This window comes from Polyodon spathula, chromosome 6 (genome assembly GCF_017654505.1).
Source record: "Polyodon spathula isolate WHYD16114869_AA chromosome 6, ASM1765450v1, whole genome shotgun sequence".
NCBI classification, from domain to species: domain Eukaryota; kingdom Metazoa; phylum Chordata; class Actinopteri; order Acipenseriformes; family Polyodontidae; genus Polyodon; species Polyodon spathula.
The window spans coordinates 71,897,938-72,042,116 of NC_054539.1; the positions used below are offsets into that span (position 1 = coordinate 71,897,938).

General features: G+C 38.0%; 3 protein-coding genes across 4 annotated transcripts; 1 reads left to right on the forward strand and 2 right to left on the reverse strand.

Annotated features, from left to right (window-relative positions):
- Positions 1–432: 432 nt before the first annotated feature.
- LOC121317576 (myristoylated alanine-rich C-kinase substrate-like) lies at positions 433–4,437 on the forward strand. Its single transcript, XM_041253662.1, has 2 exons — positions 433–808; positions 2,429–4,437. The coding sequence occupies exons 1-2, from the start codon at positions 710–712 to the stop codon at positions 3,227–3,229; spliced, it is 900 nt and encodes a 299-aa protein (XP_041109596.1). The 5' UTR covers positions 433–709; the 3' UTR covers positions 3,230–4,437.
- Positions 4,438–12,168: 7,731 nt separating this feature from the next.
- LOC121317577 (histone deacetylase 2) lies at positions 12,169–29,938 on the reverse strand. 2 transcript variants are annotated; one of them, XM_041253663.1, is made up of 14 exons: positions 29,599–29,938; positions 25,946–26,058; positions 25,736–25,853; positions 25,076–25,150; positions 24,830–24,968; positions 24,383–24,524; positions 17,953–18,045; positions 17,745–17,853; positions 16,916–17,056; positions 15,753–15,861; positions 15,506–15,636; positions 15,075–15,230; positions 13,148–13,205; positions 12,169–12,688 (listed from the first exon to the last, which is right to left on the reverse strand). In XM_041253663.1, the coding sequence occupies exons 1-14, from the start codon at positions 29,651–29,653 to the stop codon at positions 12,658–12,660; spliced, it is 1,470 nt and encodes a 489-aa protein (XP_041109597.1). In that variant the 5' UTR covers positions 29,654–29,938; the 3' UTR covers positions 12,169–12,657. The 2 variants fall into 2 exon arrangements, with proteins under 2 accessions (XP_041109597.1, XP_041109598.1); XM_041253664.1 differs by lacking the exon at positions 29,599–29,938 and adding an exon at positions 26,322–26,367.
- Positions 29,939–39,692: 9,754 nt separating this feature from the next.
- Positions 39,693–112,557, reverse strand: LOC121316604 (heparan sulfate glucosamine 3-O-sulfotransferase 5-like). The gene is made up of 3 exons (XM_041251650.1): positions 112,466–112,557; positions 42,065–42,206; positions 39,693–40,671 (listed from the first exon to the last, which is right to left on the reverse strand). Exons 2-3 carry the CDS (start codon positions 42,169–42,171, stop codon positions 39,738–39,740), a joined length of 1,041 nt encoding a protein of 346 aa, XP_041107584.1. The 5' UTR covers positions 42,172–42,206; positions 112,466–112,557; the 3' UTR covers positions 39,693–39,737.
- Positions 112,558–144,179: the final 31,622 nt, after the last annotated feature.

Sequence of the window (144,179 nt, forward strand, 5' to 3'; positions counted from 1 at the left end):
GGGCTGGTCTCAATATACAATTAGTCTATGATTGAATCCAGTCTTATAAACAAAGCATGATTCTAGCTTCAACTAAACCACTCAAATTCAATTTTGCCTTTTGCAGAATAGGTATAGGAATGGGGTTAAAAAAAAACAAAAAAACTTGGGCACACTAATACAAAATAAAAAGCTTTTCTGACATTAATCAATCAATCAGATTAAGATATTTCGTCTATACACATGTCCACTGATTTTTAAAAAAAATTAAATTCGTTAATTCAAGAAAGAACTAGCTGGGGCTGGTTGATGTTTCCAGATTTGTAACAATCTGCAAGCTCCATTGTTCGCTCGCATTTGAAGCCTCGCCCCATTGGTGTGTGTGTGAGTTTCTTGATTGGCTGGAATTAGGTGCGGGTGTCGTCATCGCTCGGAAAGCCCATTCATCTGTGCATTTGGGCGTTGGACTCTGCATCTTATTAGCAACAAGGGAGATTTCTCCATTTTCCACCCTGTCTACAGCAACAAACCTGGGATTTTTATTACTTCTCTCAACTTCGCGGGCGGTTTTTTTGTGAGAAATACCAATTTTGTGCATTTTATCAAGACTGAGATTACTTGCAGAGTAAACTTTTCAAAGAAGATCTTTCTACATTTCTTGTATATAAGTAAGACACCGAAGTCTTTGTTCTCTTTTGGATCGGTTCAGTTTCTTTGTTGGACAGAAAGCATGGGAGCGCAATTCTCCAAGACCGCTGCAAAAGGCGAAACCGCTGCTGAAATACCGGGAGAAGCCGCTGCTGCCTCCCCTTCAAAGACAAACGGACAGGTAAACCACATTTCAATTTTAAACAGGGTGTTTTTAATGCACATTGAAGGAATTTTTGCAACGATGCGCACTGAGCGTTTTTGCTGGGTACCTTATCCAGATCCATTCGGCGCGTCGTGAAAGTGCCACAAAAAAGATAAAACAAAGGTGTTTACCTCTTTGTAAAACGAATAGCAATGTTGGAATTTTATTTTTATATAGGTATTAACATTTGGCAGGGTCTTAACAATGTAGAGGAAAGCCTTAAATAATCTATCCACCCCTGTTTGCAATGTATAGTAATTTTGTGAACCCGCATTTTTAAAAATGTTTTGTATTTGAATGTGTTCTGTGATACACGTGTATTGTGTTCACCATAATGTTGAATATCTGCAGTTAATTCTGTTTTTTCATGATAAACGGTAGAGTTGTGTGTGGCGTGGTCCCTAATGTGAGCGCCTCTCCAAATAGCGCTTTGTCTGAAATGATGCTGGAGCTAACAAAGGCATGATGTAGCTTTGGATGCCAGTCTCAGGATTATCATTGCAAATACGAATCACTATAACAAGTAACAACATAATTGGTCAACCTTGTTAATCACAAACCTGGTCGAAGCTGGTTTCCATCACGGTTTTCACCAACTCATTTTATACTGTTGTGGTAAAATCAGGAGGGTTATTGTAATTGCAGACTTTAAAAAAAAAAAAAAAAAATTGCTGTGGTAAATGTATAGTACTTTTGCAAAAAATCGCTACCATGGTCGTTCAAAGATTAGCGTGTGAAATTTTAAATTGGTAGTTATCACAGTGCGAGTGTCATGTTTAGATACATTTCAAAAGATGTTGACGGGGAGGGGAAAATCGGACTATATAATTGTTGCATTAATTTAGTAAATGCTGAAATTACACGGTTTGCTAGTCTTGCTACCACGCCTTTGTTCTAGATCGGCTACATTTTTACAATGGTGTATTTAGGCATCTTTAGTGACATTTTTTTTTTAAAGGGTTAAAATTTTGAAACACTTCAAAAAGTAGGCTTATGGTGTATAGTGTTAAAATATACTATTTGCACGTTTTTGATGCTGAGCAGCCGATTTGATGTGGCTCTCGTTAGAGCCGTATATACAGCGCTCTCGTTAGAGCCGTATATACAGCGCCGGCTCTCGTTGTATACCATCGCCCCCCAGTGGAGAAATGTAGCTATAGCAGATTTTCGTTTCATGGTTCCCACGAAATCATTTCTGCTGTCTGGAATAGGGAAGGATCTGATTTCCCCATGCCTGTATGTATTTATTGATTACAGATTTCTGTTTCTTGTTGGATAGTGAAACACCCCCACACCTGTTCTAAATTGTGGATGGTTCATTTTATTTTGAGGGATGGAGGGTGAGCTAGCCCCTTGTTCTAGTCTGACACCTTTTTGTGGGAGTTTTTTTTCTTTTTTTGGTCTAGTGAAAATGAAGGCTGTTTAGAGAAACACATGCTTTATTTTGAATAAAGTGGTCTGGTGCTGCCCCCTGTAATTCATAGAGGTTTTACTTTTTTTTTGCAGAACAATGCTGCTTGATCTAAAGGTTACATCCATTAAATGAGATTTGTAGTGGGTGAGGAATTAAATATGTAATGTTTTTCTTTTGTTTAGGAAAATGGCCATGTGAAAGTAAATGGTGACACCTCTGCAGCAGAAGCTGGGAAGGAGGAGGCTCAGGCAAATGGAAGTGCCCCAGCTGAGGACAATCCCAAAGAGGAGGAAGAAAAAACTGAGGCAGCTGCTGCTGCCGACAAGGAAAGCACCGAGGGAGACAAGGAGAATGCAGAGGCAGCCTCTCCCGCTGAAGGAGAGGGTTCTTCCAAGGCAGAGGATGGGGCCACACCCTCGACCAGCAGCGAAACCCCCAAAAAGAAAAAGAAGCGCTTCTCCTTCAAGAAGTCCTTTAAACTCAGCGGCTTCTCCTTCAAGAAGAACAAAAAGGAGACCGGCGAGGGGGCTGAGAATGAAGGGGCAACTGCCTCCACAGAGGAGGCAAAGGACGAGGCAGCTGTGGCACCAGAGGCCACCAGTACAGAGGAAAGCAAGCCTGCCCAGGAGGAGGCTGCACCTGCTGCCCCTTCCACCAGCACAGAGGAGACAAAGGAGGCCAGCTCTACACAAGAGGCCAAATCTGAAGAGACCCCATCAGCAAAGCCTGCTGTGGAGGTGACCCAAGCAGTGACTGCCCCTGCAGCTGAAGAGCCAAAACCAGCAGAGGAGAAGCCAGCACCAGCAGCAGAGGAGAAGCCAGCACCAGCAGCAGAGAAACCAGCAGAGGCAGCTCCTGCCCCTGAAGCAAAGTCCACTGAACAGGGAGCACCAAAAGCAGAAGAGCCCGCCCCCACACCTGCCACACAAGAAGCTCCTTCTGAGTCCAGCTCTGAGGCCCCAGCTGCTGCTGCTGCAGAGTAGAGCTTGAACCCCCACAGAAAAGAGGGGGAAAAAAAGATAATCTGAACTTTTCTTCCCTGCTTGTTTGTTTGGAGTGGTGCCAGGTACTGGTTTTGGAGAACTTGTCTACAACCAGGGATATTTTTAAAGGTGTGTGGTGTTTGTGGTTTTTTTTTTTTTTTTTTGTTTTGTTTTTGTTGTTTTTCCCCACACAAATCCCATGTCATTTCAATATTACCATTCCAACTGGCAGTGAAGTCCACGGCTTAAAAAAAAAAAAAAAATTTGCAACACTTTTTTTGCATCAGTATTAATGTGTTTTGCATATGTTTTGCTTTTTTTTTTCTGAAAATGTAAACTTGTCAATATATGGACATGCCTGTGGTATGAAGGAGATGATTGGTTGTTTATGGGGTATCAAACTTAAAATGAAGTGATGGGGAGCCACAATTAAGTGGCGCTGTGCCTAAATGTGCCACAGATGTTAATTGGTCTTTAAGAAAATGAAGAGTCTGTGTGAGAAGTGTACCATAAGGTTTATAACACTAAGTCATTTTTTACTACAATAAAATCAGTTCCCAGATGAAATAGTTTTAGCAAGTCCTAGGATCTCTTCTCTCCTTTCTTTCTCTCTCTCTCTCTCTCTCCTTTCTCTCATTAGCTGTACCAGTCGGTGATTTAAGTAGAAATACAAGTTGTATAGGCTTTATTGTTTATTGCTGGCTTCATGATCTTTAATAAAGTGTAAGTATGTATTACCAGCAGGGTGTTTTTAACTGTGATTATTGTATAAATGAAATCTTGATATCAAGAAGCACATGAAGTTTGCAGCTCTTTTTCCACCCTGCTTATTTTTGTAAAATAATAAACAAGTCATCCTGGAAGACCTTTTAAAAACCATTTTAAACTCAAAGCTGTGATAAGTGGAATGGTTCCTGTTTATATACTGTGGTATGTTTTTGATTACAGCAGACAATGTTTTTTTTTTTTTTTTTTTTTTGGTCTGATGATTTAAGGGGAAATCTGATGCAATGTTTGTGCAGCATCTTGTCTATCAGTTCTTTTTCTTTGTAAATACTGGAGAAGCTTTGACCAATTTGACTTAGAAATGGAATGTAAGTTTGCTTACAAAAAAAATTGCTATTAAACTCCTCTGCTAAAGGTGTTCTGATTTTCTGTGAGCACATGAAAAGCGAAAAATAAATGTGAATAAAATTTGACAATGACAAGCTTGGCCTCCATTCTTGTTTAATTGAATGCACATAACTTGAGCTAGAACATGACCTAGCTACTAGAAATATTCTCTTCCAGAACTAGTTAAATGTAACAATTACATCAGAACATACAGTAAGGGGAGCGGGTGGGTGGAGGAAAATAAAGGGTTCCGGTCACGTAGGATTACATTCATAGGAAGTTAGCTTTAGTTTAAAACCTTGTCTAATGTATTTAAATGTTATCATACTTCATAACACATATAGCTCAGCAAACATTTGAACAGCTTGAAGTGGTCTGGGCTAAATCCCAGATACCAAACTGAATTCTCTAAAATACATTTTCCGTCTAGCAGCAGAAATGGTTACGAAGGTAGGAATTGATTTTCAAGGACAGAACCCACTTCCCAGGTTGTAAATGTTTCCTTTTAGCCTCGGAGACAAGCATTGTGTCTATTTAATCTATACCCATGCAGCGACCCTTACTGAGTGTCCTGCCATCTGCAACTAAACAAATAAACAAACTTGATCAGTAATGATACTCTGCAATTGACCATATGTAATCCACAAGTAACACCCATTCTGCTTACAATAGTTATATATTTAATTAGTGCCTATAGTAAGTATTCACCCCCCTTGGACATTTTCACAGTTTGTTGTGTTACAACCTGAAATCTTGATGCATTTTAATATTGTGGGTTTTTTTTGATTTACACAGCCTACTTAGCACTTTGAAGAGGCAAGATAATTTTTATTGTGGAACAACAGTAAATGGAAAAAACAAACTGAAATGTCTTGGTTAGATAAGTATTCACCCCCCTGAGTCAATACTTGGTAGAACCACCTTTGGCAGCAATTACAGCTGTGAGTCTTTTGGGGTAAGTCTACCAGATTTACACATCTGGATCGTGCAATATTTGCCCATTCTTGGCAAAACCGTTCAAGCTCTGTCAAGTTGGATGGGGATCATTGGTGGACAGCAATCTTCAAGTCTTGCCATAGATTCTCGGTCAGATTCAAGTCCAGGCTTTGACTGGGCCACTCTAGGACATTCACATTAGTTTTTTTTAAGCCACACCGGTGTCGCTTCGGCTGTGTTCTTGGGATCATTGTTCTGCCTGTTTTTAGTTTCAACCATTTTGCCCTCTACCCTGATAGCTTCCCAGTCCCTGCTGATGAAAGCATCACCATAGCATGATTCTGCCACCACCAAGCTTCACAGTTTCGATGGTGTTATCTGGACGATGTGCTGTGATGGGTTTGCTCCAGACATTGCTTTGCATTTAGGCCAAATAGTTCAATTTTTGTTTCATCGGATCACAGAATCTTTTGCCACATCTTTTCAAATTCCAAGCAGGATTTTACATGGGTTTTTTTCAGAAATGGCTTCCTTCTCATCACTCTTGTCTACAGGCCAGATATGTGGAGTACCTGAGCTATTGTTGACATATGGACAGTTTATCTCAGCCGTGGAACGCTGTAGGTCTTTCAGAGTTGTCATTGGCCTCTTGATGGCTTCTCTGACCAATGCCCTTCTTACCCGGCTGCTCAGTTTGGGAGGACGGCCTGCTCTAAGCAGATTCCGGGTGGTGCCGTATACCTTCCACTTCTTAATGATCGGCTTGACTGTGCTCCAAGGGATATTCAACGCCTTTGAAATCTTTTTATACTGCCCCTCCCTCACACAGACAGGTGTATTTAATCTGAAATCGTGTGAATCACTTTTATTGCACTCAGATGGACCCCATTTTACTTATTCTGTGAATGCTGAAGGTAATTGGTTAAACCAGAGTTTATTTAGGAGTGTCATAGCAAAGGGGGTGAATACTTATGAAGACCTTTCAGGTTTCTGTTTTTAATTGATTTGTTTTTTCACCCCCCCATTTTTTCACACATTGAAAGTGTTGAGTAGATTGTGTAAATCAAAGGGAAAAAAAAACATTTAAATGCATCAAGATTTCAGGTTGTAACACAACAAACTCTGAAAACATCCAAGGGGGGGTGAATACTTCCTATAGGCCCTGTATATATATATATTATATATATATATATATATATATATATATATATATATATATATATATATATATATATTATATGTTAAGAATACATTGAAAATATTTCTACATGAAATTTGTATCATTGAATGAATTACAATAAGTTTCTTTTAATATTTTCATTATGTAGGCTTACACATAATAAACCTGATTCATATCTAGTTGAGGTATTTAAGGGAAATGTATTGAATGTAATTTATTTTATATTGCAATTTTAATGTAATTCAAATAATCCTAAATATAAACAAAACAGTATTCCATAGTAGGGAGTACAATACCCATTCGGAATTATTTGTAAATCATTTAATCAAAAAAACAATATCCTTAAAAGACAGCATGAGTCATTTAAAAAACACTGGATGCTTTTTTACTTAAATGATCCAATTGCTTTATTACATAATTACTTGACTCCTATGTCTCCCTTATCAGAGACTTGTGATCTTATGGCTAATACTTTACCTGGTTCAACATGTGGTAATGTCTTTTAAAACATGACACTGTTCACAATGACTGACAATGTGCAGATACTGGGGGCACTGTTTGATCATATTGAATGTTTTTGTGCTTCTTTTACTGGTCACAAACCATTTAAGCAAAGGTAACAAGAAACCCCAATTGAATCTATAATGTTTTGTAGTGAATTAATTGAAAGGAATATTTCATCTGCATTTGACATGGGTGGGGTGCATCATTTTTCACACATCAGTTAACAGCTGGTTGGACCCCCTCTAGCAGCGATGACATACGCTTCTGATAACCTTGCCCATGTCTTCCTGCAGCAACAAGACCAGCTCTTGGATGTTGCTGAGAGTGTAATGTTGGGCTCACAGGTGTCTACCCAGGGTGTCCCAGATGTGTTCTATAGCATTTAGGTCAGGGGACATCGAAGGCCATGGTAAACAATTGATTTGGTGCTGCTGGAGGAAATTAGTCTGATGAAAGTAATCCTGTAAAGTTCAGGATTACTTTCAAAATCTCCTGCTTGCCTACAAGGCCCTTCATCACACAGGTCCAGAGTATCTGTCCAACCTGCTAACCCTCTATGTTCCTGCATGCAAGCTGAGGTCCTCTGACTCTGGCTTGCTTGTTATACCCAAGCAAAAGTGCACCACACTCAGAAAGCACGCTTTTAGCTTCATGGCCCCAACTCTCTGGAACTATGTCCCAGGCTTAATGCATGTAGCTCCCACAATCACTCACTTCAAATCAACTCTCAAGACCCACTTTCTCTTGCTTTCAATGCTCTTTAAGCCTGGTATCTGTTATTAGCTGCTGTCTAAATTGCTATTTCAGGTTTTTCCCTCCCATCTTATTCGTATGATTTTGTGTGACACACGCATTCACAATGTTTAGAATTCACATCCTAGCCTTTTATTTAATGTATTTGCATTTTTTTTTACTATGCCCTCTGTTTCACTGTGTTTAATGTATTATGCATTTGTTCCTCACTATCTTGTAAAGCGCTTTGTAATGGTAGACCACTATAAAAGGCGCTATATAAAATAATTATTGATTGATTGATGATGAATTGTCATCGGAAGTGGAATGTAGGGGCGTCATGCATAATAATCAAGGCTGTGTAGATGATTTCTGATTGTCTGGGTTGAAATATTGTAGCCAGCATCTTGACCGAGTTCAGTTGCATTTCTAGTGCAATTTCTAAGGGCTAAATTGATTATTCTGCCATTGGTCATTTTTGGCTGCTGACTTCAAGGTCTGTCTGTCTATACTTTGCCCTCAATCTGCTGACCATAGATTGCACAATGCTCAGTGTCTGGGCAACAACAGCTTGCCCAGTGCCCATTTCCAACATGATGACAGTCACGTTCTAACTATACTGATTCACTCAACACAAACTTGCTTACATGTACTACCATTCTTCTACTGCCACGTGTCTCCTTAGATTTCTATATAAGGCAACCCAGCACCCTCTAGGGCATGGGTCTCCAACACTGCTCCTGGAGAGCCCCAATCCAGCAGGTTTTATTGGTGTCTTTACATCATCAATGGCTAAAGATCTGGGACATGCTCACTTTGATTAATTAAGCCAATAATTGGTTCAATTAAGTAACTGAGAGCTCATTGAAATGAAAACCATAAGACCCTGTAGCTGTCCTCTGCTCAGAGGCTCATGCAAAGGGCACGTTAATAGAATTGCAATTCTTTAAATCTCCCCCTTAAAAAAACAATCTGGTTGTTTTAATTAGCCTAACTGTCTCAAGAAGTTGTGTTTTTCTATTATTATTATTATTATTATTATTATTATTATTATTTAATTCAACCTAAATTAAACCTTTTAACCAACTAGTATTAACTACAGTATTTTACTCAACCTATTTCTTTTTGCCAGGTCAAAACAAGGGTAGACTGCCTTGCTTTGTAGAATATTAGACAAGGTGCTATTTTGCCTCATGTGATCTGAACTCTTGAAATCTCACTAGCTTCCTTACAACTCTACCAGACCGAGTTGTCCCATTTCTGGTTTCCTCAGATGCATTCTCCGTTGTTGGAATCTCTTTTGCTTGAGGTTTCTCTTCTTCAATTGGCTGTGTTTTTTCCTCAACAGGAGTTGGTTGCTCTTCTGGAATTTCAGGCTCAGCTTTGATATGTCACCTATTCCTTCTTTATTCTACTTTCTCTGTCTCTACTAGGCAGGATCTTGGTGAAGAATGTTTCTTCTTAACTACAGTGGGGCTTTTCCATCCGTTTTCTCCATCAGGTTTAATGTGCACCAAATCACCTGGTTATAGTTCTGGCAATGGCATGGTTGAATGTCATTTGTTGTAAAAATAAGAATATGTTTAATTTGCCGCCTTGTCTGCTTCAACCACCTTTTTCAGATTTGGGCCTTTTGTGCTGGACTTACACAAGTTGCTTTTATTTGGGTAGCTCTGGAGTGTCAAGAAAGGATATTCCTGTATCAATTTTCTTGGCTGCCTGTACTGCCCTCTTAGTCTTTCCATTTGCTTGGGGAAAATGCAGGCTGGTGGTTATATGTTGGAAGTCAACACATAACCACCAGAATGATTGGAAATCGCTGGCCGTGAACTGTGGCCCATTATCTGTAATTAACTGCTCTGGAATGCCAACTCCTCAACTTTGCTATAACTTATTTGCTGGTTGTGCCTGAAATGTGCATTATTTCTATGAACCTTGAGAAATAGTGCACGATTGCTAAGTAGTGATGTTGTCTGTGATCGAAGAGATCTGCTGCTAGCTTCTGCCATGGTCTATCAGGTAAGGATGTTGTAATTGATGGCTCCTTGTGTTGTGTTGGTCGGTTAATTCTGCAAAGCATGCAAGATATCACCTTATTGTTCATCTCTATTCCTGTAATTGGCTACCACACTGTCTGATAGGATCGCTCCCACCATTTTGTGAGTCCCTGACATCCCTTGTGGATCTTATCCAGTATGTCTTCCCTGAGCCAGCAATTCTCTCCATAAGCCAGCAATCCTTTCAACTTGCTGAGCTTCCCTTGAGCAGCAAGACATTTTTTGTAGTTGCACATCTGCAGTTGTGGCGTCCTGTATTTGCTGAAGCTTTCCACTACTCTTCTATTGAGTCAACAAGAGCCTGTAGCTCATGTTCAAGATCAGGATTTCCATCGCTTCTCACTGGACTCCTAGACAGTGTGTCAGCTATAATGTATTCCACAGTGGGGTCGAACTTCATTAACCTGGCCTTGTGCCATCTTCATCGATTCTCTGTCCTAAGAAATCCAGTTGTCGTTGACGAAACATTTATCTCTGTTAAGTTAAAGACCTGGGGGCATATTACAGAAACATCCTAACTGCCAATCCTATCTTATCTTAGAGACAGGACGTCCCAAGTGTCAGTTTAGGTGAATTTGTTTTACAGAACAAGGATTCCTAACTAATTTTCCTATCTTAAGTTAAAATAAGAAATAATGTATTACAGAATGTTGCTAACTCATTTGTTTCCTAAGTTTTTTTTCCTAACATTTAGGACAAGGTGGCACTTGTCCTACCTTAAATTTGAAAAAGAAAATCCATAGCTTGTAATTGTAATTCTTCATTTATTTTGAGTAAAATGAGACAAAGAATACATGTAACAAGTGTATACTGCAAATTACAGATCTAAGCACTGTAACGGACATATTTATTGGGGTAGCCTAATTAAAAAATATTGCCTGCCAAAACACATGATCAGACATTTTGAAATACAACATGGATTTACAAACACATGCTAACTAGCTTTAGGCTCAGTGCGGTTGTTAATCGAGAAGCAAGCAATATCTGGTTAAAACATATTCATTTATTTTTGTAGCTATGCATTTATTTTATTTTTATTGTACCCAGTAAGCCTACCCTCAGTAAATGGGACAGATGTCACACGTATCCTTCCTTATTTCTCGGCCCGTCAGAAAGGTCTAAGTAGCTACTGTAAGACGAATCTAGTGTGTTTGTGCCTCAGCAGTGTTACCTATTTTTCTATATGATAGTTTATAACTCTTAAGATGTTTATTATTTTGGTGATACTGTGAATCAAGCTTCATCCAGTTTGTTATCTGTACACATGTTCCCATCAGGGAATGCACAGCTAAAACAACGGAATGACAAACTCCCTGGAAATGTACTTTGTGCACCCCCCCCCCCCCTATAGATTGCAGAGTTTGATTCCAGACTATGGCACTGCAAATCATGGCACCACCCCCCACGGGAGTTCCCAGGGGGTGGTGCACAATTGGCCAAACGCTGCCTGGGGAGGGTTTAAGTTGGCTGAGGAATCCTTGGCTCACCTATGATGCCTGTGGCTGGCCAGGCACCTGTGTGCAATTCAGCTTAACGTTTTGTGACCAGTATATGTGCATGTTTACTCTGTACACTCTGGAAGTCATGTGGAACACCAGATGTTGTAAGTAACACAGGACTGACTATTGAGCATATCAAATATGAGAATGACAGATTAATACAATGAACTAAAAAAATGTAGGGGTTTCTGAACAAAAGCTAAAACAATATGGTAGTTGTAAATAACTTTATGTAAATCAGGTTAGCCTTTTCACATAATCTGTTAAGAAAACTTGAAATGCAAAACTTGAAATTCAATGTGAAAATATATCTTGCAATAGACTACACCAAATGTATGTTTTACAGTTATATCTATTTATTGTCATACAGCACCATCTTGTGGGCATTTTACAAATTAAACCAGCATTCTCTTTCTTTGTGCCTTAAGGAGGGAACTTAAAAACAGAAATATAACTCAAAGGCAATGATGCACAGCGAGTTTTAATCAAAGGCTTAACATTTAATATTTTTAAAAGCTTTTTATAAAGGTCTCATGCCCAGAAGGCACCAGGAACTGAAGGCAGATATGCTATTGTACTATACAAGTGTATCAAATTACATAGACTGTAAATAAGCCTCCACATTAAAATATGCTTAATTTTCAGATTCATGTTAAATAATCCTGTCTTCAGAGTAAAGATTGGTGCCTATGAAAAAAAAAATGATATCCACGATGCAAAAATTTTCCATTTTACAACACGCATGTCATACTTCCATTTAGGCTATATTCAACACAGGGCGAGGTTTTTAATATTAATTATTTTCATGATATACCAAAGCATTGAAAAGACTGCTGGTTGAAAACTGTTTCACTGAATGTACTGTTTCTTTTAGTATGGATAAATATTACAGGGAAAAAATGACGAAGGAAAAATGTGTGGCAAAATCGTTACTTTTATTAAATCACGTGCAACCATGCAAAGCTACCCCATTTACTGCGTTACAAAAGCTCTGCACAGCCGATCAATGAATACAAGTGGACTTGTTTACTGTAGGTTTTATTGGAAGGAAAAAAACACTTAAATTTTACAGATTTAGTATGCATACATTATCATCTAAATACAAACAAGTATAAAAAAAGGTAAGAAAAAATGCACACTTGTAAAACACAAGACACTTTCCCTTACAATTGCAGATGTTTACTGTATTAAAGAACTTAATTTAATCCTACAAACCACAATGCAATAGAAAATCTTATCCTGCTTCAAAAGAAAACCCATAGTTTTCTCATCTACTTTCTAAACACACCCTACATCTAAATAAAATAAATACTTAAAGTTGCATTTAAAAAAAAAAATATTCTACTGCAAATAAGTCTTCAGCTCTTCATTATTTCCACAGCTTACTTGCATAAACAGTTTGTGGGTTCAAGGATTACTGGGCTGCTCAGTCTTAATGCTGTTGGCGAACAGAATGAAAATTGGTCACGTAGAGTATATACACCAAACAATCTGAGACCATGAAAAAAGTGCATTTTTTGAAGTCAAAGTCTGCCTCATGCAAGGTTTCAATTATAAGGCAGAGGCCATTTCAAAACATCAAGACTACACTATATATGTGCAACATGGAGTTTCCATTTAGTAAAGATCCTTCCAGTTAATGGGTTTGACCTTTATCTGAGCTTAAAAAAAAAAAATATATATATATTCTATCCATATTTGGTCCAAGATCAAAAGTCTGTATTAAATACAATTAATTACACACACAAAAACCCACCACATGCTCTCTCCTATATAATATTTTAGGATACACCACCACCCTGATTACACAAACATTTCATAGCTGTCATTCAATTACATTCTTTCCGAAACAAAGTACACCTACATTTATACAGAAACAAATGTATGAAACACCTACCTTTTGTCATCAGCCTTTTCTGAGCCGCTATCTTTAGATTTATCTTCCTCTTTCACTTCTGCATTAAAAACAAAAACAGACAGGAGTCAAACTTGTTTTAAGACTCAATTTGCTGACAGTGCTACGGTCAGTAGAAGAAAATAAACACAGTGTCTTGCAAAAGTATTCAGATCCTTCCTATGGTGTCCCATTTTGTGAAATTACAAAATGATGCACACGCATTCTTTTAAACTTAATAGTTTATTCAAAACTTGAATGCTGAAGACTTAAGGGTAGGATAAGTTACAGTAAATGTCAGCAAAAACTAAAGAGAAAAAACAATTATGTTGATTGCATAAGTATTCAGACCCATCATCAACTCTACTTGGTGGAAGCACCTTTGGCAGCAATTAGTCCTTTTTCATAAGTCTCTACCAACTTTGCACACCGGCTTGGTGCAATTTGTGCCCATTCTTGGTGGATTTGCTCAAGTTGCTTTGGCATCGCTTACAGACAGCAGTTTAAGTCTTTCCACAGACTCTCATTATGATTCAAGTCACGAGTTTAACTGTGCAACTCAAGGACATTCACTTTTACTCATAAGCCACTCCAGTGTAGCTTTGGATCTTTGTCCTGCTGAAAGGTGAATTTTCGCCTAGTCTTAGTTTTAAGTCTTTAGCAGACTGAAACAGGTTTTCCTTTAGTATTTGCCTGTACTTTGCTCCATTCATTTTTCCTTCAATCCTAACAAGCTTTCCAGTCCCTATTGAGGAGAAGAATCCCCATAGCATGATGCTGCCACCACGTTTGACTGTAGGGATGGTGTTGACTGGGAGATGTGCTGTGTTGGGTCCGTGTCACACGTAACGCTTGGCATTTAGACCAAAAAGTCCAATCTGGTCTCGTCTCACCACAACACCTTTTGCCACATTTTTGCAGGATCACTCAGGTGCTTTGTTGCCAACTCCATGCGGGCTTTGAGATGGCTTATTTTTAGTAATGGCTTTCTTAAAAAATACAGGCTACTTATCAAGTGTTCTGAATATTGTTGACTGATGATGTTGACATGTTCTCCCATCTCAGCCACTGAACTCTAGCTCTTTCAAAGTTGTTGTTGGCCTCACAGTGGCTTCCCTCACCAGTTTCCTCCTTGCCTGGCTGTTCAGTTTGGAGGGACTGGGTGGTATAATGCACCTTCCACTTCTTGAGTGAGTAGACTGTGCACACAAAGATATTCAGACCATTATTTTTTTGTACCCTTCTCCTTATCTGTGCTATTCAATAACGTTATCCCTGACCAAGGAACCTCAGAGAAGTGTTTTTATTCTGAAATCATGAGAACCACTAATATTGCACACAGACAGAGGCCATTCAACCAATTGTGTGGCTTGTTAAGGTCATTTTGTATACCTGAATCAATTTAGGTTTGCATACTTATGCAATCATGACTGTTCCATTTTTATTTCATATTATCTATTTACTTCATTTTTGCTTTGAATGTGTGGTGTAGGTTGTGTATATAACACAAATTCCTACTTCAAAGTGTCATGACTGCAAGCTTTAAAGCAATAAAATGTAAAAACTGTGAGACGGTCTGAATACTTATGCAAGGCACTGTATATTATATATATTGTACCATGCATGGGGGAAGGCAGCAGCAGGGCTGGTAGGTGACGTAATCACATACAAAGACATAAGCCTGATATACGCTCCTTTCAAAGGAGCTGGCTCTTTTGTACAGCGATATTGACGCTATGTTTCAATAAGAGGGGTCCCAGGTTCTTGCCCGCCCCCCGCCTGTGTGTGGATTGCCTCGCCCTGTGCAATGCGCCTGCCAGCGGGAACTGAGATCGCTACACACACAGTATTCGACTCAATCAAAACTCTTCATTCCACAATCAGAATGCATTTGCTGTGCAATAAATTTAGTCGCAAACTGTATACAAACCGGCTTTCTTGTCTTCTGTTTCCTTCTTGTCTTCATCTACTCGAGCCCTTTTTGCACTTTTCTTGTGATTTGCAACATTTCTCCTTCCACCTTCTCCTTCATCTTCCGAGTCAGAAAACTCTTCATCACAGGCTATCCTTTTATCAGATGCACGGACTAAAAACAGACAAAAGGGTTACAGTAACGTTAACACATTCATCTTTGGTGAACATAAACTGATAGGTGGGATGCAGCGTCAATGGTCAGGAATTTAGTCCCCACATTTAACCAGAGGAAAAATTCACATTGAATTATTGTGCATTGGGTTTCAACATGAATCTAAGAATCTTAAATGTTAAGCCTTTTGAAGTGGGTGTAAAACACTCATGTGAATATTTATGTGGCCTAGCCAAAAAAGATGTGCATTAGAAGAGCTGGATGCTAGAAATTACTTGAAATGCGTTTGTCTGGGTCTTCCTCATCCTCTTCTCCACTGTCATCTGCAATGGCGTCCTCTGGAATAGCCTGCATCTGAACTCCTGGGGCATGGGGCAGCATGCGCAGGTTCTCAAACAAGCGCTGCCTGCAGAGAGGAAAGTACACTTTAAACCATTCAAATATCTTACTGATTTCCCCCTCTAAATTAAACCAGATATCATGTCAAAATGATTAACTAAGGATAAACAAAATAATCCTTACTTGATCTTGTCCAAATACTCTTGGGTGTTCTGGTTTGTCATGTTGGAAGGACTGATGTGCAACTTAAAATCTGGTCCGAAGTATTCAAAATAATCATTGTAGGGAAGTTCTGAAAAGTTGGAAAAGCAATCAGATTTGAATGGTACACCAGCTGAAGTCACGTCACTGTCTTTTCCGATTGGCTGTACATGAACAGGGTTCTCCCCAAGAATTCAGTACAGCTGGGCAGCAGCACACTACAGCCAGGAGCACTTAACTAAAAAAAAAAAAAACCCAAAAACTGCCACACCAACATATAAAGACAAAGAATTATAGTATTAATAATAATAATAAACAATCCATCCTAATTCATACCCAGGCTACACTACTCAATTTACCCTGATCTTTTGCGATCTGTGTGTTTCTGGCAGAGCTTGCACATCATACCACCCAATTCCTTGCTGTAAAAGAAGCAGATTCCATTTTTTTCCCACCCACATATTGTGTTTTTTTTTTTTTTTTTTTTTTTTTTTTTTAGACGCACTGGCCCCTCTTGCAGTTCTTCTAATTCGCTTTTACAAGTTGCTCATCGCTGACTAAGCTGCTATTTTTCATTATCCATTTCAGTTTGGTAATTTCCACATTCATTGTCACTATTTTTGCTTGGAAAATACCCCCCCCCCACACTCATTTCAACGTTTCAGCCCCAAGAAGTGCTTAAAACTGAAAACCCACCCCTTCAACTATGATTGGTTAATGTTATGTCAAGACGGAACACAGCCGCCATGTGGTTCCAAGATTCCCCCCCCCCCCCCCCCCCCATTTAAGTAGTAAATATGACATCACAGAAATGACACAAGCACAAGCTTTCTGCCCTTCTCTCCACCACAGATGAGGTGTGTAAAATAGATAGAATTGGGGATTGGTTAAAAACAGGTTGTGGGATGCAGAGATTGGTTAAAACACAGAGACCGCCCCAGAGAAACAGTATGACGAGGTGGCCCTTAGCGTACAACCTCAATATTGTGACAAAATGGAGTCATACCAGAAAAGTGCAAAGAAATAAAAATAAATAAAAATAAAAACACAGCCTAGGTGAAGAGAAGCACCAACAGATCAGATGAACACGACAGCATGCCCACGGAAAACATACCAAACTCATAATGCTCTCCAAGCCAACATACCGTTAGGAATTTCTGAATCTAGTGCTACAGCGGTCTCATATGTCCAACACCGAGCAACATTTCGAATTGTGTAGCCCCCTCCTCCCAACATCAGCAGAGGCAGGTTGAAAGTCTTCATATACTCGACACATTTAGCATGACCTGGAAATGCATCAAGCAGTAACATCATACACAAATATACAGTGTGTTAGAATTAAAAAAAAAAAAAAAAAAAAAAAAAAAAAAAAAAAAAAAAAGCTTAGATAGTTTGACAGTAAACACTGAACTATTTCATAATAACACAAACTACTAATTGATCTAACCCAGCATTGCTCCAATTCTGCCACCAAGGCGATTATGTGTCCACAGCAGGGCTTGCATTCTGATTTACTACCAGTTCTTAAGGGCTGGTCCTAATGTCTAGTCACCCTGACTTCTGGCCAACTGTCACCTCCTATTGGCCAGGTTTTGCTGTTAAGAGCACAATCTCCTTCTCTTTGACAGGGCACAGAGTGCAGCGGCTGCAGATACTCTTCTGGGAAGGGTACTGACACTACCTTTTTAGTGAATAAAAACCAGCACCGATTTATATCAAGTCCCTGGTGACAAGCAGGGTTATTGTCATGTGTTATGTGAAACTGACTTTGCTATTCCAATCCTTCTATACCCTCAGTCTTTGGTCAGGAAGATTGATATTAAAATGTACTGTGAAATTCTGTAATAAAATGGTCCTATAACTATAACCTTTGGTCCTGTTGGTGTACAATACAAATGTCGTCTGCTGCTTATGTATTTATTTCTTACACCTCTCCTTAGTATTGGAATATGCATGCATGCACACACAACTCACCTTTAATTGTGAGATTGAAGCATCCAAGCCTATCTCCAGATAGCGAATCTGCTCCACACTGCAGCACCACAGCACTGGGCTGGAACATTTCCATAACTTTTGACAATACCTACAGAGAAGGAAACAAACAAAAAAAAACAAACAAAAAGGCTGTAGAAAGAAATATTGCAAAAAGCAAATATAGCTCGGAAATAAAAACGATACTTACAGGTTTGAAAATCAGTTCATAGGATTCGTCATCTATACCATCCCTCAGTGGATAGTTGACAGCATAGTATTTGCCCTTCCCTGCACCAATATCCTGTGAAGTAAACCATGAAAGATTAACCACCCAGCTGACCATTTATTTTGGCAATTTCCATGTTAAAAATGCTCTCCCCCCCCCACCCCCACATTTTTCATTCTTAGCTCTCAAATAAACAATTTGGACAGTTTTCAAAACAATACTATTTTTTTTTTTTTTTTTTTTTTTTTTTAAATACATTATTGTAATTATGATAAACGGAAATGCAGCATTTCAACAGAACTTAACAAAACAACATGTTTACAATTGTAGCATTATAATACAGATCACAACTTATCCCCCCCCACCACCCCAATCACAGCATTATAAGTATAAATAACTTTTTTTTTTTTTTTACAATGGCAGCATTATACTAACATTATTATACTTGTGCAGGCATATCACTTTTTAGAAATTATTTTTTTGTGATAGACTTCAAAGCCGACACACTTCAAACCCTCAGCACTGCCAACGTCTATCTAGCACATAAATCAGAAAACTTCTGTAGCAAATTTTAATTCACGTCATATATAGTATCTTCCCCAGTTTCAGGCACAGGTTAATAAATGAAAAAACACAAGACAGCTAGGCAGAGGTGACTAATGTTTAAAGAAGGTAGATTTAATTGATGACAGGAGATGATAGGTTAGTGGTGCCTAGCTCTGCCCCTTGAACCCCACCTATAGGTTAACATTTCACAGGGCGGAGCTATGGCCCCTGATAGTGTTTGACAGAGTTAGTAAATATACACACATGGAGAGAGGGGTTCCGCCTTTAAGGCCCAACATTTACTTGATCGATAGACACAATAAACAGGATGGGGGCCACCGTCTTTGAGGTGACCCGACATACGAGAGGGGCACCGTCTCTGAGGTTACCCGACATACGAAGAGGCTCACGAACCGGAAAGAAAACATAAAGTTAGTATTTGTTAAAACATATAGTGCATGGTGTTCCGCCTCTACAAATCCCAACATAATAGAAGGGGGGTTCTGTCACTGAGGAGACCCGACAAACACGAGGGATGCCACCGCTTGGGGACCCTCACATAGAGGCATCAGACCTGAAAGGAGAATTCCAAAAGAAACATACATGCAGATGGAAAGGTTTGGCCTGGGGTCCCCTCTGACTCATGGAGAACCCTCCTCTATGAGGTAAATGAAGCAGAGCTTAACAAAGGGTTGGAGAAAGTGGAGTCACTAACCCCCCAAAAGATGGACCCCCGGCTCCCCGCTGACGCAACGTGAAGAAAAAAGAGAGAACCGCCAATGCATAAGAAAGAAGAAAAGAGAAAACATTTAGACGAAAGAACACAAACACTTAACGTGACAAAGGGGTTAGAATATTGTACCCTAATGACTATGTGAAGACCCTCTGCACAGTGGAAAGAAAAAAACCCTTTTTTTAATTTTATTTCTTAGGGGGAAATCTTTGGTGGCTCAGGCAGAAAGGTCATCCCCACTCCAGACATACTAGCAATAGACTGATGTGCGGTGGATATTTCAGATGAAGAACGAATATAAGTTTCGACTACGGATGAAGTCCTGCGCCCCATATTTTTAATTAAATTCTGGTTAATGTTGGCTTTTGCAGCTGAAGTAGCTGCTCTCATTCATTTAGAATAGGGAGTATAGAATTGCGAAGGAAGACCTGCTCTGGACACCACGGTGGAGAGGTTGAAAACCAATGCCTTGACACAATGGACCGGCTTGAATTGATACACAAAGGGTCGGAGGATGAAATGGCCTTGTGTTCTGCAATGTACTTCAACATGGAAGTGAAGGCACACACAGGAGAGTTGATCTTAGAAAGCTGAATACATTGTCCTTGCCGCAGATGATCTGTTTTTGAAATGCATGAAATGAGAATCTGGGATGAGCTTGGGGTCACTGCAGTGGATACCGAGGGTAGGAAAGCCAGCAATAGAAGGTACTGTATATTCAGAACATCTTGAAAACCTGAAAAATGCAGACAGACATGTGACTTCCATAGTTAAATCATCAAATGGAGAAAAACAGCCATGGCGCAGAATGGAAATCAAGTTACTGAGAAAGTCTATAGAAATAGGCAGGCGAGCAGAAGGAGGAGCCGGAGAGCACTTGGAAATTCCTCGTAAAAGGAGACAAACCACTGGAATTGATCATAGAGTTGGGGAATTGATGGACATCAACCAAAATTGATGCTGAATTCCTGACAAATATAGTCTGATTGTAGCTGGTGTCAGATGTAGAGAGTCCTTTGCATGCACTATGAACGCCATGATCCAGTCCTGGTTGAATGGAGTAGGATTAATCCTGCTTTGTAAACAAAAAGTTACATAACATGCCCAACCTGTAGAGTATGAGGATCTGGTAGATGGGGCAAGTGCTGATGCCATGTAATCTTGAGCTGAATTAAGAAGTTTATTAATAGTTGGATTTAGTTGAAAAGCAGCTGATTGAACTGTGGCGTTGCTGCTGGATATTGCAAAGCTGTGGGCAGCAAACTGTGAAATTTGTAAACGAGAAAGAGCATCAGCTGCATTATTAAAAATGCCCGGTAGGTGGCGAGCTTGTATTAGGAAATTATTAGAGACTGAAATCCATACTAGCCGCCGCAGCAATTGCATGATAAGAGGGGAAGAGAAACGTCCTTTATTTATAATATGCACTATAGTTGAATTAACACAACTATAGTAAAATAGTATTGATTTCTTAGACCAGAGATGACCCCACAGCTGGGCAGCTGCTACTATTGGGTATATCTCTAGCAGAGCTGTGGATTTTAGATGAGGAGATATGTTTTCGATTTCCTCAGGCCATGTACTGCAAAAACCACTGATTGTTAAATAGACCTCCGAATCCCAGAGATAAGGCATCAGTAAATAAAGCCATATCGTGTGGAGCTGAAATGAAATCATCATAAAACATAGAGACCGTTCCAGTGCTGAATAAGCGCAAACCACATTTTAATGTCTTTCCTAGCTTCCGAGGAGATATTTATATAGGAGTCCAGCTTTTTTGCTGTTGATGCCGGCGCTAGCAGTCGAGATATAAACATCCTCCCCTGTGGAATGAAACGTACTGCAAAGTTAAAATAACCCAGCAATGAAAGCAGTGCCCGTTTTTTTATTGTTTTACTGATCTGAAAATCCTCAATGAGGAAACGAATATTGTTAAGTTTAGACTGAGGCAGGTCGGCTTCAAACTTTTCTGTATCTAGAATGCTTCCAAGGAATTCCAAAGAATGAAGGGGGTTGATTGATTTCTCTTCTGAAAGCGGAACGCCAACTTCAGAAAATAAGCTTTTAAGCAAACAGGTGACAGAGATGAATGGATTGGCATTACTTAAAATGCGTCCGATATATCTGCTTTTGCTAACCAGGAACCACGACCTGCTAATTCAATTGAATGTATTGCGTCTGCAATAGTAATGTAATGCAGGGAAAATTGATCTTGGGGGATTAAAATCAGTTAATGCTGCTGGTGCTTGACCCCCATGGTGCTGATAAATCAATGACGCTCCCCCCCGACATTTTCCTCGTGGTAATGGCAATAGGATTAATTCTATATAGTGGAAAAAATAGAGCTAAAATGGACCGACTATCAATCCTTTTATAATTTTTTTTGATGAGAGATTGCACCAATTGTGGTTATTGAGTCGCTGAATAAAGATTTTGCTTTTGAACGAGGAAGGAGGAATTTGAGTCAGACCGGTTAAAACTTTTTTTTTTTTTTAATCCGTCAATCAGGTAATTAATTAAATTACTGTCGGGATGATTCTGTAATTTACTTGATAATGCTGGGATGTTTATAGGAGTAAAGACTGTGAGCATCGGGGAAAGTCACTTGCGTTTTAAAGGGCAGATTGTATTAGCGTGAGAGTCTCCGCACTTGCTGCACATGTGGATAAAATTGCATTGCCTATTCAAACAGAAGACAGTATTGGAATTACTGCAGATTTGTCTTCCTCCTGAAAATCTAATGCTGCGCCCGTATTTGTCTTTCCTTGTGGACTGATCGAGGGGAGCTGAAGAATGTATAGGATTAGGTGCTGAAGACCTCTATGAATTAGCGGCGAAACCGGGTGCTTTAGAGGTTGATGCCATTGCAGCTTTAGGGCAGAGGGATGTTGAGTGATCTGTTGAAGCGCAGATCCCACATGCATTAGCTCTTAAACCAACAAGAATTCTGTTAAATAGATCTGGGTCAGGTTGTGCCCAATTGATGATGTAATTATCTGCTGCCAATATCGCGGCTGCTTTTGCAGAGAATGCTTTATGATACTCAAAAAACAGTCCCTCCGTATCTGACAGACAGCTCCACGATGTAGTATTCGTACGAGTCCAATTCAGCTCTGCGGTTAAGATATACTGAGCATAACACATCTCTGAATATGGAGAACGCAAGGACAAATTCCCCTAATGTAAGATTTATAAACCGTCTGGGATCTCTGGATTTTAGAGTTACTGCCAAATCTCCGCAATCCACTACTCTATGGTCCAAGAATTCCGAAGTCGTCATTAATAGTGAAAGAAAATTAATGTCTTTACCTTCGAGAATGTAACGTCCGATTTGTGGAGATATAGTGTGACGTCTAACAATAGTTGGAGAGGAGGATCCGTATGTACAGGCAGTAGCGAGGTTGTATACTGGAGGATCTGCTTCGCTGGCTGAAATTAGGGCTGGACCGGAAGAAGCTGTAGGTGGCGCTGCAGTATTTGATGCTGGAATTAATGACAGCGCTGTAGATTGTTTTCCCTGTTGCATATTAGATACCCTTATCTAGATCCAACAGTTGAGAACTGACCGAAGATAGAGTATCGGCAAAAGGCTGCATAAATGACTTTATCTCATTAAATATTTGCGAATGTTGGATTTCAATGGCTGGCTGCTGGTTAGCGGTGCTAGCTGTAGGGGTGATTTGATCCGGAATAGATAGGCAGGCAACATTTGAACTGGAACCGGGATGAGAGCCTGATCAGATGTAACTGAAATACCAGAAGGGGAGAAAGAACGGAGACTGGATGGACCCTGGACTGAAGCTGGAGGAGAATGATCTGGTAATGGCGGAAAATCCTGGGAATCTTCTGAATCCAATGACAACTGCTGTAAGTACTCCATTATTGAGGTATACGAAAGTTGATGGGTCTTGAAATCGCTTAGGTTTATTCCAAATGAAAAAACACAAGACAGCTAGGTAGAGGTGACTAATGTTTAAATAAGGTAGATTTAATTGATGACAGGAGATGATAGGTTGTTGGTGCCTAGCTCTGCCCCTTGAACCCCACCTATAGGTTAACATTTATGTGAATTCTGTGAAGTGTAGGTACAATAACTAGGTAATTTTGACCAGTACCAAACCTGACAAGGCCACCTTACAATCTGTAACAACAAATAAAGAAATCCCCTTGTTTTCTTCTCTGCAGATACAATTTTTTACTCAGCTGTGTATATATAAATGACCCGGTCTGTCAAGCACATTTCTTAGGGACTGATGCCATCTGCCAGTAAAAAATAAAAGTGCATACACTTACAATAGGTTTTCTTCTTTTTTTAATTGAAGCATGTTAAAGACGTGTTAAACATTGCAGATGCACATACAAGTGCCTGAACGCTATTCTCACTTGGACGCGCTCCACGTGAATCGCGGGATAAGCAGCTGGGAGGTTAAGACATTTTTTAAAGATAAAAGCTGCAACAGGCTAAGAACTTGATGTAAATTAAGGTCGCACTGCATTTACAAGCGTATACTATTTGAGTATTACTGGTTGAAGTTTGTGTGAAAAAGCATGCGATGGAAGTTTGACAGAATAGAATGCAGCTCTGTTCCACCTGTGTAAAAGACAGCACATGGTAAAACTTACTCAAGTATGAAGCCAGTATCTAAAAAGGCACTGGGTCCTCTTTCCGAAACCACGAAGTCAAGGACCACAATATGTCAAGCACACACGTTCACAGGCCAACGTAAAGGGAACAATTCAGTTTTGCCAGAAGAGATTCCATAACAATGAAAACATGAAATCAGCTTCTCAAACGGTGTACAAGATATGAGCAATTGAAATAGAAGTGATGTTGGACAAAACTATCAGCTTCCCGCACAGGAATGCTTACAGTGACTAACTGTCTTCTGAAACAAGTATGCACAACAAAAAATAAACCTCTTTAAGTGGACTAGCCAACATACGAGAAAGTCATTAAATTCTTAAGTCGTGGCTACAGCAAGAAAAAGGACAGGTACATTGGGACACTGGTAATTAGAACACATACACCAATGTATCTCCTACTGATTAAGTGCCAACCTGGGCAGACAAATAGCACAAGTGATTAGTTTGCTTTACTACAACAGCAGAGGAAATTAAATAAATCTCACTTACCCGCAGGTCACCAGTGCCGGGGAAGTATTCGCCATATTTATGGAACGAAACTGTCATAACACGGTCTGTTGTATAGAATGCTTCTTCAACACCATCCCCGTGATGAATGTCAATATCAATGTACAACACTCTCTGATGATATCTGAAAGAACATAAAAAACAGGTTGGTTACATAACACTTAAAGGGACTAGACCAACATCATAAACACACTGGCTTTATTTACAGATGAATTGCACAAAAAAAACAACAAGCATTTATTTATTTTTACAATTGGCCAAAACAATTACAGTAGTTACTTTTTTATACCAGACAAAATACTGATGGGTTAATAAAACAAACAAAATGATTTCTAGATTATTTCTACCCATGATCTGTAATGTACTCCTGTTTTTTGATCCATTCATGTGACTGTCACAACTTCAAGTTGGTCTTTTGAAAGCACTTACTTGAGTAGCTCGAGGATGGCAAGGACAATATCATTCACATAGCAAAAACCTGAAGCCTCAGACTTCTTAGCATGGTGAAGTCCTCCAGCCCAGTTGACGGCAATATCAGTCTGCTGCCTGTTCAATTTCACTGCTCCGGCTTAAGAGTTACAGGATATTATTATTAGTACTATTACACTATACTTTCATGCACTCGCTTGTATCATACAAGAACAAATATAAAAATGCAACTGTTTAGACACTTACCAGCAGAGCCACCAGTGGACAACTGGCAAAACTCAAACAATCCATCGAACACAGGACAGTCTTCACCAACGTTAACTATAAAAGGACACATTATAGAACTGTTTAGGGTACTACAGAAACAGCATCACTTCAATGGACACATTGACAATAATGAAAATGTTCTCAGAGTTATGAAGGTTGATATTTGTGGTGAATTTACAAAAACGTCTTACTAATCAGCATTCTAACTCCAGATGCTGAGTGCCAAGTTACTGGTGGTATCACTTAAAGAATTCCTTTTCTTGAATATGGTTAAACTGGGAAGGTTGTAGTATGTGAAGTGACAGCAAGTAAAAAGTGAAACTGAATTTTAAAAACGCACCGTATTTCTTTATCTGCAACTGAATTCATTCTGTCCAACTTAAGGCTAAATTTACTGTTGTACACCCATAAAATGTGCATTGATCAGTCTCCATCTGTACGGTTCCAATTGGTACTAGCATGTGCAAATCACACACACCAGAGGTCCAACAGTTGAGAGGGTATTGTATCTTACAGAATGGGATATGGTTCTACTGTATAGTGCAGAAACTACCGTAGCCATAAATGCTTGCCTATTGAACAGCATTATGTTTGTTTTATATAAAATCACTAACAAATTATATTTCAATAAATGCTTACATCTTTGCATCTGTTTGCTGTATTCAGACATATTTTCTGATCTTATGGATCGGAGGAATTTTATGTAATCATCACTGTGGTACTTTGTCATTTCTTCTGCTGTAGCTTTGTGTGGTCTCTAGAAAAAACAAATGCAACAAATGTTTAAAATTTTAAACAGTATTCAGTACAGTTCTATTGCATTAATTATATTGCAAGAATAAAACATACGTATATCTCCATTTTTCTGTAAAGGCCATAGTTTAACAGGAGGTTGTGAGTCATGCGTATTCTGTGAGGTTTCATAGGGTGACCCTGTCCATAGTAGTAGTTTCCAATGTCACCTAAAAATAAAGCATTGCAAGTTAATACAGTACAGTAGAAATCTTGTAGACCTATCATCTCACTTCACAAAGAATTTGTCTTTATTCAAAACTCACCCTTTTAAAACAACGCAAAGGCCTCTTAAAGACATATGTGCAGAGACATGGTAGCCCAGCTTTCTGCACCATTAAGCCCCTAGCGTATTAGTAATGGAAAATGCTTTGCTAAAATAAGGATTTATAAAAACTAGACACTGGTGTATGTGAATAGAAACATAGCATACCATGTGACCTACAGAGGTAGTATTTATGCATCAGGAATCCATACAGCACTATCTGAAAAATCAAGTTTAAATGTGATGAGCTAGAAAAGAAACCAATCAAAATACAATCAGGAGGAGGGCTGTCTGTGAATCAAATTGTTGCGCATTTTATGAATTTATGCTACACCAGATACCCCCAGAAAAAAGCTCTACATAAAAGCAAGAAAACATTTAGAATTGCACCCAATATCTCTAGAAAAAATAGTGAGAAGATTTTGTTCCGTACAAGGGTGTATGTTCCTGTGTTTCTAATTGTAAACACACAATTATGCTCGTGAAAAGATCAATATCTTCTGAATGTACTGAGACAATTCATGTAAATTGCACTGAAATCCATACAATACTAAGCACATCATAAGTCATATTACAGTAGATTATTATTTTTTAATTACATAGATTGTGTGCCTAAAAATGTGTATGTAATTAACAGTAACATACAGTGCATCACAAGTGCAACTGTATACAATTGTGAAGCACATTTCTTATGAAAATGTGTTCCTTATAATTGCATATTCTGGTTAAATGCATAAAACTTTGACAAAGGGGTTATGTAGGGCTCCCGATTTTCCATTCCTGGGAATGGCAAATTCCGTTTTTCAAAATTTACCAATTCAGTTTTTTCAGTGTTTACCAATTTCAAGAACTAATGTAAACTGAACAAATTATATTTTTACATAAAAAAATCTATTGATTTTTTTTAAATTTAAGTCCCTGAGATACTGCAGTTTTCAGGAAAAAAATCTGATAAGAGCTGCAGTCGAGTGGCAGTAAGAAAGCCATTGCTAAGATGGCAAAATAAGAAAAAGAGGCTTGCCTGGGCCATGAAGCACCGCCAGTGGACTACTGAAGACTGGAAGAAGGTCTTATGGACCGATGAATCAAAATTTGAAATCTTCGGTTCATCACGCAGAGTTTTTGTACGCCGTCGAGTAGGCGAAAGGATGGTTCCTCGGTGTGTAACACCAACTGTCAAACATGGAGGAGGAAGCGTGATGGTCTGGGGCTCTTTTGCTGGATCCAGAGTCGGCGACTTGCACAGAGTGAGTGGCACCCTGAACCAAAACGGCTACCACAGCATTTTGCAGCGCCATGCAATACCCTCTGGTATATGCCTAGTTGGTCAGGGGTTCATCCTACAGCAAGATAATGACCCAAAACATACCTCCAGGCTATGTCAGAACTACCTTAGAAGAAAAGAACATGACGGTAGGCTTCAAATCATGGAATGACCATCACAGCCTCCAGACTTAAACCCCATTGAGCTGGTTTGGGATGAACTGGACAGAAGGGTGAAAGCAAAGCAACCTACAAGTGCAACACATTTGTGGGCACTTCTGCAACGGTGTTGGTAAGAACTTTCCGAACAATATTTGATTTCCATTGTAGAAAGAATGCCACGAGTGTGTTCGGCTGTTATATCTGCAAAAGGTGGCTACTTTGAGTCAAAAATTTAGATTAAATTTTGATAAACTAAACGATTCCATGATTTCTTTATCTCCAATTGTTTATTTGTTCTATGCTTTAATTTCAGAGTACATTGAGACATTAAACTGTGTAAATTTCAATAAAAACTGGAAAAATTGAGGTGTTCTAAAACTTTTGACCCGTAGTGTATGTATATTATATATTCCCCCAGGTACTTCAGTTTCTACAACTCCAAAATTATTCCACAGAAAAGAACTCACAAAACAGCTAGTTGCTTAGAACAACTCGACTCCACTCACACAGCACACTGGCAATGCCGCAACATAGACAGACGGTCCATCAGAATAACACCAGCAAAACCATATGTTTTCTGGTTATCCAAAGATCCAAATAAGCATGCAAAAACGTTTTATACAAGCGTGGTCCCTGGGCTTCTGGGTAGAACAGTTTTAAAAGCAAAACATTTTTTTTATAGTAGAACAGCAGTAAAAGACTGTTTGCGCGAATTTTAAATTTTTTTTTTTTTTTTTTTTTAAAGGTGCAGTTGTAATCCCACGATCGTGGAAAGTCAGTAGCCCTAGTTATGTAATTTACAGGAACCTACCGCATGCCAATTTTCATAAGAAATGTGCTTAACTTTTTTTGTTTGTTTGTTTTTAAACAGATCTATGCAATTATGAATGCAATTGATTGGAATACACTACTTGTATAATTCTTAAACCTCCAAATGAACCTAATATATTGGCACAGCATAGCTAAACAGAATCATTGGCACAAAACAAGTTAGAAAAATACTGACACCTTGTTACAAATGTTTTTTTTTGTTTTTTTTCCCCCTCTCCGTTTTTCAGAATGTATCGTATATTTACTGACTGCTACAACTGCCATTACAACTAAACGCACTTGCTCCGCAAGTCCTAGGGCCATACCTCAACACCTATGCTTCACATTCTACGTGGGCCTAGGAGGCCTAATAGCTGCTGTACATGAAGTGATAATGTGGCAGTCAAAGCAAATCTGCAGCGGTCTCAGATGCAAACACAGGCATGAGGTCGCCGCGGAGCCGACATCTTAGTAAAATGAAAGACTTGCACAAGAGGGGAAAAACTGATTTCAGACAAACAAAAAAAAAAAAAAAAAAAACAACAACCCCAAAAAATCCTCCAAAATGAAAGACGTCGCTTTAAAATAAAAACTTCTGCACATTTACCCTGAGATTGCCTTGGTCTGGCAACACTGGCGTACCCCCCGGTTGAAAACCCCCGGTCTAAACCAAATGAGTGACTGCACGAAAAGTCTTAAGTGTTTTTTGATGGAGACGAGCATGCGCAGTTAAGAAAATCATAAAATTTGGATTTTCCACTGAAGGCCTTGGCGGCAATGAATGTTTTAAGAACCAGTCCAACTTTTCAAGACGCATTGCAACAACCCTTAAAAAGGAATCGCATATAACAATTACAAATATTTCGGTTTAACAGCCTAGTACGACTCATAAAAATAATAATAAAAAAATCACATTCCAAAAGTTGTAGAGCAAAGGCCATTTGCAGTGTTCTGCAGCAGTACTACGACTACTCAGGCAACTGCACGAGAAATCACCCGTCACAAACCGTATATATTACTACTGTAAAACAAATAACTAACCATCACAATGCAGCTCGTTTTAAAAAAGACAGCGTCCTTCCTCATCCTCATCCTCACAAACATTAGTGCATCAGTAAAACCAAATTAGCAACGTTGTTAACACTCAAAGTGGAAAAACTACTGCTTGTATTATTATTATTATTATTATTATTATTATTATTTTACGTACCATCGTAGTAGTAGCAGACTTTTTTCTTAGTGCCTCCTTGATGCGTGTACGCCATTATTACAGTTTGTGGGTTTTGTGTGTGTTGCCCGATTCAAGGGACACAAACACCAGCTGAACTAGGCAGAGCGAGAACAAGAAAGAAGAAAGCAACTGGGGCGTGGGGCGGTGCAACTGCGACAATAGGGGGATCCAACAGACGATCACAAAACTAAACTATAGTTGTAGAAATATTTATAGATTTTTTATTTTAGTTGTAAGCCATTATTAGACACGCTTTTTTTATGTTGTCTTTAATTAAATAAATTGCGAAGAATTACAAAATGATGTCTGGTCATTCGCTAGTTAAGTGAATGGTAGAGCCGGCTGCCTGGCAGTTGCTTTGGACCGCTACAGAAGACACAAGGTGCGTTCACGGAGATCATTCTGCGCAGATTCTGTGTAGAATCTGACCAGTTTAGCCAATGATCATCTAAGAATGATCTGCGTGAACGCACCCATTGGCTAAATTGGTCAGATTCTGCACAGAATCTGCGCAGAATTATCTCAGTGAACGCACCCATTGCTTAAAAAAGCGACACAGTAGCTGGGCATGGCCGGATGTAATATTGAAAATTGCTACTTTTGAATTACATATAATGAGATTGTTCCTTTATATAAAAACATTCTGTAGAGTGTAACCTTGCTTCTCATTTTCATGATGCTTTAGCCCTTCACAATATTCTCAAAAATTAAATTATGCTTTAATTATTTAATCAGCAAATGCAATGCTTCTTGGATTTCACCTTCTGCAGAGTAAAAGTCCACATCAATAATGTTAATATGCCATATTCCATCCCAAAAGGAGAAGCAGGTTTCCAGACGTGCAACATTAGTGTGACGCACAGATTTGCCAAATAGAAGGGCAGACAAGCACATAGCCCCAGAATCGAATACGTTAAAAATGTATGCTACCATAAACGGTTGGAGAAACTGTTCCCTTTCTATTTGGAATCGACCACCAACCAATACTTTTGGGATATGCCTGCCGTAGGAATGAGCAATTTATGCTAGAGCTGCCGATAGGCCCCTCCGTGGAGTGACGTACTCGGTCCCGCCTGCTGAGGGAATTAGTCGAAAAGTTTGTGGGGAATAATAGCCATTTTCCATACTTTTGAGGCATAAGCAATTAGGAAATAACACTTACTAAAATTCTAACATTGTGTTACACGGTGTAATTGCTTTGTTTAGCTGGTGGTAAATAGAATTGAGAAATGATAGCTTACTGCTTAAAACACAAACCTTTACCACCGGTTATTATTAAAGAGCAGAGATGAGTTGTTTATTTTTTCAACTGGATAAATAAAATATTTATAACCAAAAAAATAGTATTTTAATACTAAAACATGTTTATAGTTACACATCACGACATTGCACAAGTAAGCTTCCAATGATTATTACACGTGTGAAATTTGTAACAAAAAAAAAAAAAAAAAAAATCTTCACTTACCTAGGAAAATGGGAATACTGTTATAACTTGTTTAAACAAAACTACGTTAATAATAAGTAGGCTATCCTGCTGGAGTCGCAGGTCTGCTAAATTTAATTGAGACATTGGTCATGTTCTTATAGCACAGATTTCCGCAGTTCTGCACAGCGCTGCACAGAATCACGGGGGTGCGCTATAGATGTCACTCAACACCCACAGAAATCTGAGCAGATTCTGCATAGCTCAGCTTTGAAATGTTACTGCAGGAGGCTGGCTGCGGCTGTGAACCAAAGGGACAATGAAAAGATCACGAGTGACCTGATAATCGTACAACGAAGACTCCTTCCCCACGGAGATGAAGGAATGGGAGGACCCTATGCTCTCTACTGAGCCCATTTTCGAGCTCCATGTCGGCCCTGATGGGATGCACTGCAAACTTCCTGTTGCACCATGTCGATCCATGTTCAGGACACAGACTGCGGCTCCCCTCCCTCAGCCCTTCTCAGCGTTTTAGGATTTAATGAAGGAGGTACACTCCTCCTGGGATCGTCTTGCCTCAGCGGTGAGTGTGTTGAAGCAAGCGGCCCGCTCGCTTCCTAGGAATGCACGGAGAAGCTGGGCCTGGCGGGCTTTCTCCCAGTGGTCTCTACCGTTGTAGCCTTGGTCAAGGTCTGGGGTTCACCCAAGGGCCCTGCATGCCCGAACCCACAATACAAGATCACGGAAACGCACCTGAAGCGGGCGTATGCAGCACAAGGGTCCTTGAGGTTGTAAGCACACACCACCAACACTAGCTGCAGGTAGCGAGGCGTCCCTCATGCTGTCTGCTCACACTCCCTCGCGACGGCTTTGGCATACTTTTTCCAAAAGTATTGGTTGGTGGTTGTCTTTGAATTGAAAGGGAACGATAGGTTACGGATGTAACCCTGGTTCCCTGAAAGAGAAGACGACCACTAAACCTTGCGAGGTCGCATCAGTCACATTCGTGGGTTTGATGCAAAAGATATATATATATATATATATATATATATATATATATATATATATATATATATATATATATATATATATATATATATCAATACATACGAAAGATTACTTGAGACACTCTGAGATCTATAATGTTACAATTTAAGGGATCGTCCTAAGGTTGCACAACTATTTTATTGTTGGCGAACCAACTTCAGGCACAGCACATTGGTTTGCATCTGCAACTGGATTCATAGATGACATTTAGATACTGCAGAGGTTTCAAAAAAGGGATTGTTTATACCGTCTTCATTTCTGAATGTCTTACCTGTTTAATGTCCTATTATTTGTTCTCTATCATTCCCTAATATTGTTTTTGCTTCGATTATTATTTACCATGTCTGCAATGTCAACAAATATGACCTTCGACCAATTCTAAAATAAGACATTTTGAAGTGAGCTGGTTTTAGAAATGACTCGTGCCCTTCCAGTGTCTGAAGTTTATTGCTGCATTAGCTTTATATACTGTAGTACTGGATCATTTTAAATTATCGTGTGATGGGCATCAATCAATCTGGCACTTGTGGAAACATTTAGCTTAAGGGTGTGTTTTATATGCAGGAAAAGAGATCCATTTACTGCATCCCCTTTTCCCAGTGCCAGGCTGTCCTTGTAGAGTTTAGAATCACTGTGTTTATCAGACTGCTTGCTTTCATACTGCATCGTGGAAACTGTTGGCCTCCATGCGGCATGCTGATGCCATCAGTACTTGTGATCGTGGATGTCTGTGGCATCAGTAGTAATACTGCTGCTAACTGTCAGATGAAACCTTAGATTCATGCATATTTAACACAGCAGTGGGGTGACCAGACGTCCATACACTGAGACTGCACGTCTGTATCCGCTGAATTGGTTGGAAGTGTAAGGCAAAGCTTTGCGAAGTTATACAGAGGTGGACTTCAATTAGAAACAGTCCCAAAACTCTGTTACCCACAGGTATCTGGCATTCTTTATTAAAGTTCATATATGCAGCACATTCGTTGTCATGTTATCTGTATCATCCAGGAATTTATTTTATCAGTACAGTCAAAACAAAGAAAACGTGCCTATTCGGGTCTAAAATTCTAACTGCGTTTAAAAAGTAAACAGCAGGTTGTTTGAACCGAGGTAGCTGTGCTTGATTGTACCTGTAACGCTGATTTAACTTGGGTACACCCAACACAGGAATACTTTTTTGTCTGCGCTGACTTTCCAGTTTGCTTTCTTTCTGAAAGCTGTTTGTTTTACTTTTTGTTCAGCAGCCTCTGTAGTAGCCTTTTTTTAAAATGTGTGATTCTGAAGTTATAGCGATCGATCGTATTTTTTTTTTTAAAGTCCCGTTACAAGATTTGCAATACAATTACCTCATCTGCATGTACAGTTTATTTGGGAAATGTCTTAACACGATCCTCAGCCGAAATATACTTTGCTTATTTTACTTTGTGGCCCATTTTTGGCATTTTACACCAAAAGCTGGAAACTAGATTCTATTTCTACAGAGAAAGATACTTAGTTTGCGTCGCTTGCGTTGTGCAGTAGTTCACAAAGTTTTTTTCCTACTCACACCATCTGGAAGTGTCTTGATTTTCACTCTTGCTATCTAATAACTAATAAGTAAGCAGAAGGATCTAAGTTAATTCACAAGGGCCATGATAGTGGTTGGTTATGCAACTTTTCTGTCCCTTAAAGCAGTGACTGCATTGACCAGTGTATCTATCAAGACTGTCTCCCAAATCACAGAAGCTTTCTACACTGGACAAGAAAAACAACTTGTGTTTCCAAATCAACAATGCACACATTGTGGGCATATAATGGATATTCTTCAATTGTGGAGGCATTATTAACTGTCATTACATCATGCCGTAAGCAGCATAGCCTTAATTGTGGTTAATCAAGTATTTGGATATGCTGTTGGTCCAAGGAGGTTCACTTTGTTATACCTTCTGTATATTTTTAAGGACATTCTAGCCATTTGATTTCCTGGCCAAATTCAGTGTATCTGAATGCTGCTGCTGAAAAGGTCCACCCCACAATGCTGAATGTGTACCCTCACAATCAGGGCACATTTCAAGATGATAATGAATCAGCCATGCACAGGGGTGGTACTGGTGATGACTGGTTTGAGGTGCATGAGGCAGACTTAAATTCCATGACCGGGACACTGTTTTACAGTGGAGGGGTTGTGTTCAAAGGAACATCATGGTTCTTACCAGTGAGTAAGTGCGTTTTGAGCAATCTTTCTATTTTCAAAGGAGAGTAAGTTGTAAGGTTATGTGATGGCTTTCTGTGTAAATATATGTTACATTTATGTGTGTCCTTTTGCTTTTATTAAGGCTTTCAGGTGTTTATGATAATTATTAACCAGTATGTTACATCTTGTTGGTGAAATCTGGGACCTTTCTGTCTTTACATATTGCCTTCAGCTCAGATTGTATACACAGTGCTTGGTTACAGCTTTTCTTCATTGAAGGATTTCCTTTTTTTTTCTCCAAGCATTCTGTGGTCCAGTTTTGGGGAAACATTTTAGTCTAAGATGGTTTGTTTCTTTAACGCTATGACGCTGCTAGAAATCGCTCATATATGAACAATGATGTAATCGTGACCCACCCATTGTAAGCCTTTTTAAACAATAATTGGGTGCTTACCAAATGACTGACATCTCCAAAGTCTCCAACAACCAATCAGTGATGGTTTTATGTACTTTCAAAATGAAAGTAAAGTTAGATAAACAGAAAGCTAGACGAGTGAGGTTTAGTTTTCTGTCGGGAGATTCGGCAAAGCTTACCAGAAATCATACAAGATTATCCAACATGTTTATAAACCCAAAATATAATTACAAAATATTAACTGCAGTGAAATATTCATAGGATAAACTTCAGGGATGACTCTCCAATCAAAATTAATTTCACTAAAGTCTCAAACCAATAGGGATACCTTTTACTATGAGGTGCAGCATTTCAGTATCTTAGGTTTCGGTTTCGATTACCGTATATATCCAATGATTTTAAAGCGCAGCATTACCGGAGAGCATACTCAATTGCTTTACATAACCGAGAATGCCTACCGACTAGAAAATAAAAAAAAAAATTAAATTAGAACATGTTGATGAATTGACAGATCTGTCTGATGTCAAACTTCTAAACATTATGCATCTGTCAAACAATTTGGTGTAAAATCAAAACCAGACATGGTATTTATAAAATTCTTTCAGATCCTAGTTGCTGAGGGTTGTGGCTATCACTTATGGAGACATTTTTGAGTACATTTTAAAACTTATTTTTTACATTCAAACTAGGTAATCGCAGGGTGTATTTTGTCAGAGTGAAAAATATAATTTGTAATCTCTTTGTAATCTCAGCTGTTTAAAAAGGTATAATACGGTATACTTTTGGTGGATATTTGTCCTGATACAAAAGCCGAAAGCAATGTTATGTCAGTCAGACCTCAAACAAGTAGAACGTTCACCAGAGTGGAAAGGTTAAAAGTGGTTTGCAGTGAGGTCTATGTTCATACAACTCTTCTGTGTTCAAGTGCCTTTCTAAATTCTTCCGTGCAATAAAAATCTATTCAACTATTGCCCCAGTTATGCTGCTTATGGTCAGTTTTATTTTTACAAGCCCTCAAAATCATGTTGAGCGTCCTTCCTCTCTACACACAGCAAATCAAAATGGTGGACAACAGAAAATGAATGACAAAATGTCCTGCAAAAACTAAAATCAGTATAAAAACTGTGCTGTCTGTGTTATCGTGACTTCCTATAATTCAAAGAAATTCAACTCAACGATGTAAATAAATAAACATTTATTAAATATCCTTATACCTAAAACTGAGCTAAGAAAAATAGTCCCATATACAGTTAATTTAAAAAAAGTAAAACCAAAAATGAATTAATTTTAAAAAAAGCAACGTGTAGATGTTGAATTTAACAGTGCCATTGAAAGTGCAGGTTTTTTGTATTTGATTCATTATACTTCTTGTAATTCTTGGTTTGTTCGTTACATTTTAAAGAAATAATACTGCTCATTTTCGTCATGACACAGCACAAATGAGTCTGCTTTTAATCCCGCAGACTCTCCTTCACAAGATCTGCTACAGTATCAGGTGATAGTGGTGTTTTTTTTTTTTTTTTAATCATCCTTTGTTATCCAGGGTAGTGACAGGAGGTATCCATACCAGATTAGCGTTATTGCTTCACAGTGGCGAGAAAGACGTTTGCATTATGAATACCCGGTCACTTGTCAAAGTGGTTTATGGCTGGACAACGTGGAGATGTACTGGGTCTGTGTCAAGAAACAATTTAAAACAATGCAGGACACAGCAGAAGAGATGATACCATCGTACCTGGACACACTGATATGGAGAGAAAGGTACGGCAGGAATTATGAAGATTCTTTTTACAAATACTCTGCATCAAAGATCACACAGCTGTGTAGATGATGCAACGACTGAAGGAGGAGTACAGACGGCAACAAAACACCCCTTTAACCACAAGAGGCTCTTTTAAGAGCCACCCAAATCTTTTTTTTTTAAAAAAGCTGAAAGTATAAGATTTTTTTTTAACTCTGCATTTTCACAATGGGACACGGAAGTGCTGTCGTTCCGGGAGAAGGGGCAGAGCAATCCCAGTGTTTTGAATGCTTACTTTTGTGTTTTTTTTTTTTTTTTTTCACCACTTAAATTAGAGTCAATGGTGTCAGATTCAGACTCATTCAAAATCTCTCGTACACTTTGGTTTCCAAAAAGGTCGACATTGACATAAATCTGCTTAGTTAAAATAGCTGCATATTTTTTCAAAATTCTAGGGGCAAATGTACATAGCTACCAATGATTAGCCCATTTTTTTAAAAAAGAATTGCAGACCCATGGTGATATGCTGCAATAGCAACACCTCCACGTGACGTGTTTTGATCAAGCTGATGGCCCCCAAACAGGGTGAAACATGTCTGCAGTGGCTGTACTCTTACTTTTAAAACTCTTTGTTTAATTGTTTGATTGATGTTTAAATGGAAAAGTGTGGAATGTGGCTAGGTGGTGATTGGATGATTGATTCAAACAATTAATCAAATAGTGACACCAACCTGCTATGTTGTAAACCGAAAATGATATCATATCATTGCGACAGTGTCCCAGATTTCTTGTTGTAAATGAGCAAAAATCTGCGATTTGTGAAAATGAACTACCTACCGTACTACTAGCAGCAGGAAGACCCCTTTCTGGGCAACCACATTAGAGTTACAATGGGCTACTCTCCTCATTGCTTTACGTTGCAGTGTCCCGCATTTATTTAAATACTGATAATAACATTTAACATGAAAAACTTATAGAGCTGAGATACATATATTAACATGAGGTTATAAGTTAAAAAAAACTTATGGGATACTGCACATTAATCCTAGAAACCTGAAGGTCTTGAAATGAAGCAAAAAAAGCAGCAGTTTTGATAAATATGTTTATAATTAACATTGATGATAAATGTGCAAGTGTGCACGTTAGTTTCCATATTCTTGAAATGACTTATTTTCACAGAAATGGAGAATATTTAAACCACACTATACATACAATTTAGTTCACAAATAAGTGTTGAAACAAAGACACATACAGTACACACTCAAAAAGGAGTTTTAGCTTGCAAAAGTCTCTATCATTTCGGTTATCAGTAATGGATTTTTCCTTTCTTTGATATAAACAGATGTTTTCCAAAATACTTATCAGTAAGTATATCAATGTATATACACATTGCATACTCATAAAGGTCTTTATATAGCACTATAATGCAAGTTTATTGGCATGTTAATGCTTTAAAAATACAGCCTATATATATTTTTTTTAATAAAAGGGTTCAATGTCTCTTTAAACGGCAGCCCATAGACTTATTTATGAAAGCCTGAATGGAGCTAAAACACAGCTAAATGGAGCTAAAACTAAATCAAAGAGTTTTTTTTTGTCTTTTGTTTTTTTTTTCTATTCGCTTTGGAAATGTGTTGCTGTAACATGTCAAAAACTTCCATATGACTTCCTGGTGCTGCTGTGAATGTCAGTTTCCAACACAACAAACTGTAGTTGCAATAGTTGACCATAATACACAGAGTTTCTGCACATGCTGGAAATAACCAGTAAAAATGCTTTAGCAACCAACCCTAGTGCCACTGCCACAGAAAGTAGTATGATTTACAGGTGATGCATGAATATTATTTGAGGCCAGGTGTTAATTGGTGTTAATAACACTATGTAACAAAAATTTTGTTCCTGGGTAGTAAGTGTTATTTCCTAATTGCTTATGCCTCAAAAGTATAGAAAGTGGCTATTATTCCCCACAAACTTTGCTTTTGTGACCAGGACAGTGATATTGTAAATACAGTATAATCGTAAATCTCGAAAAACTACTCACTTCTAAATCTTTTGTAGTCATTTTTGTATTACTTTAGTATAAATACATGTTAATTTGGATTCATATGTTGTTTTTTTCTGACTTTATGTGAACGAAAAGACACACATTTGCCCGTTTTCCCATTGGATATAGTGATATTTTGAAATATCACTGTCCTGGTCACAAAAGCAAAGTTTGTGGGGAATAATAGCCATTTTCTATACTTTTGAGGCATAAACAATTAGGAAATAACACTTACTACCCAGGAACAAAAAAAAATAAAAATTGTTACACGGTGTAATCATCGTTGATTGCTTAATGACTGATATCGCTTCATTATTTACAAGCAGTATAGTGTATATAGTTCCTTGTGTGGAATACAAGGTATATGGAAATAAGAGACATAATACAATAAAAAAAAGAAAAAAAAGAAGGATTAAGATAAAACAATATAAACAGAAGAAGGTTCTTGAATGGAAAAGAAATCAGGTTTTTAAAACATCTGTATTGTCCCCAGTATTGTCGTCGTCGCCCCTGTACCCCCCCTCACCGATGGAGCTTAGCTCATCACTCAACCATCAAACAGAATGCTTTTAAAAATAACAGCTGTGAATTGCTATTTAACATGGCTTTTCTAAAAAAAAAAAAAAAAAAAAAAAAAAAAAAAAAAACACTGTAAAATTGTTATACAGACCCATATTTCTGAAGCAAAAGATTGTTTGATTTTCTCTATTTTAGTACAAAGACAATGTTTCAAATGTTATGGTGGTTATCTCTTTTATGCAAATGACTTTAATTTTGTGCAGATCAGACAAAAGTACTCTTTTAAAAGGGTAACTGCAATGTAATATGAGCAATTTTAAAAATCTGGCCTGATTTTTAATGTTTATTTTACAAAATAAACACTTAATTTTAAGTGATTTTAAAGATATACATTATAACCATGTACAGACACAAATGGGAATCTAAAATCTGTCATTTAAACAGGTAAGTATGTTATATGGTTGGAATGGTCACCTAAAATAAAAGGTTAATGAAAATCTGGAAAATTTTAAACGGCCTATAATATATATATATATATATATATATATCATATATATATATATTATATATTATATATATATATATATATATTATTTAAAACATTGTAAACTAAAGTAAAGGTATAAACCAATTTGGTATTAACCAAAACCGAGACAGAATAAAATATTATCTTCACGAAAATAAAAAACATCAAACCAAAGAAACATTTTTTTAAAGGTCTGTTAGTTTTAATTTAGATGTTAAAAACATTTAGCTTCATGGCCAATTAAATGTTCTTCCAATGATCTGATAAAATTTCTGATTAAAAGGGTGAAAAAACTTGCGCAGTTTGGTAACAACAGAGGGATCCACATCTGGGTGTATTCGCCCTTTGCTACCTGCCAGGCACTTGTTAAAGACAATGTTAAATCGCAAGCAGTAAAACCCTCTGGTGGCATTGAAGTACAAGTTATACTGACTAATCCTTGTTGGGAGATTTAAGAATTGTTCCACAAGCTGAAGCTCTGGCAAGGGATCCGTTATGAGCCGGTCTCCGTCCACGATATGAAACTGTTCGACGGGAAAGTATTTGAGCCACTTCTCTAAATGTTTTGTGTAAATGCTGGTGCGCACTGCCTTGTACTTCGTGTTGACCTCACAGGTGTTGGAGTCGATGGCTAACTTCTCAAATTTGTAGTAGGTCTTATTCTTCCTTTCCTTGCCCTCCAGCACTTGAGTGTAATCAGAAACGGCTCTGGTCGTGGGCTCCCGCACGATAAGAAGCAGTTTGATGGACGAGTTCATTTTAAAGATTCGTTCTGGGACTTCCTCGGTGATGAAGTAGGCAGGGCTTTTCTCTATGGTGATTTGATGCGGGTGAGAAAAGGGCATCTTCCCTCTGTACCATTCGATGCCCTTGGCGTAGTTGGGGTCATTATCAAAGAAGTGGACCTCCTGGGAGGCTTTGACCACGGCTGGGTGCAGGTTCAGCATCTCCAGCAGGGCTCTGGTGCCCCCTTTCCGCACTCCGATGATGATTGCTTGTGGGAGCTGCCGGACCAGGTTGTGAAGTCGAATCTGTTCTGTCGTGGCGTTGCCTTTCCTAAGCTCGTGCAGCAGGCCACGCTTGAACTGTAGGGTGCGCAGGGGGATTTGCTCAGGGATGTGGGTCTGATCTGATCGACCTTCTATGGGGCAAATAGGCTGAGGCCTGTCAAGCAAAAGGAAAATTAATAAGTGAAAGCACTGGACAGCATGCATCTTCAGTTATTGTTAGAGAGCTTGGATTCAGTTTCCAAATTTATTTCACTATCCCTCTGTCTCTCTATTTAAAAATTGACAAAACTGAGCTATGTTTTTACACAATTCTACTCTAACTTTTGAGTTATCCATAACTACACTATTAAACACTCAATAGTACTGAATTTATGATTACTAAAAGAAACAAATATTCAATGACAAATGTTTTGACTAGAGGCCGTCTTCAAGAAACATCGTCGAGGCATTTGTCATTGAACTGTAGTTTCTTTTAGTATCCAAGTATTTTTTTTTTTTTTTTTTTTAGCTAAACAGAGGTTATCTTGCATGTCCTTGAGACAAATGACCAAATATGCATTTAGTTCTCATGAAGCTGAAGGTCAAGGTCTATGGATTGGCTGTGAACCATCAGGACTGAGTGTTTTAACCAGGGTGAGCAACTCGTTATCACTGTGTTTAGACACAGCGTTTTAAGAAAAGGAATTCATTGAGGTATTTTATTCCCACTAAAGTACACCGGGGTTCTTGTAGCAGGACCTCCCTTATAGCGGGAGCACCACCCGGCCACTGAGTTGGTCAGCTTTTGTTATATTAGCTGTGTTTTCCCCACTGTGTTCTGGTTTGTATTTTTCTATTTATTATTTCTTTTACACTTTTGTTTGTGTACTTCGGCCGCATGCTAGTATAGCCACATAGTATAACCCCATCCAAAGTCTTATCACTGCTGGTAACCTAATTATGTCAATAAATAACTATAAATTGTAAATAAAACCAGGATGTCTGGGCCATCGTTTTGACTGCAATTCCTCAATCTCTCTCTCTCTCTCTCTCTCTCTCTCTCTCTCTCTCTCTCTCTCTCTCTCTCTCTCTTTCTGGCTTTTGCAGCAGATTCCCACACCCCTGTTTCAAATGCTTTATAATTGATGTGTCCTTAAATGTAGTATTTATTTATGACACAATGTAGATGCCCAAGAACAGAAACGGCTTGTTAAAACATTCTGATCTCCTAACAGTAATGCAGTATTTCTATAATAGCTGTTGCTTTCAGAATTCAACGTGGAGATTTTGATGCGCATTCAGTTCAATTTCTATTTGAGCTACAGTGATGCCTTCAGAAACAGAGTCCATTCCTCATGGTCGGTGACTCATGCTGGCTTTCGAGGTTCACGCTCTACACTGGACTGCTACAGTGGTGGATGTGAAAGAGTGAGAACTGGGCCCAGACCCAACAGCACTACAGCTGTACTTTACACCTGTACTGCATTGGAATCGCTTCCATTTTAAACACAATGTAAAGGAGAGGTAATTTACACACATGTCAACTTGAAGAAAAGATCTGTACTGACCTATCCAAGCTCCCAACTCTGGTGACTAGATACAGGAGACTTCCAATAGCAAGGCTGCCTAGCACAAAGAGCTTCTGTCTCAGCAACGCCTGCTGTTTGAATAGCATGGCCCTCCATCAATCTTCAGGACTGCGTCTTCAGCCTGCAGGGAGCAAAGCACATAAACCACTAATCACCAAGTGGGAAAGACAGGTTAATGTTTATTAACTGACAGTCAATCAATTCCTACAAGTGATTAAGCCACACTTGCAAAATCTTTTAAGGCACTCTCTTGCTATTAACCAAGATGCTTTTAGTAAGCACTGTAATGAAATATATGGCAACTAGTCCCACATGAGTCGTCCTGATATAAATGCAGTTTTCCTCCTATTGCTATACATCCACAGTGTACAGTACAATATGGTTTCTGTTTTACATCAACCTAATACGCAGTGAACATAATATGATCCATGTATCTGCAAACAAACAAGACTGACTGTCGTAGCAGGGCCTGCAGAATTAGCCAAATAAGCCTTGGTGCTTTTAGAAGATCTTCCTAACTGTTTTATTCAGGGTCAGGTGTTTGAGCAGCTAAAGTTAGTAACACTGCAAGATTTCCCAATCAACCTGTGAGGTTAATATTTAAATGGAAGAGATATATTCCAGCAATGCAATCAAAGGAGTTATTGTTCTTTAAGGGTAAAACTATGTGACGAGATGACACATTGGCAATACTGTATCTATAAACACCAAGAGTGTGCTGATACTCGTACTCCCCTTTAAGAAGTATTTATTGGCAGGTATTAAATGAATTTATTAACCACTGCCATATGGCAGTATGACATGAAAACATCAGAACCCAGATCAGAGGAAAATGTGGTAGCTAATTGCCATTGAGTGGTGCTCAATTGTAAATGTGAGGGAAGGACAGATTTTCTTGCATTGAAATCAACACATTAATAAATTGATTCATTTAATTCCAGATGAAAACAGTAAAAGATAAAACCTTAAATCCAGATTCCCTCATCATATGCAAGTTAAAAATAGGCTTTTAGTGTATAGTTAGAAAGAATAATTCTATATATCACAAAATGAAAGCTTAAGCCTGTATAATGTATAAACGATGCTGCCAAAATGCCCACTCGTTTAGAGCTGCAAATGAAGCACTTTGATTTGTGGTGATCCTTCGCAAACAAAGTAGGTGATATCTTGGAAATTTTAAATGTTTACTCCATTTACATTGACATATTTAATGGTGTGATGAAATTAGTTTTAACTACTGTAACTAAAGAGATACAAAAAAAAACCCAAAACATAAATACCACTCCAGCACTTTACTCCATTAAGGCACAGATTTATTTGATTAATTGGAAGGATGTGCTACGATACATATTATTGATATGTTTTTCTAATCTGTTTTATTGCGATCATTTGAATGTCATGAATTACATTAAAGCATGATGAACATTCCATTCAACCTGCGTGTACCCACCTATAACCAGCAGAGGGCGACAGATCACTATTTATCCACAGTGTGAGCCCCAGTGCCAATAAATGACAACTTTCTCTATGAACTAAATAACATCAGTATTAAATAATAATCATAATCCTTTTTTCTATGGTTAGATTATGTACGTGATTAAATTTAAATATGAACCAGTAATTATTAACCAGGATAGGATAAAGGGCTATTTGAAGTTTTTTTTTTTTTTTTTTTTTTTTCTGCTTGTATGCAAAGAGAACACTAGGGTATTCCTGCTCTCATTAGTGTCAAATTATAAAGAAACGTGCAAAAGAATAACTTGTTTTTAAAGTTAAATTTAGTGTGTTTAGTGGAGAAAAGCTGTTTAACAATGTCAGTTTTGATTATCAATCAATCATAATACATGATATAAAGTAAAAAAAAAAAAAAAAAAAAAAAAAAAAAAAACCAATGTATAACACATGATAGTAGCATAATACGTGAAATAGTACATTATGAGTAAACAAGATCACTGCTGGGGAATCTTGCTCCTCCAGTCAGAGACCTCTGCTCACCCAGCCATTTTACCAAGGACCCTATTCTTAAAGCACTTTACTTCTATGTTCTGAGACGAGACAAACGCCTGTTTATTTAATAAAACAAGGAACAAGCAGCTTAACATAAGGTCTCTTAAAGGGGCGCAAATCAATGCTATGCAAATATTGAAAAAAACGCTATACAGTAGATACACTTCTTCACACAACCTATTTATCGTGACACAGTTGTTTATTTTTCATACAGTAAAATGTACATGGATTATTGTTAAAAAATGACAAACCAAAGTAATTGCGAAAATTAAATACACCAGCAATTTTTTTTTTTTTCCAATAATATTTTCCTGCATACAAACAAGAACACCTTCTCAATGCACTCTGTTATACAAAGCCTCATGACTGTTTTCCAGCAGGCTCATTTAAAACATGTATAAATCATATTTTTCAATGTATGCAGTTATCAAACAGAAGCAATGCTGTCTTATGAAGTATAATACTGATGCAATTACTATTTTATCACATGGAATTCACAGAAATAAACAATTTGTCCTTAGGCATGTACCTAATTTTGTGGACTGCCAGTTTGAATTGAAATGATTTTCATTATTGTTTAGTGCTTATGACAGGTTAGGGATTTATAGACCCCACAACCCAAAGTATCTGTCAATTTATAGACCATCACAGGCCAGCACAGCAGCTAATAAGACACCTGAATTGTTATTGTCTTCAGTAATGTTCGTGATGCTTAGTGAAGTAGATCGATAAATCGCCTCTGGGGAGAAGCACTGGCAATATCAATATATAGATAAGGATGGCTGTATTTATATCAGCCAAGATCTGATCATTAAAAAAGACTCAATAGGATTCAATACCTCAGCTAATGAAGGTGTCAGTACTTGATTACACAGACATGTATGTCTTTAATTAGAGGACCATTTCACTAATGATGAAGATCTGAACAGTGGAAGCCATCAGCTCTCAGGAATTATTGCACACTACTGTTCCTTAAAAACACTGTCCTGTGAACTGCAGTGTTGAGACTGGAAATGTAAATTCCTTATGACTCGGTCTATACATCGCTACATTTCAAACCAGTCGAAGTGATTAAAAAATTAATATCCATTTTTGTCTCGGGACTCCATTCTGCTTTTGGGAGCTTGAGGTATTTATGATATGTTGTAATTACTTCTTGCATTTTTAAATGTTATACTGTATATCAAGTCTGCCAGAAAACTGGTCACAAACACGCAAGCAAATAATCTGTGACACGAGTTACACCAGCCACATATACAAACATTTGCACTTAGACAAAGACAGATATATAGAAATATATGATGATTCTGAAAATGCAATTTACCAAAAGATGACTGCACGTGAAATGTATTACATAATAATTTCCTTTATTCTGATTCCAAACGTGTTGCTTTCTCAACGCAAGATGCATTGCAGGAATAGACATACACTTAAATTTATACTGAGCCAATGTTTGGGTACCGGAGTACCTTTAAGATAAGCCTGAGGGGGATAAAGGTGAACAAACAAATATTTGTTTTCAGTTCCTTATTTTCTGTTTCTCCGCTTAGACTGTCTCAAAGCAAGACCTTCCTGGGTTTACGCAGAGTTCTGTATCTCCGCATGATCCCATGACTGTGCAGTTTTTCAAAGCTGGGCGTGCACGATATTCCTGTGCCTGAGCCCCGCTGTGTTCTCAAGCACTGCCATTGAGTCCTGCTGCAGTTTGCAACAAATATTGAAAACAAGACCAAACTAGTTCCATAGCAAAATAAAACAGCACATTTAACACTGATTTTCTACAGTACACTGAGCCTCCTGAGTTGCTCAATACACGAAACCCTTGAAAAATTGTATTTTTCTTTTAAAACACATTTAAATTGTATTACATGTATAGCAATCTTGATCTATGCAGGCGACAAATCTAAGGGGATACAGAATTCTGTGGGGATACAGAAATCTGTGTAACACCGGGCCGCCTCCCGTCATCCTATGGAGAAACACTGAAGATGTACAGTATGTAGCTGGTGTCGGCTGCTGCCTCCTTGGTCGCAGTCATTCTGACAAAGTGAGAGCCGGACTACCTGTCCTCTGGAGTGCCCATATACTAAAATAAAGGGTGTGTAACACATGCAGCATTTCGTGTGCTATGGTGACTGGCAAATGAATCTTTTAGCTTGCAGTATTTGTGCATATTATTATATTAGTGAATAGAGCAGACACACCTTCCTTTTTGCGCGCAGTATGGGTTTCTCTTACCACGCAGTATTTCAGGTCATTTACCACCGTTTAGTGCATGAGGCCCTTAGAATGAATCCACGCATTTTGCTTGAAACAATGGACCATGCTGACAAAGCTTTACCATGATATAGATATATAATTAAAGCCTGATATTAAGAAACTGCTGTTAAAAAAAGCCACTATGAATATCAAACTGTTAACATAATCAAAACAGACTTAAATGAGTTTAAAGCTTAGTGAATAGGGCCTAGTGTCTGCATATAATTTCAGTAAAAATGCCAAGTTTTACAGAAAAACAAATTTATATCTATCCAATTTAACTGAATTGCTTGTTTTATGTGTACCTCTCTGAGACCAGTTTTACTATGGAGACAACTACTTCCTATTCCAATAAAAACACAGCATGGCAGTAAACATACAGTACATATCCTCATCTTGCAGTCAACACCATAGCAAAGAAGACCACTGCAACCACAGGGTCTAGATCACACGGCCAGGTCCCAAGTTACACAATGGCCTAGACTTCACTCTGAAGATTCACATTGAATGTCATTACATTCTCGGCAGTCTGCATGGCAGAAATCTAAATTCTGGGGCAAAATGAAGAACAAATATTGAACCCTGTTGTTCTGTTTATAACGCTATCCCACTGGTATTTTTCGGACCTTTCTGTAAAGGATTACTGATTATTGTCTAGCTTATTAGAATGTTTGCACACTTAACATGAAAAACACTATATGTTCTTTTGAATTTATTATTTTGTATCTCAATTCTTTTTTTACCTATAAAAGACAATAAAGAACCAATTACTGAGTTATGTGCTTCTATTGAATGTATACAGACTAAAGAGGCCTTGAAATTAATTCTGCATTTCTAGTTTCTACGCACGTGCTACAAAAGTTTTTGTGAATTTCCCCCTATGTTTGTTCTGAACACTACCACAACTTGCATACAATGACTTTGATGAACCAGTCCTGTCAAAGAAAAAAATAACTTGTCCTGTTATCTAAAACCAGATCACTTGAGTGCCCTGAGCAAAAAAAAAAAAAGTGTATGACTAATTCAGCACTATTCAGTTTATTATTACTGATCTGCACTGTTTCACTCGGGTCTCTGCTTTGAGCCAAACTCTCATATCAGTTCTTCACTTTAGTTAGTCTGTCTTGTGATATTAGACATACATTATTTATTGCTCCTGCTGCTCTGCGTTGTGTTGGACTGTCCTCTGGCACCGGCATGTCTGCAGCTGAGCTTTACTCATTTGTGCATTAGTGGATCTCATGCTTGAGAGAAATCAGTTCAAATTGAATTTTTCCTTCATGTAGCAATACCATTAAATGGATTGATGTTTTATAGTACTTAACACTGAATCAGACTTCGGGTAGAATATTATGCACAGTCTTTCATTTAGTATAGCCTCTACTCTTTAATCAAAGCACTGTAAAGGGGGCCTTTATAATAAAAACATGTACATGCAATATGATAATGGGTTTAATACCTTGTATTCTTTACTTTATTATTTATTTTTTTAATGGCTAAATTTAAATGATTATACACAGCGTTATGACCTTTTCAATGTATTTTAAAGTTTGTAATAAAAACAGCCACTATCTCTTCTCTGTATAGTGGTAAGTGTTTTTATTTCAGTCAGAAAACTGTTTCCAGTTCACAGTATGGTAAGTGATAATTTGATAATTTATTTTGACAGTGTTTACATGCACTCCAATCCAACACTTCTAAGCTGCTTGAATGCATTTACAGAAGCTAGCTAAATTGGCTTTGGTTATACTCAAGGGATAGCAGCATAAACCTTTTTTCTCCTACCTGAAGTTGGTTTCTAGTCTATTCGCTAATGAAAGGAAATTGTATAATCTTCTTACATTCAACAGCTTTCCAGAAACAGTCCAGCCTTTCTACCATATTTTGAATTACTTCAGTCAATACTACTATTTTCTCATATACTTGTATGGAGATCTTTTTTAAACACAATTTAAAACATGCCCTCTCCAATATAAAACACATCCAGTAATGTAACTGTTTTATTATTGATTTTTTTTTCTTCAAGAACATCTAAACAAAAATCCTCCTACAGAAAAAAAAAACCCTGCATGCACATAGTATTGTAGTGATCCCGGTTCCCACAGGCAGGCACATCACACAGGGCGAGGCAATCCACAAAAAGGTGGAGGGAAGACTGTCTTAGTCCACCTCAACCTACCTACCAATTTACCTCTCTGTCAACTGAATTATTGGAAGGTAAACCTATACAATAAATACAATATCCTGTGTTTGGAGAGAGTCGGGGTGCTTTATATTGCTATAGCAAGGCGATCAGTAAGGAATACAATAACATCACTTGTAAATATATACTGTAATGATCTCGGTTCCCGCAGGCAGGCACCTCTCACAGGGCGAGACAATCTACACAGGCGGAGGGCGGGCGCAAACCCAGGACCTCTTGCACTAAAGCATATCGTCGATACCGCTGTACAAAGGAGCCGGCTCTTTTGGGCAGTGGTATCGACGATATGCTTCAGTGGTAGGTTGAGGTGGACTAAGACAGTGCAGAGGATCTAGAATCGAGTCGCTTATTCACCCGCCACAAACAGGCACTGCAAGTGGATTCAAGCATCCGCTTATTTTGGATTTGTTTTTTGAAAACCGGACTTATTGGTCACATGTTCGTGGAAATTCCGAGGCAGGCTACAATTGCCTGTAGCTGTCCCACCATTCATTCTCTATACCACATGCAGTATAATCACAACTGACTATTGTGTTGCTGGGAACCAGTAAAGTACTAGAAGCTTGATAACATGCGAACTCAAGCTGTGCAGCAAAATTGCGATGCGTGTCTTTACATATTAAATTGAAATATCATGCATAATTCCTATTTTTTCAGTGCGTAAAACATCCAGTATGCAGCTTATCTGGACCTCTGGTAATTTGACAAGGGGTATTTAAGACCTGGATGTAATTAGGTAAGCAAACAATGTAGTAACATGGTAAAGTATATCAACATGACTGTTTACAGTATGTGGAATAGCTTATTGCGTTCTGAAAATACATGTGAAAATGTAAGTGTGACATATAGATGTATTGAAAAAATATAGATGCATAGATACACATACCCTGGGATACCAACTATGAATCAAACATTTACTTCTAGTAACTGTTTTTATAATTATGTGCTCAGACTGAATTATAATTTTGTTACAGAAGTAGAAGAAAACTAGTTCTTTTAATTTCACATTGACGCCAGCAGAATCAATGTCCTTTGTTACTCACGATGCTGCGCACACTTTATACTTGGCAGTGAAATAGGCAATATTCTATGATGGAATGACACAGGTCTGTCACAGTATAATCAGCCACATGCATTGCAGAATCATTGCTCACTTTCATTTTCCAGACTTGACTGTGTGGAACCTCTATCAACTAGACATAAATAATACACAAAAAACACATCTTAACATTTGTTTTCTTAAGTGTGTTTTTTATTTTTCAGTATGACGACTATTTCTACTGTATTCTCACGTCATAGTCCATGTGCCAAACAAAACATTGCATTATGCAGTGAGAAGTTAAAGCATATACAGGAAATATTAGCACACATAATCAGCTAAAACAACACAAACATCCGATAGTCAATTGTGTCATTTTACTTTATATTGGTGCAGATTCCAGTATGCTATCGATTATCGGTACACCCTTAATATATATGTTATTTGTGTTGAGCTTGGAAATTCTGGCCTGTGATTGTTTAAAAGCTCATCATAGGTGCAAAATTAGATTAACTATTTCCTACACATCCTTACACCACCGGGCAATAATCTCAGTCTGTCATGCGATTGGTTCACATCACTGTCAGTCCCGCCACTTTTTAAAGGAACGCCCTTCACCTCCACTCCTAACAACAAGATAAAATGGCTGAATGAAAAACTGCTGAATGGCAATTCTGTGACCTAACACAAAATGAATTACAAAACAAACTACAAAAGAAAGAAAAAAAAAACTTGTGGTGTGAACTTCAAAAACATTTTCTGTTATTTGTTTCTGTTATTTACTTATGCTACATCAGCTATACTTAAACAAAATACTGTAAAGCCATAAATATTTGCAACCAAAATATTTACTGAATCACACCCATAGAACCTATTTTGCCCTAGAAATGTTGGTGACCTATTGTACTGGTAATCTTCATTATATGTACAGCACAAAGATATCCATACGCAAAAAAAAAGCATAAGAAAAGACTTGCAAATATTTATGGCTTTACAGTATTCAAACTTAGATTTACTATCCAAACTTGCTTTTCTTATTATTTTGACAGACTAATTTATTAAATATGTACTGCAGACTCAGCCACAGTGGAAAACTAAATGCCCCTCGGGAAGACTATTGCTACCTCCAGGGTGCCTGCGGCTTCAGCATTACAGCCCCCTGTTGTAAAAGTAGTTTTGCCTCAGGTCAATCATTTTCCACTACAGCCCCCCTCTCCAGTCCATATTTACTATATATATATATATATATATATATATATATATATATATATATATATATATATATATATATAAAAATCAATATATATGAGGCTTCTGACTTTAATAAGTGGGAGGCTAAAATTTATACAGTATTTGTCGACTGCAACCCCCCTCACTAGGAGGTGGAAGTGACTACCCGAACAGGGCTAAGTGAGGCTCGAAGAGGATGAAGGGAAGCAGCGACCAGCTGCCCACAAGCCTGCTGTTACCTCTACTGGACCTTGCTGCCATCAATTCCTTTGTTTTGTACAAGGATTGCACCAGGGAAAATATCAGTAGGAGACATTTAATCTTGAAGCTAGCCACAGCGCTTTGGCAGAAACATTTTGATCAGAAACCATTTCTACAGAACTGCAAGCTGCTGCATCTCAACCTGGATTCAGTGCTGCACCGAATGACACACCCAAGAGCTAACACATGTTACTTTTGTTTTAAATTAAAAATACGTTCTTACAGTTTTGTATGTACATATATCTGTTTACACACTAGTTTCTTTTGAAATGTTTATTACAGATTTTCTTTTTTTGAAGTAGTGCTTTATATGTGGTAAGTTCGAAAATAAACCCTTTTATGTTTAATTGTTCATCTAAATACAACGTTTCGGCTGTGCAGATGTTTTATATGACGTGCTTGAATAAAACTCTTGAGTTGTATCTGATAGTTTGTCTTTCATTTTAATATTGATGTTGTTTAAAATGTAACCGGTTTTAGGTAGGAGTATAACCGTGGCAGTTCTAGTATAAAATTTTTGTTTTATTATTCAAACTCGCGCATCACCGTTTCCATACCCTAGTACTGTGTTTGTCTCCTCCCTGGTCTGATGTTCCTGCAAGCCACAATGCCAAGTAACAGTTCAAGTTAAACGTTGTTTGGTTTATTCCCAAAATAAACAGTACATAAAGTTGAAATCACATTTTATTTATTTTGTACTTTTTTTTGCCTTAGCTGTTTCTTTTTAGTAAACAATGTCCATAGACATATTGTCATAAAGTAATGACATTTACTTGGGCCTTTTTGTAGCTGAACAAGCAAAGAAAACTGAAACTTTAAACACTTCAAATAAAACAAACATGAAAATGACGCTGAAAAATGAGGGGGAAAAAATTCACCGTTTTGGTTCTCGTTTATTACATTCCACAAAACAGAAAGCCGTAAACCAGAAAATATGTAATATATAAAATCTATATAAAAATCACCACATTTCCAGCAAGTTGGGCACTGATTAAGCGAGGTGTTTCAAAATGACGTGCTTGCTTTTTTTCTGTCCCATGAGATTCTGGTTTGCTCTAAAGCAGCACAACGCGTTTTTGACCAGATGGCCTTCCACAAAGATCAATATGTGTGCGTGTGCACAATCTGGTTTGTTTACTTTTTGCTGTCTAAAACTTTTAAATAGAGGCTAAAGATCTGCTGTGTTGATCCTTGTTTTTTTACATATTAATCTCACATATCACACTGAGATCTTTATCATTTGCCATTTTTTAAACTGTCGCACAACTTCTGGTGAGGTGGTAAACAAGTGCAAGTTATTTTTGTCATTTCTAGCAAATATGATATTCAGATATTTGTCTCCCAGCACTAATATTATATATTATATATATAATATATATATTATATATATATATATTATATGATATATATATATATATTGATAATATAACAGATTATGTGTGACGTATGCAAGTTGACTCGTATGGGTAGTTGATAACTACACACACACACACACACACACAGTACATTTTCTAACTGCACACTGTAATAGTTCATAAGCTCATTAACTATTATGAGATCTGTTGTGGTCTTAAATATAGCACAAGGCCTCTGAAGTCATACCATGTGGTTGTCATGTGACTGTAAACAGTGTGTCTATCTCTATTAGATGTCATCAGACAGCAACAAAAAAAGGAGTAAACAACTTAATCTAAAACCACCTTTATAAATACCAATACCTTCTGTAGAAAAGCAAATTGCTTGGAAATGAACAATGAACAGCTGCCTATATTACAATGTCCTGACAAATAAAAAGAGGTAAAAGACAAAAAATCTTGCAAATCTTTATTTAAGAAAAAAGACTTTAGGTGCCTTTATTCCCTCACTCCTTCGGCTAATTTAAATGCATGTTGGGATTTTTTAAATTAGAAATCCTGCACAGATTTTTTTAATGCTAGAACCTAGAATATGTATTTTTCACCAAACAAAACTACCCTCTATGATTTACCATGAAAATCCTATTTATCATTTAAATTCATACATGCACTGAATACGATGCGTTAAGCAGCCATGGGTTACCTCCATTGCGGGGTTGATTTAGTTTTAGTCTGTTCATAGGCTTTCTGTCAGTTTCGATGCTAGGGAAATTGTGCTGTATATGGTTGGAATAATAATCACCATAACCCATATCAGAGAGGTCACAACCAATTGTTTGAGCGCAGCACACTTATTCTAAATAATCCATTTTACAAAGCCATGAGGAGGAATTGCCTGGAAGACCCCCACAAGTTCACATAGCATTTAGACACACTAGGATACCAGTAAAACCAATGTCAAGCTACTGTTTCCAAACCATTTCCCCACAATGCGGCTCTTGATATCACTGCATCCCTATGATGGCAACTTTTGACAACCCCTAATTAACAGCTCCTCTTGGCTTTGGAAAACAGCCCCTGGAAATGGCTTCTGCCACTGCTTACAGCAGAAGTGAGCCCTTTCTCTTAAAGTGATTTTTAAGGAAACGTTTGCAAGATGTGTATATATATATATATATTTGCAACTACATTACAACTAGACCACTTTGGCTCCTAGTACAACAAGAGTTAACCTGTCACTGAGTGCTGCTAAATAATTAAAAGGAAAGCCACATTTTCCTGGAGGACATGCTCATTACCTGTATGGGTGTCTGATTGCACAAGAGCCTCTCCCCAGCTCTCTTCACCGACTCCCCAATCCTAACAGGGATTGGCAGCGTTTAACAATGGAGCAACGACAGCTCCCGTGTCCAATTAAAGCTTTCTTTGAGGATTAATAAATCATATTCCATCAGCCGCGCCATTCCCCCTCCACCCCCAGGCACTAACCTCCACATCCTCACTCTAATCTTACAACACGCTTCTCAGAGATCTGAGCTGATCAGAGTTAATTGTTCCATTAGTGCTAATAAGCAGGCAGCTACCTGAAACCTTTTTTTTTTTTTTTTTTTTTTTAATATTTACATGTAATTAATCCACACTGTCATGCAATATCAGATTTTTTTCTTTTTCACCTTTAAAGACTGAGGATGAACATTTTCATGTGTACTTTTCTTAGTTTGAGCTACATGTCAATGTTTAATTAACAATACCATATTCCTGGCCAGTTTCTCCCCCAAGTTTATTGTCTACCCCAAGGAATCAAGAGGAAACACCTGCTGGGAGAGTCATCTGAGAGTCATCACGTCGACTACCGATTTGGCTGGCTAACCCCCCCCCCCCCCCCCCCCCCCCCCCCCCCCCCCAGCCCCCCTACCCCCCCCCCCCCCCCCCCCCCCCCCCCGCCGCCCCCGCCCCTCCCCCCCCCGCTCCCCTTAGCCATCACCCGCCATCACCCCCATCGCAGCTGAGCTCTGGAAACCTGCCACATTCTCATCATTAAAGAGCACTGCTGGGATACCCTGTCTGAAAATCAGCACACAGGTCAACTAAACCATGGAAGATTTGCTCTCCAAGGCAACACGCTGGCTTACATTTTAAATGTAGGCTACTGTATGTAAACAGTAATGGTAAACAATATTTTTTAATATTCATGTTCTATCTTAAAATCCTCCAGAAATGCTGTTATTGTAAGTGCTTTTTTTTCAATTTGATCCCTGTTTTATAATTGTCAAATCCCCAAGTCTTCCTCCTCATTGGTAGCCACATATCCATCCGGAGGACTGAAGATCAACAAACAAGCTCAGTTCCCTGTCAAGTCAATTACCTCCTTTCACCTGCTGATCCGAAGCAATGCAGCACTATGCTGATATACAACCAAGATCTGCAACAACAGCTCAAGTCATTGTTGTCAAAAATCAGTCAAACAGACAGACAGAAGCTTAGCCTACCTGACAAATACAACAATACAAAAAAAACCAAAAAAAAAAAAAAAAAAAAACACGCACTTTGCAGGGTGAGTGATACAGAAAACACAGAGAAAAAACCTATAACTTGCACATTTTACTCCAGGATGTCAGTGTTGAACCTGTGGCACCAGACCACAGACAGTTAACAGCGTTGAAAGTTATCAAGCACTGTATCTGCTTGAACTTTTAAGGCTGCATGTAATTCTCCTTGTGTGGCGTATCATCTTGGACTTTTGACATATTTTTATGCTTGGCTGGAGCTTGGATGGATACCAGAAGAAAACAAGTATATTTGCTTACTGTCTGTTTGAAATGTTCCATTTTGAAAGCCTGAATTAAAAATGTACCAGATTTCTATAGATCTCTATTGCTAATGTACCCCAACAGAATATAGCATCTCATTCTATTTATGCAGACTCGAGTAATGAGGTTGTTTTAAATCTATGCTGCTTGCAGGGGAATTAAAGTGGCTTTGTCAGATTCTCATATGAACAAATTTCACCCGTGTTTACCCAACTTGAAATGCATAATTTGACTGTGCCTCACAGATACAACCCATTTACCAATCAGGAGGGCTGAAGATCACGTTCAATGATTGTTATGAAGCTATTGAATCGGTGAAATTTCTGCCCGGACCCGTAGGGAGCCTGACTAGCAGGGGTTGCTGAAGAGAGTGAACCAAGACCAGTCACAATTCATAACAAAAGGATCAGCAACTCGGCACAACCAGGATTTGAAGCAACAAGCTCCAGTTTGTGTAGCTCACCATGCACTCACGCGGTAGCGCCTTTACCGGAAATATGAACAAGAAAGCCACTGTTACTCAGTAGGATCTTGCCTCCAATATTTGAGGAACTTGAGGATAATATATGACATTGCAAAGCAACTTGAAAAAGGTGACTTTGAAATGTACAATTTCAAAAATTGATTAACCTCAAATCAAAAGAGAAAAGGATTAATAAAGGTTGCTTTTTCGACAAAAGCAAGAGGCAAAAATAACTAACATCACACCATCAGCAATATTGGATTTTGCTTGCAGTGCAACTGGAGCTGCTTTGCATGTAAGCACGTACTGTGTACACTTTAAAAATCGAAAGTATTTGAATATTTCCTGAGAATATGGATAGCGGAGCACTGCCAGACTGCAGAGCTCAGATGTTACTATTAATCTGATTAAACCTGCAGAGAAACTCACTCTCCGTGCTGTAAAACAGCTTTCACTGCTCTAATTGTTTTAGATTGCCTGCATACAGGGAGAAGACTGCAGAATATGTGTAGCGACTGTAGTGCATAGATTTGTTTTGATTTCAAATGACAGGCTTTATGCTCTACCTACCATAAAGAATCGTAACTGTTTCAATGTTATCCTCCACCTCCATCAAGGCCATTTGTTGAATTTGTTGCACTACAGCCTGTCAGCAATCAATGCAACTCAGCAGGGCATCCCATATTAACATTGCCTTCCACCCCAAAAACAAAAAGGTCATTTGATGTCTAGACATGTGTAGCTTTGTAGAAAGGAGCCTTATTGCACTCACTGACGTGAAGTAACATCGCTAAGAATTTCCCTTGGGCCATTTATGTTCCCCCATCCCAGCTGCCACAACACCAGACCCCTCCTTCACCCCCAAATAAAATCAATACAGGCTCCTGACACTTTTTCATTTAGATTGAAAGTATGACTTTCAATCTAAGTACTAATCAATAGTCTGCCTTCAATGTTGTTTTGTCAGTTTGCTCTTTGAAAAATAGAACTTTCATACCTTGAGATCTTATCCACTGAAGCCCTAACCTGAGATCTGTCTTGGGTGGTTAGGGAAGAAACTGGACTGTGCATTAAAAACTAAAAAGTAAGACACTGGCATGACAGTGTGTTCATTGCAGTTTACTGCCAATTGACTTCCTGTTAGGTTGAACAGTTGTGCTTTGCGGAGTCAATGTTTTGTAAGAGGAAAAAATCAATGGCGAAAAAAAAGATAATCTCAATAACAGACTGTGTTTTGAGATTTGCTAGCAACTTATCTTTTCATGCTTTGATCATGCCACAAGGGGTTACTGCTAATTTGATTTCAAGTTTAAGAATTAGCATTGGGTCAGGGCACAAGTCCTACAGAGCAGCATTATTAGTCATTAGATGAACAGTAAAGGTATATTTGATGCTGGATTTGTATGTGGTTTTAAAATGAATCTGCTTTATTTCTCCAGTATCCAAATACAGGCCAACCTTCTTTCCATAAACCTGCCTTAAAGGAGTATTATTTTAAACAATCCAGATCAAAACAGTATCATATATTTCTGCAGACCCGGGGCAATCATTATCATGAAAAATCCACTTGAGGAAATGGATGGGATTTTATTTTATTATCACAAACAGATATGGTGCACAACAGGGATAAAAAGGATGTGGCTATTAGATAATTAATGATTTATCTTAGGGACAAGTGCCATAAGTATAAACCATGTGTTTGATCCCATTGCATAAAAAAGGTAGTGCATATATTTAAACATGTTCTGCACAAGTGCTCTCCATAGCAGTCAGTGTCACTGGTAGGATAGAGTGAAGTGTGAAGCTCAGCAGCTGCATAAGGAGCAGCAGTGCTTGTTAAGTGTGTGCTTTATATCACTGGACAGACCTAATCATTGCATTCATTGTCAGAAAACGTAGTGGATACAGTTCTAATAAGTTTGACTGTTGTTTAAATATTTTCCCCAGCTTTCAAGACTATTCCACTGCTAACAAAAGGTCAAAGTTAGAGGCGTGGTGACTGTCAATCTCAAATCAAGGGATGCAGAGCCAAGCAATGGGAGATGGAAGAGGGCATAGGAATCTGTAGATAGATTGCAAAATGAAAAAGGGAGTTCATTTACCCTACCCACTTCCGATGATGTCGTACGAGTACAGATACGAGCAGAAGTAAAAGCAACCTGTCCTGTTCACGCCCCTAGTCAACATCACAGCAATGTATTCAGATATACAAAGTATAAGAAAGGACCAGTAATGGGGTCTGTGCTGCTTGTGTTACTAAGAAAGCAACAGTATCCGACCCAGCCTCATGGCTTTGACAATTACGCCCCCCTAGTTATCTGCCAGAGGCCTCCAAAACTGATTGGATGAGACAGTCCATGAGATTTACAAAATGTATTATTTATGTTATTCTATTTATATTGTAAGGACAGAGGGTCATGAAGGCATTATAAATGTATTTCCATACTCCAAATGATTTATATTGCATGTAAAATAAAAGTAAATTCTGTATGCCGAGACAGGTTCTTTAAGGTTTTTCTGGCGTTCTCAAGTGGGTTATCAGGATAACTGTTACAGCTTCACTGACAGGTAAGGCTTCAGTGAGCAGCGCACTGTCCCATATTCAAATTTGTTCATAAAACAAAACATTAACCAGAACTGAAATGTTTCTATGGTTCCTTTTAAGTGCAAAGAAACAGCTTTCATTTTATATTTGGTAAATGTTAAACTGAAGAAAACAAACAACAACACAAATTACAGAAAAACATTTTTCAACTATACAATCTAAATATAATGACTCTTTTTATATATTTTTTTTTACCAAATTCAGTCCTACCAACAAAAATATATTTCAAATTGTACAGATATCACATCAATTATTGATGATAAAAGCACAGTCTGTGGTGCATGCCATTTCCTTGAGAAACGTTTATAATATCATGAATTTTAGAATAGCTCAGATACACATGCTATGTATCTCACTATTTATAACTTACTTTCTCAATAAAGAATTAACATTTTAAAAATCTATTATCTAATATTGCTTTCTAATTTGTGCATGACACAATGCAACAGAGGGATATTATGACTTTCGCTGACAGATCTGCCCATTAAAAAGGTCATTAACCCCAAAAAAGTCTGAAATATAACACTTGTGGATCATTTACTGACATATTCGAGAACAAAATGTAGCTAATATCATGTTTTTAATGTGTCTGTCTGTCTAAACATTGCTGTTTTTTAAATAAAACTGCACAAAACCACACAATGTATGTTGATGCACTGTTGCACAATGTTAAATATGAGAGGGGATGTTTTGACAATAAAAAACAGGGGTCCTACTGTGAGAGAAGGACTCCCTCCCAGGGAGAAAACAGGCATTTGCAAAATAGGTAGACAGCATTTTCACCTGCACTGAAACGACCTGTTCTATTTGGTTTAGCTCATATTACATTGATTAGAAGTACTGATACCATCTATATAGACAGTTTCTGGCTGTTCAGACATTCCTGGGCTATTCTCTTTCTGAGACAGAAGTCTCTGCAGACATGATTACTGTCAGGAACTCATATGCCAGTCTCTTAGAGGTCATCCTAGCAATTAATGCTTCTCTGGAAAAGGCATTAAATAAGACTAAAGGAAGTCTTAAGAGTAGCAAAACTAAGAATTAAACCACAACTGCTTTATCTAATTACATATTCAAGGTAACAAAAGAAGCACAATACATCTTTAATGCCATTTCAGTCCCTGCATTTCATTGGGAATGTGAACTCCCTTCTGATCTGTGAGCCTCGACCATCCAACTGAGTTCATGCAGAAACGCACTGTTGCATCTCAGTCAAGCTAAAATGGACAAATGACAAATAGCACTCTATGTCAGCGTTAAGACTCGAAAAACTGTAGAGGAGATTTATTTTATTTAATAAACTAAAATAATTAAACCCCAGTCACTGGTATAATCAACATGTAGACACAAAGTACATCAAATGTGTACTATTATGGAATATTGCTGACATATCTTCTTTGCTTGCGCCATTGTGTGGATAACAATAAGAATAAACTGTGAACTTCAGACGTGTAACGTAACATGGCAACAGGCATACATGGAATGGCTGCGTTGTTCTGATTGGACCATATTAAATCAGTGACGTTGCTGTGTAGGAACACACATTTCTGAGTTGATGTGTACACAATCTTATAGTGCACAAGTCAGTGAGTACAGTACTGGCACATTGTGTGTAAGTAGTTGATCAACAATTTGAACTAAAAGTTTCTGCAGCTAAAACGAACCCCTCCCACCCTCTTGGATGTAAACGTCCCCCTTTGGATTCAGAACACCCTTTGGGGGGGTGGGGGTGGTATCAATCTATGGTAATGCTCTGTGTCTGACTTATGATGACCCAAGCACGAAACACTTACCGCTGTTACATGACTTTTATCAGCACACCTACGAGTTATACTGTATGTTTCATACAGTTTAATGATACAGCTGCCATGTCCATTACAGTGTCACTGTTTCTGGAAAGTCAAAACAGTAATACTGTACATTTAAAACAAGTGATTAAAAAATAAAACTGTTATTCATGTTTGATATAAATAGTCAGATTTATGATGAATACGATGATGAATATGATGAAGCTGTGGAAGCTACCGGTTTGCACAGATGAAAGAAATTACCCTAACTAGGACACAATTACCTTACCATTGGCCTCCACCTGTGAACCATTAAAGTTGCTGTCACATTTTCTGGATAAAAACCCCACTGTAGAAGGATCATTGGTAAGGCTGTGAATCTGAAGGAAAATGAAGACCAAAGAGTATTCTACAGAAGTTAGAGATGAAGTAATAATATCCAAGTGTTTGGATATCCCAGTGAGCACAGTTGGATCAATAACTAGGAAGTGGAAGCTGTATCACACCACCCAGGCACTGCCAAGAAAAGGCCCTCCCTCAAAACTCAATGCTCAAACAAGAAGGAGACTTGTGAGAGAAGCCACAGAGAGGCCAACAATCACTTTGAAGGAGCTACAGAGTTCAGTGGCTGGGAGTTGAGTAATGGTGCACCAGTCAACCATATCAAGAGCTCTGCATAACACTGGCCTGTATGGGAGGGTGGCAAGAAAGAAGCCATTACTCAAAAAGTACCATCTGTAAGCGCGCCTGGAGTTTGACAGAAAGCATGAGAGTGACCCAGTTGTGATGTGGGAAAAGGTTTTGTGGTCAGATGAGTCCAAGATAGAGCTTTTTGGCCAAAACTCAAAGCACTATGTGTGGCGCAAACCTAACACTGCCCATGCCTCAAGACACACTATCCCTACAGTGAAGTATGGTGGTGGCAGCATCATGCTGTGGGGATGCTTCTCATCAGCAGGAACTGGGCATCTTGTTACAATTGAAGGAAGAATGGATGGAGCAAAATACAGGAAAATACTGCAAGAGAATCTGCTTCAGTCCGCTAAAAAACTGAAGCTTGGGAGGAAATTCACCTTTCAGCAGGACAATGATCCCAAGCACAAGGCCAAAGCAACATTGGAGTGGCTCAAGAAGAAAAAGGTGAATGTCCTACAGTGGCCCAGTCAAAGTCTTGATCTCAATCCCATTGAGAATCTGTGGCACTATTTGAAAATTGCGGTCCACAAGCGTCGTCCAACCAACCTGAACAACCTGGAGCAAATCTGCCAAGAAGAATGGGCCAAAATCACTCCGACACTGTGTGCAAAGCTGGTACATACTTACCCCAAAAGACTTAAAGCTGTTATTGCAGCAAAAGGTGGCTCTATTAATGTTTGGGGGTTGAATACTTACGCAAGCAAGATATTTCAATTTTTTATTTTTCTTAAAAATATTTCCCAACATAAAAACAATGTCACCTTACAATAACTGATTTAGAGTTTAAGTGTTTTAAAAAAAAAAAATATTGAACAGAACGAAATTTCAATGTACCATTTGTAATTCAGTAATATGAGAGAATTGGTCACGGGTCTGAATACTTTCGCAAGGCACTGTATATATATGTTAAAAACTGTGAGGCAATATGGCACCAGCTACAGTCAGCTCACCTCACACCTCAATCCTGACCAAAACACCTTCTGCTAGTAAGAAGACTGTCAAATAATGATTAATGGATAACAAACAAACAAACAAACAGTATTACATACAGTAACAAACAGTGTTACACACAGTTGGCTGCATGCAGATTTAGTGGTGAGAGATAGCTGTCTCAATTTTGTTTTTTATAAAACACCGGCACTATATGAATTTTAGAGTGAAATCATGGTTACGGTAAAGCTTGACAGACACATTAGAGACGCACATTCACATGCTCATATTGAACCGCCTGCCACGGTATGGAACAGTTTGATCCAAAGTGTCACCAAGGAAACAAAGGCGCATAAATTCAGTAACATCTTATAATACCACTGTAACGGGCAGTGTTGTTTATGCACAGCCATTAGAGATGAGGTTAAGATGGGGTTAAAGGCTCTATAACCAGGAGGCTGAATGGCCGCTGGTTCGTGCCCTGTGTTATGTCTGTGTTTTGATGTTTAATGCTGACTGCATTCTAGCCAGCCACAGTTGAATCTGTTTTAGTTTCACAGCAGTTGCTGTTGAGTTCCTGCTTTACGGCTGTCGTATTGCACTGTATGTTTGAACACTGAGTGTAACTGCCGAAAGTGGAGTGAAAGTACACGAGTCAGAGCAAATGTAATAAATACGTTGCTGTTGAAAAAAGTTTGTGTAGATAACCCTCTGCCTCCACCCTGTTACATCAGCTCAGTGTTTTATCTCTGCCCCTGTGTCTGTACAACACTGGCTGCTGTGTCTCCTGATACAGAATGTAGAAATGCTGGAAACACTACATGACACATTTAACTTACATAATGTATGACACAACATAATAACACTTCAGCTTCATAGTTGATTAGAAATTGAGAGGTAAAAAGCTGCATTTGAACACTGGTAGCTTCTAAACCAAATCTTCGTGATCTTAATGGCTTCCATGCTGTTAGGTCTATCTGCTATGTACATAAAAGCAGAATTCACTCCTTCATTCACTCACCCTTTCATTTAAAAAGACATACCTTGCTATTTTTATTTCATTTTTAAGGACATCCTGGAAATGTAACAGCATCTGAATCAAACATAATTTGAAGACTATAATAGAAAAAAAAATGCAAATTAACACATTTTCTAAAAATGTAATTGATTGAAAGCACGTTTTCAATAAAGGATGCCAGACAAACTGTTATACAGAGCTAGAAGAACCAGAAATGGGGGGAAAAAAGCAATTACAATGAAAGGCAAAGCAGCCGCGTATGATTAAATATGTATACTGTGTGCTCTCCTCAGCAATACTTCAAACTCAGTATATACTTTAAAACCACTCAATTATACCGACCTATATATTTCACTATATATACATGCACTGTGTACACATGCAAACTGTCTTTTTTAGTTTGACAGGATTTGTAGACCTGTTCTAAACAAAAGCAACACATACTAAAGTCACACACAAACACGCATAAGCAGGTACTTATTTGCTATGAAAAGCATCAACTTTTAAAATGTTTTTCAGTGTTGTTTATGGTGACAAGGCACAACATACACAACGTCATTTCATCTGTCATTCTGGCCTTTTGACATAAAACTAATGAAAATGTGTAAATAATATCTCTGGTCAAGAAATGTAGTGCCTCTGCAAACCATTATTATTCCTTGGCAGTCATTTTCTCCCTATACAATGTCCTGGCATTTATAGTAGGGCAATAAATAGAGCCATGCTGTGGAACAAGGTATAGAAGATTTATTATAAAAAGACTTTTAATGATCAGATTTTTTTCATGTTAGACAGCATTAAAAATAATGTTACGTCATGTGTCTACGGACTCATTTGATTAAACTGGTTGGTCCAAATTCTTTTTTTTTTTTTTTTTTTTTTACATAGGAGGGGTCTCTAAAATGAAACCCCTGATTCAAAGATGAGACTTGTCAGTTATCTTCTGGAAGTTGCCTAAAGTGTTTGTTCTAAATATTCAAAGACACCCCTGGGATTCAATGGTACACTCTGAGTTCCGTCTTATCAACCCTTTGAAATAAAAACATAAATAACCGTCAACACTAAGTAATGTACGGGGAAAACATTCCATTATAACTCAGCTCATTGTCTTCCTATTGGCATTTATTCATGCTACCAAACAAAAAATGAAATAAACTAATGACTATTTTGGACAGTCTGCAAACCTGCCAGATTCAGGTGACTCTTGGCCAACTTTTTATTTCATTTTGTGTAGACTACAACATCGCTAGCTTTTCCAAACCATGTCTCTCTCTCTCTCTCTCTCTCTCTCTCTCTCTCTCTCTCTCTCTCTCTCTCTCTCTCTCTCTCTATATATATATATATATATATATATATATATATATAATATATAAGTCTCAGAAAAGGGTTATATAGATATATACCGGTTAAGGCCAAACGTTTTGCATCACCTAGAATTTTAAGAATGAGACACAAGTCATTTACAGTTGTTATCGGCTTGCAGGTAACAAGATGTGTCTCTTACTACATTGTAATTACATGTGTGATTACTGTGTTATTGTAGTGGAATTACAGTGCAGTTGGAGACACAATGCAATCTGTTACCCTCTTGCATGCTTAGCTTGTACATTTCTGAAAGCACACCCTGAACATTAATTTGCTTTTGTGCAAAACAAATAATGAGGGGCAAATGGGATATAATAAACAGTACCATATCAGCTCTTATCAATACATCAGAATATAATGTAATTAAAACTAGCAAGGCCTCTAAACAGAATGAGGACTCTTATTAATGTTATATATTAACCCTTAAATGAGTCAAAATTACAAGAAGAAAAGTGCACCCTGTGTTTTAAAGTTTAGTACACTGGTATATAATTGCTTTTCCTTTCGTTCTCCTTTTGCCCACAGATAATTTATTTATCTGATCGATTACAATTTTTGCTCATATGGAAACATCCTGTTTGGTAATTTAACGCATTAGAAAGAGAGAACAACATGTATTCCTGATTTAATCACAGATCACAGTCCAATTGCTTGTAATAAATAATCAATCTCTCTAATAAAAACATAAAGACGATTGTGCCCTAAAGAATGAGTTAGCGGCAGCATTCACACTAACGTTTGAAGCTCTGAAGGATACCTTGAAGCTGTGAGGAGTTCAAGTTATGAAGCAGATGGGGAATGGCACTTTCAAACACCAGGATTGGAGTAAAACAAACCACGGATCCATCATTCTTTATCAGAAAAGGGTTAAACTATATTACCACTTCAACTGTGCATTTTGCAAGGACTTTGATATAATAGTGAAGCAGCATATGTCCTGTAAAACAAACGAGAATACAGACACCCTTGCCTTCTTCCCTTTGTTTACAGCCCGCATTAATGGATATGCTGAATACTACACAATTTAACACACCAAAACTGCTACTGTTAAATGATTGAATGATACCCGTTGTGACGTCTGAACTGAATTACAGAAGCAGATGGGACTGGCACATTGTCTGCACTCGCTGGTCGTAATTGTCAGATAGTATATCTCAAGTTACCTACAATAGTTTTTTTCACAAGCGTGAGTAACATAATAGAGGGTTGGCCTGTTTAAAAATGTGCAATATTTGAATGATTTGTTCTGGAGAGCATTGTTCTAATAGGTTAGAATGAGATCAAATATCTGTTAAGTCACCAGCTCAGATCGAGCCAGTGATGGAAAGACTTTCTTTTCCATTTGGTGGCTGATGGTTGGGTATGGAAACTGAACTGCAATACAAGATGTGCATGCATCCAATCTTTTTACATGCCAGGCCCTAAAGGGATCTATAGATTGTCTAAATGAGGGTTGGATTTTATTAAGCCTAGTCTTGTGACTACACCAGCTCCCCTCCACCATTGATAACTACCAGGGATCCAGAGCAATTAAACATGTATGTAATAGGGCTATCAATGTTGGATTTATGGGGGAAGGGGAGAAAGAACCACTTCATGAAAACGCCAGCTGGCAACAGATTTTTCTAACACTTACTGGTTGGTGCAGATGAAGAAGGTGCATGTGCCTCTTCCGGAGCATCAGAGAAGGATAAGGAAGAGAAACGCTGTGGCGCTCTACTTATTAGTATTAATTATTGATAGCACATTAACAAAGCAAAAATCCAGCAATTTTACTAGAAGAAATGTTGTTACATGAATAATGGATTTCATGTGTCTTTGCCAGCTTCCCTTTCAGCTCCTGAATAGAGAGCATCTATTTCTAATATACTGTATGATCTATTAACATTATTACACCTTAATAGTAACAATTATCTAAACTGTCAAAATAATATTTCAAATGTCAACATACAATTGAAACACCATTTAAATCACCCAACAATCTGTATTTTTTCATCTCTGTCACTAAGAATTACAGAAAAAATGGCTAATATACTGTGGTGTTTAGTCAGAGAACAGAATACAGAAAACTGTGAGGTAAGCATAGCAGTAACATTTTATTTAAAAGGCATCTGAGAAATCACCACGCAAGTGTCACAGCATGTACCGCAATATATATGCAACAGCGGCATCTGCTTATCAAACTAAATTTTGCCTTATAAAACTGACTAGTAAGTATGTGATGTTTAAATTAGACACAACTGATACATCTCTCCACTACCCTCCGATTTCACAAACATATTTATAACAAAATTAAAATCTCTCCTGCTCTCTGCTGACACAACCGCTGGGCTTTTAAACAAGGTCGGGTTCGGCATAAAATTCTATTGTGCTCGCCGCGGACGGGAAACTGCAGCACTGCACAAACTGATACGGAAGTCATTTAGTCCACATTATCGGCTTATGCTGGTTTACAATCTAGGGAAACAATGCCGGTTACCATCAATGTGAAAACAACCTCTGAAATTATTGGTCAGTTTCTCTTGAACACCGCAAAACCTTAGTAGGATCATTTCCTACACACACAAAAAAAGAAGCACTCGGAAGCTCCTCCCTTGATGTCAAGTGCCAGTGCAGTGTTTGGCTGTTCCGTGAATCCTCCCTCAGATGTGTGAAATCAGTCTGCTTTTAATTCCCAAATTCCATTTTATCTCGAAAATTTTACCATAAATGGGAATGTTCAATGTAATGTTTATGGCAATTAAAAGTACAAAATATATGTATTCAGGGACAATTTTGTTTTTCAGTGAAAGGATACATAATATTTTTTTTTTCCTTAAAAAAGCTAGTTTGTGTAATTATTAAAATAAATAAATAAATAAATAAATAAATAAATAGCCATTTTATAAGCAAAATAACCCAATCCAGGGTGTGCAATAAGACAATTCTTACCGCACTTCTTGGGAGATTGAAGGCATTCGGACTGCAGCCTCACAACACACCCAGGACGTGTCGAAAGTATTGTCTTACCGCACAACCTGGAGTGGGTTATTTCTTACATATATCATGGTTCCATATGTATATCTCAATTCCACAACTTTCCAGACAATCTGCGGCATTATTAGTCATTGTTTGTTGCATTTCAAGATAGTAATTTAAACTATGGCTTGTTTGTCTGCTTTATTTTTATGTGAAAACATTTTTTGCATGTACCGTGGCCTAGACTGCTAGACGCAATTTCTAAAAAGTGATTAATTTGTAGTAGTAAAGGTACAAGAAATCTAGCACAAAAGTGTGAAAAAGAAGGCGAGGAGAATCACAGAAAAAAAGTAAAGAAACTTTTCTATATTAAATAAAGTACAAAGGGAGCTACTAGTAGAGCAGCACAACAACCTTCATATTTATAAGAAAAAGAAAGCTACGGGGACAGGACCTGCCTCACTGCACATCATATTCCACCTGGCTTTCGCAAAGAGTTAGCAATCAAGAATAGAAATCTCAGAAAGAATAAAAACAAACATATACATAAAAAACTATTCTGTGAAATGGATAACATTGAACTTGTAAATAAGGTGTTATTAAGAAATGCGCTAATACTGAGCACACCTGCTAAACATCAGCACTTTTACACAACCTGCACACAACCCATTGCACTGCAGTACAAAGCAGATCCCACGTAATGTCTCAACAGCTAGAAGGCATGCTCCAGGTCTTTCAGCAGCTTGAAGAAATGAGATAGACGGGAGAGCAAAAACAATACTGTGTGCAGCAGAAGTTAATGATGGGTTGTTAGTGTGTGAGTATTAGTCAGAAATGGGATTCCTTTCAGTTCAATCTTTTTTTAAATGAGGATTGTTTTTAACATGATGAAAAAAATAAGTTATTAATCAGATACTGTAGTAGAGATTTCATTCCAAATAGGAGAAAACATATTTTTTATAATGCCAAAAAAGGGCAATAAGTTCAAACTGAAGGGTAGCTTCCCTCACTATAGTGATGGATTTAGATTTTCTACATAATTACACGGGTCCCAAAAACGTACAGGTAGGGCTTCCCAAATACAATACAATACAATCTGATAAAATGCAACATCATTCTGTATAGATTTCTAACAAAGTTAAATATCAAACGATGATCACTTATTGCAGTAGAGTAGCTACTGGTATGTTCCAGTTTTATTACTACACTTAACCCCTGTTGAATGCTCGTGAACCCTCTTTTCCAGTGTGTTGTCCACTGCGCTGCTGCTCAGTAATCAAACCCCTTGTGCCACTCATCCATTTAATTAAACTCAAATGTAATTACACCCTGCTGATAAAGTATAGACATTTCCCCTCTGCATTGTCTTCTGTATCTTGAGATCTACTTCAGCTTTCAAATTAGATTTTACATGTAGAATCTACACAAACTACTCCACATTGATAAAGTTAAAAAAAAAAAAAAAACACATATAGAATATAAATAAGATTTACAGAGAAAAACAGATTAATCTCAGTTTTCTCCCAAATTTTACACTACTGTTCAGCAATTTAAAACAGGAGAAGAAGAAAAAGAAATGTTGCGATGTCATTCTGAAACAAAGACTAGGGTTCTGGAATGAAGGGCTGAAATAAAGGCTTAGAGGACAAGTGTTTTTTCGCCTCAATGTGATGTGACCTTGTGACCTTGTGGCTATCTCCTGTAGTTTATCATTTGGTACAGGTAAGACTTAGCTATGCTAGAAACTTACCACCCAGTTGACCTGTTCCCATTTCTCTCATGACTCACACATTATGGCTGTCTTTCGATGTCATCTTAAATTATGGTGTGTCACATTGCATTTGTAGAGCAACATTTTAAAGCTGCATTATTTGTTCATGTACCCAGGTCAGGTGTTGCACCAGGGCAGTTGAAAATAAGTCCCGGCAATGTGTTTTGCAGGATCATAGTGTCAGAAGTTTAATTATATTTCTCCCTTCAACCTTTACCCATGAGCTTGAAAAACACTGTATTTGTAAATTTGAATCAATCTTTTAATATTGGATATGTCTGGAACATGTGCTCCTTTACAGGCAGAGACTAGATATTGATTCCAATGTGTCTGGGGCTGGGCAGCAGGGCCCCATCAAAGTGTTTTAAGGGAACAGAGTCGATCCAGAAATAAAGTGGCTCTGAATCACTGTACTGGTATGCAGTATCACAGTACCTGAAGTTAGTATCAAATGCCAGGATTTTTCTTTTGTAAAAGTCATTCAATGTCACATTCTTCCAGATAAAGGTACTAAATCAGTCCAGATAACATTTCTCATCAATCTCAGTCTCTTATATATCTCACAATAAACATCACACACTTTATGATATATCACAATAAACATCACACTCTATGATATCTCACAATAAACAACACACTCTTTATGATATCTCACAATAAACACACTCTTTATGATATCTCACAATAAACATCACAGTCTTTATGGTATCTCAAATCATTCCACAACCACCCACATGAGTGCTTATGATGAGAATAACATACACCAATAAGAAGAAAACTTAAGCCAAACAACATCGAGATAGGTCATTCTTTTAAAGCAACATCACATATTTATATCAGCTGGTTTCTCTTTATACCTCAATAAATGTAACCAAACTGAAAACTCACTGTGCAAACTTTAGCAAGGTCTGTAGCAGTGGAGGCTTAGAGCAGTGCCTCCTCAAAATTTCAACGTAAAAAATAAATAAATAAAATATATATACACTGTACTACCCCGTTATAATGCGGTTGTGGTTGTCGGGGTCTATAATTAGGAGACTGTGTTATTTGTGTTTCGCCTTATAATGAATATTGACAATTTTGTTTCTGAAAAGATTTACAATGCCCACAAGCCAAATTAATATTGGAGTGTACGGTGGAAAATGAAGGAAGGAGACACACACAATTTGCAGGTACTCGAATCCATGGTTTATTATTATTTATTATTATCCCGTTAACCTGGGCCACATCAAAAACAACAAACAGTCCTCTAACAGCAGCACATTCACACAACAGCTTGTCTCACTCTTCAGCGCAGCACATTTGCTTTTGTATCTTCTAGAACTGATTATTGTAATGCTCTATTCTCTGGTACTCATTGCTATGTTATATCTCGCCTGCAACTTTACAAAATGCTGCAGCTAGAATTCTAACCGGGGCTAAGAGACAAGATCACATTACTGCTGTGCTAGCATCTCTGCACTGGCTTCCAGGCTGATTCAGGATAAGTTTGATGGTCTTTCTTTAAACTTCTAAGTAGGCTTGCTACTTTTCGATTTTAATTGGTAAAGCTTGTTAAACGTCGAATGACGTTTGACTGAAAATAAATTTATATAGATAAATGGTGGAAACCACTGGCTATATTTTTTTCTTACCAAAAATAATAATTTAGAAATCATCTCTAGTCTGTGCTGTTTTTATACTTGCTGTCTCCGTTCCGCTCTGAATGGCTAGGGGTTGCTGTCAGTCAACTTGTGGTCCCTTAATAGGCTAGTCTAGTTTCACCGTCAGTCATTTCATCTTGTTCTGACAGATCTCGTTGGCTGAAGCAGCGCTAGAATGCTCTCATTAGTTTAAATGACTGTCAGTCATCAGACCGTGCACTTTCATTTGCCAGCTACAGCACCTGTCATTCAAAGTGCCCACTTTGAAATTAGCAGGTTAAGGTGCAGTAAGTTTTTGCTGTTATAGGGATATGCAGTGACAGTTACTAGTTTGATTTGAAAATTGGGCAAGAGAAAACACTTAATGAGTATTGTGCACAATACCCTGATGGACAGCTGAAGTTTCTGCAGCAGGACGAAGCAGGCCCATCTACCTTACCTTCCAGTGACTCTGAGTCCAATGGTGCTGAAGCAGGAGGGGGGCAGAGCTCAGAATAATAAGTGCAAGTTAGTTCTGTTCCACTATCTAATGTTTTCTTCTGTGCATATTATTTCTGCTTGTAAATGTATGCTATAAAAGTCTGTGTAATATACTTTATATGCTGCGTTTTCCATGGTTTATTTGAGACACTTTTTAAATTTGTGTAGGAATTTTAGCTTTACAAGGTATAGCTTCGCTGTGACCAAACGTTATTTCAATTAGAGTGTGCCCTTTCAATTTGAAGATGACCACCACTGTCCGCTGTACTTTGCTGGCCAGGCAAATGGTTTTCACAGTGGACCGAAAGGATGCGTATTCCATGTCCCTATTCATCCAGCTCACAGGAAGTATCTTCGCTTCACCTTTCAGTGAGTTTTCCATGCTGCCATTCGGCCTCACATTAGCCCCCCCGCATGTTTTCAAAGTGCATGGGTGCCATCCTAGCTCCCTTGCGGCTGCAAGGGATCAAGGTGAGGAACTACCTGGATGACTGGTTGATCTGTCCCAGTTGCAGGAAGGAGCAGTGGCCCACACAGCAATTGTGACAAAGCATCTGTTGAGGCTCGGTCTCATCCTCAACAATGCCAGAACCAATTAATGCCGGTGCAAAGTACGGTCTACTTTGGTCTCCGGCTGGATTCCCTTACAGTGTGAGTCTACCTGTTGGACAATAGAGTAGCTGCCATTTGCAATTGTCTGGCCTTGTTGAACAAGGGTTCACAGTATAATTGGTGTTGTGTTAAACTATGGCCGCAGCTTCATCAGCTAGGGTTACTCCACATGTGCACGATCCAAGTGTGGCTCAGTGCCTTTCGGCTCCACACCAAGCTCGACAGACACCATCGGCTAACCGTGTGTCGCCTATGCTAAGAAGCTCTACGCTGGTGAAGGCAAGGATGGGAGTGATACACAACCGTCAATTGGTGATGACAGACTGTGGCAAAGTGGCTAGTGGAGGGGAACAGGTATAGCGGTGATGCGATGCAGGAGTGACAGGCAGACAACAGTTTCCAGTGAAAAGGTGCTTTTATTTATAATCCAGGTCTGGTGACCGTTAAATAATAAATCCCCGGCTATACACAACAATGTTCGAACAAAACGAACACACGGTCACCAGTCCTGGGTGAGTGCAGACGTGCTTGTGGTGGGTGAAGACACTGTATTTTGTGATGGTTCCGTGCAGTGGTGATCCGGATTGTGCTGACCCTGGTCGACAGCTCCGGATAGGTGAGTTAACTGTCTGGTGGTGCAAAACGCAGACAATTACAAAACAAACACAACACGCAATTCCTCTTTACAACGAGAGCTCCTCTCTCGATCCTTCTCTCTCCAAGCGTTAACCCAAACGAAGGAGAAGACCAGCGTTACCCTGGCCCCTATATGTAATCCTGCATTATATCGAGATAAACGGTTGCAGCTGCCTTATTACTTGCAGCTGCCTCTCGTTTACCTCTCAAATCAATACGGTCTTACAACAGCGTCGCGCTTCCCTCCAGGCTGACCCACTTCCCTGACCCGGAAACGAACTGTCAGGCCAGCCCTTCCAGATACTTCTCCTCTCGTTCTTTAGCACCCTCACAGGTTGAGAGGAAGATTCATCACCAGAACTCATCTTTCCGTCACACAGACGCATCTAACTCTGGTTGGGAGGGCGGTCTGGGCAGGCAGAGGAGTTCGAGGACCCCGGTCGATCGCTGAAAATCCCTTTACGTTAATGTGCGGAAGCTGAGAGCAGCCCACAAGAGGCCTAAAGAGTTTTACATGCTTTCCCGCCGATACAGCTACTCCATGCCTTATTCGAGAAGGTCAGGAGACACAAGGCCACAGTGCTCCTGGTGGTCCCTAGATGGCCCAGGAGATCTGGGTTTTCAAACCTTTGCCAGCTGCTGCAAGGCCAGCCCTGGAAGGTTCTACTGCATATGGATCTCCTCAGTCAGGCACAAGACACCCTCTGGCACCCAGGACGGGTGCAGACTCCAACTGTGGGGCTGGCCCCTGAATAAGACCGTCTGTCTGCCTTAGGGCTCTCAGATGCCGTTGTCAGTATACTGCAGAACGCTAGGGCCTCCTCCACAGGGGCGTTACATGGAACAAATCCTAAATAAAAGTATCGCGCTGGTTTAGAACCATATCATATATACAGTTCATATATATTAGGGATGGGACGAATACAGCAGTTCCAAATAATCCTCCTTTAAGGTCTCACTGAACAGACACATTTCAATTGAAAGCCAGTTAAACTTTTAAATCATACAATTAGGTTGTGCTGTGTGTATAATCTCCAAAGTGCTTTAAATTAAAAACAAATTGCCGCCTTTTAATCTGTAGACATGTTTGTTTTGTGTGGCCGCTGCAGAGCCACATTATAAACACATAAGCATAACAATACTGTGTAACGTCTTTATGTGTGTGGGTAGCCGCTGCTCAAGCAATACAGAGAGACAGCTGAGGATGGAGTTGAAAACGCCAGCATGGGCACTCAGGATTTACTATAAACAAAACAAAAGTAAATAAAGTTGGTCATGTGACATTACTAGCAATGGTAACTCACAGAGGACTAATACAGCAAGCTGTACAAAAATGCAAAATAAAACACAGTACAAAAAATACAAATAAAAGGTGCCATAAAAACGGCTAGCGCTCCTCCCCTAAACAGGCGCTCCCACTGGAATCCAATTCTCTCTATACTGTAGGCTGCTGTTGCCTGAAACTAAGCTTCGTTGCTACCCCGCCCCGGTATACACATGACTGCCGGCGGCTGCAGGTTCTTCTTGCGTGAATGCTGGAACCCTGACCCTGGTTAACCCATGCAGTAGTCAGCAGTCTCCAGCGGGATTCCAGACCTCCGTAGAGCCGAGTCTCATGGCCTTGCAGCAGCCTCGAGCCATCTCCAGCAGATGTTTTTGAACTGACGGACACTTGGGCAAGACCCGCCCACCTGCTGATTGAGCATAGCAGGCAGCAATTTTCAATTACCCAGTTTTTATGGTTTTTGCAGTTTTATTGTTGATTTTTTGAACTGTTGTTTTCGGTTAAGTGTCTTGAGATGGCTCTGCCATGAAAAGCGCTATAAAAATAAAGTTTGATTTGATTTGATTTAATGGAGAACCTGCTTTTAACAGCCAAATTGGGGTAAAATGTTAAGCTATGACAAGTGTTGTCAGTCAGAAGACAATAATACATTTCTACTGCTGCAGCCCACTGCCTTTTTTTCTACCTTCCTAATTTTTTGGCCACCAGCTGCCACTGGTCTGTAGGTATGTGTGGCAGGGCTGAGGCCTGCCCCTGTAAAATAATATGTTTGTATTGGGTTTACAAATAAAATGAGTGCTGCGTAACAGTTTTAGAAAATTACCTGTGCAGGAGAAGCCAGCACAGTATAGTTGTTTCTGTTTTGAGTAAATCGACAGGTGCCAGGTGATGCTGTATTGAAACTACATGTAATTGTAATGATCTCACTCTCCTTGATCCAGGCTTCTTTCATTCCCTGTTTACATAGACAAGCTCACTGATGTTTTTTTAGCTGTTTTCTACAATCTGCTCCTGAGTTTCTCCCCCTATCTAACACACACAAACCCAAATGTCTGTCCCAATTTTAATTGCAAACTGCTTTATCAACAATGTAGACATAACAATATGTATGATTAAAACAATGGAATGGAATGTCTTTTTTTTTTTTTGGAAAAACTAGTAGAATGCTAGCAGAATCTATCCCAGATCTATGAAGCTTTCCAAGCTGACTTCAAGCACACCAGACGGCCTGGTGGTTTGTCCTGAACTACTGAAAGGAGTTTCCTGTTGGTCAATATTCTACCCAGCCAACAAATACCATGCTTGCTTCCTCTGGGCTTCTTTTCACCATCTTGCTCATATCCTTTCAGGTGCTGAAACCATGCAATGAAGATGCTCTTCTGAGGCTGCATATTAAATCCATGCCCATATTGGCAAAACACGTCTATGGTTTCTTGAGTATACTTTGCATTACGTGCTCTTCTTTTACATCTGCATGTAAATGAAGCACGGCGTTCATAATAAAAGTTTTTTAAATGAAATCTGAGACCTATAGCCTCTATTATAATGCTGTCAGAGCTAGGAGACATTAAGGACAATTTCCATGATCTAAATCTAATCTTAACTTAAAATGATAAGAGTCTACCTTGTGACTTACATGTAGTGTAAAGTCACTGCAGTGCACAACCCACCCCCCCCCCCCCCCCCCCCCCCCACACACACACACACACACCCCCGAGCTCTCCCCGAAGGTCATCACATCACATTTTTAAAAATAGGATTAAAGATTATATGCTTTTATGATATTTTTACACAACACTGTTGTTCCGTTTTTTAAAACAAGCTTGTAAAACACCAAGTTTGCTGACACATCACACGAAATATGAAATAAACAGGGACATTTCTCACTCTCCTTCTCATGAGATTTAGTGCATAAACACCACAACTATATCACCAGTCTGCATTACAGTAGGTACACTCGGCACATTACTCTAGCAGGCTGAATCTGTGAAAGGTAAAGACACAAAGGCACATACTTCCCCCAAGGACAGGTAAGAAACAGGGTTATTTGCTGCTCAGAGGGATAATAGCTCACTCTGGCAGCATGTTAGATCACCTGACCATTACCATTGTACCAGGCAGGCTTACTGCAGACTATGCAATATACAACACAATATTTACCTATTAATAATAATTAACACCTTGTTGACTTATAAACAGTGGAAAGACCTAACATCAGTAGAACAACATGAAACAACACTTTTGAAATGAAATGCTTTAAAAATCTATTTATATACTGTGGTAAAGTGCTACAAAATCAATATGTCAGTCTAAAAAAAGACAGACATTATTTCCTGCAATGTTAGATTCTGACCAGTAGAGGTCTCTAGTTCTCACCAAGTCAGAGCAGTGGGGTTGGATTGAATAATTAATCATTGATGACATGGTGGTAACTGGTTAACCAATTACAGACACCTGGATAAAAAGGCTCTAACTGATAGCCTTGTGTGGGTTGCATAGCAGAGCTTCGGAAGCAAGAAAAAGAAAACAAAAAGAGAAGAGAACAGATAGAGAAAAATAAGTTCAAGGCTGGGTCAAGGGTGTGCAGGAAGGCCTGACCGGAGGTGGAGGGGTGTAGGGGTGACAAGCACTACACTCTAATACAGGGAAACGTAAGCGTTTTGTGTCAGGGGAACGGGTTAGCCGTCCTGATTTAGCGAGGGAAAATGAACCAGTATAGATAGTACTCTGAAACGGAGTTAGGGTTTTTTTTTTTTGGTTTTTTGTTTTGCTTTTCTGTATTTGTGAAAATAACCTTACCCTCTATAATTAAACACCTGTGGGTTTGAATTTCAACTCCAGTAATTTATTATACCAGATACAGATATCAGACATATTTTTATTTTCTTTTTCTAACTTACACACTTCTTTTGGTAATGCCATGATTTATATCCAAAGTTCAGGTTTACAGAAAGCACCACAGCTGACTTTCAGGTGATTAGAGTGACCCAAGAATTGTCATTAACACTGTTTAAAATCACTTCTGGTAATGTCCCCCTGCACTTCTAATGCATTTAGTCAAAATAAAAATGACAGCCTCAAGCAGAATACTGGCTGCAGGAAAGTAGTTATATTCACGATCCTGCAGGTATCAGTGGCAATCCCAGAGCTTTTTCCATTGTTATAGGGTAGGGTTTGGGGCAGAAAACCAGGCGAATTTCCTACCTTCCAGTTTCCAAGTTATGTCCATAACATTGCCTGTCAGGGGGAGGGATAAACCTAAGCCCATATTACCAAATTATCTTTCACTCCATCACAGGCATGGCAGTACATTTAAAAAATTCATACTTTATATACCTTCAGAGTTCGACTGTAAGAAACCATTAGAGCAGAAGAGCTTATCTGACATCATCCTGTCAAACACTTTCTCTATCTAATAACCCCATCATGTCAGCAAAAGCTATTGCCTCTGTCTTGGTAGCATACTTGAAATGTACTTCATATAAAGTACTTGTATGTAAAAAGAATGTTTTCATTCTAAATCTAATTATATTCTCTTAGCACCATGGCACTGTAACAAATTAATGTGCTTGAATGGCAATTATTTTACTGTGAAATTATTTCTCTGGGGAAACAAAAACACTGAGGTGGCTCATCTGTTAGTAAATGTTTGCAAAGCAACGTCTCTTTGCAGCGAGCAAGCATTTGAAATATCAATAATGTACATTTGGCCGACAAACAGAGGAACATTGAGCTTTTCTAGCATATAAAAGTTCCACTGGGGTTATTTATTGAGCTTCATACAGAAAACTGTTTTGAAACTGAATTAACATGTACCGTGAGTTGACCAGTAACACATGTGAAATGAACAGTTTTCCCTTATCTGGTGTGGAAATCTGTGGAAGACAGAGCTTCTTAGGTATTGCAAAGAAAAAGCAATCTTTGGACATAAATACATTTGAAACTAAAAAATGAAGTGTTGCACTTGTTTAAGTTTTAATGAACTAGAAAACAGAGGTATTTATTACAGGAAAACTGTTCAAAAGTGAGACAATTTAATGCAAAGCTGTGACCAGATTTAGTAACTTAGGCACATGCATGAGGCTAGGAGCCCTTATCAGTAGATATACTGTGGGGAGTAAACAGTATTAGACATTCAAAGTTGGTTTGCTGGTCGGCCGTGTCTCCCAATCAAGGCCCTTGGCAATGTATAAACTGTTATATTGAGCATGAGTGAGGCAGCATTAGACCTTTGGAGATAAAGGAATTTTGGCATCTAAAGCTGGAGGGACTGGGCTGGTTGTTTCCAATTCAAGGTTCCTTCGCTGAGTATAATCTTTTATATTAACTAACGGAAAGTACTTTATGGTACAAGAAAACAAAGCTAATGATCTCATTGTCATTACCTAGTTCTAAAATTAATGAGAGCTTAGTTCCATGAAATTAGGATGCAAGCTTGTCTTATTTATAGAGATACTGATGTAAGCAGTTTCTTAAAGTCCAGCCGAGAGGCAGGGCCTCTCAAGTTATTATCTCTTGTCAAGGACTACTGAAGCGAAGGAACATTTTAGTTAGAGAGAGAAGCCTGTTGACAACACAATTATAAATGAAAAGACCCCAGTCAAGTTTCATTCAGCTTGCTAACACAAGCTGTTTGATTCATTCTCTGAAGAGCTCTGAAAAAGCTGGTTGTTGTTTGGTCGTAATTCAGAAGCCTCTGCCTTCAAAGACAGCTCTTGTCTTTACTTATATTCTACACTATGCTTCCATATAATGGGAGGTAAGCATAATCTTGAATGTATATTCCCCTTATATTGAAGCATTGCTATAGGGTTAGGAATTATATTTTAGCTTGATTGACTACTTGAAAGTTGTCTGCGTATATTGTAAGCCAGTGCATGAACAATCCACTTACAGGAGTCCAAAACATCTCTGTGTCCTCCTTAAACATCTCCCCTGAGTTTAAGAGTGTGCACAGAGCATACAAGAAGTACATGGAATCTGACACTGTGAATTAATGAACAGAGGAAGCACTATTCTTTCAGTCTTGGGAATTCTCATTTATCAGTATCATACAGTAAATGTTTGTGTAAAAAAAATAAAAATACATAACTTCAGTACTGATATGCAGCTATGGCCTAAAGTTTTGCCTCACCCTATAGAAGAAACTCATTTTGCTTCATAAAGTCAAATGAAACCCGCTGAATAATGTTATGTTAACATATTGAATGACAAACTGCTTTATAGTTTTCCATACACTTAATGAAAAATGGCAAAAATTGAAAAAATATGACATTTTGAAATCTAACATGACATGCTGTACTGCTATCATGGCTTCCGATAGACTTTTGCAATATCATTTTGTAATTTCTTTGATTACATGACGTTGAATAAAATATCTAAATTATGTTCAGATTTTTTTTTGTTTTTGTTTTGTTTTTTAAATTATGTCTCAATCCTAAAATTCTAGGTGATGCACAGCGTTTGGCCCTGCCCGTAGACAGGTAAACGCTCAAATCAGCAGCAAAACATTTGGGTATTTCAAATTAAACACTGCTTCTGAATTTCCTGCTAGCAGAGAGCTACTTAAAAACAAAGTCAAAACAATGCAGTAATACCAATTAAGAAGGACAAAAACAGGATTAAAGGCACAAATTATTTATTGTTGGAGACTGTTGTCAAGTATTTAAATATGGACCTTACTGTAAGTCCCTTAGCTACACCGTAATTAATTTATCCAAGCAGCAATAAACAATGTCTTAGCACATTATCTGAAGTTAGTATACACCCCTAATGCATTTCATCACAATCCAACCTAGCTTGAAAAACCACAAAGGGATGTTTGCATTAATAAAACATTTGCAAACAAGTAAGGTGCAGTGCAGTACTATCCACACTTCTGATTTCTTGTCAACAAGATTAAACCAGGGAAGCACAGAATAAGAATTTTACTCCAGCCACATCTAATTTAGGTGAATTGGGCTCTATTATTAAGATTTAACCAAAGAAATAAAGATGTGATAAATCTCAAAAAGGTCATACCTAATGTTAATGAAGATACACTGAATGGCTGTCAGTATTTACCAAATTAACTGTGCTTTATTTTAATTTTGAACAAATAATAAACTTGAAAATGGTGCACTGATTCATAATACTAAAAAGACCAAGGCAAATTCATATGGATTGAAAGTTAAATTTTCATTTGCAAAATTTGAAAATGCCCCTGATTACATAAGCATTTGGAATTCATCTGTTTTGCTGACATGTTTTTATTCAGCAGTTTTAGTGCCGTTTGAATTGGATGCACATTGGGTTGAAGAGGCTCAACATGGCTGGCCCTGGGACTGACAGAATCTTAATTCAACCCCAGTTGATCTTTGTCTTCTGCCAGTGGAAATGTGCCAATACCATGTTTTCATTTGCCTCTGAGATAATGAGCTTTTAAATTAGAGATTATATCGCCAATAAGTTTGACTTGGCCTCACCAAAATGATAAAATGTGAATGACCAATCTTGGAAATTAGCTTAAAACATTGGGTCTGTGGTGCTCCATCACCCGGCCTTGGTGACCTCTGACCCACGTCGGAGGTCGCACTTCAAATGAGGGCAGCTCCTATCGGTCCAGAAGACGAGATCCGGGACCAAACAGTCAATCATCCCACACCACACTTTACATCTTACAATGCTGAGTGTTATTCTTTGATTATCATCCAGTTGGAATTTAATTCACCTATTTTACATTACAGTTTTTCACACTGAGGGAAGATTTTTGAATATTCGGTTATTGTATGGAACCAGAAGGATGATAACGGTATTACAGGCAATTAATATAACACCATCTATTTTGTATGGAAGTGGCCCCCATTAAAATAATCTGAATACGATTCACTTCAATGACTCAACATTATAGTGCAATCTTTTTAAAGGCTGATACAGAAACTAATGATGTCATAAACCAATATATCATAATGTTCAAAGGGAACTTCTAGAATAAATTGCAACAACCTTTCAAACACTAGCAGCTTTTAACTGTATTCATTTCTACTCCTGATAATTGCAAAAGACACCTGGGTGGCCAGGCAATAATTTTTTTATGGGATTGCCCTGTCAGGAACGTAGATTGTCTTTCAAGGCAGCGTGATTGTATTGTGCTAAATGACAGTGAATCTTGGAAATGGTACTACTTAGAACAGTATTTGCCATAAATTACCAAACAGATTTCTCTTCAAGGTCAGCCATAAACAAATGACAGGTTTCAAACTGCCTTCAATGAGGCTGGAGGCTTACCATAGGACTCACATAAGACAGACACTAACTGTGAAGGGTACTTCTGTGAAACCTAGCTAGCTGACTGGATATGTTCCTTTTTTTAAAACAACATTTTCATTGATCATTTTTACTGAACAATTAATGATACACTATATATACAAAACAAGGATACATTAAATCTAGAATAAATGTAGTTTATAAACACAAAATGTTAGTAATTTAAAGATCAATAAATTAATACGTTCTTATATATAATAGACTTCTACAAACAATTAATTTTAATGTTAACAACACAAATGGAATTATAAAACATATCCCAAACAGTATTTCATGTAATAATTAAAGCAGTTAATATGAATTTATTAGGAAGTAGATACATTTGTTATAAAATGGGCAGCATTGGTCCATTCCCTCTGTAAATCCAGTTTACCTTCCATTTTGAATGTAGATTTCTCCAAACTGAGATGATCTAATATTGCCTTAATCAAGAAAGCAAATAAAGGAGGCTCTGTCTCTTTACAATTTACCAAGAACCTTTTTTTTTTTGGCAACCACTCAAAAAAGATTAGTTTTGGTTGAGTACTGGTCAATTTAAAATCACAAAGTCACCAATTAAGATAATTTTATGGCGATAATTGTAACGGAAAGTTTATTTTTATTTGTATGATCTTAGTCATTTGTTTTCAAAAAGATTGAACGTAGTTTTTTGCATTTGGTGAACACTTCCTAAAATTCCTGCAGATGTGAGTCCAGACTCCATTATAAATTGTATACTGAAGTTCAGAACTCCATGATCTTATTGTTTCTTTAATAGCTTTATTTGAGTAGGACTGTCTGATTAATTTGTAAAGTAAAGCTCAATTTAAAAGCTTGGGAAAGAATTAGTGTTTCAGGAAGAGTATATTTGAATTTTAAATACACTTCTTTATTTGAGAGTTTGAGTAGAGAGCCTTTATAAGTTTGGTGTACACTAGATACATTACTGTAACTTCGGAGCCGGTAGCCCATACAGGCTTTTACCATGTAATAAAGGCTTCTGCCTCATGCAACAGAGGACAAATCCACAGACACTTGTAGAGAGACTGTTACAAGCAGTCAGCTGCTATAAAGAGATCAATAGCTGTAGCTTGCAGTGTTGTATCAGCGTCTGCTTTGCATGGTTTCTGTACTTTGAAATACCGGGCAGCAAAACATGCCAATGCAAATGTGAAGAAAACATATGGAGATTGGGATTAATTTGGGACTGAATGTATTTAATACAATTATAAAATTCAGCAAATACATTTACTATGACCTCTCACTCTTTTCTATTTTGACATAGGTTTAAAAAGAAAAATCATTTAAGTATGTAATTGTTGTATGGTTATTTTAAATACACTTCTGTAGATATCAGAGCTACATCAACACGGTATTATTTCTTTGTGATTCATTTCCCATACAGTCATGTTTTGTCTGAATAAAATACTAATTGGAGCTACCTTTCTAGCATGTACTTTATATTGTTTTCCAAAGAGATTACAACCTCTTACAAATGGTGCCATGCACCACACCACACCATAGCGCAGACTCATGAACACACACACACACGCACATGCACCCGCACATGCACATGCACACGCACAAGCGCACACACACACTCACACACACTCACACACACACACATGCACACGCACATGCATTCCCTGCAGATACAGACTATGAACTATACAGTACCTTCTGTTTTAGTGGCTATCTAAAGAGCTTCTAACACTCATATTAAGATTCCACCACATCCACACACATTCATACTTGCAGCACCTGGTGAACCACTATCTGTTTCAGAATGAAGACATTCTGAGTGGCACTAAACTCTGGAGGACCAGATCAATATCTGTGTACGATGTGATTGATAATGCCTCCCAGGCATTGGACCAGTGTCACTCAGCTAATTACTGGTAAATGCTCTAAATGTTCTCTTATCATCCTTAAAAAATACTTAAAACTGACCCCTGCTTATGAGGTTAAATGCTCTGTAAACACACATGCAGGTGAGCCTGGCTTATAAGATGTTTGCAGTATGCGTGGTCTCCAGGTTTGTTTTTACTCCTTGTGATACATGTTTTTAGAAATATACTCTAACATCATATCAAATACTGTCTTAACATTTTCTATTTAAAGATAAGGTAAATTTCTGCAGCATTTAACATTACATATAAGAGGCTAGAATTTAAATGTATAAATTATCAGCACAGCTACCATTACATATCTAATAAAGCCATGTGTCAATGTGCAACAAACAAACAGTAGACATCACATAAATAATCAACATTATGTAAAATAGTAGTAATTACCTATTTCTTTATCAAAGGAGGTGTGTGTTACTATTTATTAGTATTTCTCAGTCCATTATGTATTTATTGGGCTTCAGGCTCATGGCGCAGAGGGCTTCAGCAGTTATGGTCATGACCCTCTACAGGCTTTCAAAGTGACAATTTTAGCAAAATGCTATTACCTTCAAAGCAAAATAACCTAAGTGTTTTATTGCATGTGCATTAACTGAGACTGCAGACTGTGAACACATCCACAAAGAGATTGACAGCATGTGGATGATGTTCCAGGTTGTCTGTGACAGATGCAAATGTTTTTAATGTAAAGCTCATTACAGATGAGGGACTTGTTTCTGCCCACATAATTATGCTGTTTCAGCTGCGGACTACTTGCAAGACTCAGAAGTGCTCATATTATGAGAGTGTCAGGGCACATAAACCTCTAATGGGATTCTTGTTTTAGATGTTTATGACTATGTGTACTGCATAGAAAGCTTCAGCGGTGAAAATATCACTACTTGGGTGACAACAGGAGACCCAGCCCTTCCCAGCCTCAACTGAAGTCTAAAATGAGCTAATATGCATAACACTGTACCAAGCAACAAGTGTGTGTGTGTGTGTGTGTGTGTGTGTGTGTGTGTGTGTGTGTGTGTGTGTGTCCCTTGTCTCAAACTCAACACCTACTTAAAATGGAACTGTGGTGACAGAGAATGTAAATGCAGTTGATGCTTCTCAGTGACATTTCTGTAATACAGAGTGTTCTTATCCATGCAGGATATATCTCTTTCAATGTAATTTCAAAATAGATTCAATATTTTGTTAGGTCAGCTACTTTCCTAACAGTTCTGACACAACAGGCTGCAAATGGCATTTAACAGCATATCATGAAGCCAAGCATATTACTGTTTTGTGTTATGCTAGAAACAGTCAAACCAAAAGAATGTGTGAAAGATTGGTCAAGCTTCATTGTCACATTGGAAGCACTGGAGAAAGCTTTCTTTGAGAACAAGAAGAAAAAAAAAAGCGGATAAGTCAATACAAAATGAGACACGTTATCCATACTAGCAGCAGGATAATTCAAAACGAGCAGAGGCCTGGCTAATTGTATGGTACACATGTACAGTTTCCTTACTTATGTGAAGAACCTAATGGTGTTTTTGATGAAATCAGGGCAGTTATTGTACTTTGCTTCACAATAACTAAATATATTTTATTTAAAGTGCATAATACATGCAGTATAAACAGAAATAATGGAAAAAACACAATAGTGTTACATTTAAGGTTCACTACAATACAAATTACACAAACTGCAACTGTTCTCCCTTGTGTATTTTGCTGCCATGAAAAGATACCATTTACTGCACTGCACAGAGTAAGTGCAAGATTCCATTATAATGTTAGAGAGAATTAAAAAAATAAAATAAAACAATGATAGTATTTAAAATGTTTTGCTCACATACATTTCATGTTTTACAGTATGTGTCTTGCAGCTCTCTGCCATATGAAAATTTTAGTATGTGGCTTGTAGGGTCAGGCCACCCCTGGTATATACTGAAGTTTTAATGCTTTGTCTAATGGGGACCAGGTAAAATTGTCTTCTGCATTCATTATCAGGTCAATAATCAAACTGCACGTGACTCCATCACTGTCACCACATTTTCCGTAGCATAATAAAAACATCTGAGCTTTCAGGATTAAATTAAAAAATTAAAAATGATAATCATCTGGATTGAGCACCAATATGTATTTATTTATAGTACACTTATTTATTTAGAACTATTACATTTTAGACAAACCTGCCATTCATTATAATAAACAGCTCATTGACTGCCATTTAAAAGTACACTGTTTATCAAATCTTTTAGTTAACAGATAATACATTTGAAACAATGGCCTGTAAAAGACATGCCATTTGTTATATTAATTGACACTAAAAGTAATTTAGCATTTTTCTTCTGTTACAACATACTGCGCCTCTTATGCTGAATGAACTACAGTCACAATCCGTTTCACTAGCATGAGTTTCTCACTCATTAATAAGCAAGCTGACACAATAATGAAGACAAAAGAATAATCAGTAAAAATTATTTTGCTTAATATTTAATTCACTGGGACCAAATCTTTAATACAATGTCTGTTTTAAATAATAAATGTGTAATTCCTCCTGTTCAAAGCATTAACTTGCCAAAGTAATTTATGAGGTAATCTAAAAATCAGTGCCCCTTGCCCCATGAGATATTCAATTTGTGTGCTTTTCCTTGATGACTTTAAGTATGCATAACAACCCAAGTTCATTCTGTATCTGAAACCTCTTTCCATCTTGTTGAAATGCAAAGACCTCAGGGGGAAACCCAACAACCCTAGCCTCTTTAATCTCATGGTCTTGAATCATTCCTTACAATGTCTGGCATTTGCAGATACAGGGTTCCCCTTAAGTAATGTATTTATTATATTTATCAAAGTACACACCAATAGCAAAGTCAACAATAGCATAGACACATTATTAAAAAACGGTTCAGCCAGTCAGCTTCTAGCTCTAGTGAGCTTCTATCAGACGTCACAGCAGCGACTGTGAATCCAATTTAAAATCAATCCACGCAAGTGCCAGATTTTTCATTTTGACTTGCCATAATGAAAGCTAAGTTCACATCCATTGGACAGCAAATACTAAACAAAGACACAATTGGCCAAATGCATTTAATCCATCAAAACCAGCCAATCAATACCTTGCAACTATGGAAGCAACAGGTCCTGGACCCGCCACTGCTGCACCAGCCAATCCACAACCTGTGAGCTCGACTGGAGCTCAGCATCATTCAACAACAGCAAACTGAGACACCGGCAGTTCAGTAATATTGCTCCATTCAGGTATCTGTCACTGTCCAGACAAACTATGAACTCTCACAAGTAAAAGACTATTTACTAATAGCTTAATTAGTAATAGGTTGCCCTTTTAACTCCACCAGATAAAAACCTTTGGTATTTTTCTGTTTAATGACTGATAAATATGTCTAACTTCATGCCTGGCAATTACACATAAATGTACTGAAGGTGAACTACACAAGATCACATAAGGAAATAACATTGCATCCAACTCTGTAGTTTAGCCAGCTAATTTCCATATTCTTTCAGTTCTTGTTTTGCTGGTAGTGGGAAGAAAAGAGAACTTGCTTGAAATCCCCACAGAAGTGTCTCGACATTTGGTTTAATAAACCATGAAGAACTCATTAATAAGTAATGTTCTGCTGTGTTGACAAATAATGCAGAATGTAGCAACTAAACCTAGGAGTAAATCAAATGATATACTCACCTAAGTAACTTGTTAATGACTGCCAAGGTCTTTGTGGCATGGTGCAATATATCACAAATAGAAAGAACAGCACGTTACAGACTGTCAACTGTCATTTGTTTTCTGATGCCTAGAAATGTTGTTGCACCTTGCAGCATTTGTGGACATTTACTGGCAACAAATCTGCATCAAGTTTAAAGCTAATAATAAACCATATACCAATATAACTTGATCACTAAATTCTGCATGTTAAAATCAGTAATCCTATGTCCTCCATTAAACCAATGAGTGCTAGCAAGAGAGGGTTTTGCAGCAAACAAACATCTTAAAAACATGTTAAAAAAAAAAAATTTAAATCACTAAGGCAAACATGTTACGCTGCAGTTCAAGGTCACAAATGCATCAGGGTTTATACTGTATTGCACATATCAGTCTGTATCTGAAATGGTTTCAATGAGGTTTGCTGTTAAGAGCGGCTGGATTTGGCATTACTTATCAGGTACTGATAATATCACAGATATAACTGGACTGCTTATTGTTTTGCAAAGGGTCATGAACTTGCACAGAATTCCTACAGGAGTTTGGTATCTCTTAACAAAGGTATCAGTAAATAAAACAAAGTTATAAAACCTCACAGCTTTTAATTTAACTCAGAACAAACCCTAAAATTGACTTACTGTGAAAGCTCATAAAATAAACTTTAAAAGAATAACTAACTGTGTGAACCACCACTGAAATGCAATAAAATCCAGGCAGGTCACACTTGAAAATGACCTCTGCAGGTAAAGCCCACAGAGGTAATTTAAACGCTGACCTTGTGTTATATTAGCCCTGTCTAATTGGATTATATCAATGCCTTAGGATATAAAACATCCTGGCCAACTTTAGAAATATATATGTTGGGATTTGCTTTGATGAAATCTCAATGTGTGCCCTCTTTAATAATAATATAACACAATGTGATATCAGTGCCATCAGTTCTTATTTTATGGAAGCTATTGTAACACTGTTGACCAGCTCATAAACCTGGTGATGACCTCCACATCAGTGTTAAAATAGCTAATATAAAGTAGAGGAGCATATTATGGTCTGTTGTGCTCTTTCCTTAAAAACTGTAAAAAAAATGTCTAAATATGGTGCTTATAGCCCTCTTACAAATGTAAAACCTATGCAGTGGTTTGTGCAGCAGTAAACTAAATAAACTGTAGTATGAGGAGCACAGTATGTACTGCATCCTTTACTGTATCCCTCACAAAAATACCCTACAGGATGATCTCACAGCAAAGTCGTAACCTTTTTTTTTTTATGTATGAACATATCTTGAACATTAATTTATAATCATTCTTTCATTGTTCCTTCTCATTTGGACTACAGCATGTTATCAGTGGTTCCACTCCATATAAGAAAGTCTTATACCACCATTTGACAATGTAGTTCCATTATTGTGATCCTTTATATCACTTAAATTATGAAATAGTATAATGTCATAATATGCAAATTTAGAAATACAAATGAATAAAACATTATCAGAGCCTACTTTGAGCTGTAACAATCAGCAGCTGAATGAGACAGTATCACCGTCTTGCATTATTGTGACCAGGATGACTGTAGTGCTGACGTCAGACCCGGAAGAACAACACACAGGACAGAGACATTTAATAAATGAACAAACAGAAAATAAAGATGCTGAACAAAACAGACCACGGCACTTGAGCCAAAATAAACAGACAAACAAAACGTACTTACACTAAACAGACAGACAAACGAGTGGACGAACACTAAACAAGTACCGTGCTGGCACTTCCAGCACGCTGTAGCAATTGTTAAATTGGCCTCTCTCTCTCACCCGTTCTCAACTTCCCAAACACACAACCCAGAGTGAGTAAAAACATGCTGCTTTTATGCAGCTGTACCGAGACTCGATTGCTAATCAATCGTTCAATTGGAGTCGCGGTAATTCCCCGTGCTTACATATTATTACATTTTACGAAATGCCTAAAACCTCGTGCCTAAATACAAATATACATTTTAAACACTTGTGCTTGTAACCCATATTTATATCCCGTGTATTTTATACATAAACACCAACATTAACACACTACAGACAACATAAAAGACTAATAAACATAAAGGGGTGGGACACTCCGCCACAAGTATTTAAAGTCCAGAAGTATAATTCTGCTGTAACATTCAGAATTATATAACCACCTTGCAATACTGTAGTTTGTTGCATTTTAACACAGAAAGTTTTATTATTTTTTATTGTACAATACTGCAGCATTTTTATACTCTACAAGGTGTCTTTCAAAAACTTTATTACTACTTTAAAGAATTCCAAATACAATTATTTCTATTGAACAGTAATTTAGGATTCAACATTTTATTGACATATTAAAACACCACCAATCTGCTTTATTATAGAATATTTCTTAACCTCATCTAGCTTGCTTAGACTACCTTCTGAATGCCACACTTTAGGTACACCAGAGCTTCTTAACGGTTCAACAGTTTTTCATCGACACTAAAACTGGAAATGAGGATTTTTGGGGTCACTTTTGATTCAAATTTACCATTTGTCTCATGTTAAAAAAAATTATAAAATTATCTTTTTATCATTTGAGGAATATTCTCTCTGTACCTGACTCTGAAAAGCTAATGCATGCCTTTGTTTCATCCAGAATAAATTATTGTAATGCTCTGTTTACTGGTATTCCTAAAAGTGTCTCGTTTGCAGCTAGTTCAAAACACTGCTGACAGAACTAAAACAAAAAAAAACATGAGCCTATTATCCCTAGCTTAGCTTCTTTGCACTGTCTCCCTGTGCATTTTAGAATTGATTATAAGATGTTGCTTTTAACTTATAAAACCCTAAATGGATTGGCACCAAGTAATTTCCAGGAGTTGTTGACCCCTTACAATCCAAGTACTCTAGATCGCAGGAGGCTGTTAGTTGTTCTGAGAGAATAAAGACGGTGAGGGAGGGAGGGCCCTCTCTTGTAGAGCACCAACATTGTGGAATGCTCTTCAGTCAAAAAAGCAGGCTATTTTTAAAACAGCACTGAAAACCCATTTTTATAAAATGGCTTTTTTGCCATAATGTTATCACTGACTATATATCGTTTTAGTCTTTTTAACTGTTTTATAGGAATTATCTTTGCCTTTTAAATTGTGTGTTATACTGTATTGTAAAGTGTTGTAAAGCGCCTTGAGGTCCTTGTCATGAAATGTCATCTATAAATGTACATGCATAAACGACAGGGAATTCACAAATCACACATTTGTCAACAGCAACATAGTTAGAGGGGTGGGAATCAATAGATTCCTGAACTGAATTATCATTTTGCACAGCAGTGATTTCCTTTTTTGCAAAGTATTTTGGAATTACCTCTTACTCTTCTTTTATAATTATCATCTGACTGCAACATGTATTTGTAGATGGTATATGCCTATTAAAATGTATTGTAGATGGTATATGCCTAATAAAATGTATTATAGATGTTACATGCCTTTAAAATGTATTATAGCTGTTATATGCCAATTAAAATGGAGGTGATGGTCACCTGTAATGAAACTGTTCTAAAATCAGTGTCAGAAACTACGACTTAGTAAATATATTTTCTAAACAACAATATATTTGGTATTGGATTCATTGAGAGCACAAATAGGAAAATTACATTTCTAACTATTCTGAATGCTTTTTTTTAAATTAGGAGCAGCTATTGAAATTGTGCATCACTATCAGCAAATCTTGATTTGTAAATATTCTGAAATGCTGTCAGAGGCACAATGTACTTAATGAAGCCACTGTGGGCTTCCAAATAAACAATGAATAAACAAATTCCAATCAGGACTGGCAAGCTTGGGCGAGCAAGCATGACAAAGCTCCTCAAAGACTGGAGGACTTTGGATTAAATTAATTGAAACACACAAATAAATTAAAAAAAGCCTATGCTTTTTGCAAAGGAGCATTTGCAATAAAAATGTGTTTCCTTTTACAACAAAAAAAATAATTCTCTGCACAAGTTGAAAGTGAAAGCAGGAGATTAAATGTTTAAGAGATACAAATGGCAAAATTGTAGATGAAGAAAAAAAAATAGCAAATATATTAAATGATTACTTTTCACAAGTTTTTACAAAGGAAGATACTGACAACATGCCCCACATGTCATCCAGTTCGTATCCAGTTTTAAATAACTTTAGCATAACTGAGGCAGAAGTGTTAAAGGGACTAGGAGCTCTTAAAATAAACAAATCCCCTGGGCCGGATGAGATCCTCCCAGTAGTACTCAAAGAAATGAAAGAAGTTATTTACAAACCGCTAACCAAGATCATGCAGCAGTCTCTTGACACAGGGGTGGTACCGACAGACTGGAAAATTGCAAACGTAATACCGATTCACAAAAAGGGAAACAAAACTGAACCAGGTAACTATAGACCAGTAAGCCTGACTTCTATTATATGCAAACTTATGGAAACTATAATAAGATCCAAAATGGAAAATTACCTATATGGTAACAGGGTCCTGGGAGACAGTCAACATGATTTTAGGAAAGGGAGATCGTGTCTAACTAACTTGCTTGATTTTTTTTTGAGGATGCAACATCGATAATGGATAATTGCAAATCATATGACATGGTTTATTTAGATTTCCAGAAAGCTTTTGACAAAGTCACGCACAAAAGATTAATTCTCAAACTGAATGCAGTTGGGATTCAAGGAAACACATGTACATGGATTAGGGAGTGGTTAACATGTAGAAAACAGAAAGTACTTGTTAGAGGAAAAACCTCAGAATGGAGTGTGGTAACCAGTGGTGTACCACAGGGATCAGTATTAGGTCCTCTGCTATTCCTAATCTACATTAATGATTTAGATTCTGGTATAGTAAGCAAACTTGTTAAATTTGCAGACGACACAAAAGTAGGAGGAGTGGCAAACACTGTTGCAGCAGCAAAGGTCATTCAAAATGATCTAGACAAGATTCAGAACTGGGCAGACACATGGCAAATGACATTTAATAGAGAAAAGTGTAAGGTACTGCACGCAGGAAATAAAAATGTACATTATAAATATCATATGGGAGATACTGAAATTGGAGAAGGAATCTATGAAAAAGACCTAGGAGTTTTTGTTGACTCAGAAATGTCTACATCTAGACAATGTGGGGAAGCTATAAAAAAGGCTAACAAGATGCTCGGATACATTGTGAAAAGTGTTGAATTTAAATCAAGGGAAGTAATGTTAAAACTGTACAATGCACTAGTAAGACCTCATCTTGAATATTGTGTGTAGTTCTGGTCACCTCGCTATAAAAAAGATATTGCTGCTCTAGAAAGAGTGCAAAGAAGAGAGACCAGAATTATTCCGGGCTTAAAAGGCATGTCATATGCAGACAGGCTAAAAGAATTGAATCTGTTCAGTCTTGAACAAAGAAGACTACGTGGCGACCTAATTCAAGCATTCAAAATTCTAAAAGGTATTGACAGTGTCGACCCAAGGGACTTTTTCAGCTTGAAAAAAGAAACAAGGACCAGGGGTCACAAATGGAGATTAGACAAAGGGGCATTCAGAACAGAAAATAGGAGGCACTTTTTTACACAGAGAATTGTGAGGGTCTGGAATCAACTCCCCAGTAATGTTGTTGAAGCTGACACCCTGGGATCCTTCAAGAAGCTGCTTGATGAGATTTTGGGATCAATAAGCTACTAACAACCAAACGAGCAAGATGGGCCAAATGGCCTCCTCTCGTTTGTAAACTTTCTTATGTTCTTATGTTCATACATTATGGTGCAGGTTAGTACAGATTTGAATCAAGAGAAAAAAAGTGTTTGCCTAATTTATCTTTCTCTTTCTTGTTGCATTACAACATGTTATCTTCCACCAACAGTATGTGGAATGGTATCAGAGACTGTATCTGCGACTGCTTTCTTCAGACTTCAGCTTTTGTTTTTTTGAACAATTATTTGTATTCATGTTTCAGTGTTTCTCCCAATTTTGGAATGTCCAATTATTATTCAGCCTGGCTCACCACTGCAACCCCCGAACTAACTCAGGAGAGACAAAGACGAGCGCTCGGATCCGTCAGCCATCCGCTTTACATGACTACGACTACTTGTTTAAATAGGAATAATAATAATAATAATAATAATAATAATAATAATAATAATAATAATAATAATAATAATAATAATAATAATCCCAGATCAAGTCCTTTGCCAGCATCTAATGCCCTCTCATTCAGTTAAAGTCACAAGACGAAGTTGAAGGACACCTGATTTACAGACAAACAGCATGGGTTTACAGAATGGTAACTTCAAGTCACTTCCCAAAAGAATGCATGTGCATGCCAATCTAAAAACAAATTGTGTTGATACTTAAAATTATACTTAAAATGTAAACCCCAAAGCAATTTGAAGTGCACTTATTTCTTTCAGCCTCCTGTGTGTGCTTGTTCTTCTTAAAAGCTTTTTCCCAATGCATTCCAAACCATTGCATTTATGAACTTCTAGGTTTTAACCAGTGATGCATCTCTAAGTTGAGGACATTGAACAGGCTGTGCCCCTGCTGGGTTCATTATACATGAAGGTCAATAGGTGTTTGTGCCATTGTGACATGAACCTGCATGGCTGATCAATGAAGATTCATTAGGGACTCAATATCTTTATTGGTCTTTGTGATGGGGTACACCCTGCCCCTGTGTGTATTATTTTGTATTTGTGTTGTACTGTTATTTAAAATGTATTGTTTAGTTATTATTTATTTATGCTTTGTTTGGCAGGGAAGGAGTTAAAAACTTCCCTGCTAGAAATCCTCATGTAGAATGTGGCTGTCTTCACTCCGGCTAATTGATTGACAGTTTTGAGGACAGTCACATCAATATAAAAACCAGCAGCTTTGGCTGATCGAGAAGAGTGTGTTCAGAGGTGGAACGAGATGTGAGTGAAAGACAAACTAAAAGTTAAAACATAACAATTGCTACGCATGCTGGTTATACACCAGCACGATACTTATTTTCTTTGATTTCATGTCTGTTTTTTTAATCTATCTGCTTTGGTCACATGCCATTTATTTTGTGTTTTGTTTTGTTCAAACCTTTTGTTTATTTATAAGTAAAACGCAGCACAGTGCTTTTCATACCCTGGTGCTCTCTCGTGTGTCTAGTCTCCTCCAGTCTGACGTCACCACGAAGCCAGCCTTGTCAAAGTCCTATAAGGGAATGCGCTACTTATTACAGCTTATAGTCCAAGATGACATCAGACTTCTTGAGACTAATTTTAACATCTTCAAAAAAGTATTTTTAATATTCAGGGCTTAGGGTACAGCAGATGAGAGTGATTTGCCATATAATCCTACTATAAAACTGGGGACTTGTTTGAGAAAAAAAAAAAACATATATATTTACTTAAAGGAGCAAAGTATTTAAGATTTAAGAAACAGTCTATGCATTTAAAAGAGGACAGAAAAATGGTTGAAGAAATCCTACAAATCTGTTCTTTTATATATATATATATATATATATATATATATATATATATATATATATAGCACCTTTCATAGTGGACCACCATCACAAAGCACTTTACAAGATATGAGATTAGGGTGTGTGAACTGTGCCTCAGCTGCAGAGTTACTTACAAGAATGTCTCACCCAAAAGACAGAGCACAAGGAGGTTAAGCAACTTGCTTGAGGACATACAATGTTGGCTGAGCTGGGATTTGAACTGGGTACCTTCTGGTGAGAAGCCTGTTTCTTTAACCACTGGACCACACCGCCTCCTGCGACATTGATTCTCTGACGCACTTCTAGATATGCTCTTCATTTTACTCAAATCAATAAGACTCCAGCACCGATACGCAGGAGCTCCCTGAGGTTAAACAACTCAGATACTTTATAAAGTGTTTTTCTTTCTCTATCAATTCACATTTTGCTGCTGTTCATCAATATGCACCGTCAATTTGAAGAAAAGCAATAAGACAACATGTACGGGTAGTGTCGTGGAAGTTTAAGCCTCAGTGCTGTAAGACAGAGACTCAGTAGAACAAACAAGATTGAGTAAACAAGTTTAATAGTTTGCAAACCCGAGAGCACACTCAACACACGCAGGTGTTTAGGAATACCAAGCTATGCTCGCATAATATATACCTTGTAACCTACAGTTATTGCGAGCCAATCACAGAAGCTTAACTCAATACTCGTGGATAGCAACAACTTGGAAGATTAAGATGAGACCAATCATATGCAACAATAACAACTTATTCTAAGTAAGGTGGTGACATTTCTGTGAATTTTCATGGATGCAGCTTGCGGTTGCTAAATAAAGAGAACTTCATCTTTCTAGCTAGTAGTCAGTATCTTTCCATCCCTTATATGGGCCATCTGTCCTGCAGCAAGAAAGAGGAAGTATGCTCACAAACAACTACCGATAATAATACATTATTGTTATATTATACCTAAATCTTATAACCCGTAATAGCATTTAAACCTGAGCATGGAGACCCTAAACAATCATTAGCAGTAGCAACACTGTAATTTTCCCACCACAGTAGATCATTTATTTCTTCATATTAAGAAGAATATTCTATCAACAAACACAGTAACTGTTTCTTGTATGGCTACATTCACTAACAATATCAAACTTTACTTTTGTAAATATGTATTAAATTAGGCCTTATATAGCGTCAACACATTTTTGGAAAATGCTGTGGTGGGTTTGTGGGGTGGGGGTTGTCCTCCTATGTCTGAAAAGTTTAATTCAATAACGCCATTAACCATGGAAACAACATCAGTCATGAAGTCGGACCGCACAACTGAACTGATGCCTTTTCAGTCTCAAAGTTGAAGTGATGCATGGAAACCGTGAACATTCTTTAACCTAGTATGGAATCAGATTGTGAAATATAGCAAATTACAGGTGAGATTATCTACAACCCCCTTAATGAAAGGAGGCATATTGGAGATGGATATATATATATATATATATATATTATATATATATATATATATATATATATATATATATAATATTAATATGACTACTAATACTAATTACGAACTGATGATTATGATTATATGCTTATTATGCAAGCTGTGTACTCTGCTCTGTGAAAGATATTCATACATAGACATAAAGGGTATATGCTGCTCACAACAAATGCCTTTAGAGTTAGAATATACAAGAACAAATAAATATATTGTTTAGCTTATCTGAGTCAAGACTCGTCTATTTGGTTGAAGGTGAGATATAATTTTAAGCAGGCTTTGAAGATAGCCATAACCCTTTTTGATAGAATACTGGCATTTTACATATTTCACTAATAAATACCTAAAGAAAGGTTGTGTAAGAGCTACTGTAGGTAATTATTTTGCTGCAGCTTTACGGCAGATTAACCCTGTCTATTACCTTGCAGCTCTACATATCTATGCCCAAAATTATAAATTCAGCATTAAAACTAGAAGGGCATGGAAAGAGTGAGATACAGCACAGAGGTTTCACTTGCAGGCTCTGATCCTGAAAGACCACCCGGACTGTAACAAGCGGTGTGTATAAGAGGCTTGGGAGGCTTATCCCATACACTCACAAGAAATTGTCCTGACCAACACAAAAAATATTGGTGAGAGAAGATCGATTTTTTTCCCCACAAGCGCGCACAGCAGGTCTAACAAACATATTTCTCCTTTTCTTAATGCGCAACCGCCAGACCACTAGGGCACCTGGGATATCAAGTCAACACTGTAGTGCAGGATTTAGTTGCAATTCAATGTCATTGGAGGAGACAGTGCTTGGCTGGTTTAACGTCCATTCTTCCCGCCGATCTGAGCCCCCCATACCGCTGCAGGAGGCAGCCGATGAAAACTCGGAATCCTTATCGCTCATTCACTTGCCTGGAAAATCCTCTTCATATATATATATACATATATTTAAATTGCTGTTATATATACAAACATCTTGATCCGAATCTGATCTGATTTTACAGAATTTGTGACAAAATATTTTTGATGCATATTGTCTATTTTCACAGACCGCCATTTTGTGAGAATTTCATGGGGTTTCCATGTGGGTCAGTTTGCACGTGAAATGGCGATGCACGTGCACGTTTGCGACAATTACTCGTGTAAATCCGGTTTGTACCCGAAAAAACTGCCAAGGAGAGGGCTAGGGTAAATCTCATTTACTTGTGTAAATGACGAAACACAGGAAAATCCACGCCGCAGTTTCGCATGGAAACCCGTATTTCACATGTAAATGTTAAAATGCATGTTTATCCTTAACTATAAATATTGCAAGGGAGCAGGTCAGTTGTTACTGTGGATTCCAAGATGGCAGAAAGTAGTGGCTGATGGTTGATTTTATGGTTAGCAGTGGTGTAGTTCACCTTAATGTTAATGCAGCCGGCTTTTATTATTATTGTTTTTTGCTGTGTCTGGACTGTTATATTGTATATCTCTTGTGGGTTTACACTTCTGTATAAAACCACTTACCATGAACTGTGTTATGCCCTTGTTATAGCATTAAAGCAGCTGTTTGAGAATACCCTTGCTGTAAAAACTACTCTAAAGTTAAAAACGAAGTGCAAGTGAGCTGCTTAAATGTCTAACTGAATTAATTCCCCGTCCTTTTTTAATCCCAGCTATCTCATTTTTCTCATGTAAATGTCTCGAGTTAAAATGAAAAAAACGTGCATGGAAACCGCATGTTTGATAACTGTGATGCTACAGTCAGAACCTACTTCCTTTGACTGTTTGAACAAATGCCACCTTTCAGAACACTGATTGTGGTGCTAGACTATGAATGTTTCTGAAGTTTTTTCTTTTGATTTTTCTAATCCTTCAGTCCATTATCAGTGAAAGCAGGGTCTTTTGAACTTCTGAAAAAGTGTCTGCAAGGAAAGCAGAAAACTGCATCTGCCTGCTTATTGTATATAATACTGTATAATACTGAAAACGTATTTTAATATTCTGATGAAAATGAACGGTTTTGGTTTCCAAAGACAATGTTCGGATACACTGGTAAACAAGGCTGTAACGGTCCTGTTGCAGTATCACCAAGGTCCAAAATACAGGATTTAGTTGGCATTTCATTGTCATTTGAGGAGACAATGCTTGGCAGGTTTAACATTCATTCTTCCCGCCGATTTGAGCCCCATATGGATATTCAAAAGTTTACAGTTAGAGTGCAGTTATTTATTTTGCAAATATACCTTATGCCCGTTGATTATAAATATGTGTTTAGAAGCTTCATAGTCAATATTAATAATTGGTGTGAAGTAATGGAAATGGTTCTCGAAACTGGTTAACATATTTAAAGGTTTTAAAAGTACAAGTTCTCAAAAAGACGCAGGAGAATGAATCCAGTTTACAGCTTTTATTTGTGTCCGTCAGTCCGACTATTTTTCAAACTCAACACAATGAATAAAACTTAGTATTCAGACTCATTATATATATATATATATATATATATATATATATATATATATATATATATATATATATATATATATATAAAATGTGTGTATCTTACTGTACATTATTGGGTGTAGGGGGTAAAGTATGGAATAGCCTCCCCAAACAAAAGACTCAGGCGCCGCCTATGGTTAGGGCTTGAGACCGGAAAGTGGCTTTAATTAGTTATGGGTGATAAAAGACATCATATTTTAAACAAGCTTATGAGTTTAACATACCAGCCACTCCAATAGATTCAGGCAGAATCCGAGCTGACTAGAATTCACTTCTGAGCTTTAGGCAATGAGAACCATGACTGCACACAGCAGGAGGGCCACTAGGCTAGACATTTCACTCTGATTAGAAGGAAAGCCTGGTAGTTATCACAAACTGTTCCACACCAACCACATGGACGGTTGCAGATATTAAATGTTTAGACTGGAGCTATGTGTTCTTTTTAGCAGAGATCTCTGGGGGGTGAAGGGAGCCATTTCAAATAAATAAATATGCAGTAGAAAACTTCAGAGGTTTTAAATCACCATTTATGCTCCAAAATGTAGGTTAACTATACATCTCATCCTATTTCTTGTGTTCCCACAGTTTATTTAACAGTCATTTATCACCAAGGCTATGACCTTGACCCAGCTTGCAGAGTGAAACTTAACGTTTCGACTAATGCCTTCGTCGGTGTGATATTGCACGTACAGTATTTACTTCTGTCTAGCTAAAAGGTTTGCTTTCCACTGTAGTAGCGTGCAAGTGATAAACTTTGAGGAAACAGTCACACAGGAATTATGTTTAACTATGAAACTTAACATGATTATAGGACCAGGCCTTTAAAACTGTAATGGGGTCACATCTCTACACCGTGCGGTTGCAGGTTCATTAAATGTTTCAAAGGTTTACTATCAATTACATGTTAATCTATAGTGGGATCTGTGGCTGTATGTAACACTTGGCCTAGTAATGATTCTCTATCTGTCCACAGTGCTGTAAACCAGATCCTGTGACTGTATCTTGTTCTACCAGGTGCTGTGATGATTACTAATTGTTGATTCTGCTGCACAGCTGTGTGAATGCTGATGTAGAGAGGTCATGGAGTCATAGGTCTATAATAACCCACAAATGCATTTTTTGACCCAGAGGTCTTCACCAGCTCGCTTGCTTCTCCACTTTTTTATGGTCTTGGTATTTTATCTTTCGCATTCAGCAAGAACTGGAATAAAAGGGTTGTAATTTTATTGCTACATTGTAGATTTTAGTGTTTTGAAATTAATTATTGATCAGGAAAAACAAATCTGACTAACCTTTCTTATACTAAATAATACATATCAAATAATACATATCCCTTTTAATTCAAATTTAAGAAAATACACCAATAATGTATGTTTTGAACTGGTAAACATATTTCAATAGATATCCCTGCTGTTAAATAATAACAAATAAAAAGTATGGGTGCATCAAGTTTAAAGTATATGAGCTCCACTTGTTACATTGGATAAGCCTTCAATAAGCTACAAGCAAATCCCAGAGTTTTTGATGACATTTCTGTGCATTAGGATCCTATCAATCCTATCACCAAAAACAATATCGGGCTTGCTATTAGTCTAAAATGAATGAGTTGAATAAATGTTAATGATCCCTACTATGGGATGCAGGTATCACAAGCTACTCATTCAGCTTGATTTGATTTATTTAAAATGATTTCATTGCCCATAAGCTAGCAGCACCACTAAATCAACTCTTATTTACTGGCTCAGCGATCTCTCACCCTGGTCAATACCAATGAGACAATGCAAATGCAAATAGACCTAATGGTAAAGGCAACTTTCTTGAAGTTACAAACAACAAAGTAAATTCAAATTACTAAACATCTGTCTCCACTCTGTTTTAAATTTTAACCTTACGTGGACGAAATGCAGAACAGTGATGACTGATGCAATACCGCTGAGCTACACTTAGCACACTAAACAAGACCTGCACATCAGGTAAGTGCTGAATAGCAAATACTATAAATAAGGGGCTCATGTCCTTTGTTTTAGCAAGATAATTGAGACCGCTGAGATTTTGAACATTCGGTGAGGAATATGAGACAAAACACTGTTAAGAGCACTGAAAGCCCCAGCACGAGGAAGCTCTGGGGGGAATGATGTTGGTAAACCTTATTATTGAATCCACAAGGAAATAACAGGGGCATTACAGTTTGACTTCCAGTCCTATTGCAATTAATGGCATAGCCAAATGACTATTGAGTCATCAACCTGAAAAGACAAGGTGAAGCGATATACAGTAATAGGCATAATGAGTAGGAGGAGTGGTAGACGCTGCCATGCTATGCTTAACACTGCACTGATATGCACTCATCTGTAGTGCTCACAGAGAGAAGCATTTTGATCCCAAGGGGCATGGAGGCAGTCTATCTGCCAGAATCTTAATGCACCTGAGCTCCATTAGAAGCTTGACTGCAGGTTCAAGGTGCTCCTAAATAATGCTCAAATAAACAGATTTTTATATTATATATATTATATATATATATATATATTACTAAAAGCAAGATAACTTGTCTAGAAACTAGTACAGCACTGTAGCATTAAGCTTACATGTTAGCAGGGCTTTTCAAAGCTGAAGTGACAGTTTGTGCTTTCAGGGTAATATGACATGATGTCAAGGCTGTTTCAAAAGAAACAAAACAAAACAAAACAAAAAATTTGCATAATTTACTAAATAACTATACTCCTCTTTTATGTGTTAATTCATGGAGAATTTTTTTTTTTTTTTTTCTGGCTGAGATTATTACTAGAGTTGTAAATACATTTGATATTTTGGGAGTATAATGGGTTGAAATAAAAGAAACCTTATTTAACTCTTTCAGTACCAAGGGGTTCATTTTATCTACCTATACCCTGCCAGGACAAGGCACTGCTGGGTATATTTAGAACATTTTACAGCTCTGGGGAATTGCTCTGGATTATATCAACCACTTATATGAGGTTATCCCAATATTACAGAACTTATTACAAGGATTCTTTGCAATATTACAAACATATGCATGCAGGAAGTGGGTTCTTTGTGGGCACACATTATCTTTATAATGGTATGCTGCAATACAGGTATGCAGTGTTAGATGGTGACCTATTTCCCAGATATCTACACAGGTCTACTGAGTTGAAATAGTAATTCCAGTTGGATTGTATTTTAACATTGATAAAACAAAAGGTTTTAACCTTTTGTTTTAACCATGATTCCGAGTTTACACACACTGAACCTTTAGTTGTACATATATATTTTTTTACTGTATTATTTATCAGAGATTTGTACATTTCTATTGTTTTTCTTAGCAGCTATTCCAACAAAACAGATGTAGTCACTTGTGGAAAGAAAACAATACGAACAGGATTTCTTATTTTAGCTGCTATAATTTGTCATACCCCCCTCTATGGGCGCTGTTGCATTCCTTATTACATGTCTTAAGGCTGTATAATAGGTGACGTGCACATGGAAACAGTGTAATGCACTACCCAGATGTGAAAGTAGGAAATCTAACCAACTACCAAAATATCATACTGCTCCCTTTAAGGCAAAATAATTCATAAAAAACAAATTAAGCTTTTTCATTTTCATATCTTCATCAATCCTGTTTGAATACGCATTGTTACAGGACTTTCAAACGGTTATTTATGAAGTCAGTGGCTGAGTTTAAAATATCCCACAATATCTCAGCTCTACACTGACAAAACATACAGTACATGACAGTAATAAATCTGCATTGCAGGACACTCGCCACAGGGCTTTTCAAAAATATCTTATTATTTATTCCTTAAGGAAATTATTATTTTGCTATGCTTCATCTGGTTCTTGGACTAGTTTACTCTCTGTAGGCATATACACATAGGAGAATGGGGTCATTTAATAGTGATCAAGGAGCTGCTCCCTACACGCTTGCCTCGTATAACATTACACACGTCCTTTTTCATACTGCTTGTACAGTATTGATTTGTAGAGCTGTTGTGTAACTGTTTAACAAAAGAATGGCACAATGCTTTTGTTTCTGATTCATCATCATAAATATAAAATAAAGATTAAAATATTTTAATTGGGTTTTATTTCTCACGATCATTCCTGATCAGCATGTAATGTTTTTTTTTTTTTAAGAAATTAAATATTTTAAATTAATAACAATACGGGGTCCTCTGCTTGGACGCTGACAATGGCAATGGTTCAAAAATAATCTGACCCTACTGGCTCTAAAGATGTGCTGCCTACTCTGGCACTTATACAAGTCTGCCTATAACCTTTCAAGCCTTAATACAGTTCCACCACAGTAACCTGAAGCTATAAAACTGTGCCATGTGTGATCCAATGCACAATCGTAAAGGTGAGAAGGAAAACCACACTTGTTTCGGTACAAAAAGTGGGTGCGTGGTGAAGGTATCCCGAGTGCATTTCAAACCCTTCTTTATTTGCACTTGACATTTGAATTGTTCAGTCCCCCGTGCCATGCTGCCTGTTGTGTTTGGCTGGCTGCTTCCTCTCGCTTGGGCTCCCAGCACACACATGGGCAGGTGTGGAAGGGGTCTCTCAGGAGACGCAGCCAACTCTTCACAGGCTGAGATGCCACTGGAAGAATCAAGCTGTTGCTGATTCTGTCACAAGCCCCCAGTGGGACTGCAAAGACAAATCAAATACAACATGCAGCAGTCAATGAGCTCTCTATATAATAGGGTACTAATAATATGGCATATTGGTATTAAAGTACACCAACATTGTACTTTAATACCAATATGCCATATTATTAGTATGCACTGGGTTTGCATGTACAAAGTTATCTGTTTGATGATTTTCCAGTAATTGACAGGATTTGGTTTGAATTGCATGTGGAAGAAGAAAAGGGCCCAGTCATTGCTCGCAAGAAGCTGCTGAGAGTCACTTCTCTCATCGCCATCTCTCCTCAAAGTGTTGGCATTGATCTTGGTTCAGAAAGGCTCTAAGCTACCAACCCTGTGCCACTGTGGGGTAGCTGCTATTTTTGTGTATTAAAATTGCCCTAATATTGTATGAGGCAGAATGTCTTGTATCTTTTTTTTTCTAATTACAAACTAAAAAAAAAATAAAAATCCCAGAGGGCAGCGGTATAAAAGAATCAGTTTAACAACAATGATAAAAATAATTCAATCTGAAAAGTTGTCAGATTGTTTTAGTGAATGTATTTCCAGTAAATGTATTGCTGATTTAAGTATATTACTGAATTTAAAATTAAGGCAAACACACATTGAGCTAATGATAACAAGAAACTGGAACATGCATGTCAGACACCAATTACAAGGGAGAGTACTAATATTATTCAGAAATGTAATGCTAGTTTTGTGAAAAGGCCAGCATACTGTACAGTACACAGTCAGTCCTCCTTTCGGACACAAAAGTTGCAAGTAGCCAACATTTATGAGACAACTTTTGGAACAGTCAAGGCAATTATAATGGAGCATTGCAGTACTGCACATAATGTCCAGGTGAAAATGTGTTTACTTAGTATACAGTACATTTAAATTAGAATTTAATGATGTAGAAAAACATTGAAATATGTTTAATTACACCGTGTAACAATTTTTTTTTTTTTTTGGTTCCTGGGTAGTAAGTGTTATTTCCTAATTGCTTATGCCTCAAAAGTATAGAAAATGGCTATTATTCCCCACAAACTTTGCTTTTGTGACCAGGACAGTGATATTTCAAAATATCACTATTTCCAATGGGAAAACTGGCAAATGTGTGTCTTTTCGTTCACATAAAGTCTGAAAAAAACAACATATGAATCCAAATTAACATGTATTTATACTAAAGTAATACAAAAATGACTACAAAAGATTTAGAAGCGAGTAGTTTATTATTACAGTATAATCGTAAATCTCGAAAAACTACTCGAAAAACTACTCAGTGAGTAGTTTTTCGAGATTTACGATTATATGATATCACTTTATGTGAACGAAAAGACACACATTTGCCCGTTTTCCCATTGGAAGTAGTGATATTTTGAAATATCACTGTCCTGGTCACAAAAGCAAAGTTTGTGGGGAATAATAGTCATTTTCTATACTTTTGAGGCATAAGCAATTAGGAAATAACACTTACTACCCAGGAACAAAAATTGTAGTGTTATAGAATTAAATATAAGTGTGAACATACACATATTATAAAATATTTTTTAATTTTAATTGGCTTTGCGAAAACTCAAGATCCACTGCGAGGGAAATATAATATCCAGGGTTTCTGTAAGGAATTACCCAACATTGCCAATTATGTCCCCCACAAAGGCCTTTGATATGGCACAGCCAAGCATTTCAAACCTGATTAGCTTTTAAACTGCTTTTTCAGATCAGTATTTTAAGTTGCTTTACGCTTTATGTTTTATGTTTTATGCTTTCTGACACATGAAGGATCCCAAAGATTTTTATACTGTAAGATAGAATCTTAGAAATTGAATACTTCCGGGTTTAAACACCAGAACTAATACATACAATATTTATTTGAAGATGTAACAGTCATCTCTTGAAGCTCAGTGGATGGATGGAACAAGAGATAAAGCACAGTTCCTCACCTAAGCGTAAGCATGTTTTACACCACGTTCATGTTACGGCAAGACAAGACTACCGAATTAAGACCATAGCTCTTGGTATTTCATTTAGAACTGTGTTTACCGTTGTAGGCTCTAGTTGCTATAGCGATAGTCCCTGCACCTCCTATAAACCATAAATTAATGGTAGCAAATAGCAGAGTGAAATGAAACCCACAGTTCTTCCATTAAATCCTGTCAATGCTGGTGTCAGGGGCTCTGGTGCAGTACTGGCATTCAGTACTGTCCTGCATGAGCCCTGGGGAATTGTAGCGTAATCACACGATATAAGCCTCTGCATTGAACTGGATCCAACAACAAAAAAAAATCGATCTGATTAGGGGCCTGTCAAGGTGAAATTAATAAATATACCAATCCTTTGCGTCAAGATTATTTTAAATTTACCAAAAGCACAATTCATAGCACCTAATTTCTGATACACTCAGCAACCTTCTGATACTCTCAATAAATAACAGAATATCCGCTCCAAGTTTCATCACAGGTGGATAAGTGCTTCGCTGCATATACAGTATGTAAAACGCTAGTGACATTCAGGAATGGCCGTATGTATGAGGACCTCCACCAGAAAGGGATAATGAAACTTAATTAGATAAGAATCTAAAGAAAAACTTAAAGCAAAATATGAATGTGATTCCCCGTCCACATGACATAACATGCCCTCAGGTTGCAATGGCGAGCTCTGGAAGACAAAATATCTTTCACCTTGAAATAAAGGAATAAATACCTTTTACCTTGAAATAGCGGAATTCAGACCTCTCACCTTGAAATAGAAGAATTCATGACACTTTCATGCACAGTTCTGGGAATGATCACATTAACTCAGCTGCTTTAGTTTGTCTCTCTTTTTGGAGAGGCAGGGTGGGGTTAATACCCTTGTCTGTCACTAAGTTATATCTGCCATTACTGTTCTTAAAAGTAAAGCAAAATGATTGAAATAAATCAGCTTGATGTCCACAACATAATTTAAAATGATTTGGCGATTTAGTATAATGGCATGGTATCAAGTGCATCAATAGTGTGCCGACAGTATATCTCGTTTCTGGCCGATTTCAGCAGCAGTGATGGAAAATGCTACGAACAGTGTGCACCAGTTTTGAAAACCCTGGAGCAAATCAATTGCTGATTCAGACAGGCCTAAGTATAGCAAGCACACACACACACACACACACACACACACATATAATGTGATGAAATGTGCTACGTACCACTATTCAGAGCGTGGAAAGGGAGTTTTGGAAAACCATTCTTGGCCTAATTGTATGGGTTTTACAGGGTTACAGTTAGTTTTTTTTTTTTTTTTTTTTTTTTTTTTACATTGTTTTTCCTTTTTGCACAGCCCATTGTGCCTTCTTTATGGATGATAACAGCAGCATCTGAATATTCTGCAGTACAGTGCAAATCATCATTCTATGCCAAGGAATTCTCCTTGTAGTTTATCTGCAAAGCAAATTTAAAGTGTTATAAAAAAAAGAACCATCACAGGGGAGTGTGTAGGGGGGGATCCCCCCACCAAAGCTATGAAGGCAAGTTCTTTATTTATGCATTTCAAAATCAATTACTCAAGGAAATGATGCATTATATCTCTGGATAAAACTGAGGCCCAGTAAGTAACTCAGCCAAGCCAATTACAGAGCTCCCAAAAACGTCAAAAGTAATAATGCAACTGTCTGAACAAATATGTAACATAGGAGTAAAGACTATGCAACGCTGTATCATTGCATAATTGACAGACAGCACGATAAATAAATGAATAACTACTAGTACATGCTTACCAAATTCCAAGTCCATTATCACCCAGACTGCTATTTAATCAATGCAGTCTGAAGGTTATGAGGGATAATCTAGAGTAGTGCAACAATGGATTTTTCTACACCAGTGCAGATGGGAATCAAATGTGTCCATTGTGTTTTAATCCAGCCCTTTGGGTTGTAGCATCTCCAAAACAACAACTTGGCTTTTCTGTGGTCAAGTAGTGAAGCCAGCCTGGTGCATAACAGTGTGTTGGATAACCAATAAGCCCCCACTATTTCACGATACAATAAGACACAAATTCTAAACACTACTGTTAATTTTGCTTCATTTTTTTGCTCTAAAAAAATAAAACTGGTGTTCTTGTAAGACTAGTTTTAGATGACCCATAAGAAGAATTCAGAAGATATGCAGTGTGGAAAATTAGTACTAAAAACAGTCCATCTACGGTTGGCTGCACTGTAACTACATTAACTGGAATAACTGCAATCAAATTGTATTTTCAATGCAGTTAAACTGTGGTTTGAATCAGTTTCCTGCACTTTCAAAGCTGTTGAGATACATATGGTAATCACATGAAAAGCAGTCAGAGATGGTTAACTCTGATTTATTGTGACACTACACTCAGCGTCATTTCCTGTGCAATTGCATTCATCTTTAACCTGGTAATAAAGCCTGGAAGCTGTCTTGTTAAAAAAATGGATCAGTGAATTAAAATCACGTCACCTACATGAAATACCATGACTGGTTACCAATGCTGTCTAGATTTGATACTGTATGGGGTTGCCTCCTTCAGGACAGAAGAAGACTGACAAATGCAATACAGAGCATTCAGCCCTGTGGTCATATACTGTTAGCTAATTTTTTACTGTGCCATTTTAAAAGTACTATACTGTACAGATAAACAACATATGATTCCCACAATAATAAAAGTGCTGTCCTTATGTGTTGGTCTGGACACTTTTCTTGATCAATTGGAATGCCAAATGACACAGTGAACTTTTTGAAGCCTGAACCTGCAATTTTGATGAATAGGAAAAGTCTGCCAAGGACTTCAGAATGGAGCATGTCTTTTATTCTATACACATGAATCCAACTTGTGATCACAATGGTATTGTACAACACCTGATACCCTTTTATTCCCTTCATCAATTATGCTGCTTTATTTATTGTTTACAGAATATAGCATGGGACTAAACGAGCAACTTGTCATGGGTATGTCAGTTATCTTAACTAATGTATTCTTCTTGTTGTTTAGACTCTCTCTGTGAATGTTATGTTTCAGTGTTTTTAGCCTGGTGACTTTTTAAAACATGTTTGTTTATAGCACCCCTGTGATCTCAATAGGGCTCTCAGAAACATATCTTACATCTGGTATATCAGACTGTAGCCATCAAACTGTCTCCTTGCAACACTGCCTGCACTAGGTGTAAGAGATGTTTCTGTATTCAATGTATTTCATATATTATGCATAGTTCCTCACTATCTTGTAAAGCGCTTTGTGATGGTGGTCCACTATGAAAGGCGCTATATAAAATAAATGTTGATTGATTGATTGATTGATTTATGTAAGTAATAAGTCAGTAAGAAATATCACAAAGAACAAAAAAGTGATATTAATTACATCTGCTAGGGGCAGAGTGTTTCAAGAGGGCTGTTTAGTGGTTACACTGAGAATACACATGCTTCTGAGAGTTCTGCTGTGTTTCAGGAGGGCTGTTTAGTGGTTACACTGAGAATACACATGCTTCTGAGAGTTCTACTGTGTTTCAGGAGGGCTGTTTAGTGGTTACACTGAGAATACACATGCTTCTGAGAGTTCTACTGTGTTTCAGGAGGGCTGTTTAGTGGTTACACTGAGAATACACATGCTTCTGAGAGTTCCACTGTGTTTCAGGAGGGCTGTTTAGTGGTTACACTGAGAATACACATGCTTCTGAGAATTCTACTGTGTTTCAGGAGGGCTGTTTAGTGGTTACACTGAGAATACACATGCTTCTGAGAGTTCTACTGTGTTTCAGGAGGGCTGTTTAGTGGTTACACTGAGAATACACATGCTTCTGAGAGTTCTACTGTGTTTCAGGAGGGCTGTTTAGTGGTTACACTGAGAATACACATGCTTCTGAGAGTTCTACTGTGTTTCAGGAGGGCTGTTTAGTGGTTACACTGAGAATACACATGCTTCTGAGAGTTCTACTGTGTTTCAGGAGGGCTGTTTAGTGGTTACACTGAGAATACACATGCTTCTGAGAATTCTACTGTGTTTCAGGAGGGCTGTTTAGTGGTTACACTGAGAATACACATGCTTCTGAGAGTTCCACTGTGTTTCAGGAGGGCTGTTTAGTGGTTACACTGAGAATACACATGCTTCTGAGAGTTCTACTGTGTTTCAGGAGGGCTGTTTAGTGGTTACACTGAGAATACACATGCTTCTGAGAGTTCCACTGAGTTTCCTCCATGATAGGATGACTGAAACAAAAAAGGATTACCGGCAGTCAGGATAGCTCTAATGTTTCATACCAATACCACGTAGCTGTTTAAAGAAGTGCTATCCATTTTCTTTCTTCTTATTCATTTATTAACATTATTACTATCCCCCCTTTTATTCTGCCTAGAATATTTTGGTTCTATTTTTAAGACAAGCTGCATCCTGATAAGTTTGCTTCTGATCAAATGTGCTAAATGATTGGAGTGATTTTGCACTTAACAGTTATATCTAAAGTTCTGTATTAGAAATTTCTGTATATTACATGTTCAGAAAACAAAAAACTAAAAAAAATATTCAAGATGAGAAACGAGGAAAACAAATTTTAAGTCACTCCTTAACACCCCTTTATAAAGTTGCTGTCAGCCAGCTGGAATCTGGGAATCAGCCTCTGAGAGATCAGTGTGCTCTGCAGCTCATTCATTTCATCAGCCAGATGAAATAGTATTGTTCTGAAGGTCACTGCAGGCTGGCTTGTTTTGGGAACGCTCAGCCCCTGCAATCTAACCCCGCAGAGTAATTAAGATAAATGCAACAATACATGAGTGTGCATTGCTATTAACAATGGTTACATTTCTAATCATAACAGATTAGGCTATCAACAAATCTCCAGCCTGTAAACAAAGTACAGATTACCAGGTGTGCATTGCATTCTATTTCTGCACTGCTTGTTTATTTAATTAATCTATGTGAAGTACAATAAATAGATAATATAGGAAATAAACACCGGAAAAATAAAGACTGTAAAAAAAAAAAAAAAAAGAAAGGCAACTTCCATCTTCATCAAGATAATCGCAAATAATATGTTATGTAATTAATAAATAAATAGAAATCTGATAAATGTATTTGCTTAAATAATCTAATATGGGGCCAATTTACAAAAAATTAAAAAAATAAATACCAAAAATGTTTTCAACTATTTCCTCAGTGTTAATAAATATGGCAGAACTATTTTTTTTTCTCAAATTCTTTATCCACCAGGAAACCATAGCATCATAATAAATAATATATGTATTCAACCTTTACAGAGAACACGCACATCACCACCTCACCACATCACTATATATATATAGATATATAAAATAACAGTTTCTGCAACTGGTCAATTGCTTCACAATCTCCCTGGTGAGAAATTCCTCCCTGCTCCTTATGTTAGTAAAGGAAAACCTGAGACTGCAGAGAAAAAATACAATGGCAAATGATCCACAGAACCGTGTTAAACAGCATGGATTCATATCATAGCTGTGTTTCATTCTATTGATTTTCTCATCAGGATACTAATAAATGCTGTGAATCATACAAACTCTTCTACATTATCAGTGCTGGTCTTGTATTAGTCTTCATAATGTCAACAGAATCAATCTCAGTGCAATATTCTTCAGGGGTATTAGGTGCTGCATGACATGGGAAAGTGACACTACTGCAGTAAATACAGCCTGGACTGCTGGGAAAGTGACACTACAGTAAATACAGCCTGGACTGTTGGGAAAGTGACACTGCAGTAAATACAGCCTGGACTGTTGGGAAAGTGACACTACTACAGTAAATACAGCCTGGACTGTTGGGAAAGTGACACTACTGCAGTAAATACAGCCTGGACTGTTGGGAAAGTGACACTACAGTAAATACAGCCTGGACTGTTGGGAAAGTGACACTACTGCAGTAAATACAGCCTGGACTGTTGGGAAAGTGACACTACTGCAGTAAATACAGCCTGGACTGTTGGGAAAGTGACACTACTGCAGTAAATACAGCCTGGACTGTTGGGAAAGTGACACTACTGCAGTAAATACAGCCTGGACTGTTGGGAAAGTGACACTACTACAGTAAATACAGCCTGGACTGTTGGGAAAGTGACACTACTACAGTAAATACAGCCTGGACTGTTGGGAAAGTGACACTACTACAGTAAATACAGCCTGGACTGTTGGGAAAGTGACACTACAGTAAATACAGCCTGGACTGTTGGGAAAGTGACACTACAGTAAATACAGCCTGGACTGTTGGGAAAGTGACACTACTACAGTAAATACAGCCTGGACTGTTGGGAAAGTGACACTACTACAGTAAATACAGCCTGGACTGTTGGGAAAGTGACACTACAGTAAATACAGCCTGGACTGTTGGGAAAGTGACACTACTACAGTAAATACAGCCTGGACTGTTGGGAAAGTGACACTACTGCAGTAAATACAGCCTGGACTGTTGGGAAAGTGACACTACTACAGTAAATACAGCCTGGACTGTTGGGAAAGTGACACTACTACAGTAAATACAGCCTGGACTGTTGGGAAAGTGACACTACTGCAGTAAATACAGCCTGGACTGTTGGGAAAGTGACACTACTACAGTAAATACAGCCTGGACTGTTGGGAAAGTGACACTACTACAGTAAATACAGCCTGGACTGTTGGGAAAGTGACACTACTAGTAAATACAGCCTGGACTGTTGGGAAAGTGACACTACTACAGTAAATACAGCCTGGACTGTTGGGAAAGTGACACTACTACAGTAAATACAGCCTGGACTGTTGGGAAAGTGACACTACTACAGTAAATACAGCCTGGACTGTTGGGAAAGTGACACTGCAGTAAATACAGCCTGGACTGTTGGGAAAGTGACACTACAGTAAACACAGCCTGGACTGTTGGGAAAGTGACACTACTGCAGTAAATACAGCATGGACTGTTGGGAAAGTGACACTACTACAGTAAATACAGCCTGGACTGCTGGGAAAGTGACACTACAGTAATCACAGCCTGGACTGTTGGAAAAGTGACACTACTGCAGTAAATACAGCCTGGACTGTTGGGAAAGTGACACTGCAGTAAATACAGCCTGGACTGCTGGGAAAGTGACACTACAGTAATCACAGCCTGGACTGTTGGGAAAGTGACACTACTACAGTAAATACAGCCTGGACTGTTGGGAAAGTGACACTGCAGTAAATACAGCCTGGACTGTTGCATTCAAATCTATAGGACATTCGCTTATTTAACTGTATATGACTGAATGCCAATGAAAACAATGTATAATGCAAACATAGCTTAGCGATGAAAGTATGGTAAATACTATTTTAAAAATTATGGCAATAATTCAGATATTTAGTTTAGAAAAATCCACCTGAACTACCTACCAAAATACGACCTCTAAATAGCAGAAATATAAAATATGCTCAGAGTCCATGTCCATGATTCCCTCATACGGTGGACTTTTAGTTAAAATCATTTAACAAAACGTAACAATGACAACATAAGGAAACAACAAATATGCGTCCGCAGTAAAACTGTACAAAACCCCGCTACATCCCAGAGCACTTATCTAAACAGCAACTGGTTGACTGGCTGCCAGTGCCATCTGAAAACGGTCACTTTATACCAAGGTATTTTGTCTGCAAAGATAGAGCGCATTTCATTCCAGCTTATTAGTATCACAACTCTAGTTTTCTTCAGTAACATACACATAACTCCCAGTCAATGAAGAGCATCGAGTATTGCATAAAGGGATAACATGCACTGACTGCTATAGGTAGACATCGTCTCATGCACTAAGCGTTGCGAATGAAAAAGTCAACGCTCTGATAGTTTCAGAACCGGGACAGCGAATTCTTTATCCGCTTTTCTTGCCACAGACCAACAGATCAGCCAGAATACATCTGTCACACTGCAACCGTTTTTGTCAAAGTAGGCTTCCCCTTCAAAAAAGAAAATATCTTTATCAGCTTTAGAAGTCCTGCTATGATTCAATATGCTCTCCCTGAACGGCGACTACAAGTTCCAAACGATACCCCCCTCAAATAATTTTGTAAGAATTTGTGCTCTTACCTGTTAGGCATCCTCCACAGGAGAAAGCTGTCCTCTTGTAAGCTCTATGCACAATAACAGGAGGGAGGTAGCTGAGTTCAGAATGCGTTTCCACATATCCTGTAGAGACTGGCACCAGGTGCTTCACACACACATACACACACACACACACACACACACACACGCACTCTCTCTCACACACACACACACACGAACTCTCTCTCACACACACACACAGCGCACGCAGACGCACTCAGACGCGCTCTGTAACCCAGCGTCACTGATGATATAGCCCCCTTGTGTTTCTCAAAAGCTCTCTTCTTTTTTTCCGACAACCTCTGACTAGAATGTGCATTAGGCAGTAAACAGTTCATCTCCTTGTAAATTGGGTTCGCAGGCCAGGTAACTATTTTTAGTCAATGCAGACCCTGCAGCGGTCGTATCACGTGTATGGCGATATAATAAAAAAGTGGCTATAGCTGATATCTCTGTCCCAGGCGAATAATGTTTTCCCCTAAACATTAAAACCTCTAACACCCACAATTTTACAACTAGCTGCACTCCGGTTGAGCAGGGTCTTTGATGTTACAGCAGAGACAACTGCGTTAGGGGCCGCTAGCTGCAGGCTTTTGGCAGTGCAGTGTTTGCCTGCTGCTCCGGTTAATCTATATTGTTTCAAGAGTAGCCGGGAAAGGGAGAGAGGGATGGCAAACGTTGTATAGTGTACTTAACCACATTCATCTCAGGCACCAACGAGAAACAAATACGTTATTTTGTGTTTGCTTTACCAGGGCGTGAAAATTAACAAATTGAACAATAATTGATTAACCGCCATTCTGAGCGTGATTAACACAAGTCTTACGAAAAAAAAAAAAAAAAAAAAAAAAAACTGGTAGAGACGAAAAAATACACTCCTTCTAAACAACATTACAGCTATGGCCAAACGTTTTGCAGCACCCAATATAATTAACTAATAGGGTTTCATAAAGTCGAATGCAACCTGCTGAATAATGTTAAGTCAACCTATATTGATTTACATCGCTAAATCTGGCTCCACTAAAGTGACATTTTACTACTATCATGCCTTCCTGTAGACTTTTGCAATATCAGTATGTAGTTTTTTTTTTGTTTTGTTTTGTTTTGTTTTTATTGCATGGTGTTAAATAATATATCTAAATTATGTTCATGTACTTTTTATTTTAAATTATGCATCAATCCTAAAATTATAGCTGATGCAAAACTTTTGTCCAAACTAATACGCTAGTTTTGTATTACCTATATTTATTGCCGATTGTGTAGCGATAACAAACACATTTTAACATTTAAGCAAACATTGTTTAAATATATAGTATACATCCTGTAATCAAGTCAAACATGTATAATGAATATTTACTATATGCAGAATCAGTGTTTACGTAATGTTTGTGCATATAGAGTATATCTATCGTTGCATCATTTTCACACATATGCGTTTAATATTGCAACGACCCGAGCGTCTGCTTTACGATAACGGGATATATAATTGTGGGTTTACAGATGTGACAGGAAGGCAATGCTACAGCTTGCTTCACTGCACAAAGGACCGGATTGCCACGTTAAATGCGGGTTGTAAAACCCTGCCAAGCCCTTAAACTGAGTATAAAAAGCTTTCTGTTCATTCCCCAATTTCACCTTATAGGTGATCTCCTTTATCAAGTGGATAACATTTCCAAAACAGGGAGGTCAGGAAACAATTGTTGGTGCCATCTCCATGGCAGGGCATCTAGGGCAGGGCAAAACTTGGTGGCTCGATTCTACTGGCCAGGCATCTGGGGAAAGGTCTTCTGGTGTGAGCAATGCCCTGGCTGTTAACTGGCAAGTCGCAGGGTATTCCCAAAAGCTCCAGGGGTGGAAGGTGGGGCAGATCATGCATGCTTGGGATTGGTGGGTGATGTGCTGGGGGCGTGGATTGGACGAGGGCATATAGGGGAGTGAGAGCATTGGCGCGAAATAGATTAGGGAGTCCAGCACTATGGAGTGTTCTGTTCAATTTGATGGCACTCAGTTTGGCATAGCACGCAGTCTACAGTGTGATTTACTTTCGTTTCTACAGTCTATGAAACACTACATTGCTCAGCAGTTGCTGTACTACTCACCTGAAAGCATCACACTTTACTCAGTATAGAATCCCTGCCTGCAATAAACCATTGAATTTGAGAAGCTGCAATATCTGTGTGAGCATGCTTCATTTCCCACCCACTGCTGTAATATATTTTCATGCTAATTGTGTGATGAATACATGATTTTTTGTAGTAGTAGTATGCACTGCACATGTAAACTTCACTACATAAAAAGAGTTACCAGAAAATTACAGTTACAAATGTAAATATTGAAATCTGCCAAATTTAATACACATAATCCTCTTTCTTTTCCATCACATACTGCACTTGAATCAGAAAAAACAAAACAATAAGATCCCCATTAGTTACGTGTTTAGGTTGCTGACAGGAATGTGTCTGCTTGTTCAAGATCCAGAGCTAATTACAGAAGCTTCATGTTGGCATATTAATATGGTTTTGTTTTCACATCCTGAATAATGCACATGCAGTTTAGAAAGAATGTCAATAATTTACTGCCCTACAGAAGATTATGGGTTTATGGGAGGAGGGAGAATGGGAGGGGGGATCCAGAGAACAGATTACATTTATCATGCATGAGATGTCTTCAGTGACTTTATCCTGTTTTCAAACACGAGATGCCATATTTGCAGTAAAATGGTCCATTGTCAGTGATCAGTATATACTACATAGTGTATTAACTTTATTCTGAAACTGTACAATTGTTTCTCATCATTGGCATGTGGGGCATTTTCAGAATTTGTACTCATCAGTGTTCTTTATCTTTGTGTCATAGCAAGATAAAAGTTGCATGCTCTAGTTACAGCTGTAGTCTGACAAGTTCTTCGATCTTGGATTTGAATAAAAGTGCAGTTATGTGCCGCTTCTGCTCTGAAACTGTATAGTGTCCTGTTATCTTAGGGGATTCAACTTCTCATATAAAACATAATAATTCATTACCTGAATGTTGCATTTCGACAGGCATCCAGTTACAGTTACGGTATATTCCCTGAAAAAAATAAATCTTAGATCACATTTATTTTGTTCCTAATCTTAAATTTTAGGAAACCAGTAGCTACAGTGAATCAAAATAAAACTGGATTAGTGATTACAACGACCAATACTTATCTGCTTATATGCCAGGATTCAAACTATTGGCACAAAAATACAGAGGCTGAACAGACCTGGTACCACTACAATGCCAATTCAGGTTTGTTTGCATGTTTAATGTGAAATATGTTTATTAAAATTTTCTAATGCATCTTTTTTTTTTTTTTTTTTACTGCATAGCAAGGTGAAAGCAGTTATGGAAATTAATAAACATTGAAAAAGGCAGCATAAGATGGTAAAACGGAATGCAAAAATCAATGTCCTTAAAAAATATTCAAGTCATGTAAAAGTGAAGGCTTTTAATGGATCAGGATGACATTCCATTAGTGATATTGGACCAAGAAACTTGATTGATCTGGTAGCATCAGGAAGATCATACCCATATATTAACAAGATACACAATGTTTGATCAAACAAATGTTATTTGCTCTTGCCAACACCATTCCTTAAAATATAGGGGTCTGCCGTCACCCTGCATTCTGGAGAATAGGGGCTAGGGGCTAGGGGCTAGGGGCTAGGGGCTAGGGGCTAGGAACCCCCCCCCCCCCCCCCGCTATTTTTCCTGAAAGAAATCTACTTGAGCCTCTACTTTTTTATTATGACATGGATAGAGGCAGTCCAAATCTGTGGATAGTCAAACGCAACATCTTAATTATTTATTATTATTTATTTATGACATACAAATCTGCGATTCCAAAAACACAAACAGAAAAAAAGAAATAAAATTAGAAAAAATGTTTTTGACCCCACCCCTACATGTCATGGCTTTTTTAATTTTATATGGGGGAAGGGATGACAGTACCGATACAATTAAAATATATTTTCTTCATTGATATAATATTATAATTTATTATATATTATAAGAATAATATTAATTACTTAAAAAATTTTTAGTTTCTGATAAAACTCCTTTATTGAAATAAAAAAGTAATTTTTCATTAATTTATTTTTAAAAAATAATTTATAATAAATCATGTTTTCTGGGGACCCATTTTATAAGCACACATAAGGCGTCAGAAGTGACACTTGTGACTTCTAACACACCAAGGGCGTGTGGATATTAGAGTATATCCCACACCATGTCATGCCTTATTGTTTACGTATATTGATACCTGTACATGATAGTGCTACATCAGTGCACTGAAGGAACAGTGGAAAGGATATTCATTATTTGCGGATATACATGTAGGGATTACAGTATAAGGAAGAACACTATTTGATGTAAGAATTATATATTTGATTTATTATTTCAGCTTCAAAACGGAAGGAGTTATCTTTCGCTGTTAAATATATCCAGATAACAAAGGTAGTTATAGATAAATGCTAGTCAATGGTGTCATCAAAATGCCCACTGAGTTGCACCACTCACATCATCACATAATAAAGAGGGCATTATACCTGCTATCATCTTCATCGGCCTCTGCTATCTGCACTGCATGCTCTGCATGCAAATGGGGTGAGACTGGTATTGGCACACAACGCATGTACCAAACAGGAGAGTAGGCTGTATTTTTTTACTTATCATATTGTAAGAGAAAATGCAATGCAGACTGTGTTGAAATTGGAACGGTACACATCATTGAATAAATAATTACTCATAACAAGCAACTTATTAAATAGAAGTAAATGAGCCTTGGGGCCCGGATTGTTTTTCCCTTTTAAATACAGACCCAGACACAATACTGATGATTTTAATGTGTATGCACGCTTATTATTTAAATAATAAAAGTAAAATAAGACATAAACAAAAACCTAGCTGATACAAGAGTGCTAACTAAACTTTTGTTCAAACCATAAACTAACAAACTGAACAGTTTGTTACAATCCAAGCACTAAAGTATCACAACAAAAGAGTACTTTCTCTCTCTCTCTCTCTCTCTCTCTCTCTTTTCTCTCTCTCCCTCTCTCTTTTTCCTCTCTCTCTCTCTCTCTCTCTCTCTCTCTCTCTCTCTCTCTCTCTCTCTCTCTCTCTCTCTCTCTCTCTCTCTCTCCCCACGCAACAGCCTCGTTTCATACTGCCTCGAGCAAACATTTCTCTTGGTTTAAATAGCTGCCTGCTAATTCCAGGCAGGTGATAGTAATTACAGATTGGAGCCAGGTGACACTCAGTAGTTTTTTTTTTTTTTAAATGTTGTATTTTTTATTTTTATGAAACAATAAAACAAAAATGGATCACTTTGCGGCCATTGAAAGTCAGGTGACACTAAAATGGTATTGTGGACATAATGAATCTACATTCTAAACAGTGTGGGACATTTTGAAATCCTCCAGTGGGACAGAACTATATTGTTTACTTACCTGAATACTTACTGTTTGGATATGAAATTATAGCATCCCTAGGGAAACCATTGTTATTTTAGGGGGTACAAGTGTTCTTATTGACACTTCCCTTCCTCTCAACCAAGCCTAGCAGGCAGCAAGTCTCAATCGAACGGTCGTCTGTGAACAATAATTCATTCACACAACAACTCCAAAACGATACACAACAAACCCATTTCCACATATAAATTATACCTGCCATAGTGAGGTTCCTATGCGTTGCTGGGTAGGTCCAGTGGCCAGTCTGAGATCCAAACAACCTGGAAGGTATAGAAGAGAAAGTATTAAAATATATATATATATATATATATATATATATATATATATATATATATATATATATATATATATATACTTATTGTTTTTATTTTAAAAAAGCACATTTAAAAGGCAGATGATACTTAATAACTAAATGTTCTATTTCAAGTCCAGCCAGCATGATGAATCAGCTGATAAGTTACCCTCATTTTTGTATTATTAGTATTTAAGACATGTCTGTTTTTGCACCATTGGTTTCAGAAGCACATTACCGTTTTAAATTTAAATTAAACAATGACAGGAACATCAATATTCAAAGGACACCAAGTGCCTGCTGACAAAATAAGTAATGTAAAAATAAATAATTTACCTTCGTATCCTGTTTATTTTCTAGATTTAATCTCTCTCCCTTTCTCCAGGCAACAGAAACATTTTGCTAGCAGTGAATCATAATGATTTCAATTGGTATGTGAGCATTGGTTATTTTACAAGCTGAGGATTTTTCCAACATGCAATAGCATTAGTTATTTATTCATCTGCATTGCGCCACATGAAGAACAAGACTTTCATGGATTTGTATTGACTGTATTTCTTTGAATAGATCTTGCTGAAAGGAAACAGTTGCTAGTGCAAATAGTTTTTTTAATATATTTTATAGCTGTGTATTACAAGGATTCATTTCATCATATTTATTTCATATGTAGCACATTAAGAAAGCAAACAAGCGTCATTAAAACAGAATGTTTTGGTAAAACACCTCAACATTTTAGACAGACAATTTGATCTGTCAGAAGTTAGAATGTCCATCGCTTCCACAGTTGATATGCATACCGTATTAACATTTACACAAGTACTATCTAACTTTTAATAATTAATGCTTTATTATAATAAATGGCCAGCAAGCATCAATGAATAATTGAAACATGCTGTGTTCTGTGGAGAGAGTTTCTGTCATTGACTTCAGCTTGTGATCATGAGGGACCCTGCAAACTTGCAGGAATGTCATAGGATGGCTGGAGATGTTTCAACAGAATCATTTTAGTTTCAGAACAACAGACCCCAATGGAGTAACATGAAAACACTGTTAACACAACCAGCCCAAGTCAAGATTTTCTACCAATCGCAGAATCTGCTTGATAGATCCCCAGAATCACCTTCCACCTGAAGAAAGCCTCAGTGTCATGTGGGCACAAGGGAGACCCAGTTTCAGGCAGAACACTGAAGCTGGGTGTGTTTTCTTTCCCGGATGATAGGGTACAATCTCATCTTTGTGTTAGAGGAGCAGTCTGTTGTAGTCTACTACAGAGTTTTCCAATCCTGGTCCTGGGGACCCCCTGTATCTGCTGGTTTTCATTCCAACTGAGCTCTCAATTACTTAACTAGACCCTACATTGAACTGATAATTTTCTTAATTGTACCATTTACTTGTTAGTTAAGATTTTATAAGTAACTTGAACTCTGCAACCGTTTAAACAAATAAAAAAGGTCTAATTAAGCAAATAGTTCAGTTCAGGGTCTAGTTAAGTAACTGGGAGCTCAGTTGGAATGAAAACCAGCAGACACACAGTGGGTCCCTGGGAAACTCTGGTCTAATGGACATCCAAAATCTCTGAGAGCCAAGAGATTTCTTATATAGTTTCCTTATTTTATAAAGTAGCATATATACCAGTACACATAGCAATTCACATATGTGCTGTTCTAAGCAGACTATATTTCCAAACACACAAAAAAAAAGGACATACAAGAATCCCATACTTTTAGTACATACTGGATGTTAACTAATGTTGCATAAAACAAGCTGAGGACATATAAAGAGCGCCAATTTGTACACTTGAATTTTGTGCGCAGTCATGTTGAGAGCCTTGCCATTCTGCACTCGTGGAAGCCAAGGCTGAGTGACTCCTCGCCTCCGTGATTTCCAGTTTTGAAAAGCGCCCCTAATTTGTATTTATCTGGAATATAACAGTGCAATTATGAAGATAACAATGTTGACAAGGACGTAAACACAGACATCTATATGGTAACTACATTTTAGGACAAATGGTAACAAGTTCACTATTTCAGCACACACAAGTATTTTATTTACATTTAGACCACAACAGGGTTGTGTTAGATTGTGGGAAACAACATTATATTGAAGTTCTTATCATTTCTGAACATTGTGTTGGCACGTGAGTCTTTTTGCAATTTTTCATATAAACAGTTAACAGTCTCGTAAAATGATGTCTATACTGTAATGGTCTCAGGACTTTTCTTTTTCTTTTTGATCTTTAGCATTAGTTTCTTAGCTAGTCTAATTATTTTAGTGGGTCTGTCAGGATGTGAGTGGTGTGGTAAGAGAACCTCAATGTCCAGACAATGATATATTTGCAAATAACTGTCCCATTTGTGTTTATGAAAACAATCCCCTCTAACAGCAATGGTATTGGGGATTAACGATGGGCTTACAGTCCCAAACAAAAAAGTTGTACAAATATAAAAAATACAGTATTTCCACAGATGCAAGGATTGAAGGGGTGTGCAAGGGAAGGTGCTCCAGGAGAAGGTGTAGCTTGCAGTGGTGTGGCAGTGCAGGTATTCCTGGTGAAAGTTCTGGCTTGATAGCCTTAGCTCCCGAATAGACAACAACAGAAAAACATGCAGCATTACCCAATTGTGTTTTCTCTGGGAGACTGTGTATAATAATTCACTTACGTGGCTTAACGAATCATTTTACTTAATGCTATCTTTTATTTTGGTGTTTCAGTCATGGGCAAGGACCAGTGAATATATATTATTATTCATTTATGTGGCAGATGCCTTTACCCAAGGCGACTTACAGGTGTTACAAGGCAATACAAGGTAACAGTGCAAAAACCATATATACAGCAGATTGAATTCCCTGCAAGTCTGATTACTTTCAGTATATAAGTCTCAGTAGAACTCTGCTGCAAGGCTATTCACTTGTATCAGCTCCAAGCTCCATACATCTCATTTCCTCACTACTGAAACCTCAACGTTGAGATCCTTCTCACAGTATCTGTTTGACCTGCTGTCTCCCTGTTCCTGCCTGTCAGCTCTGGTCTTCAGAAACCAACCTCTTTTGTAATTCCTCTGCAAAACTAAAATGCAGCTTCTTTCCCTCTTGAATCCTCTTGTAATAGTTCCCCGACAGCATTCAAATCCCAGTTAAAGATTAATTTGTTCATGCTTGACACTAATGAAGCTACTGTGTGGTGAATGTTTATATATTCCTATAAACCACAGATGGAAGTTTGCACATTTTCAGCTGTCTGATGACAGCTTTATCAAATCCCATAACCCAAATCAACAATAGTCCTGTAGATTTCAAGTTCATAAAGACAGGCAGAAATTCCTAGCACTAAACCTGCTCAAAACTTCAATTCATTACACCTGAAATAGTAAATTCATATGCACTGGGATGTGTTTTATCAATACATTACAAGGCAAAACTATGTGATTAAAACAATTCTATAACACAATAATGGCTAGTTAAACTTAGTTAATGTATTGAAAGTATTGAAAATATATTCTGACATGCTAATGTCTGAACTAGTGTTCATGGATAAGTTTATAGTTTATTAAACATGTTTGATGGTTTTGTACTCAAAGGTGTTAAAGGTTGACTTAAAGCAACACATTGTGAAATGCGTTCAGTTTCTTTAATTGACCAGAAAAAAACAGTTCTGGGGGCAGCCCAATCCCAAGAGGTTTTGATGCAGTACATCATATTTCTTCCACTTCAGTGTGGACAATTGTGGTGGAAAATACTTCAGATAGCTTTTACAGTATGCTGTTCAAAACCCTAATTCTACAACAGAAATCTGTGTATGAAGAATTTTCTAGGTTTTTCTTTTTTTTTTTTAGCAAAGCATTACACATTGTACATTAATATAACCTTTTGTAAGGAAAAATCAGATTTGAGGGCCAATGCACTTCTGTCAGCTTCATCTGGGCTTTTTCCAAATAACAGTAATACCAATGTGTCCATTTTAACAGTGATGATAAACAACAGCAAAATAAATAATAAAAAAGACACATTCTGGAAACCCTTCATAGCTTCTGTAAGTTAGAAAATAATCGACTGAATTCTTGAACAGTTCAAAATCAGGGGTAAAATAATTGGGCACACTAGATGAGGTAATTGAGACCCCAAGACTGTAAGCAAGTGGGACCCTAAATGACTGAATGAGCAATGATTGTGGATGTCAGTACAATATAGTTATGGCAAGGTACAAGCATCTCCATAGTGCCATACAGTACGTGGCACTGAAGTGTATAAGAACTGGTTATGTGTGTTATTTCAAGTGCTTTTAGCAGTCCTAGCCGAATATAACTGCTGCAGAGGAACAGACTGAAAAGCATCCCACTAGAAGCAGCAGAAAATACATTTTAGTATCAGAATCCTATGATCTGTATGTTTTATTCAAAGTGCTAATTCTGATTTTGAAATATGAGTATCAAACACAAGACAAATTTTGATATAGAGTAGTTTTCTTGTTATCAACCTTGTTGTTTGATTTCCTATTCTGTATTAATCAAGTTGTTTCTTCACATTCCGACAACTTCATAGGTTCTGTACTGTCAGCTAAAATGTTATGAGCCTCTGGTAGAATGGGTCCATAGTGGTAACTTATTTCAACATGTAACTGGTATTACAATATAAACCAATACAATGGTAATCCATTGCACAGTAATGTTCACATTTCAGTACTAGTGTACTGTCATATCACTACCATTTAAAAAAAATCCATCCTCTTGCCATTTCTGGTAATGAGTTGTCTGGTTTTTTTTTCTATTCACATACCTTTATTTCCTGTCCATGCCACCTGCAGTGGATAATGACACATTCACTACTTTTGCTATACTGCAGCTGAAAGACTTTATTTTTTAAAAGAGAACTGAAGTATTGACCAATCTTCTGTGCTCCAATCGAAACTACTATTTGAAAATAGTTTATTTAATTATTGCATACAGTAAACCACAGGGAACATAATAAACTGTGTTTTCCTTGACCAACATTGCAATTGCATTTAATTCACTGTAATACAAATGTTTCTTACCAACCCAAATATGGCCCCAAATTAGATTACACATTTTTATTTAACCTTTATTTAACCAGGAAAGTCATGTTGAGATTAAAATCTATTTTGGTTTAATGACTCAGGTGTGATTATATGTTTTTATCTCATGAGAGAAACCTTACTGCACACATGAAATGTCATGTAAATTGTGAATACAACATATCTTAAAATCAATATATTCATTTTTATATTTGATATATTTTTTAATCTAAATCATCTGAGTTAACATCACTACTGATTACCGTTCTTGTAAAGGGATATGAAATCTCAACGGACTTGCCCTATATATGAATAAATACCTCTCTAAGGTTTCTGAAGGCACAGCCTCTTGCAGTACCTAGACAGCTGGCTACACAGTCTGTGGTTTCCAATGGTAATGCTCATGCAAGTTTTAAAGGGGCATGTCTTGTAAACTATCAAATATTTCCTTAACTCTTTATTCACTTTCTTTCAGTTCATATATTAAAGAGCAAGTATACTCAAATGTGTTCTTTTTAAAGCTAGATCAGCCAGTGGCACAATCTAGTGCACTACAGTGCATTCCCAGCAAAACTAAAGGGATTTGTTTAAAAACTGGCAGATCATTAGATGGCGTTGTGAACTAGTGCAGGTTACTGTGTATCTATGGCATGCTACTACAACTAAAGTGCAGTTCCTGAACTCAGGTGAAAGCACTTACACAGACTTAGATTAATTGCAATTCTGCCCCCTCAAAATGAATACAAACATCAGTCAATCAATCTTTATTGTATATAGAGCCTTTCATAGTGGACCACCATCACAAAGCACTTTACAAGATGCAATAACAACAAGAAAATCCATAATTCTTTAAATACAGAGAATACATAATACATGGTATACATTAAATACAGTGGAAAGTGCATAATACATGATAGTAGCATAATACATGAAATAGTACATTCAATACAGTGGGAAGTGCATAATACATGAAATAGTAACAGGAATACAGCAGCCAATAGCTGATGTCAGGCTTAAAGATCATAGAAAACAAGAGAGAATAGGTGGGTCTTGAGGGTTGATTTAACACTAGAACCGCCATTTGGGTCATTGTGACCCATTATGCATTTAAAATGTTAGTTATTTTTCCGTTGTAAGTCGTATGTGTATGTCCGTTTTTGACTTTTCCTAAATATATGAATTAAATATCCTGACAGCGCTTGATAGCCGGAATCACAAAAAAAAATTATAAAGTTATAAACAGTTCTACCTAGAACCGTCACACGGGGCAATGTGACCTATGCATTACAATACATGTCTTTTTTTTAATATAATGTAAGATATTCTATTGTTTTTGTAAATGCAACAAACAAGACACACCTCCTCCTAGCACACGTGTTGTTTTTTTCAAGCCTTTGTTTGTAGACTGACTACGAGACAGAGATGGCTATGATAGTGGATTTGTCAAGATGCCAACTCAGTGAAAGCCTTATTTTTCAATGTACCTGTGTGACAGGGTCTTCCTCGAGTCACACGTGTGGGTAGCCGCTGTTCAAGCATACAGAGAGACAGACGTGGTGTTGAAACGCCGGCACAGGTGCGCAGGATTTATTAACAAAAACATAAAACGAAAGTAAAATAAAGGCGGTCATGTGACGTTACCAGCGATGATAACGCACAGAGGACAAATACAACAAACTGTACAAAAAGTGCAAAATAAAACACAATACCCCAAACTATAACTCAAAAGGTGCCGTGAAAACGGCAGGCCTTGCAGCAGCCCTGAGCAATCTCCCGCGGATGTTTTTAAACAGACGGACACTCGGTTGAGACCCGCCCACGTGCTGATTGAGGACCAGCACAGCCAATCACTTGCTGCCCTTCCCTCAACCAAGCATAGCAGGCAGCAAGTCTCAATCGAGTGCCTGTCTGTAAACAATAATACAATCAAACTAATCAAGTCCCAAAACGACACAAAATAAACCCATTCCCACATATAAACCACACCAACACTAATTTACCACTGTGCAGGGCAATCGCACTGCCACAACCTGGGAGACAACAGTCCTTCGTTTTGTTCAACAAATGCAACTGGGAATATATCAGAAGGAAATATTTAATCTTGAAAGTAGTCATTTTGATTGGAATACTGCAAACTGCACCAAGATGCATACAGCAAATGGAAATCACAGGTAGGATAACAACTTATGTGCCTAATATGAAGTATATTTTATATATTCTTCTTTTATATTACTTTTACTTTTCGGTTTTGTAGGTTTATATATACCAGTTTACACGTGTTTACACAATAGTGTTCAATGGAACTGCTTCTGTGTTTACAACACAGCTCCTGGATGCAAGCACAGTCAGCTGGTAGACCTGTATGGTTTTCATAGAGTACAATGGAGCCATCATACCGGAAGTACTGTTATATTTTATTGTTATGTAGTATTAGAAACAATGTTTTTTGTTTACATATACCCATTTACACCTATATACGGGTATATGTACATACCTGTTTCTTTTGAAATGTGTATTTTATTATATTTTTTCACTGTTTGTAGTCATGCTGTATATGTGCTCATTATAACAATAAAGCATTTTATGTTTCATTTTCCATTTAATTACGGTGTTTCTGAAATGCAAATGTTAGATGTGATGTTCATGAATACAACTTTTCAGTTGCAGATCCGATGGTATGTCTTTCATTTTCAATTTTAAAATGTATGGGTCAAAGTGACCCGCTTGGTGGTTCTAGGTAGTTCGAAAATCTAGCAGTTCTAGTGTTAAAGCAAGCGATGGTGGGAACATCACGCGCCAAAGCTTAACAAGCGTTCTCCAAGTGTGGTACACTTTTGCTTGGGGATGACAAGCAGGCAAGAGTCGGAGGACCTCAGCTTGTGGGCAGGGACATAGCAGGTCAGCCGGTTGAGGAGGTACTCAGGACTTGTGTGATGAAGGGCATTGTAGGTGAGCGGGAGAGTTTTTAAAATAATCCTGAACTTAACAGGTAGCCAGTGCAGCTGGGAAAAAAAGACAGGGGGGGGGGGGGGGGGGGGGGTGATGTGGTCACGTTTTTTACATCTGGTAAGGAGGCAGGCAGATTTAAGGAGTCGAAGTTCGAGGGTGTACCATAGGCAGTTTCGATCTTGACGGTTCTGGTTGTAAGTGGGGCAACAGTGTCAATGATATGAGTAAGTGTGGCATTGTAGTGTGTCACCGCATCATCAACTGAGGATGGGAGAGTACCAGTTAGAGGGGATGCAAAGACGCATAACAAGAGTTTCAGAGGATTCAGCAGATTATTAGGACAGAAGAAGATAACAGTAGCAGTAGCAGAGGAAGAAGCATGGAGATTAATATGAGCAGTGATTAAGAAATAAGAGAGAGAGACATCTGAGATGGAGAGATTGGAGATATCAAGGCCCCTGGTGATGTGCAGATCCCAGGTGTGTCCTCGGGTGTGAGTGGGGATGTTGACAGATTAAGAGAGTCCAGGACAATCCAGAAGTTTGTTGAAGCCAGTCACTACGGGGGAGGAACGCAAGTCAACATGAATGTTGAAGTCACCTAGGATTTTGTCAGTAGAAGTGCAAATGAGGGAGAGGAATTCTGAAAACTCGGCAATAATAGCACTTCGGTGAATAGTAGATAACAACAAGGGTGAGGGCCATGAGAGAGGGGAGCTTGATGGTGAGATGCTCAAATGAAGAAAAGGCAGGCAAAGAAAGAACTGAGGAAACAAGCACAGAATTAGCAATAACAGCAGTGCCCCGTCTTGGCCAGTGAGGCGAGGTTTGTCAAAGAGAGAATAGCCCTTTGGGGAGGCAAGATGTACTCGTTTACTAGACGTACTGCCTGGTTTGAGCTAGACAGAGAAGATCAAGGTTGGTATCGGTTAATTATTCATATTTTTTAGTCAGAGAGCAACAATTGAAAAAGGAGATTTTCAAGTTTGTAACATCATACAAAGTAAAAAAAGAGAGAATTAAATTTGGATCTAGTTGCTCTTTATTTCTGTACCTGGGTATCCTTCTCAGCTTTTAGGACCGTCAAACAAGTCCATGACCACTGAAATCTTGGTAGTGCATAATATCACTGAACACAATAAAATGATACTGTATCAGCCATTATCTACAACCTTCATGTTACCTTGACCAGCATTGCTGCTGGATCTCCATCAGAATGAGACCCAGTTGAAGGAACTTGATCAACAATTCTGGTCAATGCCAACCCCATCTGGAAGATGATCAGGAGACCTTATATTTGTCATTGGTGACCCTGCTTACAGCTGATGATGACCATCTATTTACACATCTATTTAATTTCATGCAGCACTGTCAAGCAATGCTGCCTTCATTTCTACGAATCTCTTAGCATGATACAAAGTAATGGAATAATTTTATATAATTCATGAGCAATGCACAAACAAGGATTTTATCAAGCATTTAAAAGTTCCCCAGTTGTCTCTTCATGCCACTTACATTTTAAATGATTTAATAGCAGTAACAATTTCACATATCTCTTGTAAAATGAACAGAAAATGAATCTCTTTAGAGGTGTAGAAAGCTATTTTTGATGTTTGGTTTATAAGTTTATAGGTTTGCCCATCTTACTGGAACAGGTGCTCTCTGTCAATGTGTCCTTTAAATTCTGTATCTTCCAAACAAAAGTGAATGGAGGTCAAATGTCACATAGGTAAACTAGGATGGTGGTAATCATTTGACCTCCTGGTCAATCTTCTGTTTTCAAAGTTCTGGCAACAGGAGTAGAACCGCCTTGTGTGAATGAACTATTTGAAAATAAATAGAAACCATGGTTGCACCTAACTCAAATTATACAAACATTTATCCATACTGGATCGTCATCATCTTGAAAACAGATGATTGGCCTGTTATTATGTACAATGATCTGGAGAAAGGTCACAAGTTTACCACAAACCATATGATAATGACCTACTTACAGAACTTGAAGTATGTCAAACATAGTTTAGTATACTGCCATGTTTCACATAGCTGCAGTTAATTAATTAATTTATTACCAGACGCCTTTATCGCAGTACAGAATATCACATTACAGATAACAGCAGTTGTAAAGTACAATAAAATCAGTAGCAAAAGATAAAATTCAAATAAGAGCAAAAAATAGATTACAGTAAATAATTCCATATAAGAGTGGGTTTGACTAAGAGAAGGTAACTTCTATTAGAAATATTTGCTTATATGAGTAAAGTCCAGTAAGTACGACAAATGGATCAGAGTGATTTCAAGTAAGAGAAATTACAAAAACTTGAATATGGATCCCTATAAAAGCAAAGTCGAATGCAAGTTAAAGGAAGTAATTATAATTAAGAGCAGTGGTAGAATATGGCAAGGTATGGAGCAGTTCAGTGCAAGTACAAGCTGATGCAAGTACTGGTACAGTTGGGGGCCATATAGTCCAGTATAGTTGAGAATTGTGAGGTTGACAGATGCTGTCTGAAAAGGTGTGTCTTGAGGAGGCACTGGAAGGTGGTCAGGTACTGAGCAGTCCTGATATCCATGGGTAGGTCGTTCCACCACTGAGGGGCAAGGGTGGAGAAGGAGCAGGCTCTGGCAGCAGGGGAGTGGAGGGGGGGTACAGTTAAATTGCCGGTGGTGGATGAGCGGAGGGGGTGAGAGTGCATGTAGGGAGAAATTATAGGTCTGGAGATAGGAGGGAGCAGAAAGGTCAAGACAGCGATAGGCAAGTAGAAGAGTTTTGAATTGGATACAAGCAGCGATAGGGTGCCAATGGAGGGAGCAGGACAGTGGTGTAGCGTGGGATAAACGAGGAAGGGAAAAGCCAAGGCAAGCAGCAGAGTTTTGGCTGAGCTGGATGGACGGGTGGCAGAGGCAGGGTGGCAGGCCAGGAGGGAGTTGCAGTACTCAAGGCGGGACGGAACCAGGGCCTGGAGTAGGAGCTCAATGAAGTATTCAGTGAGGAAGGGGCGAAGTCTATGTATGTTGCTGAGGAAGAAATGACAGGAGCGTGCCAGAGTAGAGATGTGCTGAGAGTAAGAAAGGGAAGGGTCAAGGGTGACACAGAGGTTCTTGGCGGATGAAGAGGGAGAGAGGGTTGTGGATTCAAGAGGAATAGAGAGATCAGCAGAGGGGGAGGATGAGGGGTGGGAGAAAAAGAGGTCTGACTTGGAGAAGTTGAGTTTGAGATGATGTGAGTGCATCTAGGAGGAAATGGCATAGAGGCAGGTCAAGATATGAGAGAAAACATCAAGGTCGAAGGGGGAAAGGAGAGGAAGATCTGGGCATCATCAGCATAGAAATGATGCCAGAAGCCATGGGAAGAAATGAGGGGACCCAGTGAGCGGGTGTACAGAAAACAGGAGGGGTCCCACGACTGAGTCTTGGGGAACACCTGTTGAAAGAGAGCAAGAGGCAGAGGGTGAGCCTCATCAGGACACCTGGCATGTGCGATCAGTGAGGTATTAGGAAAACCAGGCAAGAACAGTACTGGAGAGTGCCAGGTCAGCGAGGGAGGACAGGAGAATAAAGTGGTTGACAGTGTCAGAGTCTGCAGAGAGGTCAAGGAGAATTAGGACAGAGGAGAGGAAGGTGGCACAGGCAGAGAGTTAGTGACAGAGAGAAGAGCAGTTTCAGTGGAGTGTGCCAGGCGAAAACCAGATTGGATGGGGTCGAGCAGAGAATGTGTTGACAGGAAAGCAGACAGCTGTAGGTGTACCACTCTCTCAAGTGTTTTAGAGTGGAACGGGAGAAGGGAGACAAGACAGTAGTTCTGTAGGGATGAGGGATCCAGGGAGAGTTTTTTTAAGATGGGGGTGATGCACCTGAAAGCAGAGGGTGGTGCTGAGAGGGAGGCAAAAACAGAAAGGTAAAGGAAGAGCGAGAGCATAAAATAAAGAAAAGAAAGAAATGTATGCAAACATGGTCTGGAGTTGGAGCCTTCAATTCGAAGCCTGGGTAGAAAATTTTACAGCCGGTTCACGTTGGCCTGTCCTCGTGTCGACTACCACATCGTAGACTACAGGCCCTGAGTGCTGGCACACTAGCTTAGCATCAGTGCTTAAATAATGCCCTACTGGTTGAGAACTGGTTTGCCAGTCAGCTGTGCCCTGTGCGAGTTGATTGACACTTACACCAACACCAACTCGCTGACGTTACAACCTCAACTGGCAACAGGTGTGGCTCAGAAACCCAGCCTGGAAGGAGCCACCCTCCTGAAGCAGAGACCCTTGATCAAGGCCGGGTCAGAGGCCTCACAAGGCTGGGTAAGGGGACCACCTATTACACTAGAAACAGGAAATTAAGTTGCAAAGGTGGCAGGAGGAAGAAAGAAACTTGAAACAAAGCTTCTAAAAGATTTAGAAAAACCAATGAGAGATGGTCTGTCCTCTCAACTCTAGAAAAGCAGCAAGCCTTTAAAACATGTGTTTTATTTGGTAGAAAGTTATTTTTAGGACATAATGAAATAATTTTGTCCCTAGCAGGTAAGATGAGTTTAAAAGCATTGTTATATATATATATATATATATATACACACACACACACACACACACACACACACACACTTTTATAAGTACTACCACCGTGTGAGGAAGCTGAAAAAAACAAAACAAAAGCACTCCAACAGATCACACTTTTATCTCCATTTGCTTGACATGTAATTCCTGCATAGTAGGAGCTGCAAAGATAGGTTCAATTAAAAAGCAAAGCTGAATTCTCTCTTTCCCCTCCCCAGCTCTCTATCTCTATGGGTTAGTCACGCTTCACAGATTCCCTGACTCGAGTGTTTTCCACTGCATAGCATGTGGATCGGTGAAGAAATATATTTACAGAGAAGATGAGAAATAAAACAGATCTCCTCATCACCTCAGCAGTATGACTAACATGGTTTGCCAATGGCATTGACAGTGACTTTAAGGAAAAGACACATAAAAACACACACACACACACACATCTCTCTCTCTCTTAATGGAGCCTCAAGCTCTCTTTTTATAGCATGTGGCTGTTCCCAATTATTCTATGCTCACATGTTTTTGGAAGGGACAGGAATTAACTAAGCCCATCCCTGCCAACCATCACCAAAACACATAAATACCACACTACTTACAGGCAGGGCTCTTGCTCTGTCACAATACACATATATATATATTGTGAACGATTGCGCCACTTTAACAGTTCGTTGCCCCTTTAAGACCAGTCCCAGGACACGGAAATGGATTTTGAAGCGCTTACGTGCTATTTTTAATAAACACAAATGAATGCAAACAAAACAGAAACAAACACCTAGCTCTCTCTTGGAGCTCTAACTAACATTAACGGGAACCTAACTAAACATTCAAGACGGCTAAGCCATTTACCTGACACCAATATATATATATCTATATATATATATATATATATATATATATATTATCTATATATATATCACATCATCTTCAGCCTTTTTCAATCCACTGCTGAATGAAGGCCTCCCCAAGATTCTTCCACAAAAGCCTGTCTGCTGTCATCCATGTTGTTCCAGCGGGTTTCCAAATTTCATCTTACCATCTTCTTTGTCTTATTCTTGGTCGCTTCATATCTCTTCAGATCCAATCTAACATCTCCTTGGTCCAGTGATGTTCTGTTCTTCTTGTTACATGTCCAGCCCACTGCCATTTCAGTTTTTTCGCTCTTATAATAACATTGCATACTTTTGTTTGCGCTCTTATCCATTCCTTCCTTTTCCTGTCTCTTCTTGTTATTCCCAGCATGCATCTTTCCATACTGTGTTGACTCATTTGTAATTTCAATCATTTTTGCACTAAGGGTCCAGGTTTCGCATCCATAAGTTAGCGCTGGCAGCAGGCATTGGTCGAAGAGGGTAGTTTCCTTTCAGGACCATGCTTCATCTTACAAAGGCACTCCAGCCCATTTTTGCTCTACTGTTGATTTCTCCCATTTGGTTCTCCATTGCCAAAAAAACTCCCCTAAGTATACATAGTTACTGACTTCTTCAAGCTTGATCCCATTGACTTCTGCTTGAGTTTCATTTTCAAACCCACTTTGATGCTAGTCTTGTGTAGTTCTTGTATTCTTGTTTGTAATTCTTCTGGGCACGTTGTAAATATGAGGATGTCAGCAAATCGTAGGTGATTCAATCCATTGATCTTTAAAGCTCGCGATACATACTGTTTTACATATGGTAATGTTGCTCTTAAATTACTGTGGCTGATTCTTTGGCTGTAGAGAGATTATCTGCTCAACATCAAACCATGGAATCTTGTGCAATTAAATCACTTAAACTCCTGACGTTAAACAAGGTAGCAAAATTTACTGGGATGCAAGACACAAGAGATGAAAAAAATCTATTTGTGTTGACTCAAAATTTTATTTAGGCACTGTATGAAAAGACAACTGTGGTTGGTATGGTAACCTATTGGTAACCTTATTCCTTCATATACATATATATATATATATATATATATATATATATATATATATATATATATATATAGTTCTATAAGGGAGATATTCACTGAGTGTATACGATCCTCAACCAGGACGTAGGTAGGATGGCCGGAGAAGTATAGTGTGAGGCCAGAGAAGGTCGGACCACAGATGTCACAAGAGAATATTTATTAAGCAGATGGCCAGGCTGGCCAGGCTTTAACATTGAGCTTTCCGGAGTGCAGTCTCAGTAATCAACGAAACTAAAAGTCTGTGCAGCTGAGACTGTACTTCCCAGACTTGCCACTGGGAGCTAGACACGTGGATCACCACAAAGGTAAGTAAAGTTATTTTTGTTTTAGTTCACTATTCGTAGACTTGCTTAAGGTTAACTTGCTTTCTTCCTTTCTCAGGTTCCGTTGAATTTCCCCAACAGAGGGCACTCGTGTGGCCGGTAAGTAGGCTCCCCTTGTGGAGAGCTGGTGAATGAAGCTTCTGTGCTGTGGCGCCCCTCCATGGTAGATGATCCATGCACAAGCTGATGTCGCCACCTTTTGGATAGCAGGAAAAGGTCAGGTGGGTACTTGTCCTCGTACCTGCAATTACGCAGCCTGCCCCTTTAAGTATTTGTAATCCAATGTTTGTTCTTTGTTTCAGGTTGCAGCAACTCAAATAGGTTTTTAAACACCCAACCCTGCTGAATTGCTGGTTTCAAAAAGTTGTGCTTTGCAGTTTTGCCTCAACAAACAGTTCACAATAAAACACCGTATTAAACCACTGTCTGCCTGTGTCCTTTGACTTTGTTATTTTTTCCTTTTCAGGGTACAAACAATGTTCTCCTTTATATCTCTGGTTTGCTATCCTCCTGAGAACAAGTTTTATTTTTAGTTGTTATTGACTGCGTTTTTCTTTGTCAGCAACCAGTTGTTAAATCACATTAGATACCTTGCATTTATTATCTGTATGACTGGTACCACTTGTGCAGTTTTCCGTCAACACAGAGTAAGCAAACAGCGTTTCACTGTTGTACTTGTCCATACAGTAGACTGCCTTTATCAGTAATAAACATTTGTGCATCCACTTATCTTTGGGTTCTTTATTTCCACACAATGTATTTCCACATGCATTAAGATTTCTTTAACACCTGTCAGCGAATTTACTTTCCAGACTTTTAAAAGCTGCGGTAAAGCTTTCATAAACCATAAAGTTTGTACTTGCCAAAGTAATTGTAGTTAGAAGACAACATTGCTTCTCCTTTCCTTCTGTGTCTGTTGCATACATTTATTTTTGTTTTCAGTATCTACTACGTGTAGTACTCTTAGACCTGACTTCTGGTTCTCGCTCTCTCTCACAGAATAGCGCAGACCCATTTAAATTTACCTCCAGCTTTCCCAGCTGTCAGTTCTCCTGCCTGTGCTAACACTTGGGGGAGATGCAGTCTTTTCCCCCCATACACTTGGAGCAAAATTCTTTTTAACCCTTTTTAAGCCAAACACAAATGTCTGCATTTGTTTATATATAATACCATTTCTTACAACTGTGGCAAATTATTTTAATCCTTTTACAGACAGCAACACTAGAAATACCCCACCTGTTTCTAGTGTTCTCTGTTTACAACCCTCTATTTGCCAATATATATATATATATATATATATATATATATATATATATATATATATATATATATATATATATATATATATATATATAAAAACACAGCTTGGAAAAATAACAACATCTGATTGATTAAACAGCATCATATGACCATGTGTATATATAGCGTATACCATGGCTTGCAAACTAATGAGCCACTTCACAATGAATACATCACTACGCACCACTACATTCTAAATTCCATGACAAACTGCCATTTATTTGTTATTAGTTACAAGACCACTGCAAAAAATTGTGAGGGTGTCCGAGAATTAACAAGAACATTATTTGAGATCCAAAAGAATGAAAACCTACTAGAATATGTGTGCATCGCATATAATGAGTTCACAAACTCACCTCAAGATCCGGCTTCAGTCTCCATAGCAGCTGCTCCCCTCACTTCCTTAGTGACATTTGAAACTCCGCCCATCATCAAAGCATGTTCTCAAACAATTAATTAAATTGAATTAAATTTGGGACTATATTACACTGAGGATGTATACACAATACAAGTTTCTGGTTTTGTAATAATTTAAAATGTGTTTTAATTATTCTAATTATTTTTCATCCCCCAAATGACAGTTAGCCATGTTATTAGTGGTATAAACTACTTGTGGCCGTGCTGTTCCGATGATATATATCACTTCTGGGGTGGTTAAAAATTTTTGTGTACATCAGTGGTGTTGTCTTTTGAGTTTAAGGATATAGAAAGAAAGCCATTTCACACAGTGTGGCTATTAAGTATTAAGCAAGGTCCTAGCTGTCTGTATATTGTATGGATATGAACAGATGTAGCCTTATAACACATTAAAAATCACTGCGCTGCCTCACAGAATTTATAGTACCGGTACACATCTTGATTACAGTTTTAAAGTGACAGCGACTATAAAACTAAGTGACCAACGACCTGAAAATATGGACATCTCTGTAAATACTGAACCACCAAAAAAAAAAAACTGGAAGATAGCAAAACACAGAAAATATATTTTTATTTTTCAAATCCACTGTTGGACCTGGATTATAAAGGCAATAAGGCCCTTCCGGGTGTGCCCATACATCCAATATACAGACTTCTCAGGGGTTGCCCGCACTCGCCTTAGCCTTGTGCTGCACAAAGCCCCGAGACTTCAGTATATTGTTTGTATACGGACACCCTGTCAGGCCGTATTGCCTACATATAGTGCTACATGTTTGAACATAAATATGAATTTCCCATTGTACTCTTTATAAAACCTGCATCCATCTACAGCATTTAAATGATAAATAACCACACTGATAAAGTAATAAATGTGGTATGTTAACTTTAAGTCCAAGATAAGGTAAAGAATTGTTATTATCCCATCTGTATCACTTGTCATCCTACTGGGGCTTTCAGTCCAGTAGTTTTAATAGCATGCATGAATGAAGATGCTCTTTTTAACTGAAAGAGGTTTCTTTCTTCATAGAATTGGCAGGCAATCAGTGCCCAATTGCCTTGTTGATACTTTACTATGAAATCTATTTGAAGACAAATACACTTCAGGGTATCTGTCTAAACTTCTTCAATGGTTACAAAAAATGCAGCTAATGTTTGCAGGGTAATGATTTCCAATTTCCACTTGCCTCATACACTGTTATTAGTGAGATCAGCACGACAGAGAACATTAATTTCCATTTCACTTTGGGATAACACTACCATAATCCATACAACCTCGGAATGGTGGGAATTGTTGAGTGCATTTCTAGACAATCTGAGGAATAAAATCAATTTGTTCTGATTACTATGCAATGAAGGTGCAAAAAGATCAACAGAATGTGTAATACAGGGAAGTATGAAATTACCTAATGCTTGGTCTCAATTGGTACAAACAGATAGTGTCTATGCATTTAAACTAGAACATATCATTCCCCTCTGAAAGTGCATGTCCTTTTGACCTGAGTAATGTATCAAAAGCATTGGGAAAGGGAAACAGTATTTATAATCTTTTGAAAAGGAAAAATAAAGTAATAAAAATGCAATATTCTCTATAAATAAATTGAATTACACAGACAGCCACTTCTAGCAAGATGGTGAAATTTATTACATGTCACGTAATCGTTTTGTCAGATCATTTACTCGTGCTGTACAAATATTGTCTCTCTCATTAACAAAAAAAATGTGGTGCTTTTGTATATACCATTACAAAGTGCTTTACAAGATATGAGACTAGGGTGTGTGAACTATGCATCAGTTGCAGAGTCACTTACAACAGCATCTCACCTGAAAGATGGAGCACAAGGAGGTTCAGTGACTTGCTTAGGGATACACATGGGTGGTTGAGCTGGGATTTGAACTGTATACCTCCTGGTTACAAGCCTGTTCCTTTAACCACTGGACCACCAGAGCATTAATGGCTTCCTATACTGCAAAAGTACCATTTACTGTTTTACATTATTTTTATGTTTATATGCTGAATTAGGTGGTTGGAAAAATTCATACCTGTATGTCTTATCAGTGAGGAAAGTCTACCAAATATCCCAAAGATCACTTTTTATGGTGCTGTACCAGGGCGGTAGGAAAGCCCTGCTGTTTAATTGTATTGTTTGTTTATTTTTAGAATGGGGTCTCCCCCTCCGCCCCTGTGTGATTTTGTATTTGTTTATTGTATTGTGTTTTATTTTGTTTATAGATGACGGTGAAGAGGCGTGTGTTTTGTTTGTTTATTATTTATTGTATGATGGCGTAGCTGTGTTTTAGTTTTGTTATTGTTTTGCAGCGAGGATGGGAAGCCCCATCCACATTATAAAACCTGTGCAGAAGATGGCCATCTCCCTAATTAATTAAGTGATAATTTGTTGCTAATCGGGGGGGTGTTCATTACTTCAATACGGGGGTGGGGATGAGGCGGATGAGGGGCGACATTTAATCAGTGTAAAGTTGAATCATTCGGATCAATGATTTCGATACCCTGCCATCTAAAGAATAGCCAATCATAACAATCATGATATCTCTTTTGAGTTTTATTATTCAAAGTATAATTTTTAGCTATATTGTTATATTTTAGATTGTTGTTATATGACAATATTAGGGTATTGCACTTGCAGTGATCCTCAGGGCCAAATTAAAGCCTTTGGAAAAACCTCTGTGAAAATAAAGATACAGTTTTTGATATAAAACATGCATCTGTTGTTTCTTATAGAAACAATATACTATTACGCCACCTATGCTCTTAGATCATACCTTCTCAGTAATCAAAGGTGGTGGCAGCAAATTGGCTCTATACTCTCAACCCAGTAAGGGTCAAAACTGATCTTGTTGCACTACCATGCAATCGTTGTGGTTTATTATACCATAGTGCAGCACACCTAAACAAATTGTTAAATGTATGATGCCTAGATTGTAGACCTAAAAAAATATTACTGGGAAAAGAAATATGTGGTCACAAGTTGCAACATTAGCCTAACCATATCATAATTAGCTGAATGCAAGCAGTTGGGTATTGATGGTAGATTAGACCAACACTAATCACAGATAGGGTCATGGCCTCTCCACGGGCACATATCCCATTTTCATATTGACATAGATATGTCTTCAAGATATTTTTCCAAAACTCAGCAAGCTACAGTAATTGCGCTTGTCATTGAAATAGTATGACATGTTTTAGGGGCTGTAATTAAATCCGTACTGTAATGTCAACTGTCAGGAGCCCCTGTCTTTAAGCAAAATGAAATAAACAAGTTAAACTATAACAATATGTGGTTGGTCTTTAGAGGAAATTCCCAAGAGCTTGTCAGGGTTCTTTGTCCAAGTACTGAAGGACAGTGGGTCATTCTGCTCCAGCGTCAGAAACTTAATTTTTTTTTTTTTTTATAATTCAGCACTCCTATTGTAAGTGCTTTTCAGAAAATCTATTACTTGTAAATGATAATTTCAAAACTGTACCCCATAGAAGGCTCCTTCCTCTATTTTCTTTCTATCAATAACATCTAATAAACCTCTATTTAAACCCTAGGCCAGGAGTTTGTTCTATGTCTTGCATTTAGTTTTTGCCTCACTACTCAGCCTGAGTAATGTAAGAGTACAGACTCAAGACTCAGAATAATCTCTGAAAATGACTACTCCCCAGCAGCATCTGTCATCCCATGGGAAACTGAATTTTTGGATCAAGTCAGCATTTCTCCGCTTCCTCCCACCATTAATTAAAAGAAAATGCCAAAAAAATTAATCCAACCTACTGCTCCGTCTTCTACAGACAGCCTTGTATGATGATTTCATATCTGCCCTCATGATCTCTCTTTTCAAACTGACGCTTCTTCTACTGCTCCGTCTTCTCCAGACAGCCTTGTATGATGATTTCATACCTGCCTTCATGATCTCTTTTTTCACACTGCCGCTTCTTCCACTGATTTTGGGGAATTTTTCATAATCGATGGTTCTCCAGTGCATGGCCTCAGGAAATCCAAAATCTCTCCCCACAGTTTAAATCCACAGCCCTCCTCAAACTATTTCCTATTGTCATCACAGCCTCCCTCTGGGTCCCCTACTGGCAAAAAAATAATCCTGTTCTGTGACAATCAAGCCACTGTTCACATTATTAACAAAGGTCGTTCGTCACCCCCTATGATCATGCATCTCCTCCGTCAGCTTGTATGAATATTTGTTACCAACAAGTTAATTTTGTAATCTCGATATTGACAATAACGCTGCTGATGCTCTTTCTCGCCTACAGATTCCTCAATTCAGGCTCATCCATTTCCCCTGCCTGTTCCTCAATTCAGCAACTTGATTTTCAATTGAATTCATCCCTTTGCAATCTTCTCATTTGTTCAAGAATGCATGGCCGCCACCCTTGCCTCATCTACCCACTCCTCCTACACAACTGGCTGGTTCGCCTTTACAACTTTCTCCTAGCAAAAACTGGATATCTCCGCTCATCTGCTCAAGAATACAAGGCCTCTGCCCTCGCCCCATCTACCTGCTCCTCCTATGCAACTGTCTGGTTCGCCTTCACAACTTTCTGCAAAATCATCAGGATTTCCCCGTTCCCCTTCAATCACAATTTCATTATTTCCTTCCTCATACACACAAAAGTCAATCTACACTTTTTGAGTAGGAACCCTTGGAACTTACCTAGCAGGCATTCAATTCCAAGATGTACCTCAGGCTCAACATAGTATAGTGGTGGGACCACCAGAGGTTTACTCCCAAGGGGTGGGTTTTTTAAAAATATTTTCTTTATTGCTTAATGCCTTTTTTTAAATAGAGTCAACTTAAACAGTTTCCAAGAAAGACAAGATAGTTTTGTGTGACCATATTAATAACAACGAGTAACTGAATCCAGGAGTAAGTAACTTTTCTAATGATCCCCTGTAAATTTTCCATAATGTTGTTACATTCCATACTACTGTCTGCATGCATTACATTTAACTACTAAGAGACTCAACATGCCAGACATAATATACAGTGCTGTCCAGACTGTAAGAATGTGAAACCAAATCATCCTATTATATACAGCCGATTGGATTCCATCTAAACCTTAACTTTAATGCAAAAGTCCTAGCTTGAGGTAATGAAATGGCAATACAGTACATTGGAGTTACAGTACAGTAACTCCACCTGTGCACTGAGTACCCAGACTGACAGCTGACACATCACATTTGCATTAGAAACCACTGGTGCCAGCAGGAATGCTTTAGAATACATTTTCACTAAACAAAACCACAGTTTGAAAATGTTATGAACTTGCAGGTTAAAAACAGATTTTGTGCATTCAGAATCAATTAATAGTTACTGCAGTCAAAGCCCTAGGCATTTCTACAATGACGTGTTCAATAATTCAAACCTGGCAATCAGTGAACACTAATAGATTCCAAACCTTATTTCTTAAAGCTGAGTAATGGTAAACACAGAAATAAAACTTGTAATGCATGGCACAATCTTGGAAGTTGTCCCAAGGAAGTGTTGGTACATCTACTTAAAATGCACTTAATGCTGTTGAATCTGTTTACAGAGAACAAAGCAACAGAATACAAGCCCCAGGGACTGATGAAATGCAGGAGTGCAAAAACCAAAGCAATGAAATAATGGATCTTCTTGTTTAACCAAACAAAGCAATACATGATTTAACAGTAGTTTAAGAAGGTTCACTGCCACCACTCCTTACTTTCATCAGACTGAAAACAATAACCATTTAACCAAATACAATATGTAATGTCTGTGCATTTTAAATGTTGCAGAAAAAATTTGCAGCCATTAGTCTGCTATTGAAAAATCTTTTGATTTTATGAGTTGTCTTTTCAATTGTTTATAAGTAAACACTTTATATGTACCTGAAGCCCAAAGGGAAGCTACTCCAGTAATTCATAAATAACAAGTCCTGCAGATTTATTTTCTTCTCTGACTGATCTCATCATACCTCATCGACATCTGTATACAAGCACCTCACTATTACAGTAAATTCCTGCAATCCTCAAATAATAAATCTTGTCGATTTGCAATCTGCTCAAAGCAGTCTCATCACACTGTGTACATTAATCATGACCCCAATCACCATACACTTCTTGGCTTCTGGAATGAGGTTACAACCAATTCAAGCATACATGGATGACATGACAACAATGACTACAACAGTAGCCTGCACTAATCAGCTATTTGGCAAATTAACCAATAACATTGAATGGGCATGAATGCAATTCAAGCCCACTAAATCAAGGAGCATCTCTATAATTAAAGGTAAAGTAGTAGATAAAAGGTTCTATATTAATGGTGAGGCAATACCAATGAAAAGTATAGGGGAATGGTACAATGGGGATCTAAAGGACACACTTTGTGTGGGAGAAGTTAGACAACAAGCAGTGGAAGGGTTGAAGAGCATAGACATCAGCGCTTTACCGGGCAAACTGAAACTCTGGTGCTTTCGGTATGGTCTACAGCCAAAACTGCTGTGGCCACTGACTTTGTACGAGGTTTCCTTGACAAGTTGAGAAGCTGGAAGCTTTAATCAATTCATATGTCAGGAACTGTTTGGGAGTTCCACGCTGCCTCAGCAGAGTGGGATTTTATGGTAAAGGAATAGTGCAGCTACCAGTCTCTGCTCTAACCGAGGCGTGTAAGTGAGCCAAAGTCCGACTGGAAATGACATTAGTAGATTCATGTGACAAATGAATAAAAGAGGCAGCACCTGTGTTGAAAACTGGAAGAAAATGGACGGCAAAGAATGCTGTGGAAGATGCTAAGCCTGCCCTTCGAATCGATGATATTATGGGGCAAGTTCAGCATGGAAAAGGAGGTCTTTGTCTCAGTTCAGCTCCTCCTACATGGCACAAGGCAACCCCAGCTCAACAAAGGAAGCTGGTAGTCAATGAGGTGCAAAAGCAGGAGAGGATGAGGTGTATAAAGTCCATTTCCCAGACCAAGCAGGGAGAATGGATGAGATGGGAAAGTGTGAAACAGCGCAAGATCGACTGGCAAGACCTATGGAAAATTTTTCCACTTGAGATTGCCACCATTAACCTTCGACCAGGGATTTTCTTGTGGTCTGGATCAACACACCTTGTTCTTCTGGAGTTAACAGTGCCATGGGATGATGCTGTGGATGAGGCATATGAGATGAAGAAACTTTGATATGCTCTAACTAGCTGCTGAAGGTGAATAGTGAGGATGGAGAGTCCGAGTTTACCCAGTGGAGGTGGGTTTTCGAGGATTTGTGGCACACTCTACAAACTGGTTTCTCAGATGTCGGGTTCAGTGGCCAAGAGTTGTGTCGCACAGTGAAGGACTTATCTGAAGCAGAAGAAAGGAGCAGCAACTGGCTGTGGTTGAGATGGAAAGATTCTGGATGGGGATCTCAAGCACAATAGAAAGAAAGCAACGCTGATGTACAGATAAGTAAGCCGGGCTAAGTTGAGTGGGGGATGGAGGGGGGTGATGCTGGGACGACAGAATCACTGTTGAGCCCTCTTGAGGTGTTGTGGGCTAGTCGACGAAACACTGAGGACAGAAGGTGCTGACCTGAAGGCCCCAGAGATGTATCCTACTTACAGTAGCTCAATCAAGACGGTTGTCATGTTGATGCGCTGGGGAGACCGCACTGTGGTTGATCCCTGGAGCCAGCATCGCAGCCTTGTGTGTGCTGATGAGCTGGGGAGGCAAAATAAGCTGATCCCTGGAGCCAACATTACACTTCAACCATCAACACCAAGAAGAAAGATATCTACATCAACAGATGGAAAGAAACTCAAATGGATGGAGATGCAGATGGAACACATTAGTTTACTGCAAAGCTACATCTTAGTTGGTGCTATCTTGGCGAGAGCCGAGTTCAAATCAGCGTGAAGCTTTAATATCTACTCTCATGTAATGGAAATAATAATAATAATAATAATAATAATAATAATAATAATAATAATAATAATAATAATTTCTACATGATCAGACAAAGAGAGGCAGAGGAGACGCCCCCAAATATTTAGAAGTCCTGTCTTTTCTGAGCCTGTCTGAAACACAATGTATGCAGCAATTTCACCTCAACAGACAAACAATCACTGACATCTGCCAACTGCTTCAGGCTGACCTGGAAGGAGACATGCAGAGAGTACACTGTTTGCCTGTAGCACTAAAGTACACGCACCAACACAGAATAGGCACCTCTGCGTAAATCATAAGGGAACCTATTCTGTCAACATACAAGTAGTGTGTGATCTGTGATGCTAACAACTACATCACAAATGTGTATGCAAACTTTTGTGACTTGCTTATCCTGGCTAATTCGCAGGTGGCATCTGCGTTTCAGTGGGATGACAGTCTGAGAGGCAGGTTGATAGGGGACAACGGGTAACCACTGAAGCGATGGCTGCTGATACTGCTGCTCAACCCCACAACCCCTGCCGAACAGAGGTATAACCATACCTTTAAATGTGCTTGCACTGCCATTGAGTGTACATTTGGAATCAGATTCCGATGTTTGAATGTCTCTGGGGGAACACTACAGTACACTCCTCAGAAGGTTAGCAATATCATCCTGGCTTCTTGTGTTTTACACAGCATAGTTCTGCGTAATGGATGTTGAACTTACAGAGGAATGATTACAGGGTTTGAGGGAAGCAGATGCTGAAACTGAAACCCCAGTGTTGGAGGTTGCAGATGCAGGTCAGACAAAGCCTTATAGACAGGGGTTCACATAACTGGAATGCAGGTTCAAAGGTGAGCGATACATACCTAACTTAAGGAAAGCTCCCCCCCCCCCCAACTCTCTCACTCGCCCGTTCACTCAGCAAGTGAAACAGAAAAAAATTATGTACATTTTGTTTATAGGTCACTTTTTATTTCATATTCACTCTCCCCCTCTAGACTGCAATTTATTTATTTTTTTTTTTGCATTGCTTGAGGGGCTTGGTCATCCTCTTCATTGGGCTGCTGGACATTTTAAAACATTTTGTGTTTCTGTCTTTTATTGCAGTGGTTCGCTAACTTAGTCATTTTTGCCCTAGCGATAATGGCTGAGCACATATGTTTATTTCCAAACATTCACTTTTTTCCTACCTTATTATGCATAAGATTCTCATTCTTGAAGCAATTCAAAATGTTCGAATATTATGGAGTGTTCAGTACATTTTACTCTTTAACAACAACAAAAAGCAACCCTTTAAATATATCCATTATACAATAATGCTTTTTTTCTACATTTAAAAGCGGTCATAATCTAAAATAAGTGTGAAAGCAAAATTTTCACCTAGATGCCCTGGTGTTATTATGGTGACACTTTTCAAGGGCTGTCAGGCTCATTACCCACCTCAGCTGGGATGTTAGTGATATTTATTGAAAGGGGGTTGATTTTCAAAGCAGTCATAACAAAAAGAAAATTGAAACTTTTGA

Excerpts from the sequence above, each read along its gene's own strand:
- LOC121317576 (XM_041253662.1), top strand. The coding sequence starts at position 710 with ATGGGAGCGCAATTCTCCAAGACCGCTGCAAAAGGCGAAACCGCTGCT. Across the intron at positions 809-2,428 it reads CTTCAAAGACAAACGGACAG|GAAAATGGCCATGTGAAAGT; the intron begins GTAAACCACATT and ends TCTTTTGTTTAG.
- LOC121317577 (XM_041253663.1), bottom strand. The coding sequence starts at position 29,653 with ATGGCGTACACGCATCAAGGAGGCACTAAGAAAAAAGTCTGCTACTAC. Across the intron at positions 15,231-15,505 it reads CCCAGACAAACGCATTTCAA|TCCGTGCATCTGATAAAAGG; the intron begins GTAATTTCTAGC and ends GTCTGTTTTTAG. Across the intron at positions 12,689-13,147 it reads GAAAAGGCTGATGACAAAAG|CATTAAGACTGAGCAGCCCA; the intron begins GTAGGTGTTTCA and ends GTTCGCCAACAG.
- LOC121316604 (XM_041251650.1), bottom strand. The coding sequence starts at position 42,171 with ATGCTATTCAAACAGCAGGCGTTGCTGAGACAGAAGCTCTTTGTGCTA. Across the intron at positions 40,672-42,064 it reads AGAGTTGGGAGCTTGGATAG|GCCTCAGCCTATTTGCCCCA; the intron begins GTCAGTACAGAT and ends TTTGCTTGACAG.